Source organism: Podarcis filfolensis, assembly GCF_964270895.1.
Source record: "Podarcis filfolensis genome assembly, chromosome: 16".
NCBI classification, from domain to species: domain Eukaryota; kingdom Metazoa; phylum Chordata; class Lepidosauria; order Squamata; family Lacertidae; genus Podarcis; species Podarcis filfolensis.
Genome location: NC_139620.1, coordinates 2736592 through 2869409, shown reverse-complemented (window position 1 = coordinate 2869409; position 132818 = coordinate 2736592). Strand labels below are relative to the sequence as shown.

The following is a 132818-nucleotide window of genomic DNA, read 5'->3' as shown; positions in this document are numbered from 1 at the left end:
GGGCCCGGTCTTATTCAACATCTTTATCAACGACTTGGATGATGGACTCAAGGGCATCCTGATCAAATTTGCAGATGACACCAAACTGGGAGGGGTGGCTAACACCCCAGAGGACAGGATCACACTTCAAAATGACCTTGACAGATTAGAGAACTGGGCCCAAACAAACAAGATGAATTTTAACAGGAAGAAATGTAAAGTATTGCACTTGGGCAAAAAAAAATGAGAGGCACAAATACAAGATGGGTGACACCTGGCTTGAGAGCAGTACATGTGAAAAGGATCTAGGAGTCTTGGTTGACCACAAACTTGACATGAGCCAACAGTGTGACGCGGCAGGTAAAAAAGCCAATGCAATTCTGGGCTGCATCAATAGGAGTATAGCATCTAGAACAAGGGAAGTAATAGTGCCACTGTATTCTGCTCTGGTCAGACCTCAACTGGAGTACTGTGTCCAGTTCTGGGCACCACAGTTCAAGAAGGACACTGACAAACTGGAACGTGTCCAGAGGAGGGCAACCAAAATGGTCAAAGGCCTGGAAACGATGCCTTATGAGGAACGGCTAAGGGAGCTGGGCATGTTTAGCCTGGAGAAGAGGAGGTTAAGGGGTGATATGATAGCCATGTTCAAATATATAAAAGGATGTCACATAGAGGAGGGAGAAAGGTTGTTTTCTGCTGCTCCAGAGAAGCGGACACGGAGCAATGGTTCCAAACTACAAGAAAGAAGATTCCACCTAAACATTAGGAAGAACTTCCTGACAGTAAGAGCTGTTCGACAGTGGAATTTGCTGCCAAGGAGTGTGGTGGAGTCTCCTTCTTTGGAGGTCTTTAAGCAGAGGCTTGACAATCATATGTCAGGAGTGCTCTGATGGTGTTTCCTGCTTGGCAGGGGGTTGGACTCGATGGCCCTTGTGGTCTCTTCCAACTCTATAATTCTATGATTCTATGAGCTGGAGGGACCCCAATGGTTTGCCTTCCTTGGTTGCTAAGGCAGCAGCCTCAAGCTGTGACCTGGAGGAAACGACAGGGAGGTGAAATTGTAGCCTTATTGGACTTTACCAATTGATAGGGTGAGCACTGCTCCCGGACGGGAGGAAGGAAGTCGACACCGAGGGTTGGTTCAGAGAAAGAGTTTATTCTGCTCTCTGGATAGCAGAAGGCACTTGCATGGTCAGGTCACATGAAGTCCAAAGAAATGAGAAATTTCATGCAGTATATATATCCTCCAGGCACCCTCTCCCCCCTTCCCCAGGAATCCAGCCACGTCAGCTTATAAATGCAGGTTGACATCACAGATGTTCCTGCTCCGGTACTTTTAACCATAAAAGGGTGTTCCTCTTCCTGTACTCTTGACCATATAAGGGTATTCCTGTTCCGGCACTCTTATCTTGGGGTAAGAAGGTCACCGACTCGCCTGGCGCTGTTCCCGGACTAGGTCTGTGCGTCAGAGTGTGGTCAGGATCTAAGATAAGACCCAGACGTGCCATCCCTGCTCCACTGGAACAGTCAAGGCCATACATTGCCGTCATGGACTGATAAAGGAGAGCCCTTTGTTTATACAGCTGGGTTCCTGTTATGCATTTGCTCAACAGCTCAAGTTAATGCATTTTAGAAATGCTCCCTTGCAGAAGGAAAAATGCAGATTTTGGGGCCCCTTCCAGACTGACTACAGAGTCAGGTTTTTAGATTTGGGAAACCCATTCCTTCAAAATGACCCCCTCTAATGCCTCAAACATCTATGGGGTGTCTCTTCCTTCAGGCTTGAAGCAGGGTTTGGCTCCAACTTTTTCAGGGTGCAGACCGCAGCTGAAGGGAATCTTCCCATGTAGAATAAGAATTGCCTCCAAACTGTTGGCCCCGTAGGGTGGCCAGCGCTGGCAATGGGAAGATTGTGAGAAAGATCTTCTCTCTCTCTCTCTCTCTCTCTCTCTCTCTCTCTCTCTCTCTCTCCAGGTCTTAAGGTAAGGCTTCATCTGTGTTTGAGGCTAGGATTCCCTCCTGGGGCAGGCAGTGTGCCATGTGCCTCTGAGCTAGCGCAGAGTGCTTTCCCTTGCCGAGTGACTCCAGGCAGCCTCTGTTCCCCTCTCTTTTTAGAAGACGTTCAGACATGTAAGGCACGCAGAACTTTCTAGCCAGTCAACTTATTTCCTCAACTTACCACATTCCAGGCAAGGCAAGCCTCACCTCTGCTTTTCAGTGGTTCCTCCTCTTCCTCCGAGAGAGTGCTTTCAGGAGCTGGTTCAAACGTGAGTAGCTGCAGGCACCAGCCGCAGCCAGAGAAGCGTTAGAAAGAAATTGAGTTCATCTTGTTTGCCGGAGCTTCAGGAAGTTCAAACTTCTTTTTTTAGGTTTTTGGGGAGAGGAGACGGGAGTTTTCCAGGGGATTTCTGGTAGCCGGAAACATCTGTGGAGGAGCAGAAAGGAGTATTTATAATGGCTGATAAAACGAGCTATTGAGTGACTGCCTATTCCTGCATTGTCAGGGGCTGTGGAGACTTCTGTTAACTACCCTCACATTGGGTATGGGGAACCTCTGGCCCCCCAAGAGCCTCTGAGCCACAGCTCCCGTGATTGACCATGCAAAGGTTCAGCCAAGGTTGCCCGTCCCTCCCTTAACTTCTCAAACGTGTATCTCCCAAGACACAGTTATTACATGGAGGTTTGTTACAGTCCATTACGCATTCAGTTTATCAGTTGCACAACACAGAAGGAATCTCTGAGCAGATTGCAAAATGTTTAAAACATGATGCGTGACATGAAATCGGGGAGCGAGGAGAGCAGTGCGTCGCAGTAGCTAGAGGTTGTCCTCTTGAGGAATTTGAAACAATCACATGTTCGTTCAAAATCCAATTGAAGCTAGTTTAATTTGACAAAACCGAACTTGATCCGGTGATGCCAGCTTCTCAAAGACTTGAGAGGCATTGGCACCTCTGGCACACCCCTCCTTGCCGCTTAGTGCCCTGTCGCAAGGCCATCCCATCATCCACTTTGGGAACCTGTAACAATTGAAAACATTCCACCCGGTGATCACAGGGTTGCCAGGAACACTATTCTTCAGCCCTGTGAGCAACAGGGACGTTTTCAACTTCCTCAAACGTCATAAAGGTGGAGACAGATACATCGCACTGGGGGGACATTGTGCAACCAGGGGACCACCACCCAGAAGGCCCCGCCATGGGTCAGTGTCAACGAGGCATCACTGCTGTTTTAGGCAGATATTTCTCCTCTCCATAGAAGTCCCTGCAATGTGCTCTTACATCTTCAACTTGATTTGCAACAATTTTGACCTCTGGTTTTAAAACGTTGGCGTTTACCTTCGTTGATGTGGCTGCGGTTCTGATGTTGCTCTCTCCGGTAAGAACTTGTAGGAGAAATTGGGGCAGAGCTCCGTCAGGGTACCCAACTTGGCCTCGTCCGGGTGCTGTTGAACTCCCATCATCGCCATCCTTGGCCATCAGCCTTGCTGGCTGCAACTGGGAGCTGGACTCCGGGAACATCCAGAGGGCGACCATGTTTGCTGCTCCTGCGTTAGGGAGAAAAGTTTTTGGTGTGATGGGTCTCAGCCCTGGGAATCGCCCCCTTTTGCCTGCCAAAGCAACTCGGGAGTCTTAGCAAAGGTCCATTGGCCACCAGGAAGCCCATGCTTGGGGCATGAAAGCCCAGTGGGCCTGCTCCACCACTTGGCACTAGGAGGTAGACTGCCTCTGACACTGGAGGTTCTGTAACCGTTATGACCACTTGTTCCCAACACGCCTCCCCATTTAAAGCCATCTAAGTTGGTGGCTCTCTCTGCACTTTGTGGCCGCAAATTCATGGTGTGAAGCACTGTGCAGGGTGTTGGTGTGCGAGAGGAAGGGGCCAGTGAGTTGTGTAGCCTTGCGCACACTGAAATCCAGAACCTTTCCACCTGCCAGCAGCTGGTCCCCACCCAGCCCAGAAACACGGCAGTAGGAGAATTATGAGGAATCCTGGGAGCGACTCGCAAGTAAAACGGAAAGGAGGCAGTGTGCTGAGAGGTGAGAGTTTATGCTCTGAGCACAGATTCGTTCCTGGGCAAAGCTTCAACCCTCTGGGCTCTTGACAGCAAGAACCCAGAACTCTTCAAAACCCAAGTGGCAAAGCTTGGGCTGGGCTGCTTTAGGTGGCGGTGGGAGCTGTGTGATTGCTCTCCTAAAGAACATTACGATAAAACTTCCTGTATGTGGAAATCTAGCATGCAAGGCTGAAGCCTAGCTGTCTCCTTGACATGCTAGATTTCTCTGTTAGGGAATTTAAAAAAACCCTATAAATCAGAGTAACTCGAGAGCCCCAAGTCGCCTTCTCCCTTCGCACCCCAAATATAAGCTTTGTCGTTTCTTTGCAATTGGAAGATTTTATTATTATTTTTTGCTATGCACAGATCAGTTTGGCGGAAAAGCAAATATCTGTGGCCCCCAGGGGAAAGAACAGCCTGCCTCTCCATTCTCCTGAATTTATGAGCTGCATCACTTGAAAGTAGACTCCAGTCCTTTGCCCTAGGCAAGATTTCGCCCCCCCCCTTCTCTCACTAATCGGCTCTCTGGCAATCCAGATTAAATCCGTCAAGTGCGTGGAAGCACGAATGCCTTCCATATGCATTGCACCTGTTTTTCTCTTGCTTCTCACGCTTCCCTCCTCCCTGACTTTCCCTCCTGCTTTGCAAGCGACATGTAGGTGTTTTTTTTTAAAAAGGCATCCCTTCCGGCTTCCTTTAACGCATCTTCATTTTCCGAGCTGGTGACTTCTCTTCCTTTTTTTTAAAAAAAGGAATTACTCACAAAGCCATCCCTGGCGGCAACTCAAACGCGCCATGTAAGCTAAGCAGGAATTTATTTATTTCCCCCCCCTAAATGGGTCAGGGTGTTTGTGTTTTTGTACAACAGCTTGGTGCATTCCTAATTTGAATATTCAGGAGCTACATTTTCTTTTTTTTGATGGAGAGGCTATTCTTAGCATCCGTAACAGGATAAAGCTCCCAAGCAGCCGCGAGGCTATGCCGGGTGATGTCAAAAGCAAATGTTTGTGGGGTACATGTCGGCAACTGGCTGCCTCCAAAGCCACGTCCTCCCTCCCAATTGGGGGTCCCGTGTTGCATCTGGGACCTGCATGGCCTTTGTGGGCTCGTGCCAGAGCCAGGAACAGCATCCTTAAGGAGAATTTGTTGGCTTATTGGTGCCTTTCTGGGACGCGGGTGGCGCTGTGGGTTAAACCACAGAGCCTAGGACTTGCCGATCAGAAGGTGGGCGGTTCGAATCCCCGCGACGGGGTGAGCTCCTGTTGCTCGGTCCCTGCTCCTGCCAACCTAGCAGTTCGAAAGCACATCAAAGTGCAAGTAGATAAATAGGTACCGCACCGGCGGGAAGGTAAATGGCGTTTCCGTGCGCTGCTCTGGTTCGCCAGAAGCGGCTTAGTCATGCTGGCCACATGACCCGGAAGCTGTATGCCGGCTCCCTTGGCCAATAAACCGAGATGAGCGCCGCAACCCCAGAGTCAGCCACGACTGGACCTAACGGCCAGGGGTCCCTTTACCTTTACCTTTATGGTGCCTTTCTGTATTGTATATGCCTTCCTGGGCAAAGTTGCCGCTTAATCACAGCCTTCTCCGGTCTTATTTTCTTGTCGGTGGGAGGAAAATAACTCATCTCCTACTCCCCTGCCTGAAACTCTGGAAGGCTGTTGCCAATCAGTGTAGACCATGTTGAGCTAGACATACCCAGGGCCCGGCTTCCTATGTCCCTCTTCGAACCAGCCCTTTATTCCGAACCATAAGGACTGGAAACTTGGGACCTGTTCTCAGAGGAAGGGCCACAGCTCTGTCTCGGAGCCCGTGCATTGCATGCAAAATGTCCCAGGTTCGAACCTCAGCATTCCCAGGTAGGGCTGAGAATGCCCCCCACCCAAAACCTGAAGAGATGCTGCCAGCCAGTGCAGCCAGCACTGAGCGAGAAGGACCAAAAGCAGCTTCTGACACTCCTGTGTTGTTGCATTTTGGAGAACAGCCTGTTAGCTGGTCAGCAGAATGTGCTGCTGCTGATCACTGCACCTACTGTTTGGTTTTTTTTAAAAAAAATAATATTTATTACTTTTAAACCTTACAAATAAGAAAAAAGGAAAGAAAGAGAAAAGATAAAAGAAAAAAAACAATACAATACAATATATAAACAATACACAACACAACATTAACACAATAAACTAAACAAGACAGAGCAAAAACAATTTAAAACACACATCATACCATTTCAATACCCTATCTTTCATTCCCTTGTTTCAACGACCTCCTCTCACCTCCCTTTTTGTATTCCACTTCTATTAATTGTTTCAGCAATTCCTTTCCATCTTTCTCTATTTTCTGTCATATAATTATCTTAACATATTTTAACCTTATTTTCCGTTAATACTATAATACTTATTTGTGCTTAATTCCTTATAACATTTCTACTAAAGCCATATAACTTCATTCCAACATCATTCTAACATTCATTAATTTTACAATATTTCTATAAATAGTCTTTAAACTTTTTCCAATCTTCTTCCATCGTCTCTTCTCCCTGGTCTCGGATTCTGCCAGTCATTTCCGCCAATTCCATATAGTCCATCAACCTGGTAATCTTCTGTCCGAGGCTCTTAACTCTTTTCCAAGTCCCTTCTGCAAGTCTTCTTCGTATTTATACATGCACTTTACTTTGTCTTCTACTGATCTTGTTCTTATTTTCCTTCCTTTGATGCTGAAGAGTAGATCTCTGCACCTACTGTTTGGGAAAGGTTGAGCAGGATGCTTTGCAATGCAGATGAGTCAGGGATGTTTCCAGCTGAAGCTTCTGGAGAACCAGGTTTCATGTTTTGAGAGGTGAGGGAGACCATGAGATCTTAGAAGATCACAGAAGACTCCATCAAGCCTTGGTGGACCACATGTGAGACTTCCATGCTTGACAACAGCTTAGCGGATGTTTTCGAGGCAGAAGGCCCTGGGTTCTTTTCTAGTTGAAAGTCTGCCTTGCAAAGTCCGGTTGCAAAGACCCCTCTCCCTGCCTGACTTCCAGATATTGTCGGTCAACATGAGCAGCGATGTGACCCAGTAGTCCGGCTCCGTTTAAGGCAGCTTCATATTTAACATTTGGTTGCTTTGAATCATCAGTACTGCAATTCCGGGGACGCGGGTGGCGCTGTGGGTTAAACCGCAGAGCCTAGGATTTGTCGATCAGAAGGTCGGCGGTTCGAATCCCCACGACGGGGTGAGATCCCATTGCTCGGTCCCTGCTCCTGCCAACCTAGCAGTTCGAAAGCACATCAAGTGCAAGTAGATAAATAGGTACCGCTCCAGCGGGAAGGTAAACGGCGTTTCCGTGCGCTGCTCTGGTTCGCCAGAAGCTGCTTAATCATGCTGGCCACATGACCCAGAAGGAAGCTGTACAGCGGCTCCCACGGCAAGTAAAGCGAGGTGAGCGCCACAACCCCAGAGTTGTCCACGACTGGACCTAATGGTCAGGGGTCCCTTTACCTTTTTTACTGCAATTCTGTACTTAAGGAGTGGGGAACCTGAGGGCTGAATGTGGCCCTTCAGCTGTTTCCACCTGGCCCTCGGTACTTTCACAAGGCCACGCCCCTCACCAGCCTTGCATCCATTGCTCCACCCACTTTTGGCCCCTCCCACATCTGGCATGTGACCTCCCAGAAGAGTCCCAAGAAGTCCGAACATCAGACTTGGCCAACCCCTGCCCCACCAATGTAATTAGGGCTTGCTTCTGAGTCAGCCTGCCTTGCATCTTGCATTGCACACAGCTTTTAAAAATTGAGTTTTAATAGGCAGGGGGTCTCCACTTGGTGCCGAAAGATCTCCAGCAAGGCAACACGAACCCTACATCTGCTTTTTGAACAAAGAAAAGCCTTTGGTTCCATTATCCTTGCAGTCCCCGGGAGCATTTCACGTGTTACGTAACACAGGTTTCTAACACCTTTTGGGCATGAGAGAGAGAGAGAGAAAAAAAAAAGCCTCTGAAAGTGAACGTTGTCGAATGCAAGAGCCTCAAGTGTTGGACAAATACGTAGATCACACACACACCCCGAACAAAACGCTAGAATGGCCAGAGTCCGTCCCTATGCTTTAGCTAAGCCAGCATGTTGTTGTTTAGTCGTTTACTTGTGTCCGACTCTTCGTGACCCCCTGGACTAGAGCACACCAGGCACTCCTGTCTTCCACTGCCTCCCGCAGTTTGGTCAGACTCATGCTGGTAGCTTCAAGAACACTGTCCCACCATCTCGTCCTCTGTCGTCCCCTTCTCCTTGTGCCCTCCATCTTTCCCAGCATCAGGGTCTTTTCCAGGGAGTCTTCTCTTCTCCTGAGGTGGTCAAAGTATTGGAGCCTCAGCTTCAGGATCTGTCCTTCCAGTGAGCACTCAGGGCTGATTTCCTTCAGAATGGAGAGGTTGGATCTTCTTGCAGTCCATGGGACTCTCGAGAGTCTCCTCCAGCACCAGAATTCAAAAGCATCCATTCTTTGGCGATCAGCCTTCTTTATGGTCCAGCTTTCACTTCCATACATCACTACTGGGAAAAACATAGCTTTTATTATGTGGACCTTTGTTGGCAAGGCCAGCATGGTGTCCTGTTTTGCAGCTTGCATGGTGAGTGCTCAGGAGTCCTTATGTTAGATGCCCCCCCCCAAACCTGCTGGTGATTCCTGCCCCCGTAGCTTCTGACATTGAATCAGGTGTTGGGCATTTTAACGCTTTCCCCCAAGCTTGAGGACTAGCACCTTATATACAAAGGAAAAAGAAGAGCCCTGGGGTACTCAGAATACCAAATCCTATGCCCAATTGCAGATTCAGTCATCCCTGTGCCGCAGAGAGAGGATATCGGCGCAAGTAAATTAACCCCCTGCAAGGACCAAATGGAGAAACTGTTCTTTTTTTAGTAGCCTGACTCTCCCAGGCACAGACTCTTCAAACGGCTTTCTTCAGACTGCTTAACCTGTCAGCGAGAAGGAGGAAGCCAGCAGTAGCGTATTAACAGCATATTTCAGATTCAGGACTGCCAAAGCCTTTTCCCAACAGCTGTCAGTCTTTCTACAGTCAGGGGCTGGGGGGGGGGGAATGTCCTTCGGGGAGCAGAGCAGCCGCCTTTGCATGCAGAAAGAGTCCCAGGTTCATTCCCGACACCTTTTAAAAAGTACCGTATTTTTCGCCCTATAGGACGCACTTTTCCGCCTCCAAAAATGAAGGGGAAATGTGTGTGCGTCCTATGGGGCGAATGCAGGCTTTTGCTGAAGCCTGGAGAGCGAGAGGGGTCGGTGCGCACCAACCCCTCTTGCTCTCCAGGCTTCAGGAAGCTATACGCAAGCCTGGGGAGCCCGCGGGAGTTCCCGCCAGGCTCCCAAGGCTTGTGGATAGCAGCCTGTTCTGGGGGCTGGGGTCAGGGGAAGCTCGGGCTTCCCCCACCCCAGCCCCGCGCCTGGGGGGAAAATAATTTTTTCCCCTTTATTCCCCCCCCAAAAAAACTAGGTGCACCCTATGGGCCGGTGCGCCCTATGGGACAAAAAATACGGTAAAGAGGAAAGTCTCATTTGAGGGCCTCTGGAAACTGAGCCCCTGATAGACAGAGTTTGACAATACTGGGCTGGGGGGTGGGTGTAACTGGTCCTATTCGAGGAATGGTTGAGGGACCTGGGTATGTTTCACCTGGAGAAAAAGAATCAAAGGTGATAGGAGAGCCACGTTGAAATATCCACCGCATGGAAGATGGAGCCAGTAGGACCCGAACCAATGGATTCGGATTCCAGGGACGGAGATTCCGAATAAACATTAGGAAGAACTTTATGATGGTAAGAGCTGTTTGACTGTGGAATGGACTCCCTTGGGATATTTTTAAGCAGAGGCTGGAAAGGATCTTTGATGCAGGGGTTGGACTAGATCAGGGGTCAGCAAGGTTTACCAGCCATGAGCTGGATCACTCTCACAGAGATCATCTGTGGGCCGGGCTGGCACAGCGCGATGCTGGAAATCGCTTCTGCGCATGCCCGGACACCGAAAACGGCGCCTGCGCAGATGCGATTTTCGGTGTCTGGACCACAGCTGTCAGCTTACAGATTTGAAAATAAGGGACCAGCAGCCTCAAAAATAAGGGACCAGCAGCCAAAATAAGGGATTTTCCCAGCACAGGTATGTTCAACTTCTGAGCCCCTCTGAGCCAAAGGCAGAAAGCCCAGCCAGCAGCCAAACGAAGCCTCATCAGTAAGGGACAGCAGCCGGACATGGCGCTGGGATAAGGGTCTGTCCCGCCAAATAAGGGACGCTTGACAGCTATGGTCTGGACGTGTGCAGACGCGATTTCTGGCGCCACTTGGCTAGTCCGCACTCTGCGCTGGTGACTCTCCAAGTGGGCATCTCGTGGGGCCGGTAAAATGGTCCATGGGCTGCATCCGGCCCATGGGCTGCACGTTGCTGACCCCTGGACTAGATGGCTCTCAGACTCCCTTCTAACTCTACAATTCTATGATAATTATATTCCTAGGAGTTGTTCTCTCTCTCTCCACCCCCAATTCCTAAATTTAACCTGCTTGGCGCTATCTTCAGACAGGGAAACGGGCTTTGATGGGTCTTGTTTTGAGCTCTGCTCATCTGCCTTTGAGTAAAGGCACCGTCTGCGGCTGCTGAGGCTGCTCCAGGACTAGATTGTGTTTGTGATGCACGTGCCTTTGTTGGGTCCCCCCCCCATTCTTCCCACCTTGAGATGAAGCATGTTAAAAGCGAAAAGGATCCCCCCCCCCCCGTGAAAGGCACTGGTCGTGAAAATCCGATTGCTGATTGCATAAAACCGTCCACCGGGAATGCAAGCGCCGCCTAACGGGGGGTGATCGCTGGGCGCATTTACACAATCGTTGTGGATTTTCACGATGACGATCACACCAATCACAAAAATCTGCCCGCCGGGGGTGTGAGCTGAGGAGATTTCACCCCTCCCATATCCAATAATCTGCTGATGTGCTCTGCTGATTCTCCAGAGAGGAGGGGCGTTTTCTGCTCTCTACGTATTCCGCTCCAGCCTCAATTCAAAGTGTCGGAGAGAGAGAGGCTGAGTGTTAAAGAGAGACCATGTGTATAGATAAGGTTGCTGCTAAGAGCAGCTGCAGACACTCAGTGCAGTTCAGCATTTTTCGTTTAGACCTCATTTAGCTCTGTATATAGTTGTGTATTATAGTTGTAGATAGAATAAAGAAGATATTCTACAGAGCTGCTCTCCGATTCGTTTGTACTCTGCTAGACTCTGCTATACTCTGCTGTGCAACGACTGTCTTCTTGTGGAAGTGAATCCGGTGCTCACAACTCTAAGCTGTGAGTCCACAGCACTTTGACCTGTTCCTGTGCAGAAGGTGGTCTCTGGAAGTGCTACCCAGCTCGCCTAGCCCAGTCGGGGCTGAAGTGTGTGAGTCCAGTTGGTGGCACTGGCTCAAGGGCGATGCTGACATGAGCGCCTGCATGCTGATCCGCTTGGGGGGATTTTGTCACCCCCCCATGCATGACATCTGGGGCGGAATGCACCCCCCTTGCAACGCCCCTAATGCCACCCCCACCTCAAATCCTGAAGAGCTGTTGTCAGTCAGTGCAGACAGCACTGAGTCAAATGAACCTGTGGCCTGACTGCATAAGACAGCTTCCTATATACCTGGAATTAGGCTAAACATCTGTCCCTGCTCCTCCCTGATGCTGCTTTTTAAAATAATAATAATAATAATAATAATAATAATAATAATAATAATAACAACAACAATAGTAACTTTATTTATACCCCGCACTCCCCAGCCAGAGCCGGGCTCAGGGCGGCTAACACCAATAAAATCACAGTAAAAACACAATAGGGGGAAAAGGGGGGGGGGAGAGAAGGAAAAGGAATTTTTTTTAAAAAAAATAATACAGATTAAAATGCAATTTAAAATGCAGCCTCATTTTAAAGTAGCTGATAAAAGATGTCCCATTTACTTGAACCAGTCATTCCCGGGTTCTCTGAAGCCATACAGCCCTCTCTTGCTCCCCTGTCTAGTTTTAATTTATTGGAGACAGCTCTACATTGTGACTTCCATTGCAGTACCTTGTATTATTATTATTTTTTTTTGTGCTTTCAAGATGTGGAGGAGAAAACAGATTCTTTTTGTGTGTGGGGGGGGGGGGGAGCAGAGGGTAAAAAAAGAAAAACACCAAAATCGATTTCCACTTTCCTGCAGTGTTTCATTCTTCATTTTCTTTAGAGCTAACCACTCTTAAAATTTTGTTCGGTAAAAGTCAATTAGTGTAACTAATTGTAACATACTCTTTTAAATAAATTGATTTATTGATGAAATGTCTAAGCTTTCACTTGGTCTTTCCTCGGGGCAAGGGCGGGGACGCGGTGTGAAATTTATACTGGAGACACGTTTCTTAAATGAGGCTGTACATACTTGGAGTTTGCATTAAAAAAAACACACATCTTGTTGCAAAAGCACCTAGATCCTGCAACCTGTATAGCAGATGAAGGGAACCTCACACCCAGAGGCCAAATACAGCCCCCGGGACCTTTATATCTGGTCCTTGGGACCCTGTCCAGGCCACGAACCCTCCTAATGGATTCTGGCAATGCCTCCTGCTTGCTGGATAGAGGATGGAAGAGTGTGGGTGTGTTGAAACCACCTTCCAGCCCAACAACAACAATAACAACAATTTATTTATACCCTGCCCATCTGGCTGGGCTTCCCCAGCCACTCTGGGCGGCTTCCAACAAAACATTAAAATACAGGGACACAGGTGGCGCTGTGGTCTAAACCACAGAGCCTAGGGCTTGCTGATCAGAAGGTTGCTCGGTCCCTGCTCCTGCCAACCTAGCAGTTCGAAAGCACGTCCCTTTACCTTTATGTTTATGTTCCTGATGGGATGCAGGTGGCACCGTGATCTAAACCACAGCTCCTAGGGCTTGCCGATCGGAAGGTCAGAGGTTCGAATCCCTGCGACGGGGTGAGCTCCCGTTGTTCGGTCCCTTGCTCCTGCCAACCTAGCAGTTCAAAAGCACGTCAGAGTGCAAGTAGATAAATAGGTACCACTCCGGCGGGAAGGTAAACGGCGTTTCCGTGCGCTGCTCTGGTTCGCCAGAAGCGGCTTAGTCCTGCTGGCCACATGACCCGGAAGCTGTACGCCGGCTCCCTCGGCCAATACAGCGAGATGAGCGCCGCAACCCCAGAGCCGGCCACGACTGGACCTAATGGTCAGGGGTCCCTTTACATTTACCTTTACCTCCCCAAGTCCTAGTCCAATGCTCTTAACCACTACACCAGCCTGGCTCTCTTAGTTGTAAGCATTTCAAAGGCTTGAGATCTAGAAACCTGCTCAGTGCACCTCCCTAGAAACCTGGCCTCTTCAAAGTGGATGTGGGATTCTCGGGGAGCCAGATTCTGCTCCCAAGACCCATTGCTGCCCTTGACAGGAATGACACTTAGACTGCCTGCCCTGCTGGTGGCAAGATTTTTGCAAGCAGAACTACCTTCCCAGCTTTCCAAAAGCGTCCTTTCTTTGGCAGCGCGATGGTGAGACGTGGGAGAGATTATTTAGGATGTCAGAACTCCCGGGGCTGCTTACAGATAGACGCCAAATGGAAATAAATTTCCCGTCCTCTCTCTAGGGATTTAGCGGCGCCACGGACTTCTCCAACAGCTTTCAACTACGACTTTGTGGGCCAAATCAATAAATATTCCCAAGGGGGGAAGAGGTGGAAGAAAAGAGGAAGAATCTCTGCTAAAAGCAGCGGGAGAGGCAAAGCAGCTTTGGAAGGAGGTGAAAACAAAAAGGCTTTTTAAGTATTTATAATCCTAGTACTGATGGCATCTTTTCTCAAGATGCAGGTTTTAGTGTTTTAAAGAGCCCGGCAGGGCTTGGAGCAATTCGCCAACATCCCAGGGAGATTTCAAGGCCAGCGAGGAAAGATACTTGTTTGTTTATTTATTACCTTTTCTTCCAAGGAGCTCAAGGTGGTGAGTCTTCTTATTGTTGTTTAGTCATTTACTCGTGTCCGCCTCTTCCTGACCCCCTGGACCAGAGCACGCCAGGCACTCCTGTCTTCCACCGCCTCCTGCAGTTTGGTCAAACTCATGCTAGTAGCTTCGAGAACACTCTCCAACCATCTCGTCCTCCATCGTCCCCTTCTCCTTGTGCCCTCCATCTTTCCCAACATCAGGGTCTTTTCCAGGGAGCCTTCTCTTCTCATGAGGTGGCCAAAGTATTGGAGCCTCAGCTTCAGGATCTGTCCTTCCAGTGAGCACTCAGGGCTGATTTCCTTCAGAAAGGATCGGTTTGATCTTCTTGCAGTCCATGGGAGTCTCAAAAGTCTCCTCCAGCACCAGAATTCAAAAGCATCCATTCTTTGGCGATCAGCCTTCTTGATGGCCCAGCTCTCACTTCCATACATCACTACTGGGAAAACCAGAGCTTTAACTATACGGACCTTTGTTGGCAAGGTGGTGTCTCTGCTTTTTAAGATGCTGCTGGTGAGTCTCGTTCTCCCTATTTTATCCTCTCAACAACCCTGTGAGGTAGATTATACTGAGAAGATGTCACTGGCCCAAGGCTGCCCAGTGAGTTTTATACCCGAGTGAGGAGTCAGACCCAGATCTCCCAGGTTAATCATTGCACCACACTCCCTCTGCTTTAAGGGAGCGGTGGGGGAACCTCAAATGCGGCCCCTTGGCCCTCTTTCTCTGGCCCTCTGAACCTTCCCCAGGCCCCACCCCTCTCTGGTCCTGCTCTGCATCCTCTTGGCTGGGCTGCATCCCTGATGATGATGATGATGATAATAATAATAATAATAATAATATTTATACCCCGCCCATCTGACTGGGCTTCTCCAGCCACTCTGGGCGGCTTCCAACAAAATATTAAAATACAGTAATGCTTCAAACATTAAAAGCTTCCCTAAACAGGGCTGCCTTCAGATGTCTTCTAAGCATCAGATAGTTGTTTATTTCCTTGACATCTGCTGGAAGGGCGTTCCACAGGGCAGATGCCACCACCGAGAAGGCCCTCTGCCTGGCTCCCTGTAACTTGGCTTCTCGCAATGAGGGAACCGCCAGAAGGCCCTCGGCGCTGGATCTCAGTGTCCAGGCAGAACGATGGGGGTGGAGACGCTCCTTCAGGGATACTGGACCGAGGCCATTTAGGGCTTTCAAGGTCAGCACCAACACTTTGAATTGTGATCATGCCTGGATGGGGGATAGAGGGTTGTGTGTCTGTGCAAAGGTAAAAAATTACGTTCATTGCTCTTCCCACTTTTCCTCTGCCCCCCCCCCGACATGTGGCCCTTAAAACATTACCTGAAAGGGAACGGGGCCTTCAGGCTGGAACAATCTCCCTGTTCCTTGCCGCACCGGTTGCTGAGCATGGACCCAGCTGGTCACATCCTAACAATCATCACTGGCGAAGCAAAGATCACGTAGCTACCTCCTTTCAACTTTTTTTATTTTTATCTTTTCTTCATTCTCCTCCTGCCCGCCCGCTGCAGGCTGCTAAGTTTCAGGTGGCAAAATAAAGCCTGAGTCCTATTCTCTCCCCATTCCCAGCTTTGGGGAAAAGGAGACCTTTCTCTTCTTTTTGCTTATGTGGGCATTTATATCGCGCACACCCCTCGCCCTCGTGCCAAGAGCCTGATTTCAATTTGAGCTTTGGCCCTGCCGGTTTCTGCAGTGGCGGCGGCAGCGGCACGATTTATGGCTCCCACCGCATTACAGGGCCTGGAGGTGGTCCCTGATGCTGCAGAGCGGAGCTGCAACAGCGTGGCCAAGGAGAGACACATGGATGCTGCGGTCTGGGTGGCGAGAAGGGGCCGGATCCTGGCAGGGCGAGGAGACGGGATCAGGACCATTGCTGCGAATGGTATGCCAGGCGTGCATCTTCCTTTCCAAAAATGGAGAGCAAAGAGGGAGTGTGAGCGAGCGCGTGTCTTTTTTTTAAAAAATTTTTTATTCAAAATTATAACAAGACATATTATCCAAAAACATATCATCCTTGTTTTCCCCCCATTTTTCCTCCCTCCCCCCTCCCACACAAAACCCACCCACCCCCACCCCCCAGTTCCAGTCTTTGGTTTCTCTAAGAATGCTGTTTTCTGCATGTTACAAAGTTGTATAGATCCTCAAACTATTTAGCTGATTATTATCAATAAAAGGTTTGTGAATGTTTATTCAAAACCTGCCAAGGAGTCCAGTTCGCTTTGTTGCGTCTTCAGATACTTTGTAAAGGGTTCCCATTCATCCTTAAAGTCACAGTTATCTTTGTCCCGTAGCTTATATGTCAGTTTTGCCAGTTCTGCATAGTCCATCAATTTTTCTTGCCGGCGAGCGAGCGTGTGTCTAAACTAGCCCATGCCATGAAAGTAACTTTTATATTCATGTCTTTGACCACATTGGCTGACCGTTCCACAGGAGAATTGACTGTGTCGTTCAGCAGCACACGTCTGTTTCTCAATGGCCTGGCAGGCTAGGAAACCGTCCAGAGCAGCAAGGAAGCACAACAGACTCTTTTCAGACTTCAGGATTCCCCAACACGGTGCCCTTGTGGTCTTCCCCTGGTGCCCTGAAAGCCTTTGAGCTGTCCACCTGCAAATCACTTCTTCCTTGGGCAGGAGGTGATGAGGGTGATTGAAAGGGAAAACTCCAGCAGCATTGAAGAATAACAAAAGGGTGTTTATTGCTAGCAATAAAGGCTCAGTGGGATTACTCCCCAAAAGCTCAGCAAAGCCCCCAAAGGGTGGGGCCTCCTTAATATATATAAAGGTAAAGGGACCCCTGATTATTAGGTCCAGTTGTGGCCAACTCTGGGGTTGCGGTGCTCATTTCGCTTTACTGGCCGAGGGAGCCGGCGTACAGCTTCTGGGTCATGTGGCCAGCAGGACTAAGCCACTTCTGGCGAACCAGAGCACGCACAGAAACGCCGTTTACCTTCCTGCCGGAGCGGTACCTATTTATCTACTTGCACTTTGACGTGCTTTCCAACTGCTAGGTTGGCAGGAGCAGGGACCGAACAACGGGAGCTCACCCTGTCGCAGGGATTCGAACCACCAACCTTCTGATCGGCAAGTCCTAGGCTCTGTGGTTTAGACCACAGCACCACCCACGTCCCATTTAATATACGTAGCTGTTATCTATTAAAGCAATACATATGCATAAACTTCCTCCAATCTAAAGTTACAACACAATACAGTGGTACCTCGGGTTAAATACTTAATTCGTTCCGGATGTCTGTTCTTAACCTGAAACTGTTCTTAACCTGAAGCACCACTTTAGCTAATGGGGCCTCCTGCTGCTGCCGCACCGCTGGAGCACGATTTCTGTTCTCATCCTGAAGCAAAGTTCTTAACCCAAGGTAATATTTCTGGGTTAGCGGAGTCTGTAACCTGAAGCGTATGTAACCTGAGGTACCACTGTACTAATTATACATGTATGGTCTTTCCTTTGTTACCTATTCATTGAGCAAGGGAACAAAGAACTCTCTAAGCCGCGCCTTGCTGCACGTAATCTCTTTGCATTCCTTTCTACCTGAGGGGGCTAAAACCTGAACTGGCCCATGAGCTGTCCCCAAACCGTGCCGCCCGTTTGGCGAGTCCGTGGTGCCAGAAATCACGTCTGTGCAGATGCCAACGCTGGAAATCATGTCTGCACAGACGCCGGAAATCGCAGTCATGCACGCGATCCGGCCCACGGAGGGATCTCTGCTGGAGTGAACCGGCCCAGGTGAGGTAAACCTTGCCCGACCCCTACTCTACAGAATGTAGAAAAACTGCCCTTTTGAGCTCCGGGACCCACTACAGTGGTACCTCGGGTTACAGACGCTTCAGGTTACAGACGCTTCAGGTTACAGACTCCGCTAACCCAGAAATAGTACCTCAGGTTAAGAACTTTGCTTCCGGCGGTGCGGTGGCAGCAGTGGGAGGCCCCATTAGCTAAGGTGGTACCTCAGGTTAAGAACAGTTTCAGGTTAAGAACGGACCTCCAGAACAAATTAAGTTCTTAACCTGAGGTACCACTGTATTGCTCTTGTCAGCTCAATCTTTGACTCCCTCAGTCAAAGCCATGGCCCAGGGTGCAGTCGCTGTTATGCGCTGGTCCAAGTCTTTCTCCCGGTGTCTAATCTGGTTTATCTCTCCAGGGTATCTGCTCATCAATCTGGCTCCCTTGCGTATCTATTAGTGACAAGGGGGATAAATTGAATTCAGTTCGTGCTTAAAGGCGAAACTGCCTGATTTTGCACTTTATGAAACAATGCGTGAACCGAAACTCTGCCGTCCCTCGAAATTTGCACTTCCCCGAATTTTTGCAGCGCAGCCGTCCAGCCAAGTGCTGTGATTAAAAAATGCATCAGCTGGGACAAAGTGTGCATAAAAACGCGTATATTGGTGAAGATAACATGCAGAAGTGCAGCAAATCCCTGGAAGTTGATTTGCAAAAAAATGTGCCTAATAGGAGAACATGAGTATCGGCAAATGCACATATGGATAAATGAGCCCTGAAATGTTGATGTCTTTTTGCGAGGAATAAAACCAGGAGACCGTGTGAAAATGTGGAGAAACGAACTTGAGATTGGGGGAAAAAACGAGCAACGCCGGAGAAACCGAAACGGACAGATTCATTCATCCCTGATACCCATCTGTAAGATTCTGCTGATTTAAGTTCACAATTATTGCGGGGAGATCGGCTCCCTTCTGAACTTCCTTTGGCGTATACATCTACACGACTGCACTGCAAATCTACTGTACCTGCCTCTCTCTTCCATTCTCTCCTTCATCTCCTGTTTGCCTAATCTCTAATGGTCTTTTAATGTGTGTGTGTGAGAGAGAGAGAGGGAGGGAGAGAGGGAGAGAGATGCCATGAAATTAATGCCCCTTCTAAGTCCCATTAACGCTGACCTTCTAAAGAGCTCATGTGGCTCTTAAAATCTCTCCAGCCAAAACAGCACTGATATGATTGAATTAATGAGAGCTGAAAAGCGTCCAGTGGGCAGTGATGATGCTTCATTCTCCTTTTCCCTTCCCCTCCCCAGCCTCTTCTAAATAAAGATTCTCGCTGTTTCCCTCCGTGAGTGAGCTGCGCGTTCTCCGCTGAGCCAGTACAGAGCGCGATGAAGAAAGCAGTCTAGTTGGCACCAGCTTGGGGGGGTCTCCGGTTGCCCCCTTTTCCTTTCCGCGATCCGGTTGCGGACATGGAACCCTCTGCCCCGATTTGTGCCCTGAGCATCTTCCTTCTCTTCCAAGGTAACTTCCTCTCTTTATTATTGTGCACCCCTTTCTCTTCTCCCTCCACCGCTCCCCTGACCAGGTATGCAAAAAATATTTATTTTCCCTGCCATGAAACATAAGAAACCGAAAACCTCAAAAAAGGCAGAGGGAAGCAGATCTCCAGCTGTTTTCAAGAAGGATTTTCCAGGGTGGATTGGATGAGAGAGAAAAAGCAAGCCTGGAACATTTTCAAATCTCCCAGGGCTTTGAAACAGGTCTGGTGTTTTTCTAAAAGGAAAGCTTTTGTCTTTCCCCCTATAAGCAGCGAGATCTTTTAGCGTTTTAGGACTAGATGATCTCCCAAGACGTCAGAAAACCCCCACTTTCTGCCCTGTGATTTCAAGCCAGAGTCAGGACGAAACCCCTCTATGTTTCCTGTCCTTACAGAGGAATAAAAATTGGGGCCTGGGTTGGTTTCCCCCCTCCTATAAAACCTCTTTCCCCCCCATTCTCTCCTCGGCTTTTACGCTTTGCAGGAATAAAAGCAAATTTGACTGGGTCGTCTAGCTTTCCTGACTCCCCCCCTTCCAATTTACCCCCACTTCCACTGCCTAGCTTATTTCATGCTTGCTGAGTTTAATTTCATACATAGCCTCCGTTTCTTCGGAAGGTGGGAGAATGGCCACGCTGCCTTGTCAGTTTCGTTTAGGGTCTCAAGTTAAAAGGGGGTCCGTCTCCGCATCCTTTTCCACCCGCCTCCCTCTGTCTTGTTCCAGGATGGATCTGGCCGGTTTGTGTGTGTGTGTGTGTGTTGTTGTTGTTGTGTCAATAGTGGGTGTGTGGGAAACTGCACAGCAAGGCTGTTTCTTCCATCCCAACCTCTCACAAGACAGTGGTACCTTAGGTTACAGACGCTTCAGGTTACAGATGCTTCAGGTTACAGAGTCCGCTAACCCAGAAATATTACCTCGGGTTAAGAACTTTGCTTCAGGATGAGAATAGAAATTGTGCTCCGGCGGCACAGCAGCAGTGGGAGGCCCCATTAGCTAAAGTGGTACCTCAGTTTAAGAACAGTTTCAGGATAAGAACGGACCTCCAGAATGAAAAAAACACCTGGATGTACATTTCCAGAATACAAGATACAGTGGTACCTCAGGTTACAGACTCTTCAGGTTACAGACTCCGCGAACCCAGAAATATTGCCTCGGCTTAAGAACTTTGCTTCAGGATGAGAACAGAAATCTCGTAGCAGCGGCAGCAGGAGGCCCCATTAGCTAAAGTGGTACCTCGGGTTAAGAACAGTTTCAGGTTAAGAACAGACCTCCAGAACGAATTCAGTTCTAAACCTGAGGTACCACTGTACTGGAGGTTTGCGTTTTCTGAAATTGGCAGGAAGGTAGATTCCGAACACAGGAGTAATGGAGATTGCTTCAGCCTCAGCGGCGCTTAATTTATTTATGGGATTTGCAGGTTCTGGCGGCCGAGGGACTGAGACGCCTTTCAGAAGGGATCAGGGAAAGGCGTATGAAGAGAAAAGGGCCTGTCAACACCTCTTTATCCCTAGAGCATCCATGTTCAGAGGCAGTGCACCCTCTGACTCCCAGGGGGGCTGGAGGCAATCCACAGGGGGCAGACTGTCCCCTTCCTGGGATCATAAGCGCATCGCAAGCTTCTTTCTATGTCCCGCTTCCTTGGGTGTCCGTGGGGCTGTGAGGGAAGGAGAAAAGCTTTACCCACTTTCTCTTTGATTTATTTATTTAGAATTTTATTTATTAAAGTTCTTAGGTTACATCAGTAAACATTATCATATTACATCACAAGGCTTATTATACTATATTTTTCAACATGTATACAAAGTTTATATGTTAAAAGGAAGAAGAAAAAAAACAAGGGCAAAAAACTATTCCAAAATCATATATATACCAACACTTTGGACTTCCTGTCTATCCCGTTGTATATTCCTTTTTTTCAAATGAATGTACTCTTATTATTGTATATTTCTTTACGTTTTATCTGATACATTCCTATATCAATATGTAAAGTAAAGGTAAAGGGACCCCTGACCGTTAGGTCCAGTCGTGGCTGACTCTGGGGTTGCGGCGCTCAACTCGCTTTATTGGCCAGGGTAGCTGGTGTACAGCTTCCAGGTCATGTGGCCAGCAGGACTAAGCCGCTTCTGGCAAACCAGAGCAGCGCACAGAAATGCTGTTTACCTTCCCGCCGGAGCAGTACCTTTTGATCTACTTGCACTGGTGTGCTTTTGAACTGCAAGTTGGCAGGAGCTGGGACCGAGCAACGGGAGCTCACCCCGTCATTGCGGGGATTCGAACCGCCGACCTTCTGATTGGCAAGTCCTAGGCTCAGTTGTTTAACCCACAGCACCACCCGCGTCCCATATCAATATGTACCCTTGGTCTTATTTCTCAGCTCAGTCTCTCTCCAACATCAATCGAATGCTAGCGTAGATAGTGAACCTTTACTGTATTTTTGACCATATATCTTATGTCTGTCCCACTTTTCCATAATTTTTTGTTTTGAATTGCCTCTCAGGCTATTTGTCAACTGCGCCATTTCAGCAAATTCTTGTAGCTTATTATTCCAATCCATTATCGTTGGGACTTCTTCTTCCTTCCACCCCTTTGCCACCAAAGTCCGAGCTGCAGCCGTTGCGTATAAAAATACCTCCCTAAAGTCATTCAGGATGTCCCTGCCAACACTACTTAACAGAATTGCCTCTGGTCTTTTTAGAAAGGTTATTCCAAACATTTTTTTTTTTTTGGAATAACCTTTGGAATAACATTTCTAAAAAGCTTTACCCATTTTCTCTGTGCCATGTCTAATTTCATACGCTACTATCGTGCCACCTCTTAACATTTTCTCTAAACTAAAAAGTTGGAAGGGCCCTCGAGGGTCATCTAGTCCAACCCCCCTTCAACACAGGAATCTCAAGTATTGCATCCATGACAGATGGCCGCCCAACCTCTGTTTAAAAACTTCCAAGGAAGGAGAGTCTGCAGCTACCCGAGGGAGACTGTTTCCATGCCCTCCAATATTTCTCCGATGAAAATAGGGACGTTCCATTCCATAATGATAATTTTACTGTTTTTATACACCACACATCTTATTGGGTTGCCCCAGCCACTCTGGGCAGCTTCCAATATATTAAAAAACATAATAAAACATTAAACATTTTTTTAAAACTTCCTCATACAGGATTGCCTTCAGACAGCTCGGCGGTCAGATAACTCCATTTGTTGTTGTTTAGTCGTTTAGTCGTGTCCACCTCTTCGTGACCCCCTGGACCAGAGCGCGCCAGGCACTCCTGTCTTCCACTGCCTCCCGCAGTTTGGTCAAACTCATGCTGGTCCCTTCGAGAACACTGTCCCACCATCTCATCCTCTGTCATCGTCCCCTTCTCCTTGTGCCCTCCATCTTTCCCAACATCAGGGTCTTTTCCAGGGAGTCTTCTCTTCTCATGAGGTGGCCAAAGCCTTGGAGCCTCAGCTTCAGGATCTGTCCTTCCAGTGAGCACTCAGGGCTGATTTCCTTCAGAATGGGATCGGTTTGATCTTCTTGCAGTCCATGGGACTCTCCAGAGTCTCCTCCAGCACCAGAATTCAAAAGCATCCATTCTTCGGTGATCAGCCTTCTTTATGGTCCAGCTCTCACTTCCATGCATCACTACTGGGAAAACCATGGCTTTAACTATACGGACCTTTGTTGGCAAGGTGATGTATCTGCCAACTCCATACCCTCCAAGATTTCTCCAATGAAAACAGGGACGTCCTAAGGAAAGACGGGACATTCTGGGATCAAATCAGAAACCGGGACAGCATCTCTAAATCAGGGATGTCCCTGAAAAATAGGCACACTTGGAGGGTCTGTGTTCCACTGTCAAATAGCTTTTACTGCCAGAAAGTTCTTCCCGATGTTCAGTCGGAATCTCCTTCCTTGTAACTTGAATCCATTGGTCTGAGTTCTGCCCTCCAGAGCTGGAGAAAACAAACTTGTTCCTTCTTCCATGTGACTAAGGTGCTACTGGACAATTTTTTTTATATAGTTCGACTACGTCAGACCAACACGGCTACCTACCTGAATCTCTGAGCAGTTTACATTAAAAAGCAACAACCCAGTACATAGACACTGATCCATTTCTGGTTTTCCCACTAAGCTTTTTTCATCACAGCAACCTAATTTAGGGAGGTTACGGACAGGGAGATTCCCTTTCAATGCTGCTACAGTCAGGCCCGTCTTACCCATTGAGGCTAGTGGCACTGGGCGCCAGGGTGCCAAGTTCTGGAGGGCACCAAGCGAGAGTCTGGGGAACACCGAAGGAGCGCGCTGAGTGAGCGAGGGTGCGTGTGCCACTCCTGCTGAGCGCTGGCTTGGTTTTTCCCCTTTTAGCCTGCAGGCGCTGAATTCTGCGGGGCGCTAGAAGGCTAAAAGGGAAAAAACCAAGCCAGCGCTCAGCGGGAGCAGCGCACGGGCCCTCGCTCGCTCGGCGCAGGCCCGCTCACTTGGTGTGCTGCCTGCCGGGTTGGGAAGAGGCCAGCCGGGTTGGGAGGTGCCGCGTCCAGTCTCCGCCCCTCCAGCCCTAAAAAAAGGTCAACAACTCTGAGAAAGGGGGCGGTGCCGGAGGGATTTTTGCACCGCAGCACCAGATATGTTTCAGACGGCCCCGGCTACAGTTGAATGATGGGGATCCAGAAATTCTTGGCAATCTACTTTAAAAAAACATCCATTACCCATTACCAACAGGGGTAACGTTCCCTGTATTTGATGAAGGAGACTCTAATCCATGCAGAGAAAAACTGCTTTTGTGATTCTTCATGAAGTCACAGATGAACATAGGAAGTTCAAGTCGCCTTATACGGAGCTAGGAAGCTGGTCTGACTGAGTCAGGATCATCTACTGTGACTGATAATCTGCTGCCTTGCATCAAGGGAAATCTCCAAGTCACCAGTTTGGATGGCTTTTTTAAATAATATTTTATTCTTTATCCATCTTTAAAGTTGCACTTGTTACTCAACAGTTATATTCCGGTTCAACAAAACAAGTGGCTCCCTGCTCACCTGACGTCAATGTTTACAACCCAAATTACATACAACTGCGTTTAAAGCTTCTGTCTTACCTAATTTCATCCTCTTTAACACGTTTCTTAATATAGTCTGCTGTTTTCTTACACTTCAAACCCTGCTGTGGCCTTCGCATAGGGGAAATAACTTTTTATATAGGCTAGAAAAGGTTTTCCAGTCTTCTTCAAAGGCTTCTAAATTTGTGTCGCTGTGTATTCCGAGATTTCCATCAACCGTTCTTCCTTCGAGGCAGTTTTCTTTCCTCCTTCCATTTCTGTGCACAGAGAATCCTTGCCGCTGTAGCCACAAACATAAATACCATTGAGGCTTTTTAGTTTGGATGGCTTTGAAGGAAAATTCAATATATTCATGGAGGATCAGACTGCTCTTCCTCGACGGCCAGACAAAGGATTGACTCTGGCTGCTGATTGTCAGCAATTGCAAAGGGGGAGAGTTGTTCACGTGTTCGAATCCTGATTTGGTTGGTTTCCCATTGGGACATCTGCTTGTCCACTGTGAGACAGGATGCTGGACTAGGTGGGCCTCTGGCCTCATCCTGCAGGCTCTTAAGTTCTTACCTGGAGATGCCAGGGCTTGAACTAGGTCCATTCTGCTCTAATACTGAGCTATGGGACTCCCTTCCCAGGGTACCTGCTGGATCGCATCATCCCCTGTGTAAAATCTCCATGCCATGACTGCACCGAGTGATGAGAAAAATATATAGGCAGAAGCAGGCCTGTGTAGCAAAGGTGTGCGTCTGTAACATGCTTTCTACCAGTAAATTCTGATTTTGCACACATTTGAGAGTAAGTAAAAGGTAAAGGGACCCCTGACCATTAGGTCCAGTCTCAGACGACTCTGGGGTTGCAGCGCTCATCTCGCTTTACTGGCCGAGGGAGCCGGCGTACAGCTTCCGGGTCATGTGGCCAGCAGGACTAAGCCGCTTCTGGCGAACCAGAGCAGCACACGGAAACGCCGTTTACCTTCCCGCCGGAGTGGTACCTATTTATCTACTTGCACTTTGACGTGCTTTCAAACTGCTAGGTATAGGGTTATAAAGACTAGGACTAGCCGCCTGAGAAACAATTTCTATCCAAATGCGATTTTGGTTTTAAACGCAGTATAAGGTAGTCTTTATGTGAGTATATTGTATTCGTGATTGACTCTGGGGTTACGGCGCTCATCTTGCATTACTGGCCAAGGGAGCCAGCGTTTGTCCGCAGTTTTTCCGGGTCATGTGGCCAGCATGACTAAGCCACTTCTGGCGAAACCAGAGCAGCGCACGGAAATGTCGTTTACCTTCCCGCCGGAGCGGGACCTATTTATCTACTTGCACTTTGATGTGCTTTCGAACTGCTAGGTTGGCAGGAGCTGGGACCGAGCAACGGGAGCTCACCCCATTGCGGGGATTCAAACCACCGACCTTCTGATCGGCAAGTCCTAGGCTCTGTGGTTTAACCCACAGCGCCACCCGCGTCCCACATTTGAGAGTAATCCCTGCTTATTCCAGGTAACTATGTGTAGAGGGGTCACAGCTTTTGGAAAGCGAAATGAATAGTTGAATTAGAAACAAAACAATAACGTTGGCGATAATGATGGGATCAGAGTCGAGTTTAGAACTGGGGTCTTCCTGAGCTTACAAGCTCATTGCCTGTTCTAAATGAAGCAGCGATCCAGGCTTTCAGCTCCACGGTTTTCGCAGCCTCCAATCTTCGGCTTCGTTTAAAGCTTCAGGCCCAAAGAGGCTCGTTCGCCGCTGCGGCAGCTTCAAGACTCTGCTAGCAGCGAATGACAGCAGCAGAGAAGCTCACGGATGCCCTGCAGCCATCGCCCAAGGCAGTGAAAATTCGTAGCCAGGCGGAGATGGAAGAAGCAGCCCCGGGAGACAGGACTCACATCACCCCTGTCGCCCCGTGAACCAGTAAAATGGACAAAACGACTTAACCAGACGCACACGAGAGGTGAAAACAGGAGCAGACTAGTGCGTTTGTAACACTCCTGTATTCACGAGGGTCGCTGTCTCAGTATAAATGCTCGCTCTGCTGCATTTGGTACTGAAATAAAAAAATGAAGGTCTTATATATAGAATAAATGTTCATAAATGTACCAAGCAAACACGTACATAAATATATAAACCACATGTCTGAAGCAGCACAGGAAAACAGCCCGGAAACCATTTTGACTCCCAAACTGACCAAACGATTTCCCTGCAAGGTCAAGGAAAATGGAAAAGCCTCTCCATTGTCTTTTCCTTCACAAATCCTGTCTTAAGGGTATGTCTGTGTATGAATAGGGTGAGCCTGTGACCTGGCTCAGGAACTAAGTATTTATCATTACAAAAGACTGGCCAGGCTCCCCAGGAAATCCAATCAAGTAAGCATTAACAGGTAACCTGCCAGACAGGAGATAAACAATGCACTCAGATTTCTGTTGTAGACCGCCTTTTCTGTGATGTAGGTATGATGTATCTGAGGGGTGGTCTTGAGCTCCAGGGCAGGGAATTTAAAATGTCTATATAAGGGCGGGCACACCTTGGCTCTGGGTCCTCCTCCTGCGTGTGAAGGGGGCACCCTGGTGCAACAGCTCAATAAAGATCAGGCTTACAAGCTGCTTTGCTTCTCAATATTCTCTGGTTGGCCTCTGTTCTTTTCTCCGACTGATGGAGAACCTACAAAAGACTCTACAAGGGCTCTTGTGTCCCCCATAAGGGAATAAGGGCAGGATTTTTGTTTATTACAGTACATTTTCCAACAGCCTGTCCTACAATGAACTAACAGTGAAAGGGATCCTCTTCATTCTCTTTGGTTGAAGATATACCAGGTCCCCATCTGCACCATGCATTTAAAACCACAACCGTACCCCTTTAAATAGTCATGGCTCCCCCCCCAAAGGATACTGGGATTTGTAGTTTAAGGGTGCCGAGAGTTATTAAGAGGCTTCTAGTTCCCAGAGTTCCCTGGGGAGGAGGGATTGGCAAAGCACTCTGGGAAGTGGAGAGGGCTGTCGATGCCTAACAGCCACCATGGCTGAGGTCTGTGTCCAAATGAGGCAGCGATGCTTCTGAAGGCCAGATGCTGGAAACCTCAGGAAGGGAGAGTGGATCTTGTGTTCGAATCCTGCTTGCTGGTTTCCCACAGGTAATCTGGTTGGCCACTGTGAGAACAGGACACTGGACTAGACAGGCATGAAAGATCTTCATTGGCTCCCAGTACGTTTCTGAGCACAATTCAAAGTGTTGGTGCTGACCTTGAAAGCCCTAAACGGCCTCGGTCCTGTATCCCCGAAGGAGCGTCTCCACCCCCATCGTTCTGCCTGGACACTGAGGTCCAGCTCCGAGGGCCTTCTGGCGGTTCCCTCACTGCGAGAAGCCAAGTTACAGGGAACCAGGCAGAGGGCCTTCTCGGTGGTGGCACCCGCCCTGTGGAATGCCCTCCCACCAGATGTCAAAGAGAACAACAACTACCAGACTTTTAGAAGACATCTGAAGGCAGCCCTGTTTAGGGAAGTTTTTCATGTTTAATAGACTATTGTATTTTAATATTCTGTTGGAAGACGCCCAGAGTGGCTGGGGAAGCCCAGCCAGATGGGTGGGGTGTAAATAATAATAATAATAATAATAATAATAATAATAATAATCATAATAATCCTGTTGAAACCCACAAGCCGGATGTCAAGGCAATAAACAACTACCGTATTTTTCACTCTATAAGACGCACCAGACCACAAGACGCACCCAACTTTTGGAGGAGGAAAACAAGAAAAAAAAAAAAAATTCTGAATCTCAGAAGCCAGAACAAGAAGAGGGATCGCTGCGCAGCGAAAGCAGCAATCCCTCTTGCTGTTCTGGCTTCTGGGATAGCTGCGCAGCCTGCATTCACTCCATAAGATGCACACACATTTCCCCTTACTTTTTAGGAGGGAAAAAGTGAGTCCTATAGAGCAAATAATATGGTATTTTACTTTTAAAAGACAACTGCAGGCAGCCCTGTTTTTAATGTCTGATGCTGTATTATTTTTAATATTCGGTTGGATATTCAGTTGGAGGCCCAGCCAGATGGTAGGGGTATAAATACTAAATTATTATTATTTCCTCATGCCCCTGTGTGATTTGCAGGCTCTCAAGGAGGTGTCTACCAGCGGCAGCTGCTGAAAGCCTTGATGGAGAATTATACCCCGCTGGAAAGGCCGGTGGGGGATGACGCACAGCCCATAACCGTCCACTTCACCCTGAGCCTCATGCAGATCATGGATGTGGTAAGATCCTGAGCCTGGACAGGCTTATATGGAAACAATGCACATTGAATATATCACTTTCCCCTCCCCTGTCCATCTTGGGGTTTTCCGTGGGGACCTGTACATGATGCACTAGAAATCTTTCCCTCCTTATTTGCCCTCTGAAGTTCCTTAATGCCTCATCCCTGAGCCTTTAACATTTCCCTCCCCCTTTTTTTGGCAGGATGAGAAAAACCAAGTTTTGACCACCAACGTCTGGCTGCAGATGGTAAGGTCATGGCTTACGGGGGGGCAGAGAAACCAGATGTACCTGTTGTATCGCGGCATCGACTGCGTTGTATCAGTAGCCCTTCTTCTGATCTTAGCAGCTTACCTCTTGCAAAGCTCACTTTGCTTGCTACTTTTGTTTGTTGCAGCTGAGCTCTTGCAAAGCTTACCTTGCTTCCCCCGCAAGTAGTGGTAACTATTGCAATGCATCGTGTTGCTTCAGATGAAGCTCACCTGGGGTGGGAGGACAAACGGGCCCTTAAATATTGGCAACTTTGCCTTGAACAACAGCAGCAACACTCTAACCCTCTCCCTAACTGAACTAAACATTGGCAGGGTCCCATAAACGCTGCTTTTTCTCACCCCCTCAGTACTGGTACGACCATTACTTGCAATGGAATGAATCGGAATACCCCGGCGTGAAGACCCTGCGGTTCGCCGCTAACCAAGTCTGGAAGCCTGACATCCTTTTGTACAACAGGTGGGAGAAGCTTGTAGCTGGGATATTTGGTGGTGTTCGCTGGGTGGGTAATGAGTTGGGCTTCTACAAGAGCCAGGTGGCCAAGTCAACCAGTGGTCAAGGAACTCAGAAAGGCAGCTGGACCACAGCTCTGACCATTCCTGGCTGGGCTTGCTAGGGCCGCTGGGAGCTGCAGTTCAGAGTTTGGAGAGCACCACGTTGGCGACCCCTGAGCTAGAGAATGAAACCTTTGCAAGGACTTGTAAGGAGCAATCTCTTTTCGGAGCGCTCCCACCGACACAAACCTCCCTGGACTCACAGGTGGATGCCCCCTTCTGAGGGAGGTCCAGAGGGTGGCACCAAGGTGGCAGGGCCTTTTTGGTGTTGGCTCCAGCTTTGCAGAACGCTCTCCCCAGTGAAGCCCGCCTGGTACCAGCTTATCCCTGGAAGGAGAGGAAGAGAATTTCATTCCTCAAGAGGCTTTGTGCCTAGACTTCGGAGCTACACGGAGTGGTTCCCCAGGTCCTAGCACAGGACTGTCACACAAGCCTTTACGTCAGGGGTCAGCAAACTTTTTCCGCAGGGGGCCGGTCCACTGTCCCTCAGACCTTGTGGGGGGCCGGACTATGTTTTTTCTGGGGGAAATGAATGAATTTCTGTGCCCCACAAATAACCCGGAGATGCATTTTAAATAAAAGGACACATTCTACTCATGTAAAAACATGCTGATTCCCACGGGTCGGATTGAGAAGGCGATTGGGCCGGATCCGGCCCCCGGGCCTTTGTTTGCCTACCCCTGCTTTACGTGCTCTGATGGGTCAGTTGAAGCAACCAGAAAGAAATCTGATTTAACATGCTTAACATAGAAAATTGAAGGAAAACTACGTGATGATGATCTCTGGATGATACTTGATGCCAAGTAAACTAGCAAAAATGTATGTCAGAGTCAGGTACGTGCTGGAAATGTAAAGGAAATGTAAAAATGTGAAGATAGATGTCAGGGACTCAGGAGCAGGAGCACTGGGGAGAGAGGAATTGGAGAGCGAAGGGGAAGAATCCGAGGGCAGCGTAGGGGAGTATGACAGTGGCCCGAGAGATTCCATGAGCTTCTCCAGCGAATCAGAAGATTCCCAGAAGGGGGCGCCGATGGTCAGGGCAAGGGGGGTCCCAGGGGGGACGCACCAGAAACAAGGAGCCAGAGGGGAACCCCAAAGCAGCAGTGGGGGATCGGGACCAGTTTCCCCACCAGAGCGTAGTGGGGGGGAAGAGTCACATGTGTCAGGGCCAGCGTCTCCTCCAGCGGGGAGAGGAGGTGAGTCAGGGCTGACCACGCCTCCATCGGAGAGTGGGGGAATGGAGGGGAGGTCAGTTGCAGCTAGCCCCCCCGAAGGGGGAAGCAGTGACAGCAGCAGTGAAATGGTCAGGAGGAAAGCTGCTGGCTGGGCGCGCGCGCCAAGTTCAAATGTACAGGCGCGGGGGACAGCAGGAGACCCGGATGGGGAACCAGCTCCTAAAGCCCGCCGGAGGGAGGGGGAAGGCTCAGGGGACTCAGCGTCAGAAGAGTGTAGAAAGGGCGAGACCCCAACGGCCAGGCGCAACCAGAGGCGGAAGGAACAGAGGAAGAGGTGGAGTAAGGCTAGAATCTTAAATTGGTGTCAGGGGGGAGGAGACTCAGACGGAGCATCAGCGGTCTGACAGTTGAGACGTGGGGCTGCGCGCTGCGGCTCTGGAAGTGAAACTGAACTTCAATAAAGACTTTTGTACTTAACAACGAAGCAGCGTTGGTCCTTTGTGAGCTGGGACCTTGGGCAACTCTGACAGTAGATTTTATCACATGTTGTTGGATGTGTAGAGTAGCTAAGGGGTTTGGGGCGATGATATATAAAGGAATGAAATCTGATTTCACTGAGCTTCTTCAACTCTTCCCCTCCCCTTATCCTTTCCCTCCCCAGTGCCAATGAAGAGTTTGACTCCACGTTCCACACCAACGTCTTGGTCAACTCCAGCGGCTACTGCCAGTGGCTCCCCCCAGGTGAGAGGCGGACGGAGAGATCCAGAGGTGGATTTGGTGCCACATAGCGGGAAAGTGGTGTCTTTTGCTAAAGGCAAGGTGGTTCTTTTAAATTGAGATTCAGAAGTCACACAAAACACAAGGGAATGAGAAGATGAAAGATTTTATTCTAAACAGCAAGCAATATATACTTCCCAAGCGAGCGCTTCAATCTGCCACTTGGAAGCCCTAAAAAAGCGGTGAAACGTAGCCTCAGTTTGTGGTCGATCAGTCCGTGCAGGAACTTCAAAGAAACTCTTCCCACAACTATCCAATTTATGGCTAGCCAGCCCTTATGCATAGCTGTCAAGCGTCCCTTATTTGGCGGGGCAGTCCCTTATCCCAGCGCCATGTCCCGCTGCTGTCGCTTATGGATGATGTCCCTTAAATAAGCTCCTGAAGGTAATGGGGCCCTTTATATGTCCAGCTGTCCTTAGTCAACAACAAATTGTTGCTGTTTTTTTGTGTTGAATATGTGCTATATGGTAACTGATGGACCTAAAAGGTATCTAAAGCCATTTGCATGCAACAAAATATGTATTTTATCAAAGTAATTGTTGATCCCTTATTTTGGCTGCTGATCCCTTATTTTCAAATCTGTAAGTTGACAGCTATGCCCTTATAGCTTGCTCATCTGGCTACGTGCAGATCATTCAGGGCTGGATTTAGGCTGGATGAGGCCCTCAGCTTCTGACGGTAATGGGGCCTTTTATATGTCCAGCTGTCCTTTGTCAACAACAAATGTCGCTTTTTTGTTGTTGTTTTTGAATATATGCTATATGGCCATTTATGGACCTAATAGGTATCTAGAGCCATTTGCACATCACAAAATATGTATTTTATCAACATACCATGCTTTTCTGCGTATAAGACTATGTTTTTTTACTCTAAACTAATGTTCAAAATCTGGGCTCGTCTTATACACGGATAGTATCTCCCCCCATTTTCTTAAATGGGATTCCCCCCAAAATAGGGGGCATCTTATACATGGGGGCGTCTTATAGAGGGGGGAAATATGGCAATTATTGAACCGAAATACAATTAAGAAGAAGTATATTAATAGTGAAATAATTATTAAGCTCTAACTTAAAATGATTGGGGGCCCATTACTTACATCATAGGAGTCTATACAACACAAAACACTGTTGCTGTATGTAGGTTTTAGTTTATTTGTTTTTTAACTTATCTTTTGGAAATGTACATCCAGCCCCTCCCCATCCCGAGGGTCTGAATCCCTATTCAGAAATCTCCAAAATACCGGGGGGCTTTGAAGCATTTATGTCGCCGATTACAACAGTTACGGTAAATGTTAAATTAGAGCTCCCCCTGCTGACGACTTCTAAAAAGCAGGGGTTTTTTGTAGCAGGTCAAAACCAGCATGTCAAAAGTCCATTTTGGGGGCCTAATCTGGTCGATTTAATCCGGCCCCCGTGGCAGTATATGCCCTGGGGTAAAATCCTAAAAAAGCTCAGCAACTTCAATCCTTAAAAAAAAGTTCAACAACTTTTAGGTGAAATTATAAAAAGTTTGGGCACCCTGTCATAAGTCCTTGTTTCAGCCTGTCTTTTCCGTTGCATTTTGGCTACGTATATAATTTCCGTTGGTAATAATAATAATAATAATAATAATAATAATAATAATATTAACAACAACAACAACCTTGGTGTGGCTCATTTCGCCCGTTCCCCCTGCCCCAGGCATCTTGAAAAGCACCTGTCGAATCGACGTCCGCTGGTTCCCCTTCGACACCCAGAAGTGTGACCTGAAGTTTGGCTCCTGGACGTACGACGGCTGGCTGCTTGACCTGCGCATGCTGGAGACCGACACCTCTGGCTACGTGGCCAATGGCGAGTGGGACCTCATGGGTAAGGGGGAACCTCCAGCAAACCCAGCGCCAAGCTCCTAGCCCTCATGAGGTTGGGTTTATTATTATTTTAAACAACAGGGCTCCTGAGAAACCTGGGAGCATCTTAAGAAGAGAGCAATTCTGTAACTGTGTTTTGTTGTGGAATGTTACAGATAGGTAGCCGTGTTGGTCTGCCATAGTCAAAACAACAACAACAAAAAATTCCTTCCAGTAGCACCTTAAAGACCAACTAAGTTAGTTCTTGGTATGAGCTTTCGTGTGCAAGCACACTTCTTCAGATACACTGAAACAGAAGTTGCCAGTCCATGGTTTTAAGTTTGGTAATGAGTTGCAATTCAGCAGCTTCTCTTTCCAGTCTATTTCTGAAATTCCTTTGTAGTAATACAGCTACTTTACAGTAGCTGTAAAACCATGGAGAGACCTGGTCTGAACAAAGACATTGGATTCTTATCTCATTATACATGACAAAGCCATTTTTCACCTTCTCACCCCTTGCTTTTTCCTGTAAGACCTATTGCAGTCGTTAAGAGTCGTCAACAGGCTCATCACAGCTATCTGCCAATCACCCATTCCCACCACCCTTCTGAGTAATACCCCTCCCCACCTTCTCACTATATAGAAGGATCTGGCAACTTCTGTTTCAGTGTATCTGAAGAAGTGTGCATGCACACGAAAGCTCATACCAAGAACTAACTTAGTTGGTCTTTAAGGTGCTACTGGAAGGAATTTTTTTTGTTTTCTTTTGTTGTGGAATGTCATTTTTAAGTGCTTGTCAGAAACAAATGTATTTAAACAGTATGTATAGGCAATTGTTTGTTTTTAGGTTTGACTAGCTTGGACCAAGAACAGTGGTGGATTTTTATTTGCCTTACCTTTCATTCAATAATAATAATACTACTAATGGACTTCAAAAACATGTTTTGCTAAATTACCTGTGAACCTGTAAAATACTAATTTTTTTGTTTAGGACTTATTGCACTAATGACAAATTTAAGAAATAAAATGCTTTATTTCTGCAAAAAATAAAAATAAAAAATAGGGATCCAGTGGCTAGGGCTGGGGGAAGGAGTTCAGCTTTGTTCTCATTTAAAGGCATACCTGCCTCTTTCACACTTTTTGAAAAACAGTGCAAACTGGAACGCAGCTATCTTTCTGAATTTGCACTTAGCAGGGCAGTTTTACTGCCAAGTCGGGAGCACAAAATTGCCCAGGTAAAACATGCACATAAATGCATATATATGAAACCTGGTGCAAAGGAAGTCCTGGGCCTTGCAGACTTGAGTGAATGAGAGGGGTGTCAGTTGGGACAGATTTCTTAGACTGGCACGACCAAATCAAACTTGTGAAAATTCCCTGTAAAGGGTACCAGAGGCCAATGGACCTCATCCTGCACACACAGATCTCTGGAATGCCGTTAGACCATCTACTGTTGCTCAACAACTCCGGAATGGGGGGAGAAATTCAATTGCTCTCTCATTTAAACCCAAACTGACCAAATCCACACTTTCCAAGCCAATACATGAATTAAACAAAGCCACCCGCCCAAATTCACACTTCTCTGAATTTTGCAATGCATTTCTCCAGCCGAGCGATATTTAGGATATTTATGCATATACTGCGGTGAAGCGTGCATAGAAACTCATCTAATGTGCAAAAAAAAAAATATGTATTAGGAAATCGCATTGCAAAAATGGTGTGCGGCAGGACTTTTTAAAGTGCAAGTTTGCAAACTGATGTGGGCATGTGGAGGAGAATGGGACCTCAGGCTGGGGGGCAAAAAAACCAACCCCATGAGAAACAGGAAGAAACCAAAACGGATTGATTCTCTGGCGTACGCTGACTCCCTCTTCCTCCTCACCTGCTACAGGTGTGCCTGGCAGTCAGAACAAAGTGTTCTACGAATGCTGCCGGGAGCCCTACCTGGACGTCACCTTTGCGGTCACCATGCGGCGCCGAACACTTTATTATGCCCTCAACATGCTGGTTCCTTGCCTCCTCCTCTCGGCCATGACCTTCCTGGTCTTTCTTCTGCCAGCTGATTCCGGAGAGAAAATTTCCTTGGGTAAGCAGAACAATTCAAGCCGAACAATTATGCTAACTATTGCCTGCGTGGTCCCCCCCTTCCGCTACCTAGCACTTTTGTTGTTGTTTAGTGGTTTAGTAGTGTCTGCCTCTTCATGACCCCCTGGACCTGAGCATGCCAGGCCCTCCTGTCTTCCACTGCCTCCCGCAGTTTGGTCAAACTCAGGCTGGTAGCTTCGAGAACACTGTCCCACCAGCTCGTCCTCTGTCGTCCCCTTCTCCTTGTGCCCTCCATCTTTCCCAACATCAGGGGTTTTTCCAGGAAGTCTTCTCTTCTCATGAGGTGGCCAAAGTCTTGGAGCCTCAGCTTCAGGATCTGTCCTTCCAGTGAGCGCTCAGGGCTGATTTCCTTCAGAATGGAGAGGTTTGATCTTCTTGCAGTCCATGGGACTCTCAAGAGTCTCCTCCAGCACCATAATTCAAAAGCATCCATTCTTCGGTGATCAGCCTTCTTGATTGTCCAGCGCTCACTTCCATACATCACTACTGGGAAAACCAGAGCTTTAACTATACGGACCTTTGTTGGCAAGGTGATGTCTCTGCTTTTTCAGATGCTGTCTAGGTTTGTCATTGCTTTTCTCCCAAGAAGCAGGCGTCTTTTAATTTCGTGACTGCTGTCACCATCTGCAGTGATCATGGAGCCCAAGAAAGTAAAATCTCTCACTGCCTCCATTTCTTCCCCTTCTATTTGCCAGGAGGTGATGGGACCAGTGGCCAGGCACCCCCAAACTCGGCCCTCCAGCTGTTTTGGGACTACAATTCCCACCAACCCTGACCACTGGTCCTGTTAGCTAGGGATGATGGGAGTTGTAGTCCCAAAACAGCTGGAGGGCCGAGTTTGGGGGTGCCTGACCTAGCAGAAGCCCCGGCGTTCAAAGCCCTTTGCAGATTCTCGCAACAGCCCCACGCGGAAGGTCGGTGTTTGTTGTACCCATATTGCAGAAGGAAGGACTGAGGCAGAGGAGTGTGGATGAGGTAGCTGAGCCTTCTGGCAGATTTTCCTTGGGTTGTTGTTGGTTTTTGCCTCTCTCACTTAGACGCTCCTCCAAACCCGTGGAATAACAGCCTGTTTTCCCCCCTGACAGGCATCACCGTTCTCCTCTCGCTCACTGTCTTCATGCTGCTTGTGGCGGAGGTTATGCCGGCCACCTCTGACTCCATTCCGCTCATAGGTATGTACGGGAGGGAGATCGGGAGATGGATTGGTTTGCCCAGGGATGGGCAGACCTTAATTGTGCTCTCTGCTCCTAAATGTGATGGAGCCAAACAATTAAACCCCTGTGTTGCAAACAATTATCAGTAATACCCAAGGCAACACGATGACCAAGTACAACAATGCAATATCAATATAAACTCTTTATATAATCTATACGGAACATAGAACAATATGAAAAACCAAATAAACAGAATCTCATAAATCTCTGAAAGCAAGTCTTATAAGTCTTGTTATGTTACATAACTGTATGACCACTGCTCCATAGATATTGTTGTTATGCAATTCCAGTCACCATATATAGATGGGTTTATGAAGCATTTCTGTATCCTTCTGCTGTGCTGAAGAAGAATTCTACAGAACAGTGGGTACCATATTTTTTGCTCTATAAGACTCACTTTTTCCCTCCTAAAAAGTAAGGGGAAATGTGTGTGCGTCTTATGGAGCGAATGCAGGCTGCGCAGCTATCCCAGAAGCCAGAACAGCAAGAGGGATTACTGCTTTCGCTGCACAGCAATCCCTCTTGCTGTTCTGGCTTCTGGGATTCAGAATATTTTCCCTCTTGTTTTCCTCCTCCAAAAACTAGGTGCGTCTTGTGGTCTGGTGCGTCTTATAGAGTGAAAAATACGGTAGATGGGTTTATGAAGCATTTCTGTATCCTTCTGCTGTGCTGAAGAAGAATTCTACAAAACATATCCGAAATCACTGTTCACTGCGTCTGTTTGCGGACCACTTTGGCAGCGTTGGACGTCATAAAACAAAGCTATAACTGCTTGTTTTCATCAGATAAGAATCTGACCCATTGCTTCATTCAGAGACTTGCATAGTCTACAAAGACTTTCAGAGACTTATAAGACTTACTTTCAGAGATTTATGAGATTCTGTTTATTTGGTTTTTCATATTGTTCTATGTTCCGTATAGGTTATACAAAGAGTTTATATTGATATTGCATTGTGGTACTTGATCATTGTGTTGCCTTGGATATTACTGATTACTACTGCTCCTAACGCGGGTGGTGCTGTGGGTTAAACCACAGAGCCTAGGACTTGCCGATCAGAAGGTCAGCGGTTCAAATCCCCGTGATGGGGTGAACTCCCGTTGCTCGGTCCCTGCTCCTGCCAACCTAGCAGTTCGAAAGCATGCCAGTGCAAGTAGATAAATAGGTACCGCTCTGGCGGGAAGGTAAACGGCGTTTCCGTGCGCTGCTCTGGTTCGCCAGAAGCGGCTTAGTCATGCTGTCCACATGACCCGGAAGCTGTACTTCGGCTCCCTCGGCCAATAAAGCGAGATGAGCGCCACAACCTCATAGTCGGTCACGACTGGACCTAATGGTCAGGGGTCCCTTTACCTTACTGCTCCTAAATGTGATGGAGATGTGTTGCCATGGGCACTTTGTACAGGTTAAGAGATCATAGAATCGTCAAACTGTAGAGCTGGAAGGGACCATGAGGGTTGACTCTACCCCCTTGTAATGCAAAAAACCCCCCTGATTCCTGAGATATACTGCTCTTGTACTTGGAAGTTCCATTTAAGCCTCACATCTGTCAATACACCTGTCCCTCCATGGATTTATTCATTCTTAGTTGCGTGCCAGCAGAAGGCAGGCAAATCTTATAGAAACAATAATTAGGATATCACTGCTAGGTAAAAAAGGTAAAGGGACCCTGGCCATTAGGTCCAGTCGTGGCCGACTCTGGGGTTGCGGCGCTCATCTCGCTTTACTGGCCGAGGGAGCCGGCGTACAGCTTCCGGGTCATGTGGCCAGCATGACTAAGCCGCTTCTGGCGAACCAGAGCAGCGCACGGAAACGCCGTTTACCTTCCCGCCGGTGCGGTACCTATTTATCTACCTGCATTTTGACGTGCTTTTGAACTGCTAGGTTGGCAGGAGCAGGGACCGAGCAACGGGAGCTCACCCCATCATGGGGATTCGAACTGCCGACCTTCTGATCGGCAAGTCCTAGGCTCTGTGGTTTAACCCACAGCGCCAAACCTGTCAATTCCAGTTTCTCATTTTCCAGTTTTCAGCTTGCCGCTGTGTCGTTTTTGATTTTTAAAAGTAAGCACAAATATTTTTTTTTGCTGCACATCTTCGAATATACACAATTTTGCAAGCAAATTCCCCCAACTCGTTGCATTTTTGTATGCTGTTCTCAGGAAAATGTATTCCTTTTCCTGCAACTTTCCCCCTAACATATGCATTTTCGTACATATTTTGTTTGCAAGAAGTTTCGGGGGATTCGCTGGTTAGCGTTTTGATTCAGAAAGTGTGAATCAGGCAGGGTGTGATCCTGCAAGATCTGCCCACCCTTCCTGATGTGCACTTCAGAATCCTCTGAGTCCTTTCTCTCTGCCTCTAGGACAATACTTTGCCAGTACGATGGGCATGGTGAGTCTCTCTGTGGTCGCGACCGTCTTTGTGCTCCAGTACCACCATCACGACCCGGACGGCGGCTGCATGCCCAGATGGGTAAGAGCTTTTAAAAATCCGTTTTCAGAATCGCTGCCTTGTATCCAACGTAGGCGACATTCATGGCATTCCTTTTATTTTTCTTAAATCTTTTTTATTAATTTTTATTAATTTCCCAATAAAAAACATCCAGTTAACATATCAAACCATAATCCAATAAAAATAATGAATGTTAGAATGATGTTGGATAGAAATTAAGTGGTTTCCAGCTGTAATGCTTTAAGAGAATATGGAAAAAGGGTTATAAATAGGTAAAAACATAATTAAAATGATGTTGGATTGGAAATAAGTGGTATTAGCAACAAAGTTAATAAGAATATGCAAAAATGAATTGATAATGGATGAAAATACAGAGTTATAAAATGTTAAGATATAGAGTTAAGATAAATGAAAGAGGGTAAGGATTTGCTGATTTGATTATTTAAATGGGAATACAAGAAGGGGAGGTGTGAGGAGGTCAAAGAAACAAGCAAATGAGTTTTAAGTTATGAAAAATGGAATTGTTTTTAATTTTTCTTATTTTTTCTGTGTTTTTATATGTTGTATCTTTCTTTTTCTTTTTTCTTTTATTATGTGTTCTTGCATATTTGTTTTTGTAAAACCTCAATAAATATTTCTTTAAAAATAAATAAATAAAGAACTAAAATAAAAAAAGACCAAATTATCATCCAAATTATATTTATTAATTTTTTGGGGATTCCCATAATCTGGACCTTGAAGCATATCTCCAAACCTCAATCCTGCTTCTCCTCATTGTTTCCATATTTTCCACATCTCGATTTCAACACTTTAAACTTCTCTGTCTCTGGCTCTGCGTCATTCCTTTCAAAGCACCAGGATCCCACCATAAACACTGTCTTGGCTTCCCCCAGAGAATCATGGGAGCTGTAGTTTGTGACGGGTGCTGAGACTGGTTGCTAGGAGACCCCATTCCCCTCACAGAGCTACAATTCCAAGAGGGATTAAGCATCCATCCCTCTTTTTTCACGTATGTAACAACGGCGGCTAGGATTCACTACGCACAAAAACGGAAGATCCCACCAAAGAATGGGGAAGTGAGGTGATGGATGATGTAGAACTGGCCAAGTTTAACAGCCAGATTAAGAGAATCTAGTGATGATTGCTTTGTGGAAGGCCGGAAACACTTTTTGGACTACAGTGGTACTGTACCTCTGGATACGAACGGGATCTGTTCTGGAGCCCCGTTCGCATCCTGAAGCGAATGCAACCCGTGTCTGTGCATGCCACAACTTGCCGCTTCTGTGCATGACGTCATTTTGAGTGTCTGCGCATGCTCAAGTGGCGAAACCTGGAAGTAACGCGTTTCGTTACTTCCGGGTCGCCGTGGAGCGCAACCCGAAAATGCTCAACCTGAAGCAACTTCAACCTGAGGTATGACTGTATTTAACTCGTGATGAACTTCACAAGCAGGATTTGAAATATGAGCAACAGGAGGAATTGGAGAATGCAGTATGGATGGGATGGTATAAAAGAGAAAAGGTTTTGTGCGGCAGAAGGGGAGAAATAAAAACACCATGGAATATGGGATGGGAAGCTGGAAAAATGTCTTACGTATGGAAGCGTGCATGTCAAATTTTTGAAAATTTAATAGCAATTTATTACAAAAAATGAAACCACCCACCCCTCTTTCCAGGGGATTCTGGGAATTGTAGCTCATCCGACCAACTCACAGCACCATTAACAACTGACAGTTCCCAGAATTCTTTGGGAGAAGCCAAAATGGTATCATAGTGCTTCAGATGTATGATGGAAACTTGGTCCAAGAGCATTTATTGGTTTCCGAGTTGTTGTTGACCTTCCCCTGACGATCCGCTCTTTCTTCCCTTCCCTTGTGGACCCTCCCTCCTTTCTTGGTCCTGTAATAAACGGAGTCCCCGTTTCCCCTCGCCCGTAAACTCCATTCCCTCTCCCTTATCGTCTTGCTGTTTCCACGCAGGTCCAGGTGGTGGTGTTGCAGTGGGGAGCCTGGCTTCTGCGCATGCGCCAACCCGGCGAGGACCCGGTGGGGCGCCCGCACTGCGCCCCCAGCCTGCTGAGTTGCAGCTCGGACAGCAGCGACGGCAGCGGCACGCCGACCCGGCAGGCCCGTCTCCCCGTGGCGCTGGCCAACGGCAACCTCGCCTACCCCGCGGCGCTGCTCCCGGCCAAGCCCCCCGACGTGCCGCGCCTGTTCCTCCCATCACCGGAGCTGCCGTCCTCCAGCCCCGAGGAACTGCTTGCCACCCCCGAGCTGGGCCGCATCCTGGAGGAACTGCACTATGTGGCTCAGTGTTTCCGGGGCCGCGACGCCGCCCAGGCTGCCTGCAGCCAGTGGAAGTTTGCGGCGGCCGTACTGGACCGGCTGTGCCTGGTCACCTTCGCTCTGGTCCACATCGTCTGCTCCATCGGCATTCTCATGGCCGCGCCCAACTTCCCCGAGGCCATCACAAAGGACTTCCTGTGACCTTAAGCCCGCAAAACGACAGGTTTCCCCGACGCCTAGGTTTTGGCGTCCTCCCCTCGCGGCAGGACAGGTCTTTCTAACATGGCTTCCCTCCCTACCGGCAGGATGTTGCTAGGGGCTTCCGGTGAGGAGTATCCAGGACAATTGAGGACAACCGGCCAGGACTTCCGACCCACTTGTTAACGCTGTCCTGCCAAGTTCTGTGTGCTCAACAGGAGGACCAAACGGACACCATACCAACACCCCTGTCCCTCATGCCAAGTCCGTAACACTCGCCCTGAAGGATTTCAGATCATAGCTGTCAACTTACAGATTTGAAAATAAGGGACCAGCAGCCTCGAAAATAAGGGATCAGCAGCCAAAATAAGGGATTTTCCCGGCACAGGTATGTTCAACTTCTGAGCCCCTCCCAGCCAAAGGCAGAAAGCCCAGCCAGCAGCCAAATGAAGCCTCAAGCGGTGGTTCCCACAGCGCAGCAACCCGGCAAAGGGGACGCAGCAAGGAAAACCACCGTCACCTCTCCGCTGGGAAGCGCTGAGCAAAGGCGAGTCCCCAGGCAACGCGGCCGATTTGATCGGCACAAGGCATGCAAGCTCCACCCCCCAGTCGTTCTCAGACTCCTTATTGGGTGAGCAACGCAGCCAAGCAACACAGTTGGAGCCTCCCCCCTCCCTGGCCGGCAGGGAGGGTGGGAGAGGAGCTGCTTCCTTTGAAACCCGGGAAATTTAAGGAACATCATCAATAAGGGACAGCAGCGGGACACGGCGCTGGGATAAGGGAGTTTCCCGCCAAATAAGGGACGGTTGCTATGTTTCAGATTCAAACTTCCTCTAGAATTTACCACTCGTTGTTTTTCTGAGAGGGGCCTATTTGAGCCTGAACGCCACGGATGTCAAAAAGTCCTCATTCTCCACCCAGCCCCACTGCTGCCGCACGCAGCGCTGTTTCCCTTCTGCTGCAGTTCATCTTCTGCCAAAGGTTATCTGTCTTGCTGCCCGCTGTGGTGAAATTACATAATATATGTAATGAATTACCCCGGCGTTTATCTTACGCTTGGCCCCGTGCATTTTGGTGAAAATGAAACACAGAGTAAATGGTGTGTTAATCGGCCTTGTGTCGTTTACAGACCAACAGCAGCAGCAAATACCAATTGCATTTGCTGTCTCCATTTCCCTTCCACGCTTGGGACGACTAAGCGAACATGGTCCACTTCCACGCCATAGTCCGGGAACTCCTAAATCAGTTTGGGAGCCCTGACCTGGTTTATAAACCCCGGAGGAGGTTTTCGTGGAGACCCTTTTATAGCAAAGGAAACTAAATCGATTCACATGTCTTTGTGTGTACACATCCCGCGATGGATCGTGGCCAGGGATTCAAGCCCTGCCCCAGCAGCCTTGAGCCAAGGCCACACGGCCACTCTCTCTGCCTCAGTTTTCCTAGGCTGTAAAATGGGAACATCCCAAGCTACCCTCTTGCCAGGGTCTGCTATGAAGTCAAAGGATGCAATGAACTTTATGAAAGCGTTTTCGCAACGGACGAGGTTCGGATTCACTGAATGTGGGAATGTTTTTATTGTGTCACACAGTACCAATCTTTCTTCGAAAGGCAATGCTATGAACATTCGCATGTTCACAGTTTTGTGTATGTTAACAAGAGATTGCTAAATGTGATGCCAAAAGGAAGAGGGGTGTATCTTTCCATTTTGATGGTTTCTTTGTGATCTTTCTGATTCCCGCCCCCCCGATATAGTGTGTTATTATTTATGGTGGCATATATATAAATGTATTTTTTTTAACACTTGCCTTCCCAGGAGGACAGAGAATGTTAGCCAAATCAAGTACACCTTTTCTCTCCTCTTTTCACAACTTTTCGTAACCACTACAGTACCTCTAATTGATGGCAACATAGACTGGATTTGCTTTTCATTTAATTTTATTTAGACAGAAAAAAATTAAATTATTAAAAGTGGCAATAAATAATCAATAACTTAAGCATTGATATTGTCTGAAACATATAATCCAACTCTTCGTTTTTTCTTAAAATTCCTCATCACTAAAAGTTCTTCTGATTTTGGGGGTCCCCCCCTTCTTTATTTTTTCCCTCATTTTTTCCCTTTTCTCCTTCTAAATAAAATGTCCAAGTAGTAAACCCACCTCCCACCCTAGAAGGGAAAAAGAAAAGAAAAAGAGAGAGGGACAGAGAGAGAAAGAGAAAGAAAGAAAGAAAGAAAGATTAAAAAATCCTCTAAAATCAGAAAAGTTAACATGGTGATGGATAGGAAACCCTTTTTTAAAATTTAATTGCAGCTAATCGCAATGGAATTATTTACAATTTCTGGATCAGCAAAAGAGACTTGTAAACATATATTTCTTTTTTCTTCTCTTTCTTTCCTCATGGTATATAACCTTGATTTCAGAGCGCTTGTGAGCATGAGAGGTTTCTGAGCACGGAGGGAGAGAGAGAGAGATTATGGTATGATATCCCCAGCCCTCCATCCTTAGGGGAGACATAGGTAAAAATAAATACAAGGAAGGACAAAGACCTTCTGTTTTGCAGTAGGGGGAAGCGGAAGAAGTAGGTTTTGGTCTCTGGGCTTGTTGGGTTAACTTTACACACACCAAACTACTCAAGAGGGGAGAGTGAGCGTGGGGTGTGTTTAAGCAGAAAGGGAAGAGAAGTATTTTGGGTATGGGGTCTGACAGAGCTGAAAGATAAGGGATGGGTAATTCAGTCAGTACCGAAAATGGGGAATTTCTGGTAAGCAAGGAGCTTAACTTAGGAAGAGACACCCTGTGTTTGGAGATCCAGCTTTGGTGAGAATCCTTTGACTTGCTTCTCGGTGAGCGTTGAGTCCGTTCCGTGTCCTCGGATCACCACCCAAACATAAACAAGATCTGGACAGCAACTCTGCCATTAAGGCCCTGCAGGACAACCGGGTGTATAAAACTGCTTGCCAAAGGGCAGTTGGTCCTCCTCACGTGTTCGGATATGGAGATACGAAGGTTAAGGTCTGGTTTCTCTTGAGATTTTTTTATTTGCCTTTCTTTCGCCCTCTCCGGAAAACCAAAGAATGGATTCGCATGGCGGGAGGGGGATGAGCGGAAAGATTAGCTGTGAAACAGCTGGCAGAAAATGTGGTTAATCCAAAAGATCTCTTGGCCAAAATGGATGCAGGTGGCTTCAGGAATGCTGGGAAGTTTTGGCAGCAACCTCGCGGCTGATTTGGAGAGAGAGTTGGGGCTGATTTGGAGAGGTGGGCAACTCAGAGATCTTGCAGCCGGCCTCTTTATGGGGCATAGGCTGCATCCAGTCTGTCTCTGCTCATCTTGTGAGGGATACGCTGAATGCCAACGGGAAGGAGTATCACATTTCCACTGCCCTCCAGTTCTGGCTGGCCGGATACTCAAAGACCAGGTGTTTCCATTTTCCCCACTGGGTGGTTTTTGGTGTCCTCCTTTGAAAGGCTCTCCTACATCAGCCAGACTGTGTTGCCCAGAGGGAAGCTGGCAGGAAACGGTGGCCAAAAGAGTTCGGGTTTAATTTCAGGTTTGCATGTGGCTCTTTCTCCAGAGAGGCCCTCTCCTAACACAACCAGAAAAGCCTTCAAGTTTTTGTTTCTCTGTCTTAATCACTTTGTCTGGGGTCCCCGGAGCCTCACATGCCATCTTAGGCTCAAAACAAAAAGTTTGCTCGTCCAGTTGTTGGGTTATTTTGACCCCCTCCTTCCTCTTTGAGGTTTCGCCCATCCTCGAAGCATTTCTGGATCCCTGAATGGCAATACCAAGATACTTGGGGGGTGGAGGAGAGGCACATTTCCCTTTGATATGAAAAAATATAAGTTTCCACTCTGATCCATCCACCCCAAACGCAGATACGACGGGCGGCGATAAGTTTCCAGGAGAAGAGAAGAGGGAGAGCGGTTTTGCGGTGGTTGTTTCCGGGGGTGGGGGAATATGACGACATGCTCTTTCAAAGCCCGGTGGGGAGAGAGGGTCTGGACAGGCTATTTTTTTAGGGTGAGGACAGCTGCACTTCCACCAGTGCTCCTGTGGCTTTAAACAGCAGCATATCTGAAAAATATTGGCACCTATAATCTCTTGCATGCCTGCATTGTATGATTAAAGGTTTCCACTCCTAAATGGTGGGCAGGTTGCTGATATTTGCAGCGGCAAGTATCCAACAGAACCCCCCACCTCTCCCAAAAAAGCTACTTGCAGGGGAGGCTGCCTTGCTGCACCCCTGTATGAGGCCCTGGTCTGAGATTTCCTGAGGAGGCACTCTCAGGGCAGCGACTCGTGCAGAGCTCCTTTGGGGTTGTTTTACACTGGCCTGCGTGGTCCCAAAATCAACCTTTCTGTTTTAGCAAAGCTTTCTCTCACCTCCTGAGAGGTTGCCTGGATCAGTGTAAGAAATTGGGTGGAGAGTGGATTATCTGAGGCCCACAAGCTGCCCGCAAACCCCTATATCGGCCCATTCCTTAGCCACCCCAAGTCCCTAGGTTGCTGCACCCTAACAGTGCGAGAGCAAAAGGGCTGAGGACCCCAAAGGTGAGGCTGGGTTCCTCTCCGGTTTGGTCCCGAGTCCATCTGTCTTGGTGTTTCTTCTGTCCAAGCTTGCCTTGTCCTAAATTTCCTTCCACCTTGAATCTTGCTTTTTAAATTATTATTCTAAGCAGGGCTTTCTTGAGCTGCATGCCTTGGTGACTCCGGTTCCCACAATGCAGTTCTTCTTGGCTGGGTTGGGGGGAGGGAGGGGGCAAGGATTGGAGTGGACGGAGTGGGGAGTGGGGAAAGCCCTGTGGCTGGCAGAAGGGGAGATATATATAGAGAGAGATATATAGTGAGCCTGTCTCATTGCTCATCCCGTCTTCGGAGAGGGCCTTGGTTGGCGCAGCTGAAGGGGGATCTTCCGGGTCTCCGGCCACTGAGGAAATTGGTGCCCCTCGATCTCAGAGAGCCAGTGGCTTTCCTATTATCTACGAGGAGGAAGAAGAGCAGAGGAAGAGAGGAAGGGGGCAGGAGGGAAGGGGGAGACATCAAGGGGGCTTTGTTCCTCCAGTAAGCTCCAGACCTAGAAAAAGAGAGAGAAAAGGGGAAACAAACAACAGAAAAAGAACAGAGATATATATATTAAATGTCTTTCTTTCCAGCTGAAGCCACTGGGTCACAGAGAATCTGAGGTGCCCGGAAGCCTAGGACATGCAGACAGAGGAGGGTGGTTTGCGTGGAGTCCTGGGATCGAAATCTTCCCCTTGATTTCTGCCCAACCTGGGTGAGGCGGCCATGTTTGAATAGGCTGCGTCTTTTGCAGCTCCTTCCCACTTGGGGGGCTGCAGAAGAGGCTCCCCCGGCCTCTGGAGTCCTCGCCCCCCCGACTGCGCCAGAGGGTGTACAGTATGTCAATAAATCTCATTTTGAGGGTGTGTTGCGATTCCTTCCCTGGCCGAACAACGCAGCCACGATTAAAACATCAGGCTAGTAAATTTTGAGCGGTCAAGTAAGGATGGATGGATCCGACCATTTATGCTCCATCACTTTCTCATTTCCCCCAGTCTTAAATTCAGTTTTCCACGTGTTCCTCAGCAATTTGCAAATTCTTTATTTCTTTTAGAGTAAACCTTGCAAAAATTCGTGTTAGGAGTGAATTTTTCATTGCGTACACATTGTTGTACAAGGTTTGGACTAAAAATGGGCACATCTTTGCAAGCGATTTCCACGAATCGGATGCATTTGTTTGTGTGTGATTCACACTAAAGTTTGCATCTTGGTGCAGACTTCTATCTAGTAAGAATTTTGCACTGCAAAGTTTGGAGAAGCACGAATTTTTGTAGGATTGCTGCGATTCGGTTCATGTCTCATTTCGGCCGGTGCGAATTGGGTGGATTTGCATTCAAAAAATGCCAGCGAAACCCCCAGGGTGAAGGCAGCTGCTCTGCGCTCCGCAAATGTACATTAATAATAGTAATAAGAACCTTTTAGGAATAGCCACAGAAAAACGCCTGTGGTTAGATTTGCAGGACGAGGCAATGGCGCTGATGGTGAGTCAGATCTTAATCTTACTCCTTTCTGTCTCTCTGCCTCCACCCCACAAAGCAGGGCAAATTTCCCTCTGTTCCCCACCAACGCCGTCCCAAGATTCCAGCAGACAGGGTCCCCTCTAGCACAAGACACCCGCTTAGGACCATCCAATTAGCTCTGTTCTGCCATTTTGCCGTGTCTCCGAAGGCCACGGAGAACGGCAAGATGGCAGCCGACAAGGAACCTGATCCCATTAGGGGACTTTCCGGAGTTTTGGCTTTTTATGGAGAGTGGTGGGCCGAACCCTGCTCTCAGGTTGGCTCCTATAAATTGTGGTCAGGGAAGATTCCCCCCTTTTCTTAACCTCTGCCCCGAACTCTGTTTTGGTCTTAAAGATAATCCTCGTGTTATTCTACCTTTCCCCCTGCCTTGGGCTTTAAAATAATAATAATAATAATATTTATACCCCGCCCATCTGGCTGAGTTTCCCCAGCCACTCTGGGGGGCTCCCAATCAAGTGTTAAAAACAACACAGCATTAAATATTATGGGGGCTTTGACTCTCTTTGGCTTCCCCCCATCTTAAAACCCCGGGTTGTAGCCACGATAATCCACTCAAGAAAGTTCTTTAAAGAATGTTGCAGTCACGGGAGCGGTGGAAGCAGAAAACGACCCTCCGTTTTTGGGTGGGTGGGTCTGTCGTGTCTGGTGGTTTGAAATGACCGGGATGATCGTCCGCGCTCCCCACCCCCGTCGAGAAGCCGCCCTGTGGAGCCCATCACTGGGGGGGTCCGGCCTCCACACGGCCTTGGCCACGAGCCCCACCCCACGATGCTTTATTTTTTAGCAACTAGAAATACAGACACACACGCACACACGCACCAACGACGACGACAAAAAGAAAGAAAGCAAACACACGGGAAGAACCCACGACGACAATAAAGAACGACAACGAGAAAAGAAAAGGTAGAGGCCTTTTTTTGGAAGCTGGGGATTCTCATGGACAAGAACAGCCCGGCCGGCCAAGCACAACAACACATCAGGATGAGAGATTCCGCAGGCGGCAACGGTTGCCGTGGAACAGCCAATCGGGAATCTCCAGGATGGATGGATGGATGGCAGTGGTACCCAATAGGTTTGCAGAAGGGAGTGATGAAAAATAGGGGGTTGGGGGAGAGAGAAAGAGGTTCATGCAGCAGGTCAAAGAGATGGAGACGGTGTAGGGCGGTGGGTCAGGCAGGCAAGGCAGTCCAATGGGGGTCAGGATGGGGTAGAGAACCATGAGTGTTGAGGGGGTGGGTGAATTGTGAGCACAGCCCACAGGGTGTTTTTTTTGGGGGGGGAGGGATGGGGGAGAGAATCACCTTTGCCACACAAGAGTGTTGACTTGTGTCTGTTCCGTTTGCCCCAAACAAATGTATGCAATTTGGGGAGTGGCACGAACTTGGGGAATATGATGCAACCCCCCCTTTTTCTGCTGTTCTCAGTCCTGTGCACCAAATCACTAAGGTAGGTTGGAAGCAATTCTTTCAATACCCTTGTTTGTGATGGGAACAGCTCCTGACCCGTTTCACCGGGTATTTTTCGCTCTATAAGACGCACTTTCCCCCTCCTGAAAAGTAAGGGGGAAAGTGTGTGCGTCTTATGGAGCGAATGCAGGCTGCGCGGCTATCCCAGAAGCCAGAACAGAGAGAGGGATCGCTGCGCAGTGCTCCCTCTCACTGGTCTAGCTTCTGGCTTAGCCCCTCAGTCCCTTCCCCCACCTCCCGGAAAAGCCCCCAAGAGCTGCGCTCCCTTTAAAGAGCCGCGTGGAGTGTGTGTGCGGCTCTTGGGGAAAAGCCTGCAAGCGCCGCGCACACGCTCCACGCGGCTCTGCTCAGCGCTCCCTTTAAAGAATTTCCCCCCCTTGTATTCCCCTCTAAAAAATAGGTGTGTCTTATGGAGCAAAAAATACGGTAGTTATTCCGCAGTCATCAAATCGGCACTATGTACCTAAACCCAGTGGGCAAGGGAACCCAGTCTTGGCCCGCCTTGGGTGTGTGTGCCCAAGTTGGCCTTCAAAGTGGTTTTCTTCAGACCACACCCGCCTGTCAACCAGCTGATGTCACTGTGGGCAATGTGCTGGCAAATCAGATCCCTGCAGCTGGCAGGATTGGACCCTGTTTGCCAGTTGGTGAGCAGAATGTTCCTGTTCAGTTTGCAGGCGGCCAAAATACAGTGTGCAGTTTCTTTGCTTCCACGTACCACTGTGCTATTGCTTTGCGGTCCCAACGTAACGCTTCAAAATGCAGCGTCTTGTAATGTCACTGCGATTAACCAAACAATTTAACCCCTGTGTTGCAAACAATAGTCAGTAATATCAAGGCAAGAGGATGACCAAATACAATGATATGATATCAATATACACTCTTTATATACCATATTTTTCGCCCTACAGGACGCACTTTTCCCCCTCCATAAATGAAGGGGAAATGTGTCTGTGTCCTATGGAGCGAATGCAGACTTTCACTGAAGCCTGGAGAGTGAGAGGGGTCAGTGCGCACCGACTCCTCTTGCTCTCCAGGCTTCAGGAAGCTATCCGCAAACCTTCTGAGCGCGGCGGGAGTTCCCGCCGAGCTCTGAAGGCTTGCGGATAGCAGCCTGTTCTGGGGGCTGGGGAAGGGGGAAGCTCAGGCAGCTGGGGGGGAATAATTTTTTTTCTTTATCCCCCCCCTAAAAACTAGGTGCACCCTATGGTCCAGTGCGCCCTACGGAGCGAAAAATACTGTAATATGAAATATATGAAATCACATAAACAGAAAACTTATGAATCTCTGAAAGTCACAAAATATGCACTCTTAATGGATTTCATATATTTCATCATATATAAAGAGTGTATATTGATATTGTATCATTGTATTTGGTCACCGTGTTGCCTTGGATGTCACTGTGATTAACAGCTGTGTGGCCACACCTTCCTATCCAATTTACACACCCCGGGGTGGGAAGATTGGGATCTGGTCCGGCGGACCAGTTTACAGGTACAAAACGTGTGTCGAGTGCGCCTGAGACCCCATATAGCAAAGGTGGAAGGTGGGGTTTTTTTTTGGGGGGGGGGAGAGACAGGATCAGGGAGTGGGTGGGAGAGGAAAGGAAAACTTTTTAATATATATATTTTTTTACATTCGCCCACAGAACAAAAAGCACAAACCAATTGCACAGAGCCACCAGCCAAATGCGTCTGAGAGATTAAGAAACAACCATACAGACAGGCAAAAGAAAAAAAGAAACAACAGACAGCACAGGCAAGGAAATCATAGAAAAGAACAGGCCACAGCGATATGGTGACGACAGCGGTAGAAAAGGTGACTGAAACCAAATACAGGTAAACTGGAGGGTGAGGCAATGTTCTCAGGTGGGGCAGCTTGGAGTATTAAGGGATGGAAGGGGCAGAGGTGGCGCCCAGTTCAAAATCGAATTGAGACTCTCTTTTTGGAGTTTGGGGGCAGAGACGGGGGGCCGTGTGGGTGCAGGGGCCCCTGTGTGTGTGTGTGTGTGTGTGTGTGTGTGTGTGTGTGGTGGAGGGGGGGGGCTTGCTGTGCAGGGGGAGGCATGGGAAGGGGGGGAAAGGAGGGAGGGGGAGATAAGTTCACCAAACGAAAACTACGTTCCAGAAACTCACGGCACATCCAGTAAACGCTAAACCACGCAGACGTCATGCAAAAAGAGTGCAGCTCGGATCACATGACGTTTTTGTTTGTTTGTTCTTTCCAAATAATAAAGAATAATAATAACAATCACTTTTCTTTTTGTTCATTCCAGAGGATGCAACTTACAAGGGGGGCGGAGCTACGTCTCTCGCAACAGGCGAAGGGGTTGGCTTAGCAACAGAGTCGTCTCAAGATATGATTGCAACACCCTGTCGGAGGGAGGGGGGGAGGGGGGAGGGAGGGGGTGGGCGTGGTTTTGAGCAGCAAAGAAAAAAAACGGGAATTTGGTTTTCTTTTCGTTTGTTTTTGTGTGTGTGCGTGCGCGCGTGGAAAAACGAACGGTTCTTTAAATTTGTTTTTTTTTTTGCAACTTCACCGATAAGAAAAGGGTTTTCTAAAAAATAAAATAAAAAGGACATTTAGTCAAAGGAAAACGACACTGCTTACTGACACATGGAAGAAGACACGAGACAGGGAGGTTTCGACTCTGGTCACTTGTAAACTCCCAGCATGCATTGGGAAGAAAATGGACGGATTGCGTTGTCACAACTTTCCTTCTTTAAGAAAAAATGCCCCTTGATTCTTTTAGGACAGGTGTGGGGGAACCAGTCCCAGTCACTGCAAGGGAGATTAGACTTCCCACCCCTTTGGCTTAAAAAACCCCCAAAGCACAACCCACAACTGACAATGGTCCTTAAGTGAGACTGGTGGCAAGGCACAATCTGATATGACGAATTATACAAATCCACTATTTAAAAAATAATGTTCATCTCCATTGCACCTTTCCCAATTTCATCAAGCTGCCTGGCAAACAGAACTACAAATGTTTTTAATCTTCGTTTGTTCCCTTAAAACAAACAAAACGAAAAAATGATCCCCACCTGTCCAAACTCATTTCTGACAGTATTCTGAAACTCAGCCACATCTTCTCCCCAAAAGGCGAAACCATATATATATATATATATATATATAATGCTTTTCCGGCTGATCAGCTGGAGATGATCCTTACTTGCTCTGGGCAACTAGACCAACATGGTTTGCAATCCAGCATACCAAAGCCTCTGTTGAACTTTTTGCCAACTCCTTGGGTTAAAAAGAATGAATTTGTAACACTCCAGAAGGGAAAGGGGGCCATAACTGATGGAGGGTGGGAGGTTGGAGGAGACAACATCCCAGAACTGACTCCTGAAATTTAAACGTACCAGGAGGAGAAAACACACACGCGCAAAAGATTTCCTTGATTTGAAAACAACCACCCAGAAGAGTCACCTGGGGTGATGCCCTGCACAAGAAGGCAACCCCCACCACACCTGACAAAGAAGCGTCACACCCGGAGAGATTTATCTGTAGGTGGGGAAATGCGAACGAAAGCAAAGGCATGGTGTGACAGGTTATAATAATAATAATTTTTTATTTGTACCCCGCCCATCTGGCTGGGTTTCCCCAGCCACTCTGGGCGGCTTCCAACAAAGATTAAAAATACATTAAAATGTCACACATTAAAAACTTCCCTGAACAGGGCTGCCTTCAGATGTCTTCTTAATGTCAGGTAGTTGTTTATTTCCTTGACATCTGATGGGAGGGCATTCCACAGGGTGGGCGCCACCACCGAGAAGGCCCTCTGCCTGGTTCCCTGTAACTTGGCTTCTTGCAATGAGGGAACCGCCAGAAGACCCTCAGAGCTGGACCTGGACCACAGTGTGCGGGCAGAACGATGGGGGTGGATGTCATGCCACACCTAGACACTAGTGAATCCTGTCCTCTCTCCCCTGACCCTCACATGCAGGTCTCCACTGAGCCTCCGCCCTAAAATACACGTCCGCAACGGCTGGGATCGGACTGTCCAATTGCTCTTGACGCCTTTGGCGGAGGCTGCGCATGGTCTCTCTGTTGGGGCGCTGACTTGAGCCTCAGGTTATGGTTGCCCAATGGTGATATAACGTGACGCAACGTGACATCATGACATCACGGCACTTGCGGGGTCTGGCAGGGTCTCTGATGTTGTCTGGTAGAAACCAGAGGTCGTGTCACAGCCCTGCACTGTGGGTGCTAAGCACCCACGATTCTTTTGTGTGTGGGGGTGCCCTGTCACCCTGGGACCCCTAGACCTGGTGCCTATGTCTCTCTGCATGTCCAGACAAGGGACTCATGCAGAAACACAACAGCAGAGGAGGTGCCCTGTGGCCGGCGCTGACCTCTTTTCCGAAAATTGCAAACCTTTGCAAAGGTGCAGAGCTCAGCCACAGCGAGGCAAAGAGAAGTATCATCAGAGGCATTCTGGGTAAATAAAGATGGCTCTGGCGGCAGCCTCCTCAGCGCTGTTAGCTGTTTCTGCTGCTGCCCCCCCCCAGTGCCCCCACACTTGTCCAGGCCCCTCATTCTCAAATGCAAGAGCACAAATGCTTAATCTGAGATCTTGCCAACTCTGCTCTGCTAAGGCTGGCTGAACGTCACCGTACTCTCCTCATATTTAGAACTGGGTTGAGCATAGATTTAAATATACCTTCTCTGCCCACTCCACCTTGAAACATCTGCCACCCCCCCAAAAAAAATATGACCAGGGCTGTGTCGCCCCCTAATGGCTGGGAGGACACCGTGCAGAATAATGTCGGCCAGAACACACAGCACAGCGAAGGGGCAATCTGTGGCCCCCAACCTCAGGTTTTGCTGGACTCCAAATCCCAACAGCCCCAGCGGCCAGCGTGGCCCCCCAATGGGCAGGGATGGTGATGGAAGTTGTAGCCCGGCTGTCTCTGGAGGGTCGCAGGTTCCTCTCCCCAGGTCTTGATGCTCTCCTGCGGACTCTGGCAAAACCCCCACTCCCCCAGCCAAAACTTGACAGCGGATTGCAACATGGGCTTGCAGCAACTGGTGCAATTGTGTAAAGAGAGATATTTTGCATTTTGAGCTCTCTGGGCCTGTTGGGTGCTGGATCAACATGTCCCTCACAGAACGGGCAGAGGCTACTCCACCAGGAAGGCGTTGGGGTCAATGGGCCAGGAGTTAAGGAAAACAAGCTTTCTCGGAAGGGTTTTTACGCTGTGATTTCCCTCTCGGATCCTTGCAACCGGCCAATCAATGCATTTCGAGGGACTTCCAGGGTGCGGGGGTCAGGTGTTGTGGCGCTGCGGTGCCCTCCCTCCAACCCTCGGCAGACGAACGGTGCCCAATAGGCCCGTCTGCCCCAGCGGTGTCTCCTAATCTCCCTCGCTTTGGAGGGGGGGGCACCCACCTGATGGGCAGCCGGTTCAGTAGGGCCGGTTGGCGTCTTTAGGCCTCTTGAGCTGGACTTTGAGGCGTTTCATCCCAATCTGGAAACCGTTCATGGCCTGGATGGCCGCCTGAGCGCTGGCGGGATTGTCAAAACTTACGAATCCTGCAAAAGGCGGAGGGGAAACGGACAAGGAGAAGGGAGGATGGGGTGGGCGAGGGCCTGCTGTGACCTCACAGCATGCAGACGGAGACCTTCCCCCCCCTCCGTAGAACCCACCCCTTGCTTGGTTTGGTTTCTAAAGCAAAGGTTTAAGTTGATAGTCCCTATGAGGGAGGTGGAGAAGGCACGCTCGGGGGATGTTTCTCTCTCTGCGTGCCGTGTGCGAGAAGGCCGCTGGTTTTTAGCCTCTGCGGACTGCGGTCCCCCATGATTTGGGGGGACCCTATTCTCTTCCCCCAGAACCCCGCTGGGCTATCCCTACCGAAACATTTGCTCTGATTGGTGGCCCGGTCCACAAAGACTTTGGCGGAGATGACGTTTCCAAAGGGGAGGAACATCTGCAAGATCTCAGAGTCTGTGAACTCCTGCGGCAGGTGGTAGATGAAGATGTTACAGCCCTCGGGACCTGGGAGAGGACGGCCATGTTTCGGGATAAAGGAAGGCGGGAGGGAGGGAGGAGAGAGAGAGAGAGAATTGCTCGTTGAGAACATGCTGGAACACAGAGGGAGCTGGCTGTGCAATCCACATCCCCCGTAACATTTAGATGGAAGGAGCTACAGGGTTATAAGGAGCAGAACTAGCCGCCTGAGAAACAGTTTCTATCCAAATGCGATTTTGGTTTTAAACGCAGTGTAAGGAGTCTCTGGGATGCGGGTGGTGCTGTGGGTTAAACCACAGAGCCCAGGGCTTGCCGATCAGAAGGTTGGCAGTTTGAATCCCCGCGATGGGGTGAGCTCTGGTTGCTCTGTCCCAGCTCCTGCCAACCTAGCAGTTCGAAAGCACGTCAAAGTGCAAGTAGATAAATAGGTACCGCTCTGGCGGGAAGGTAAACGGTGTTTCCGTGCGCTGCTCTGGTTCACCAGAAGCGGCTTAGTCCTGCTGGCCACATGACCCGGAAGCTGTACGCTGGATCCCTCGGCCAGTAAAGCGAGATGAGCGCCGCAACCCCAGAGTCGGCCACAACTGGACCTAACGGTCAGGGGTCCCTTTACCTAAGGAGTCTCTCCCTCTGCGCTTTGGAGGCTTCGCATTGCTTTCGCTGAAGCCAAGGAGCCTGCATTCACTCCATAGGACGCACACACATTTTCCCTTAATTTTTGGAGGGGGAAAAGTGCATCCTATAGAGCGAAAAGTACGGTATGGGGTACCAGAGTTTTTAGGGGGTTAACCAGGCTGGGATAGCTGGGATAGCAGGCTTGTTGGTTTTTGAGTGTCTGATGTAGATTTTTTCAATTTTGTTGCTCTGTATGGGACAATGACAATAAAGATTATTGTATCGAAAGCGAGACATTGCCGGCACCTCAGGATCTCCGCAGAGGAAGAGACGGACCGGATTCCAGAATGTTCCAATGGAAATAAATGTCTGCAAATCAATGGCAGCTGTGGGGTGGGTGGGGAAAGGGGCTCAGTGACCCACCTACCTTCCCGCTGCTGCTGCTGCTGCTGTTGTGGAGGCGGCTGCTGGGCGATGATGGTGGCTGGCTGTTGCGGGAAGGCCGGGCTGACCAGTCCGTAGGCGGCAGGGTAGGCGGCTGGGGGGGCAAGCGGGGCAGAGTGAAGCCTAAGCTCCTCGCATCGGCCGAGCAACGGGCAGAGAGAAAGCGACAGGCCTGTGGTGTTGCCCGACCCGCGGAAGAACACGTTGCGGGCACTGCCCAGGCAGAAAGGCTTAAGGCGCAGAGCGGGCACCGTGCCCTCATAGGAATGGACAAAACCACCAGCGTTCCTAATCTTGTGTATTTCTGAACCATTTTTTTGCTTGCCAGCATTTTATTAAAACCAGCAGTTTACCCCATTCTTGGGAGAATTTCTGCATGTGGTTTTCACCAATACATGCATATACTGTATTTTTCCGTGTATAAGACTAGGTTATTCCCCTAAAAAATAATGTGAAAAATTAGGGGGGGAGCGTCTTATACATAGATATCTCTCCCTCCATTTCCTTAAATCTGAGTCGCCCAAAATAGGGGGCATCTTATACATGGGGGCATCTTATAGATGGGTAAATACAGTATATATTTTTAAAAAACGCACACTTTCCTCTATTGTGCTTTTTTTGTGTTTGGAGAACTGCATGGTAAAATTTGAAGCCATGCAAACTTTGAAGGACAGCTGTGTTTCAGTTCTCATCATTATTCCAAGAAGTAGGCATGAGGGAGTTTTGCGAACCAAACCAAATTCCTCCCTCCTCTCTGGACCCTTCCCAGATCTTGCTGGACCACAAACCCCGCAGTTCCTGAGCGCCACTAGCCTGTGGAGTGCCAGAGACATTCCCCATCCCCGACGTAATAGATGTGGCATTCTGGGAAAGCCAATGAGCCAACATCCCTGGCGCCATCTTGGCCATAGAGCAGGGACCAGGTCTCTGGTGTTGCCTGGGCAACGAGGCCTTGGCAAAAGGAGACATATCGGCCCAGAATCCTATAGATGCCCATTCCCCACCCCATACCTGTATAGTGCTGCATCCCGGCGTACGCCTGCTGCAATGGGTCCACGGGGGCTGCTGGGCTCTGTGCTGTGTCAGGGGGTGAAGAGGAAAGAGTACACATTTATGAGACGATAATGGCCTGCTTCACACACAGAAAGCAAAAAAATATATATCTCCAAGTCGGCATACCGGTCCTGGTTTTGTTTCCTAAGATTACCCGCTCTGAGACCCCACAGCTAATTCTCCCCTGGCCCCCTCGCTGGCCCAAGTAGGACCAATTCAGCCAGCTAGCCCTGGGGATTATCTAATGCTTATTTCCCCTAAATTGATTTCTGAACTTTGAATTTGATTGTTATTCATGGTTTTTATACTGTATTTTATGCTGCTTTTACAATTAAGTGTTTTAAATTTGTTGTTAGCCGCCAGTTTGTGAACTGGGAAGGGCGGGGTATAAATAAAATTTTATTTATTTATTATTAATAAGAACCAACCACATTGTGCAGCCATGGTTTGTTGCCGGCTTACAAACCACAGTTTTTAAAGCTGCGGTTTAGTGTTGCGTCGGAATCCAACCATGCTTTCCTTTGGCCGCCTGGTGCCAGGCTCTATAGCTGGGGCGGGGAGCCACGCTCTGCAGAAATGAGCAGTGCCGTGTTGGGCACAACTCGAGGCTTCTTAGGCAAACCACGGTTAAAGCAAACGGCAGCTGAGTGTTACGTGTAAACACAGCCAATGCTATTTCAGATTCCTCAAGCTCCGGCAGCCATCAGATCTGGAGGCCAGGTAACCCTCTTTTTTTGTGTGTTTATATTTTTTTATTAATTTTCAGCACATTTTTATCGACATTTTCACAAATTATCTCCTTTTGGACTTCCTTCAGCTTCTCTGGTAATCATCCATATTTTCCTCTAAATTACACATTCCCTTTATTTGTATTGCCGCTTGACCTCCCTCCCCCTTCTATTTCTTTTTAGCAATACATCTCAGCTTTCACAGTGCTTCTTGAAACCCCACTAGTGTTGTTTGCACATCACATGTACTTTTCAGATATTCTACAAACTTTCCCCAGTCTTCGATGAACTTTTGGTCTCGCGGATATCTAATTTTCCCAGTTAGTTTGTCCAATTCCGCAAAGTCTGTCAGTTTCATTCTCCATTCTTCTATTGTCGGTATTTCCTCTTGCTTCCATTTCTGGGCCAATAAAAGGAGCCCAGGTAACCCTCAAGTAGGACATGAAGCAATTTCCCTCCTCGCTTGTCTGCCCACAGAGCAGAATCCTGCTCCTGTACATGGAGGCTCCATCACTAGATACTCTCACAGCTAATAAGCCTACCAGAGGAGCCCTGGTGAGTCAGGTGAAAGGTCTACAACTTAGAGCAGCAGTTCTCAACCTGTGGGTTGGCAAGCCCTAGGGTCTGTAGTTTAACCCACAGCACCACCCCCGTCCCTAATATAGGATTACAGTGGTGCATTTGTGTGTGTGTGTGTGTGTGTGTAGATCTAGGTGGTCTCAAGGACTTGGGTGTTCAGGAAAGAAAGACCGAAAAACGGGGGACAGGCGTTGTGTGATCAGAGGGAGAAGGAGACCCCGGGAAGCCTCAGATACCTGGGTATGGGTGGACGCCATTTGTGTAAATGGCCTCGGAGGCCGGCTGCCCCGTGCTCTGCGTGGGAACGGGGCTGTAGCCGTTGACGCTGAGGGTGGCCGGGATGGCAGACACTGGCGTGGCGGCAATGGCAGGTGGCGTGCTGGTCCCTGTGGAAGAAGGCAGCGGAAGGTTGGCGGGGCACCAAAACCTCACCAGGGCTCTGTGATGGAGCCGCTCGTGTCCATAAACTCCATAGCTCTGCCCTTCTTGAAATCACACAAGCGCCAAAGTTTACTCCTCTACGCAGCTCAGGCTGTCAGATCCGTGTGCAAAGCAAACATTAAGAAAGAAACAGGGATCCATCGGTGGGAATAAACGGTGCCAGGCTTTGCATAATACATCGTGCGTATTTTTGGCTGCTTTGCATAATCTATTCTGGCTAGAATTTCGCCGCTCACCAAGTTTCAAGGGTGTCATAAGGACCAGAAGCTGGATTTGAAAAAAGAACAAACAGGGAGCCCCTCATATTTTGGACTCTGGTTGAATTGCACCCAGTTCTCTTCTCACAGCCCCATCTTAAGATGAGCTCTGACTCCCCCCGCCCCCCATTTGAACTTTCCTTCTTAATAGCAGGAAGGTTGAGAGTACCTACGAGCAGGAAGTCAGGGGAACTGAATTCCCTTGCCTTAAAAAAAACTAAATCCCGTATTTTTCGCTCCATAAGACGCACCTTTTCCCTCCTAAAAATTAAGGGGAAATGTGTGTGCGTCTTATGGAGTGAATGCAGACTGCGCAGCTATCCCAGAAGCCACAACAGTGAGAGGGAGCGCTGCGCTGTTCTAGCTTCTGGCTTAGCCGCGCGAAGCCTCTTCACGCCACGGGGAGCCTTCATCCCGCTGCCCCGAGGAGTCTTCGCGGGGCTATCCCTGGCTTTTGCAGGAGGTGGGGGAAGGGACAGAGGGGCTGCCCTCTGTCCCTTCCCCCACCTCCCGGAAAAGCCCGCAAGAGCCGTGCTCCCTTTAAAGAGCCGCGCGGAGCATGTGTGCAGATCTTGGGGGCTTTTCCCCGAGGAGGGATGAGGGCAGCCCGTCGGGGAAAAGCCTGCAAGCGCCGCACACACGCTCCGTGTGGCTCGTGTAAGGGAGCGCTGAGCAGAGCCTGCAAGCATCCCAGAATATATTTTTTATTGCATTCCCCCTCTAAAAACTAGGTGCGGCTTATGGTCAGGTGTGTCTTATGGAGCGAAAAACACGGTAATTAATATATTTTTTTTGTCTGGGGGGCTGGAATGGCTACGCCTGAGCCAAAAATCCACCTATATCTGTAATCAGTAAAGTTGTGGCCATTTCCAATGCAGATCATTGTCTGCTTGAGTTTATTAATCACGTCTTAAATTTAGCCACTGCCCGGGGGAGTGGCACTGTGACTTGGACCGCAACAAACAAACAAACAAACAAGGAAACAAACAAACTTTGTGTTGAATCCCCCATACCTTTTCCCCCCCAGGAAAAAACCACACATACTGGGAGTGGGAAACATCTCAGACTCCTTCCGGAAAACCCTGGTTGGTCACAGTGCCGATTGTGCGTTTGTGTGCCCTGTGAGGAAGGCTGAGCCCACCCCCTCCCCTTCCTGGCTGGGCCTCCTTGGCCCCCCAACCTTACCTGAGGAGGTTGTGATGGGGGTGATGGGGGTGGCAATGAGGCCGTTGGGGTTGATGGTGGCCATCTGCTGCATCTGCACGGCGGCCATCGTCGCCATGGGGTTGAGGTAGGCGGAGTGCGTGGCAACAAGAGCTGCCTGTTGCTGCATTAGCTGAGGGCGGAAAAGCAGGGAAAGGGGGCAGGAGAGAGAGAGGGGTCAATAATAATAATAATAATAATAATAATAATAATAATAATAATAATAATTTGTTATTTAGGATCTGTCCTTCCAGTGAGCACTCAGAGCTGATTTCCTTCAGAATGGAGAGGTTGGATCTTCTTGCAGTCCATGGGACTCTCCAGAGTCTCTTCCAGCACCAGAATTCAAAAGCATCCATTCTTTGGCGATCAGCCTTCTTGATGGTCCAGCTCTCACTTCCATACATCACTACTGGGAAACCCACAGCTTTTACTATACTTTTACTACTTTTTACTATACGGACCTTTGTCAGCAAGGTGATGTCTCTACTTTTTAAGATGCTGTCTAGGTTTGTCATTGCTTTTAAGCTTGCAAAATCTTAGAAGGGGAACGGTTGTGAGGCACCAGGGAGTGGCTTTCACAAAAAGGAACCCACACTTCTAAATTTACCCCTGCACATAAGGTAAGGCTCCTCCTCTTAAAAATAAAATAAAATCCCTGCATGTAGAAGATTAGCATCTCAGGGTGAATAGTTCTTGTCCTTCCTTTTTCTTGGCATGCCAGTTATCTATAATGCAGCTATTTCAGGGGAGTGTTAATGGAAATCCTTTCCTTTTAGAAAGCTAGCGTCTGAAGGATAAGGGCCATAGCCTAGCTTACACCCTGACATGCTAGCTTTTTAGATGCGGTGAGATGATCTTAAGGAAAAGTATGTACGTATGCACACATCAGCGTCCCTGTTTGTGTACTGAGCTGGGAACCCCCCCCCCAAAAAACACAGCCTGCACCGTCCCCCTCCCCATAACTCCGGGCTCCTAGAGCGAAGGGGAGCCTCTTACTGCTTGGGTGTAGGCACTGTACACCCCAAACTGCAGGGCGATGGGGCTGAACATGCCCAGCTGGTTTGCCACTTGCTGCATCCGGCGGAGACCCCTCTCCTTCTCCGTGTCGGCAAATTTCACCACGAGGCTGGACGAGGCGCCCTGGAAGGAAGAGGGAGAGATTGAGGTCTCCAAACAGAGCAACTTTGCTGAAGCTTGGGCAGACTTTCCCAAGCTGGCACCCTCCAGAGAGACAGTGTGGTGCAATGGTTAGCGTGCTGGGTTACAACCTGGGAGATAACAGGTTAATAATAATAATAATAATAATAATAATTTATTATTTATACCCCGCCCATCTGGCTGGGTTTCCCCAGCCGCTCTGGGCAGCTTCCAACAGAATATTGAAATACAATAATCTATTAAACATTAAAAGCTTCCCTAAACAGGGCTGCCTTCAGATGTCAAGAGAACAACAACACGGAGGTCCAGCTTCGAGGGCCTTCTGGTGGTTCCCTCCCTGCAAGGAGGTTACAGGGAACCAGGCACAGGGCCTTCTCGGTGTTGGCACCCGCCCTGTGGAACGCCCTCCCACCAGATGTCAAGGAAATAAACAACTATTTTACTTTTAAAAGACAACTGATGGCAGCCCTGTTTAAGGAAGTTTTTAATGTCTGATGCTGTATTGTTTTTAATATTCGGTTGGAAGCTGCCCAGAGTGGCTGGAGAAACCCAGCCAGATGAGTGGGGTATATATAATAAATTATTATTATTATTATTATTATTATTATTATTATTATTATTAAGGGTCAGGGGAATGCCAATACTGATGGCACTTGAAGACACCTGTTTAGATAAGCGTTTTCTCCTGATCTCTTGTCTTCAACGCCCAAATTCTTCTTTTAACCGTTATGCTCTGATTAATGGGCTTTGCTTGTGACATACTTTAATCTCAGGTGTTTTAATATACAGTCGTATCTTGGAGTCGAACGGAATCCGTTCCGGAAGTCCGTTCGACTTCCAAAACGTTTGAAAATCAAATTGCAGCTTCTGATTGGCTGCAGGAAACTCCTGCAGCCAATCGGAAGCCGCGGAAGCCCCCTTAGACGTTCGGCTTCTAAAAGAACATTCACTGCTGGGTCACGATCTTTCGGGAGCCAAAATGTTCGAAAACTAGGCTGTTTGACTTCCAAGGTACGACTGTGGTTGTTTTGCTAAATGTTGTCAGACGACAGCTCATGTCAGCCCCTTAGCCAGGGTAGTCAACGGCCAGGGATGATGAAAGTCATGTTAACTTGTGCGCAGCACTAGCCTGGGGGAAGGTCTAGTGTTTTCTCAAAAATGCATATTATTAGGGGAAAGTGTCAGTTAAATGCATACGTTAATGAAAGTAACATCAAAAATGCATTATTCTTTGGGAAATTTGCTTGCAAATATGGGTGCACAAGGGGAAATTGTGTACAAAGATTTGTACATTAAAGAGAAAATGAAGATTTTTTTTTAAAAAATATAAACTGGTGCAGAAACGCGGAGAATTGAAGTTGAGATTGGAAAAATTAGAAACAGAGAAGAACCCAAACTGATTGATTTGTGCCCTATTTGCCGCCCCCTGATCGCTGCCGTCTTAAGTCGTGCGTGAATGCATAGCATCGGAGGCTAGCTTGAAAAGTTGGCAACCCCCTGATTCAAACAGCTATTTAATTCACAAAGCAAATTGCTGGATCTCTTTTCTGCACCCTTGGCAAAGCTTAAAAAAAAAAAGTTGACAAATGTATAGCCGGCAAATCTTTTGGACTACAGTGGTACCTCGGGTTAAGTACTTAATTCGTTCCGGAGGTCCGTAATTAACCTGAAACTGTTCTTAACCTGAAGCACCACTTTAGCTAATGGGGCCTCCTGCTGCTGCCGCGCCGCCGGAGCACGATTTCTGTTCTCATCCTGAAGCAAAGTTCTTAACCTGAAGCACTATTTCTGGGTTAGCGGAGTGTGTAACCTGAAGCGTATGTAACCTGAAGCATATGTAACCCGAGGTACCACTGTACTCTTTTGGGAAAGCGGAACAGAGGACGTTTGTCCACTAGGAGGTAGCAGAGCCCATGGAAAATTTCTTCCCTCTCCCTCCTTGCTCACTTACTGAAGGCGGAGCCTCAAATGAAAGGAGTTAATGGAAGGCAGGAGGGATTTAGCAAGACAACCTTCTTCTTCTCCTCCTCCTCTGCCCCCCCCACAGCCCCTGGCCCTCCCTGCCCCCCCACCAAGGCAGAAGTTATGGGTCTCACCGGTAACGTGCGGCTTCCGTGCAACGTATTGATGGCAGCTTGTGCTTCTGCGTGCGTCTGGAACTTCACAAAGGCACAGCCTGGCAGAGGGGAGAGAAAGGGAAAGATTCGGAGACAGAAACAGGATGAGCTTGGCCGCTGGATCAGGCCTGCGCCCTGTACTCACAGTGGCCAATCTGATGCATCACTAGGAAGCTGTCAGATGCTGGTGGTGGTTGCTCGTGAGTAACCAGTCAGGACCCCGACCTGTCTTTTACAGGTTTTATTGTGCAAACGATTTACAGTGCAGATCTACCAAGTTCATGTCCGTCTCAGTCACTTGCAGAATCCGGGAGTGGCCCCTTCCAGCTTCTCCCCCAACATAAGAACTTCGGCACCCCAAGCCTCCTCCTCCTCCCCTCCTTGCGTTTCACCCCTCTGCGCAAGCTGGGCGACGGAAGTGGCGTGTGCCCCTCCTGGCCAGCCTGGCCAGGTGAGGCCCTGGGGCTCTCTGCATCATCCTCCAGCCCTTTCCTTCGAGCCTGGCCAGGTGAGGCGCTGGGGCTCTCTGCATCATCCTCGAGCCCTTTCCTCGTTTGGCTGGCCCCTTCCCCCTCTTCTCCGCTGGAGGTGTGGCTTTTCCCACCACTGGAACTGCTCCTCAGGAGTTTCGGAGGCTCTCTGTATCCCAACGGCCCCCCTGCTTCCCTCCCCTGTTCCGATGGCAGTCCCCCGACAGAAGCCCACAAGCAGGAGACTGACCACAGGAGCCTCTGCTCTCCTGTGGGTTCCAACGACGGGCATTCGGAAGCACCGCTGACTCTGACCGCAGTGGCCTCTCCTGCACAAATTGGTCCAATTCTCTTCTAAAGCTGCCCGAGTCACTGGCCATTGCTATATTTTTGTTGTAGCAGCCATTCACCAGCCGCCCCCTCCCCACCAAGCCACCCTTGTCTCTCCGGGGTTGCGCTCAGGATGGCAAAACCAACTGTGTGTGTTTTGAGCTATGCCTAGCTCCAATTGGCTGGGACCCGTGCCGTCATGAACTCAGCTCACCCTTTTTAAACCTCTGAAAGGCGGGCAGCCCATGGAGCTGGGGGCGTGGAGGAGGACCCACTGAAACAGGGCCCGATTGGCTGTTTGGTATGTTGGTCACCTGCCTTCTAGATGCAGGAGGAAGCCAGAGCCAGGGCCGTCTTAAGCATATCCGGCGCCCTGGTGCAAAGCTCTCTCTGGGCACCCCCACCCCTCCGTTCCCCAGAGTTTTTTTAGGGAGGGCAGCGCTGCTGGCGGGGCTGGAGGAGGCGGGCAGCAGCTGGAGGGCGGCTCCTCCAGTGGGGAAGAGGCGCAGGCTGGACGCGGTGCCTCCCAGCTCAACTGGTTGCTTCGTGCTACAGTGGCCACGGCAGGCAGAGACTCTGGGCGCAGCGCTACTTTGGCGTGGCATGGGTGGCGAGCTGATGACGGGAGGTGCCGTGTCCAGCCTCCGCCTCTTCCCTGGCGCCCTCCAGAACTTGGCGCCCTGGCGCCCCGCGCCACTAGCCTCTATGGGTAAGACGGCCCTGGCCAGAGACACCCTTCCGATGATCAATGCTCTGTAAGGACCTAAAATCAGGCCAACGTTAGCTCGCTGTGCCTTATCGCTTTTTAAAACAGGCCTGCATGAATCAGGCCTGGCGCACCCATGAGGCAAGGGGAGGCAGCTGCCTAGATGGGCACTCTTCTACCTCTGGCACTGGCAGAGAAGTGGTGCCAACATCAGTGCCAATTTCTGGCGAGATCTCGCTGGAAATCACTAGTGATCTGCCGCTGTTTCTCCAGTGGTGAAAGTGGCAAAGCGAGGCGGCACTTCCTGTCTGGCATCTATCAGGTGGCAAAAAGTGATGCGCCCACTCTTGAGCATGCGTACAAAATGTTCTTACATAACAGGGGGCCCTTAGTCACTTCCCAGAGCAGCAACTCTCTCCAGATGTTGTTGGACTACGACTCCCATCACTAGCCGTTGGCCAAGCTGGTGCTGATGGGAGTTATAGTTCGAGGGCACCTGCTCAGGGGCTACCTCCCGATGGCAGCGGTGGGCGGCCGCCTCCCCTTCTCCACTCACCTTTGCTGGTGCCGTCGGGACCCCGCAGTACCGTGCACTCGTCGATGTTCCCGAACGGCTCAAACATTTTCCGGACGTCCTCATCTGTCTGCTGCTTACCCAACATTCCCACAAAGAGCTTCCTGTCTTCTGGAAGGAGGAGAAAGGAGGTTGATCAGATAAAGGCCATCCTGGGGGAGCCCAGACTGCGCCATAAACATGCCCCCCTCCGTTCAGAAAGCTGGCACAAGTTTTAATTTGTTTCCGATCTACTTTAACTTTTCGGACGCCTTGGATTATTGTTGCTGTTTCTCTTAGTGGCGATTACGTCTTTTAGGGTTGGTTTTTTTGACAGTCAAGCAGTATATACCGGTAAATTCCACAAAATAAATAATATACCATATATTTCGCGCTATAGGACGCACCTGACCATAGGACGCACCTTGTTTTAGAGGGGGAGAACAAGAAAAAAAAATTCTCCCCCTCTCTGCTCAGCGCCCCTTAAGCAAAGCGGCAGCAGAAACGGAGCCCCTTCCATTTCTCCTCCCGCTTGGCTGAAGGGGCTCTGCGCAGCTCTCCCTCTCTGCTGAAGCCAGGAGCGTCTTGCTTTCCTGGCTTCAGCGAAAGGAACCCAAAGCCTTCGGAGCACCGCGGGACCTCCCGCTGCACTCTGGAGGCTTCAGGTTCCTTTCGCTGAAGCCAGGAGAGTCTATCCATGAAGCCTGGAGAGCGAGAGGGGTCGGTGCGCACCGACCTCTCTCGTTCTCCAGGCTTCTGCGAAAGCAACACGAAGCCTCCGGAGCATGGAGGGAGCTCTCCCTCTGCACTTCGGAGGCTTCGCGTTGCTATCGCTGAAGCCAAGCAGCCTGCATTCGCTCCATAAGACGCACACACATTTCCCCTTAACTTTTCGAGAGGAAAAGTGCGTCCTATAGAGCGAAAAATACGGTACATACACACACATCCCCCCCAGGGAAAAAACCTGGGGGGATTGCACCGAAAAACAATGGAAGGATAACAACAAGAAGAATAAAATTTCCTCTTGCGTGCCAACGTAATATGGATTTGTTAAGCACGATGGGAAAGTCCCTTACCAGTGACTGTGACAATAAGAAGGGGTTCACATTGGACCTGTGATACTGGGAATAAACAACAGAGAAAAGGCAGGAACAAAAATAAAAGACTTTCTGTGGACCAGCCAGAACATGGGAATCTCCAAAAAATTAATTAATTCAGAATGTATAAATGGCACATATATTTATTTTAAATTTGGATATGATGTGGGAAGATTAATGAAAAAATTAATAAAAAAATATTTTTTAAAAAAGGGGGAAAACCCCTGGAACAGTGTGTGTGTGGGGGTGAAACTTATTAGCTCTCCACCACCTTTGCCAAAATGGACCCCTCCAGAAGCTTTGAACTACGACTCCCAGCTGGCTGGCGCTGATGAGAGTTGTAGTCCAAAACATCCGGGGGATGGGGTTTCAGGGTGGAGAAGGCTGTACCTCTTGATATGTTTTTTTTCAGGTTGCGTCCTGCAGTGACCCAGAAGTACCGGAAAGGGTTACATCCAGGTTTCACCACTTGCGCATGCGCAGATGCGCAAAATGATGTCACGCTCATGTGCAGAAGTGCCAAATTGCGACTTGCGCAGATGCGCCACTGCGGGTTGCGTTCCTTTTAGGTTGCGAATGAGGCTCCGGTTTTGGATCCCGTTTGCAACCAGAGGTATCACTGTATTATTAAGGGAATCAAACCTGTCCAGAACTTGGAGGCCAGCTTCTCCAAAGACACCAGGTGAGCAGGCAAGCTGCTCTCTGAACTGCCCAGCACCCCAGAGAGAGACTTTACCTCCTCTGCTTTCGCTGTCCGCTGGCTTCACCTGGATCGGTCGGTTCATCTGGAATGAGAAGGAGACAGAGGCTGTGGATCCAGACCCAGAGGGGTGAGGTGGGGCAAAGGCCATCATCATCATCATCATCATCATCATCATCATCATCATTTATTCTTTATACTCTGCCCATCTGACTGGGTTTCCCCAGCCACTCTGGGCGGCTTCCAACCAAATATCAAAAACAATACAGCATCAGACATTAAAAACTTCCCTTCACAGGGCCGCCTTCAGGTGTCTTTTAAAAGTAAAATAGTTGTTTATTGCCTTGACATCTGGTGGGAGGGTGTTCCACAGGGCAGGCGCCACCACTGAGAAGGCCCTCTGCCTAGTTCCTTATAACCTCACTTCTCACAGGGAGGGAACTTCCAGAAGGCCCTCGGAGCTGGACCTCAGTGTCCAGGCAGAACGATGGGGGTGGAGACGCTCCTTCGGGGATACAGGACCGAGGCCATTTAGGGCTTTCAAGGTCAGCACCAACACTTTGAATTGTGCTCGGAAACGTACTGGGAGCCAGTGTAGGTCTTTCAAGACCGGTGTTATTTGGTCTCGGCAGCTGCTCCCAGTCACCAGTCTAGCTGCCGCATTCTGGATTAATTGCAGTTTCCGGGTCACCTTCAAAGGTAGCCCCACGTAGAGCACATTGCAGTAGTCCAAGCGGGAGATAACCAGAGCATGCACCACTCTGGTGAGACAGTGCGCGGGCAGGTGGGGTCTCATCCTGTGTACCAGATGGAGCTTATAAATAGCTGCCCTGGACACAGAATTGACCTGCGCCTCCATGGACAGCTGTGAGTCCAAAATCACTCCCAGGCTGCACACCTGGTCCTTCAGGGGCACAGTGACCCCATTCAGGACCAGGGAGTCCTCCACACCCACCCTCCCCCTGTCCCCCAAAAACAGTACTTCTGTCTTGTCAGGATTCCACCTCAATCTGTTAGCCGCCATCCATCCTCCAACCTCCTCCAGGCACTCACACAGGACCTTGATAGACTACAACTCCCACCCTCTCCCCTGAGTGTTTGCCATCTTGGCTAAAGCGATGATGAGAGCTGGCAACATCTGCACATGTCCCCCTCCTGCCTGCTTCCCATATCTGGGGCTAGAAATTCGGAAATGCAATACTGGGGCAGGTGCAACTCCAGTTTCTTAGAAGCACAGCGTTTTAAAACCATTGCTGTTTCATTCCTCTTTTGTATCGCTCCTTTCCTGCAAGGAGTTCAAAGGGGCATTCATCACCCCCCCAAAAAACATCTCCCCACATAGCTGTCAAGCGTCCCTTATTTGGCGGGGCAGTCCCTTATCCCAGCGCCATGTCCCGCTGCTGTCCCTTATGGATGATGTCCCTTAAACAAGCTGCTGAAGGTAATGGGGCCCTTTCTATGTCCAGCTGTCCTTTGTCAACAACAAATTGTTGCTGTTGTTTTGTGTTGAATATATGCTATATGCTAATTTATGGACCTAATAGGTATCTAAAGCCATTTGCACGCAACAAAATATGTATTTTATCAAAGTAATTGTTAATCCCTTATTTTGGCTGCTGATCCCTTATTTTTGAGGCTGCTGGTCCCTTATTTTCAAATCTGTAAGTTGACAGCTATGTCTCCCCATTGCATCCTTGCGACAACCCTGCAAGGTAGTGTTAGGCTAAGAGCCCGGGGGTCACACTCGCAGACCTTCGCCATGCCATTTTTAAACAGCCAGGGAATTCTGGGAGCTGCAGTTTGCGCTGGGTGCCGAGAGACCCCCCCCATAGAGTTAAAATTTCCCCACCGTTCCCCGGGAAGAGGGGCTGGTTGCTAAACCACTCTGGGAATTGTAGCTCCTCCGGGAGGGGAATAGGGGCGTCTCCTAAAGACTCTCAGCGCCTTCAAACTACAGTTCCCAGGATTCTCCCACGACTGTTTTAAGATTATATAACTATGCTTTAATGGCAGATGAAGATGACGGACTATATGGAACTTGCTGAACTGACCGGGAGACTCCGAGACCAGAGAGAAGAGATGGTGGAAGAAGACTGGAAGAAGTTTAAGGAATATTTGAAAAAATATGTTAATATTAAAATCGTTGAATAGCTTTGGAAGTGGATATAGGCTGTAGGGTTAGAAGTAGAAAATAGTGTGTTTTAAAACAGTATTATTTGCAAGTAATAAAATACGAAGTTATTTTAAGTGTGATAAAAAAATAAAAAAGATGGTTAGAAACTATGATATATGTAAACTGCTAAAGATGAAGTAAAATGGAAATCAGATAGGTGGGACTTGGGGAAGCCCACTTAATGTTTAGAAAAATAAGGATATGACAAGAATTGGTTTGTATTTTTTTTTGGTGTGTTCTTTATTTGTGTTATAAAATGAATATTTTTTTTGGGGGGGGGGGAAGATTATATAACCATGCTTTAAAGGTGTGGTGTAGGCCTTTGGGTGATGATCAGAAGCTTGCCCCCCCCCCAGATCCTAGCCCCCAAATCCCCAAATGCCACAGCACATGGACACCTTATATGTGCTATGGGTTGTATAAAGAAATAAAATGATGCGCGGCGCTCTCTCTCTCTCCCCCTCGCACAACGACCCTGTGGGGTAGATTTGGCTGGAAGAGATAGTCCAAGGTCCAGTAAGGATTTGAGGCCTGGTCTCTCAGGTCTCAGCCTGACACTCTAACCACTATGCCACACTGCCTCTTGTTTTACAAAGGAAATTGCACACGCACAAAGCCCCAGGCAGCCTCAGGAGAGTTAAGTCCCTGATGGAGAGCACTCTCCCCAGCCTTCGGGATTAGAAAGAGCTAGATTATCCCAGCAGGCAGCTGGGGCCTTTTTTCTGTAAAAGCAGTTGTAATCACATTAAAGGAAAGCAGGCCTTGCGGAGGCGGATGAGGCTCTCAAAGGCCCGGGAGCAGGGAAAGAAGAGAGAAAGGGAGATTTCGCTGGCAAGGGCTTGTCGGCGAGGCTCCATCTTGCCTCCCTGAAACTGCTCTTGTGGTGGCAAGCTCTAGTGGGCCACAGTATTGTCCACTCTGACTGGCAGCTGCTGTCCAGGGTTTCGGACTCAAGGGCCATTCTGGGACCTAATGGGAGATGCCTAGGACCTTCTGCATGCCAACTGGGTGCCCTGCCACTGAGCCTCAGCTCTTTCCTTCAAAATCAAAGGTTCTAGTCCCCATGGTTCCAGAAAAGGAAGGACTTAGATAGCAACATGGGAAGAGACATTCGACTGGGCCATCTTGCTCAATATGGCCTGCACTGGCTGGCAGCAGCTCTTCAGGGGGGTTGAACCTGAGACCTTCTGCATGCAAAGCAGGTGTTCTACTAGTGGCATAGCGGGACATTGTGAAGTGCAGCAGGAGGGCAACATGGCAGCCCTTGTATCAAACAAAGTGCCAGGAGGTTGAACGTTCAAGCTACTGGCATGAAGCAGGAACCCCAGCAAAGAAAAGGAAATATGTAGTTAGCCTCTGTTTACCGTATTTTTCGCTCTATAGGACGCACCGGACCACAAGTTTTTAGAGGGGGAAATAAAGGAAAAAAAATTTATTTCCTGTCCGCGCACAGCCTGTCCGCTTCTCCCCGAGCTTCTCGGGGCTGTGGGGGAAGCTCGGGTCCCCCCCCCAGCCCCAAAGAGCAAAGAAGCCAAGACAGCGAGCGCGATCCATCCCGCTGGCTGTCTTGGCTTCCTCTTTAGCCTTGCGCAGCCTCTCCTGGCTGGAGAGGCTGCGCGCAGCTATGGCAATACCCCCACCTCCCGCAAAAGTCCACAGGAGCTGCGCACCCTTTAAGGAGCACGCTGCTCCTGTGGGCTTCTCTAGGAGGAGGGAGAAGGGACTGACTGGCCGCGTCAGTCCCTTCTCCCTCCTGGGGAAAAGCCCCCAAGAGCCGCGCAGAGCTTGTGTGTGGCTCTTGGGGGCTTTTCCTGCCTGCCTCCCCCCCTGCATTCGCTCCATAAGATGCACACACATTTCCCCTTGCTTTTTAGGAGGGGAAAAGTGCGTCTTATGGAGTGAAAAATACGGTACTTGTTTCCTCTGGCTTCCCACGTGCTAATCTGTCAGACAGACCAGCTTGAGAGCTTCGGCGGCACATCACTCCCTTGCCAGAGCAAGGGATCTTTGTGTCTATCCGGCACCTAGGCACTGCCAGTCAGTGACGGAAGTACTAAGTTTGACAGACAAAAGGTCCGATCTGGTATCAGGAAGCTTCCTAATGTATACCAGCAAATAATACACAAGAGCAAAAACGGTTTGAAAAAATTTAAATGTTTGGGATTATGCAGTTTAAAACAAGCTAACAGCCACCCCACAATAAACACATCATCCGTTGAAATCCTTAAGAGTGATGATTCCTTCATTGCGGCGGATCCCTTCCAACTCGACACTTCTATGACAATTATATGCATGTGATCCTGGCAACAAGCGCAGCGAGATTTACTTCTGAGTGAACATGGATAATAATAATAATAATAATAATATATTATTTATACCCCACCCACCTGGCTGGGTTTCCCCAGCCACTCTGGGCGGCTTCCAACAGAATATTAAAATACAATAATCTATTGAACATTGAAAGCTTCCCTAAACAGGGTTGCCTTCAAATGTTTTCTAAAAGTCTGGTAGTTGTTTTTCTCTTTGACATCTGGTGGGAGGGCGTTCCACAGGGCGGGCGCCACCACCGAGAAGGCCCTCTGCCTGGTTCCCTGTAACTTGGCTTCTCGCAGAGAGAGAACCGCCAGAAGGCCCTCGGGAGAGGGACCCCGGCGTCCAGGGTGGAGGCGCTCCTTTCAGATATACTGGACCGAGGCCGTTTAGGGCTTTCAAGGTCAGCACCAACACTTTGAATTGTGCCCGGAAATGTACTGGGATCCAATGTAGGTCTTTCAAGACCAGATAGGATTGTGCTGTCAAGACACTCGGATACTGACTGTGGCCGTGTTTTCCGAAAGGACTTAGGTCTTATGCTCTTGACTACTACAACGCCCTTTATATGGTGCTGCTCTTGGAAGCAGTTCAGAAAATCCAGCTTTTCCAGGATGCAACAACCCACATAGCCTCATGCAGAGTGAATCCTTTTCAGTCCTTGATGCTTCGGAGTCAAATTCGGGCCGCAACATTGGGTTTTTCTTTTTCCTTAAAAAAATCCACCCAAAGTCAGAATGTGAGTTATTTCTTACAAAGTGCACTTTCCCCTGCCTGTGAAATAAGATAAATTGGTGGCATTGTGTGTGCCGCAGGTGCAGACGGCCTCTCCTAATGAGGTAATCCTGGACCAAAAATAGGGTGCAGAGAAGTGGCGCCAGATTATGGGACTCCTTCTCGACGGAGGTTGATTTCGTCGAGGTTTGCAGCTGGCCATTCAGAACGCATCTTTCTCTGGCGATCCTTCTGCGGCTGAATCCGAGCTCATTGGCGGATAGGCTTTCTCGTGAGCTGCCGTGGTGCTTTCGCCCAAGCTGCCGTGAGGACGTCAGTGATATAACACTCGTTTTTCATGCTCTAGCTGCTCAATCTCAGAAAATAAAATAAAATAAGAGGATTTCGTGGAGCTGGAATAACGGGGGCAGAGGATCTCCTCTTCCAGGAGAGATGAAAGTATTTGGGGCTTTTAAAATGTGGATGGATCTGAGAGAGAAATTCAATCGAGGTCACATCTAAAGGTGAATTCTACTTAATTTGCACGTTCCAAAACAATACATTGAACAACAACAAAAAAATGGCCATCCTTTGAAATTTTCACTCCCTGAATTTTGCACTGCTGTTCTCCAGCAGGGTATTGTTTACAAAACAAAACATACAAACATACATACTGGGCAAAGTGTGAAAAAAAACTGCCTATATTGTTGGAAACAGCATACAAAAATACATTATACAGAGGGAAATCGCATTGCAAAAAAAATGTGCATGTTAAGCAAAACGGTGTAAGAAAATGTGCAGGAGAGAATTCGCACTGAAATGTTCGCAAGGATTTGTTTTTATTTTTCTAATTCACAAATTGCAGCAGAAATGTGGAGAACAGGATTTAAGATAAGCAAATGGGGAGAAACCGAAATGGGCAGATCCATCCCCTCCCTACTCTGGGGACGGGGTGCGCAGGCCGAACAGGCTTTTATGAAGTTATGCCCAGTGTAGAGAAAGTGGAGGCTGTAGCAGAAGGCGAGGAACTCTGCCTCTTCTTGAACCATTTCCAATCTAGCTGGTCATCCTAAAAATTATTTAAGAACTGGCAGCTGACTTTCTTCCCCCCTTGATATATCACATCTTTTAGACTGCAAGCCTGAAGATGATTTCATTCCCATCCTCACCCATGGCACTAGAACTAGGAGTCACCTGACAAAACTGAGTAGGAAATTAAAACTGGGTAGGAAATTAAGTAGAGAACCAAAGGATAGGATTTATTCACCCAACACATTCTTATGGAACTCCCTGCCACATGATAAAGCAAGGAACACTGTTTTGGAATCCTTTAGGAGAGCATTAGACTAATCTATGGGTCTCCTAACAGCTTGTTGCTATTGTTTAGTCATTTAGTTGTGTCCGCATCTTCGTGACCCCCTGGACCAGAGCACGCCAGGCCCTCTTGTCTTCCACTGCCTCCCGCAGTTTGGTCAGACTCATGCTGGTAGCTTCGAGAACACTGCCCAACCATCTCGTCCTCTGTCGTCCCCTTCTCCTTGTGCCCTTCATCTTTCCCAACATCAGGGTCTTTTCCAGGGAGTCTTCTCTTCTCATGAGGTGGCCAAAATTTTGGAGCCTCAGCTTCAGGATGTGTCCTTCCAGTGAGCACTCAGGGCTGATTTCCTTCCGAATGGAGAGGTTTGATCTTCTTGCAGTCCATGGGACTCTCCAGCGTCTCCTCCAGCACCAGAATTCAAAAGCATCCATTCTTCGGCGATCAGCCTTCTTTATGGTCCAGCTCTCACTTCCATACATCACGGCTGGGAAAACCATAGCTTGAACCTTTGTTAACAGCTACTAGCTGGCAAATATCTGAAAATATCTGAAAAGTTATCCCCCCGGCTCAGAAAGGGTCTACCTGTGAAAACCAGATACTGAAGACAAAGGATGGTGGGAAGGAGGGGAAGCTATTATAAACACCCCCAAGAAATTGGGAACTGTAGTTTATGGGTGCTGGAGATTCTAGGTCTGTTAGGGGCAAACGAACGTTCCCAGGAGTCTTTTGAGGGAGCAACATACTTTAAATACATGGCATGCTCAGAGGATTCTCTGCTTTGTGGGGGAAGGAAGCTGTAACTGATATAAATAAATCTGTGGTGCAGAATTTCTTGAAGTCCCAGGTGTGCTTGCTTCTCTAAAGATCACAGAGGGGGAACCTTCTTCCTTTCTTATTATGGAACGGTTAATAGGGTTTTTAAATTATTGATTCCAAGATGCTGGGAGTGTACCTTGATGGCCCAAGACCCAGCAGCGTATTGAATTCAACTATAAATATAAATAAGAATCGATAGCGAGAGGTGCAAGGAGAAAAGGGTGCCAATTTCCTCACTCGCGAGGTGCAGTAATGGAGAAGATTGGTGAGCAACAGAAACGACTGCACTAGCCCTCCCCACGCCCAAAAAACACCAGATTCCCTGCAAAGAGGGATTGTGTGACTAAACCAGATTTAAGTCTGCAAGTGTAGACAAGAGCCTTGTACGCAGGGGCTCATTCCTCCCCAAGCCCGGCGCTGCAATGAGAATAATTTCATTTATGGATTGCATTTATTTCCCACCTTTTCTTCCAAGGAGCTCAAGGTCTTCCTCGCTCTTCATTTTATCCCCACAAAACAACCTTGCGAGGTAGGTTAGGCTGAGAGGCAGTGAGTGGCCCAAGTGAGCTTCCTGGCTCTGTGGCAATTTGAACCCTGGTCTCTCCCAGGCAGGGACTAGACCAGCACTCTAAGCCCATTGGCTTTGTGGTGGAGATGGGTTCCTTTTTGGAAGAAAGGTTGGATAAAACTTTAATAATAATAATAATAATAATAATAATAATAATAATAATAATATAAAAAAATAAAAATACCAACTCTCTTCGCTATTCCATCACTAGATTCTACTGACCTCCAACCACCTCTCTCGCCCCCCTCCTCGCCCTCCGGCGCTGAAGTTGGGGGTGTGTGTGCTCCAAACCGAGCGATCAGCGTAATGAACGCTCTGCTAATTGACCCGCTGATCGATGGCTATCACTAATGTACTGCGGACGGGGCCTCTGCCGATCAAATAGGGGCAGCCTGCGGCAAAAGTGGGGTGTGCTGGGTACGCAGCGCAGCCAGCTAAGGCAAGGCTGGGAGATTTTACGACACGTACCCAGATATGTCACCAAGGGTCTGAGTAGGGCCAAGACACAGAAACTCGTGTTTTAATTCTCGTTTGTGGATCACCGATGTAACGGACCCAAATGAGACCGTCGTTCCTTGACAACTGCTGACCATCAGCAAAGGGCAGGTCCTCTGATCACGTGCAGAGTGCCTTTCCCTCCCCACGGAGGCCTGAAACCCTGACAGGGTCGGACCCTCCAAATGTCCCTATTTGCCAAGGACAGTCCGGGATTTAAAGAAACTGGATTTTGGCAACCCCAAAAGGCCACTGTGTTTCAGGGACGGCACCAGCCCCTGCCTTATAAGATGGTTCCCTTCGCACTGGGGCGGAGGAACGAACCCCCCTCTCCTCCCCATCGTCACAAACCACCCCCTAAAGCTGCTCGCACGGATTGGGATCTGGTTGCCATGGCGCCCGAGGCCGGGGTACCATTCTTCCTCATCGTCTCCTTTGCCTCTCGTTGCCACAGCAACCGGCGCAGCCAAGTAGTTGGGGATGGGAGGGGAAACTGACCAGTTTCCCTCTTTCTATTATTATTATTATTCCTCACCAATAATGCACCACTCCCAGTTTTTATTTTCCCCCCTCCTCCTCCTGCTGTGTTCCTGCCACTTAAAATCAGAACAGGAGGACAGAGTCACCACCGGGAATTAAAGCGAGAGAGAGGCAGGTGTACGGTCCTTTCATTGGGACTTTGATGAGGTGGAGCAGGGAGAAAATAAAACGCCTCTTGCTGGTGTGTGTATTTGAGTGTGTGTGTGTGTGTGTGTGTTGCATTTATATGCCTGTTGTCTTTGTCCATAGAGACATCACCTTGCCAACAAAGGTCCATATAGTTAAAGCCATGGTTTTCCCAGCCGTGATGTATGGAAGTGAGAGCTGGACCATAAAGAAGGCTGATCGCCGAAGAATGGATGCTTTTGAATTCTGGTGCTGGAGGAGACTCTTGAGAGTCCCATGGACTGCAAGAAGATCAAACCTCTCCATTCTGAAGGAAATCAGCCCTGAGTGCTCACTGGAAGGACAGATCCTGAAGCTGAGGCTCCAAGACTTTGGCCACCTCATGAGAAGAGAAGACTCCCTGGAAAAGACCCTGATGTTGGGAAAGATGGAGGGCACAAGGAGAAGGGGACGACGGAGGACGGGATGGTGGGACCGTGTTCTCAGATCGACCAGTATGAGTTTGACCAAACTGCGGGAGGCAGTGGAAGACAGGAGTGCCTGGCGTGCTCTGGTCCAGGGGGTCACAAAGAGGCGGACACGACTAAACAACTAAACAATAATAACAACAGCAAGTGTTGCATTTATTCAACTCAGGTCTGCAAGATTCCCCATCCCTAAAGAGAATATACATCTCTGCCTAGAGACCATTTGTGGGTTACAAACCCCTCCGTGTCACAATTTTAATGCAAGGGTTATAGTTTTAGGTTTTGCAGCTAATGGGTTGGGTAGACCCATTGGAATGAATAGGTCCAGCTTAGGCATAGCCATTCATTCTCAGGTTAACCTACCTTGTAGGATCGCTGTGAGAATTAAAGGAGTAGCAAACGAGGCCTCTTAAGAGCAAGTAACCCATTGTTTTTGCAGTCCGGGTTAAGGACGGATCTCTCTGTCCATCCTTCAAACATGTTACAGGGGTCCCAAAGGGACACATCTAATCCATCGCTCAATTGCTAATTACTCCTGCTCGTGGGACGAGCCAAAGAGTATTTAAAAACTATATTTTTCGGTACTGACATTTAAACTGGGAGCTGACAAGCAGTTAAGCTAGCTGGGGGCTGGCAGGAGTTTCAGTCGAAAACATCTTTATTATTTCCATCATCGTCACCGTTGAAAATAATAAAGATGTTTTGGACTGAAACTCTCATCAGCCCCCCCAGCCAGCTAACAGAACAATTCGTTGTTAATTGCTACTACTTAATAACAGCAGTTCTATAGGATGGCATGCAACTCAAGTTCTGCTCAAAACAGGCCCATGGAAATTAATTAATTGACCGTACATCTAAAGCACTATGATGCTGCATTAAGAACAGTCTTGGCTCCCCCCAAAGAATCCTGGGAGATGTAGTTTGTTAAGGGCACTGAGAGGCGATAGGAGATTCCCCCCATTCCCCTCTTGGGGCTGCTGTTTCCTGAATTCCCTGTGACGAGGAAATAGCTGTTAAACCACTCTGAGAATTGCAGTTCTGTGAGTTCTCCTAGCAACTCTCAGCAGCACTCCTAACAAACTACATTTCCCAGAATTCCCTGGGAGACACCGCGGCTGTTTAAAGTGGTATCAAAGCGCTTTAAATGTAGGGCAGGCATAGGCAAACACAGCCCTCCAGATGTTTTGGGACTACAACTCCCATCATCCCTAGCTAACAGGACTAGTGGGTCAGGGATGATGGGAACTGTAGTCTCAAAACATCTGGAGGGCTGAGTTTGCCTATGCCTGATGTAGGCTGTGAATATGGCCTGTCTTAGGCCCATTCATTTCTACTGCTTCCCTTTCCAATGATAGGCCTGGTCTTGCCCATTGATCTTTTACCATTCTGGGGAACCAGAAACCGTTATTCAACTTCAATGGGTCTACTCTAGGTAGGGCTGACGTTGGATCCATAGAGGTGGTAACAAATAATGGGAAAGAGGGAAGCTAAAACTTGACATCAGAAAGGGAAATAGTGGAAGGGGAAGAAAGAAAGAAAGAAAGAAAGAAAGAAAGAAAGAAAGAAAGAAAGAAAGAAAGAGAAAGAAATCTCAGAAAGAATATGCATTAATTTCAATACAAGAGAAGCCCTTGCCAAAAGCAGCTCCCATTCGAAAACTGAACAGAGGGGAGGGGTGAAGCTGATAAAAACTGGTGAAAAATTAGCATTTATTTCAGCTGCAAGCACCATTTCAAGAGAGGGATTGGCTCTGAGGGGTGGTGTCAGATATGAACTCATCAATGTGCATGGTTTGTTTGTTTTTTTGGAACAAACCACCCCATTTCCAGTAGCATTCACAGCGTATTTTATTTTATTTTTTAAAATCTTGGCCCTTTCCTTCCGATTCAACCCAACACAGGACCGTATACCATTTTTACCGAGGCAAAGGGTTCTGTGCTGTGTATTCATTCCCGACGCCCTTCCCTCAGATGTGGATGATTCCAGAAAGGATCGCATCAGGAAATTGCTGATACCACCTCCCCCCCCCAACCGCCAGTCATTTATGCTATCGAAATCATGAGTGGAGGGGGACAGGAGAGAGAGAGAGAAAGAAAGAAAGAAAGAAAGAAAGAAAGAAAGAAAGAAAGAAAGAAAGAAAGAGGGAGCAGGTGCTTTGTAACGATGGCAACGGAAGAATATACTCCATGGTAACCACCCACTCATCTCCAATTTACCCATCAGGTTGCCATGGGAACATGCGCTGACATCATAACTTATCTCTATAAACAATGACCTGGAGACTTTGGCAAAGGGAAGGAGAGAATAGAAGGGGGTGGGAAGGAAAGGTGTGTGGTTTGGGGGGGAGAGGAAGGAAATGTTCATAACAAAAGGTGAACCGGCAAGGTATTTGCAGAAGATGATGTGTTTGCGTGCATGGGTCGGTTTGTTTGTGTTTCACAAAAATCGGGAGAGATCAGCTCGCAAAAACAAATTTGCTCCTAAGCCTCCGCTCCACCCCGCCAAAAACCACAACCCCATTTGGTTTTTATCCGCGCTGATACGCCACGCAAGTTTTGATCGGGAAAAACTAGCTTCCACCCGCCAGTCCTGTGGTATGTGCAGATGACACGGCGTGGCAGAAGCATGGGCTCTATAGGAGAATCCCCAGCCCCATGGGAGATGCTGTTCCACAGCCCCGGGTTTGTTTTGCTGATTTGGGGAATGGAGCGGCGGTACCGTGGCGAAGCGCAACAGCCCCGGTTTGGGGGAAACAGGAGCTGAGCTGAGAGGTTCGCATGCAGCCAGCTCTGGGGTGGAGCGGAGGGGCCAGAATAACTGAGCAAGGAGGTCCCTGCTGTGGGGCCAGTTCCTAGCGCCTGCGGAAAGGGGGCTTATTTCCTGGGTACCAGCTGGACACCCTCTGGGTCGTCGCTCGCATCCCCCACGTCCTCCTGAGGGGGCCTCTGGCGTCAGAAAAGACTCCTGGACATGGGTAGGCAAACTAAGGCCTGGGGGCCGGATCCAGCCCAATCGTCTTCTATTTCACACACACACACACACACACACACACACAGTGGTACCTCGGGTTAAGTACTTAATTCGTTCCGGAGGTCCGTACTTAACCTGAAACTGTTCTTAACCTGAAGCACCACATTAGCTAATGGGGCCTCCTGCTGCCGCCGCACCGCCAGAGCATGATTTCTGTTCTCATCCTGAAGCAAAGTTCTTAACCTGAAGCACTATTTCTGGGTTAGCGGAGGCTGTAACCTGAGGCATATGTAACCCGAGGTACCACTGTATATGATTCCAACATAACAATTTTAACAAAAATACACCATCCACATTATTCCCCCCATCCCCCCCTAAAAAAGAAAAGAAAAAAACCCTCCCTCTTACCCCCCCCAACCCCAGACTTCCCTCAGCTCCTCTCTCTGGTTTCTCAGTACATAATTTTGTCTGCATGTTATAAAATTGTAAAGATCCTCAGTTTATCTATCTGTATATTACCAATAAAGAATTTGTGAGTGTTTATTCAAACGGCCCAATCGCCTTCTAAATCTGGCCTGCGAATGGTCTGGGAATGAGCACATTTTTACATGAGTAGAATGTGTGCTTTTATTTAAAATGCATCTTTGGGTTATTTGTGGGGCATAGGAATTCGTTCTTTTTTTTCATCTTCAAAATATAGTCCGGCCCCCCCACAAGCTCTGAGGGACAGTGGACCGGCCCCCTGCTGAAAAAGTTTGCTGACCCCTGCTCTTGGGAGCCCAGCAAACGGCAACTCTCGTTCAGAAGGTCCCAGGTTTGAAATTAATGAATGTTAGAATGATGTTGGATAGAAATTAAGTGGTTTCCAGCTGTAATGCTTTAAGAGAATATGGAAAAAGGGTTATAAATAGGTAAAAACATAATTAAAATGATGTTGGATTGGAAATAAGTGGTATTAGCAACAAAGTTAATAAGAATATGCAAAAATGAATTGATAATGGATGAAAATACAGAGTTATAAAATGTTAAGTCATAGAGATAAGAGAAATGAAAGAGGGTAAGGATTTGCTGATTTGATTATTTAAATGGGAATACAAGAAGGGGAGGTGTGAGGAGGTCAAAGAAACAAGCAAATGAGTTTCAAGTTATGAAAAATGGAATTGTTTTTAATTTTTCTTATTTTTTCTGTGTGTTTATTTTTATTTCTTTTTTTCTTTTATTATGTGTTTTTGTATATTTGTTTTTGTAAAACTTTAATAAATATTTCTTAAAAAAACAACAACAGAAGGTCCCGGGTTTGGTCCCTGGTGCTGTTAAAAGTAGGATCAGGAAAGGTCCCCCACAATCGGAGACTTTGCAAAGCCTTTGCTGGGTGAACCAGCAGTTGAAGGCAGAATCCTGGGATGTGGACTCCCCGCTTGCAGTTGGGCAGGATGCGATGGGCAAATAAAACGGGCCCTTGCTGAGTTTCGCCAAGAGCTAAACGCTCTCGCCCCATTGCTGGCAAGCGCAGCAGCCGGGGGTCTTGACAAAAGATGGCAGGAGCTGAGAGCCAGGAGGGGCTCAGGGAAATGGCAAGGATGCTGAAGATATGTTTGGTACTCCGGAGAGGCGAGTGTGTGAAGAGAAGAATACAGGAAGGTACCATGTAACAAGGAGAAGAAAAGACTCCCTGGAAAAGACCCTGATGTTGGGGAAGATGGAGGGCAGAAGGAGACAGGGACAACGGAGGATGAGATGGTTGGACATTGTTCTCAAAGCGACCAGCATGAGTTTGACCAAACTGCGGGAGGCAGTGGAAGACAGGAGTGCCTGGCGTGCTCTGGTCCAGGGGGTCACAAAGAGGCGGACATGGCTAAACAATAACAACAACAACCATGTACTGAACCAAACCCTCGATCCGTGTACCTCAGTATGGTCTACACGAGGCATGTCCAGCTCCCAAGAGACTGCGATCTAAAGGTAAAAGGTAAAGGAACCACTGACCATTAGGCCCAGTTGTGGCCGACTCTGGGGTTGCAGCGCTCATCTCGCTTTACTGGCCGAGGGAGCCAGCGTACAGCTTCCGGGTCATGTGGCCAGCATGACTAAGCAGCTTCTGGCAAACCAGAGCAGTGCACGGAAACGCTGTTTACCTTCCCGCCGGAGCGGTACCTATTTATCTACTTGCACTTTGACGTGCTTTCGAACTGCTAGGTTGGCAGGAGCAGGGACCGAGCAATGGGAGCTCACCCCGTTGCGGGGATTCGAACCACCGACCTTCTGATCAGCAAGTCCTAGGCTCTTTGGTTTAACCCACGTATGGCTGCGATCTACTCCCACTATAAAAAAAACTGGCAGTGATCTATCTACCCATTGGAATGAAGCTATTGTTCTTCCCTTGAAAGGAAAAAAATCAAGCACCTAGCCCTCATGGTTTTGAATAAGTTAGATGCCTACTCAGATTAAGTGATCTTGCATGGTTCTCCAAAACACGTGTTTTCGAGCGTTGTGTAAAAAAAAAAAAAGAGCACTTTTTGGGGGGGTGGGGGCCCACAATCATGTCTGAAGATATGCTACATCCATGCACCTGTGAAAATTTCCTCTTTGAAATACTACTTATTTTTATAATTAATGTCTGAAAGTATGTATGTACAGCTGTGTCACAAAAAGTACCAAAGCAGTTTACAGCTATGAAACAAAAAAACCCCATAAATTAGAAACCCTAAAAAAAGAACTTTAAAACATACAACATTTCGGAAGGGTGCGTTCTTGACAGCCGGCGTTGGCCTAGTCAGAAAGGTTTTCAAGAAGGTGTTTCAAAGTGAGCCCTGAAGGTCCCTGCAAGTCCTCAATTCTGGTTCCTGGAGAGGGCAGGCTCCAGATTTATTGAGCCAAACCGGCACAGAAAGGGAAGAAAACGAAAGTCCGTTGTCGTCCCCCCGACAGTTGTCTCTGCTGCTTGGAGACCCCCCTCCTGCCGGTGCCTCCGTGGGGGAGATTAAGGCACGGATTACCCACATGGAGACACAGGTTTAATTTTCTTTGGCCATCTGTAGCTGGCATGCGACACGTTCCCTTTCTAGCAAGACGTGTGCATTATTTCACCCTCTATTCCCAGAAGTGAGGCAGAGGGAGATTTAGGGCAGGTGGGTGGGTGGGTGGGAAGGAATCTGCTAGTAAGACGCACACAAACTTTCCATTTATGGAGTTTCTTTGTTCATTTTTCTCTAACTGCCACGCTAGCAGTTTTCCTGATTTATTGGCATACGCAAAATATTTTTGTTTCATTCTTTTTATTTTCCAACTGATTTCCTCGTTAGGAACCTGTAGCACTCCTGATGCTATTGGACACCAACTTTCACACACACACACCCCGGCCAGCATGTCCAATGGTCAAGGAGGTGGAGCCTGTTGAGATCCAAAGGGAAACCACTTCTCTGCCACGGGTGTAAACCCTTCCTTGGGCATAAAGTCCCATCCCCCAAGAAAATAAGTAGGACTTTATTCTGAGCTTCTCTCTCCCCCTGACCTGTCCAAAAGTGTAACAAACAAATAAATCCGAGGGCAAAATGTTCCTGCGCATGCACAGATGGCTTTGGGCTGTTTCCAATCACATTCATAGTAGATCCATCGATATTAATGGAAAAGTAGAGACATCACCTTGCCAAGAAAGGTCCGTATAGTAAAAGCTATGGTTTTCCCAGTAGTGATGTATGGAAGTGAGAGCTGGACCATAAAGAAGGCTGATCGCCAAAGAATGGATGCTTTTGAATTCTGGTGCTGGAGGAGACTCTGGAGAGTCCCATGGACTGCAAGAAGATCAAACCAATCCATTCTGAAGGAAATCAGCCCTGAGTGCTCACTGGAAGGACAGATCCTGAAGCTGAGGCTCCAAGACTTTGGCCACCTCATGAGAAGAGAAGACTCCCTGGAAAAGACCCTGATGTTGGGAAAGATGGAGGGCACAAGGAGAAGGGGGTGACAGAGGATGAGATGGTGGGACAGTGTTCTTGAAGCTACCAGCATGAGTTTGACCAAACTGCGGGAGGCAGTGGAAGACAGGAGTGCCTGGCGTGCTCAGGTCCAGGGGGTCATGAAGAGTCGGACACGACTAAACAACAACAACAACAACAACAATGGAACAATGTCGGAACAGCAAATGGCCCATACGGTCCAGCCTCCTGTGAACCAGATGCCTGGTGGGGGAGAACCTCCAAGCAGGACCCGAGTGCGAGAGCATCCTCCCCTTCCAGGAAATGGTACTGTGAAGCAGCTCAAACTGTGGAACTCACTGCTGCAGTAGGCCAGTGATGGCCATCAGTTCACTCCCTTCCTTGATTAATTCCTACAACGACCCTGCAAGGTAGGTTAAGACGAGCAGGCATAGGCAAACTCAGCCCTTCAGATGTTTTTGGGACTACAACTCCCATCATCCCTGACCACTGGTCCTGTTAGCTAGGGATGATGGGAGTTGTAGTCCCAAAACATCTGGAGGGCCGAGTTTGCCCATGCTTGGTTAAGAGGTTATGACTGACTCCATGGTCACGCAGTGAGCTTCCTGACTGAGGGAGGATTTGAACCCGGACCTCCCAGGTCCTAGTCCAACACTCTAACCGCAAGCCATATGGGCTTCCTAGAGTACTTCTGCTGCGGGGCAGCTATATAAATTAAGGAGGTTAATAAATACAGGGAAAGCACTAAGAGAAGCATCTCAAATATTTCCCTGGATTGTTTTATTTGATGTGTTGTAAACCACTTTGAGATTTTTCCTTTGAAATATATAGCAGCATAGAAATAAATAAATAATAATAATGTTTTAAAAGACGATTAGACAAATGCACTGAGGATAAGGCTATTAGCAGCTACTTGGCACGATGGCTCCACAGTGCCAGACCAGATGCCTTTGGGAAACGTGGAAACAGGATCGGAGCCCAAAAGCACCTCAACTTCCTGCCTGCCAACTCCGAAATTCACACTTCACCAGATTTTGCAATGCAAAGATCTCCAGCTGCTGGGCAATGTGTTCAAGAATTCATATAATAGGACAAAAATGTGCACAAAAGTACACACATGGCTGAAAAGAACATGGGAAAATGTATTGCATTGGAGGAGGGGATGACTATGCAAAAGATGCATGTCCTGGGCAAAGTTGCATAACACCCCCCCCCCAAAAGGTGAAAAGCTGATGAATTCTCACGGAAAAGCTGATGAATTCTCACGAGGAGCTACGATTCGCAAACTGATGTGGAAACTGGGAGAAGTGAAGGCGAATTTGGAGAAGTGAGAAACGGAGAGAATCTGACATCGACAGATCCACCCGTTCCCAGCTATAATATAAATATAATGGAAATAAACAGGGCTGCTTCTTGCTTCAGAGAGAAATCCCAATTGATTAGCCGGAGGCATTGTGGGGTTGGAACACTTCCCCAAAGGAGAAAGGCAGACACATTTGGGACCTTGCTTAGCCATCCTTGGGATCACCACATGAAAGGAACTCAGAAATAAGAGAGGGGGGTTGGGAGGCCTAGAGGTCTGCTGCCGGTCAGAGTCTGGCACTGCAAGTCCAGATGGCCGGGACTAAGGACAGCCTCACAGATATTCAAATTATTTCCTCCTGGACCTTCCTCTGCCGTCCCCCCCTTAAAGAATAGCAAACGTCACAGCTCCCATTTTTGCCACGGAGCCTCCAAATCGATCTGGCTGGGTCTTTAAGCTCTGGGATCGCTTGATCCCTGGATATTTTCGGTGCGGTGACCTGTCACCTCTCTCCCTCTCCGGAGCCGTTTACCTCGAATGGCGTATCGCCCTCCCTCGGCCACCGATACTAAACAAACAGCAGGCTGCTCATCCCCCACCAACGCAGCACGCAGTAATGCGCCGGCCATGCACAGCATTCTGGGATCTAAGGAGATTTGGGATTGGGCTGGATAATCCCTGGATTTAGGCTTGGCGGAGCCGAGGCAAAGCGTGTTGCATTGGGGGCAGGGAGGGGCCTGGGAAGCCGGCTTAGAGCAGTTGGCACCCAGATAAATGCCTTCTGATCTCAGGCAAGAGTGCTGTGCCCTTCCTTCGAAGCGAAGAGACGGGAAACGAGAGCGAAAATCTCACCCACCACCTTCTTGCGTGGGGAGTGAGATCTTGCGCAAGGAGCGCCGTTCGAGGTGAATCGGGGCCAACGAGGGCTGAGCCCAGGCCTTGACAAGGGACACAATTTCTTTTCTTTTTCTTTCTTTTTTTTTAAGCATAAAATGGCCCTGGTTTTAATGGTCCTCAGTGGCGCTGTGGGTTAAACCACAGAGCCTAGGACTTGCTGATCGGAAGGTCAGCAGTTCGAATCCCCACGACGGGGTGAGCTCCCATTGTTCGGTCCCTGCTCCTGCCAACCTAGCAGTTCGAAAGCATGCCAAAGTGCAAGTAGATAAATAGGTACCGCTCTGGCGGGAAGGTAAACGGCGTTTCCGTGCGCTGCTCTGGTTCGCCAGAAGCGGCTTAGTCATGCTGGCCACATGACCTGGAAGCTGTACGCCGGCTCCCTTGGCCAGTAAAGCGAGATGAGCGCCACAACCCCAGAGTCGGCCACGACTGGACCTAATGGTCAGGGGTCCCTTTACCTTTTATTGTTTTAATGAGTTAATTTGGTTGTGATAGTCATGCTAGTTGTTTCAACCTTCAAAAAGTGGAAAGTTGGAAAGGGGAGATTGTGGTAGCTGACCTGCTTCTTGGGAGAAAAGCAGTGACAAACCTAGACAGCATCTTAAAAAGCAGAGACATCACCTTGCCAACAAAGGTCTGTATAGTTCAAGCTATGGTTTTCCCAGTAGTGATGTATGGAAGTTAGAGCTGGACCATAAAGAAGGCTGATCGCCGAAGAATGGATGCTTTTGAATTCTGGTGCTGGAGGAGACTCTTGAGAGTCCCACGGACTGCAAGAAGATCAAACCGATCCATTCTGAAGGAAATCAGCCCTGAGTGCTCACTGGAAGGGCAGATCCTGAAGCTGAGGCTCCAAGACTTTGGCCACTTCATGAGAAGAGAAGACTCCCTGGAAAAGACCCACCCGTTCGAGTTGAACCGGGGCCAACAAGGGCTGAGCCCAGGCCCTGACAAGGGAGACAATTTCACCCACCAAATCAGAACCAAATTTCACCCCAAGTGACATTTCAAAGCCGGTTTGGTGGTTCCTAATGAAGAGGTCCAATCAAGATCTTCCAAGGACAACAGAAAGGTTTTCGCTAATAATAATAATAATAATAATAATAATAATAATAATAATAATAATTTATTATTTGTACCCCGCCCATCTGGCTGGGTTGGAAGCCACTCTGGGCGGCTTCCAACAAAGATTAAAAATACATTAAAATGTCACACGTTAAAAACTTCCCTGAACTGGGCTGCCTTCAGATGTTTTCTAAAAGTTTGGTAGTTGTTTATCTCTTTGACATCTGACGGGAGGGCTTTCCACAGGGCGGGTGCCACCACCGAGAAGGCCCTCTGCCTGGTTCCCTGTAACTTGGCTTCTCACAGGGAGGGAACCGCCAGAAGGCCCTTGGTGCTGGACCTCAGTGTCCAGGTAGAACGATGGGCGTGGAGACGCTCCTTCAGGTATACTGAACCGAGGCCATTTAGGGCTTTCAAGGTCAGCACCAACACTTTGAATTGTGCTCGGAAACATACTTCCGAAATCTTCCAACGTTCAGCTCGGATGCCCGCGAGTTGCAAGAGCGGGAGACAAGCAAAAGCCCTCTTTCCCCACTCTGCGTGGATAAACTGCAGCCACCAGAATTCTCCCCTCCTGCAAAACCGCTAACCCCAAAGAGGCCTGAGTGGGGTGGAGAGATATGGGGTGTGGGGGAGCAGAGCTCTCGCTTTCTGTGCCTGGTTCCTAAGGAAAACAGACATGGATATCAACCCAGACACAAAACCCTTCTGGGAAACGGATGCTATTCCCACAAGGCAGAAGGCAGACGCATCGCCCCTGTTTCTCCCGACGGACCCTCCTGCTATTGTCAGCTCAGCCACCCACAGCTCGGCGCACCTGCCCCCCTTTTCCATCCCCCCTCTCCACCCCCCCTTCTTCCCTGCCATGAGCCGCCCTGGACGGTGTTTACCTGGCAACGGTGCTTTCTCGAGCCACCGGTTTCCTAGCAACCAAGCAGCCAGGTGACGCCGCCGTACCAGGAGCAAAGTGGCAGATATTTATAACAGATGTTTCCAGATAAGTCCCTGAACAAAAGCGAGGACCGGGAGGGAGATGGAAAGCAAGGAAGCCAGCCCAGGGTGCCAGATATATATATATTTTTACAGTTCCACAGAAATAAATAATTCCCCCCCTCCGTTAAATTCTGCCACCAGTTATCATTTACACGGCTTTCATCCTGAAATCGACGTACTGTGAAGGGGCGACGCTTGTCAATTTCAGTTTCTATCCATTTTTCACACACCCCCCATCTGAAGTTTGCTTCGCCACCTTTCCGCCTCATTTGGCGCTTCTTCTTTTAATTTAAAAAGTCAGCATTTCTGCTTCTCCTCACATGCCCTTTTCCGAATGCAGTTTTGCTTAACGTATACATTTCCTTTTTTTGCAGGCGGTCTCCCTTCACAGAGAGCGTCGTCATAATTTTTCACTCGCAGCTGCATTTCTGTGCACGCTGCCTGCTAACAATATTCATATTTTGTGTCTGTGTGTATTGGAGAACTGCATCACAATCTGGAAAAGCGCAAATTTCACAGGGTTTCGGTTCTCGCCTTCTCTGGAGAAGGGGATTAAAATGCAAGGAGAGTCCTGCTAAATGAGGCGAGTGACCCATCTAGTCCAGCACTCACAGGGGCCAGCCAGGGGCCCCTGTGGGCAGCTTGAGCAGGACCCGAGTGCGAAAACAGCCCTCTCCCCTCCTGTGGTTTTCACCAAGGGGTATTCAGAAGCGTCGCTGCCTCCGACCGTGGAGGGCGGGGGGCTGTAGCCATCGTCAGAGAAACAAAAAGTTGGGAAGAGCTGTTGCCAAACTCGCCTTGCTTTTGGGCTTCCCAGAGGCATTTGATTGGCCAACTGTGGGGATCAGGAAACTGGACTAGATGAAGATTTCTGGTCTGAGCCAGAAGGCTTCTTCGCTGGAAGGGGTGCCTGGGGGCTGCTTTGCCCTCTTAGCCAACCCTCCAGGGAGTGGGAGGTGGGGAGGGGAGGGCACATGGCCAAGATAAATATGGGCATGGCCACCTACATGAGCACAATTCAAAGTGTTGGTGCTGACCTTGAAAGCCCTAAACGGCCTCGGTCCAGTATATCTGAAGGAGCGTCTCCACCCCCATCGTTCAGGCCGGACATTGAGGTCCAGCGCCAAGGGCCTTCTGGCGGTTCCCTCCCTGCAAGAAGCCAAGTTACAGGGAACCAGGCAGAGGGCCTTCTCAGTGGTGGCGCCCGCCCTGTGGAACGCCCTCCCACCAGATGTCAAGGAAATAAACAACTATCTGACTTTTAGAAGACATCTGAAGGCAGCCCTGTTTAGGGAAGTTTTTAATGTGATGCTGTATTGTTTTTAATACAGTGGTACCTCGGGTTATATACACTTCAGGTTACAGACTCCGCTAACCCAGAAATAGTACCTCGGGTTAAGAACTTTGCTTCAGGATGAGAACAGAAATCGCGCGGCGGCAGCAGGAGGCCCCATTAGCTAAAGTGGTGCTTCAGGTTAAGAACAGTTTCAGGTTAAGAACGGACCTCCGGAACGAATTAAGGACTTAACCTGAGGTACCACTGTATTCAGTTGGAAGCTGCCCAGAGTGGCTGGGGAAACCCAGCCAGATGGGCAGGGTATGACTAAATAAAATTATTATTATTATTATTATTATTATTATTATTATTATTACTACTACACACACAAACCTGTGGGGCAGATGGAGAGGCTCTGGTGCCTGCTTGTGACCTGTGGGTCAGCAGTCTCTCCTCTCTGGTGGAAGGGCCGGAGTACAGCTAGCCAACGCTATGCCCTCCCATTGTTGTCGGACTACAACTCCCATCATCCCTGATCACCGGTCAAATCAGGTGGTGCTGATGGAAGCTCAGAGTCCAACAATGACTTGAGGGCACCACAGGGACTAGAAAACTTGCTGCGTTGAAAGCTTACAAACTGAAGCCTCTAACACGTTCCGCACTGTTCCTGTGGAATCCCAGTATACAGACATTTGGGGTGTAATAAATCTGTCAGTTTTGAGTTTCTGTTTCTCACTTTTCCTATCTTTAAATCCGGCTCTTCCCATTTCCCACAGTGATTTGCACTGAAGAAAATCTTCATGAAAACTCGCCAGAGCTTTAGTGTGGTTTCCTCCCAATAAACACATTTTTGAAGGGAGCTCTGACTAACGTACACCATTCTATGAGCCATTTCCCCACATGTAACACATTTTTTATAATACATTCAATATTTTCACCGACACACCCGTTTTTATAATAGATGCATTTTTGTGTAAAAGCTGCTTGGCTGGAGAACGGCGTTGTAAAAGCTGCCCTTTTAAATGTGTTGAGGGAAGGGGCAGGGATTTTTGGTTTTGTCCTGTTCTTATTTTTATTATGAATTTTTTGCTTTTCTCTTGTAATTTTATGTTGTGAGCTGCCCTGAGATGAAGGGCGGTATGTAAACTTTAATAATAATAATAATAATAATAATAATAATAATAATAATAGATTTTGAAGGATGGTTCTTCATTGTTTCACAAAGTGCGAACGTGATAAACTCATCACGGGATAGGAACCAAAGATAATTTCCTTCAGCAGCTCTCACACACCTTAGAAAGGAATATAAGCTCTTTTTATATGCAATAACAGCAGCAAGAATATTACTGGCCCAAAAATGGAAGCAAGAAGAGTTACCGATGATTGAAGAATGGAGGATGGAACTTCCGGGTTAGCACGAACGGCTAATGGCGGATTCCCTCCGAGCTCCGGAGGGAATCGGCTCTACAGGAGCGGGGTCTTGCCGCTGCGGCGACGCGGGGACCCTTAGAAATCACAGGCGCGGAAGCCTGTGAACCTGGTGACTCGGCAGGCACCATTTGCGCCCCCCCGACCTGCGAAGGAGCCTTTTTAAAGGCTTCGGAACGGGGGACGGGGTGAGCGGCGCGGTGCTGAGAGTCGACTGCTTCTCCTGTGGAGTGAAGCCGCGAGCCATGGTCGGAGGGCGCTGACTTTTTCCTGTGAACAATCGGACTCTAAAAGCAACAACCCGTGAGTAGTACGGAAATTGGACTTTTTAAGGAAATTTTCTTTGGAATTTGGCACGATCGGGGAAGACGCAAACAGGAAGTCCGCCTCCCCGCCTTGTAAAAGATTGAAGAATGGAGGATGAAGTTAATGGACTATGCAGAATTAGATAAACTAACAGGAAGGATTCGAAACCGGTGGGACCATAAATTCACAGAAGACTGGAGTAAATTTACGGACTATTTGAAATGTATTTGTGAAGATCAGACGACGTTTGTAGGTTTGCAAGAAGTTTTGTGAGGAGTATGATTGGAAGTTATGAATTCTGGTGCTGGAGGAGACTCTGGAGAGTCCCATGGACTGCAAGAAGATCAAACCTCTCCATTCTGAAGGAAATCAGCCCTGAGTGCTCACTGGAAGGACAGATCCTGAAGCTGAGGCTCCAAGACTTTGGCCACCTCGTGAGAAGAGAAGACTCCCTGGAAAAGACCCTGATGTTGGGAAAGATGGAGGGCGCAAGGAGAAGGGGACGACAGAGGACGAGATGGTGGGACAGTGTTCTGGAAGCTACCAACATGAGTTTGACCAAACTGTGGGAGGCAGTGGAAGACAGGAGTGCCTGGCGTGCTCTGGTCCAGGGGGTCACGAAGAGTTGGACATGACTAAACGACTAAACAACAACAATGATTGGAAGTAAAATGGAGAAGGGGAAGGATGATTTGTTAAGAGATGTAAAGGCAAGATAAACTTAAGAAATGCATAAGAAGTGGTTAAAACGGTGGATCATCAGAGGTGCTGATGGAAGTCTAAAATGATGGTATAAGTGATAAGTTTTGTGGTACATTTTATAATTTATATGTTAAAATCAGAAGTTGTGAAGAATGTATAACTTGCTGCTGAAATGGAACACTCAGGATGAAATGGTAAAATCTGCTATGATTAAATGGGCACAAGATGTTGGGCATAACATTATGATGGCTGACTGGGAACTGTTATGGACCACAGGTATGAAATTTATGGCATGTAATGCTCTAAGAGAGAATTTAATGAAAATGATTTACAGGTGGTACATGACACCAGTCAAGCTTGCAAAAAATTATAATTTACCTGACAATAAATGTTGGAAATGTAATGAGACTGAAGGTACATTCTTTCACCTTTGGTGGACATGCCCAAGGATTAAGACAAAAATAAAATCAATAAAAATTATTTTTTTTAAAAAAAGCAGCTCTCACATACCTGTAACTGTAGCTGAAAGGATGGGCACAGGTGAAAAGCAAGAGGCAGCTGACTGCTATGGTCAGTGCCAGAACAAAGGTAGCAACTGTAGCTCCTATTCAGACATCAGGCGAAACACCTGCCCTTTGAACGTGTTACTGTTCTGCCTCCTCCCTCACTTAGCAGGTGCTAGGAAACCAGGTGTAAGGGAGATAGATGGAAAAGCAAGTGTCGTCTCCCATCCACCCCCCAAATAAATAAGGCAAGGTGTGCAGAGGCAGAGCTGGAACCCACAAACGCATAAAACACCTGCTGTTTTGCCAACGCGTAAAGAACAAAAGGCTGCAAAAGAGAACAGCCCGTTGATACGAGTTCAGGCCCGAAGACTGTGAGGCAGAGAGGGTATCCCTGTGCATGTGCAGAGCGCCTTCCCTGCATTAGTGGAAAATGATATACAAAATGCAATTGCTATATTAATTTTATTAACAGAGTTCCTTTGTTCACTTTTCTTCAACGGCCATGCTAGCTGTTTTCCTGATTTATTGGCACGCTAGAAATATTTTTGTTTCATTCTTTTTATTTTCCAGCTGAGTCCCTCATTCATTATCATAGAATATTGAGTTTGTAATGTTCTAGTTGCCTGTTTAACTGACTCCTTATTTGCTTTCTTTGACAGTTGTTTCTCTTTTTCTGCAATCTCTTCTAAAATCTCTTTTTTGCCTTTTTCCTTTCTTTTTAAATGAATTCTGTTGTTACGTTATGTTGTTGTTATGTTGAAACTGTTAATAAAAATTTATAAAAAACAAAACAAAATGCAATTGCTAAATAATAATAATAATATTTCTGTACGTAAGGGCAAAATTGCGTCAAAAATGTGCAGTGGTACCTCGGTTTAAGAATGATTTGGTTTACAAACTCCACAAAACCGGAAGTAGTGTCCCGGTTTGAGAACTTTGCCTCGGTTTCAAAACGGTTTCGGTTTAAAAACGGTCTTCTGGAATGGATTAAGTTTGTAAACTGAGGTACCACTGTATCCCTTACGAGACCTGACAAAAAAATTTGAGGAGTTGTTCCAAAAAAACGACAGAAATGTAGCAAATGTAGAAAGATTGGAAAAAGGAGAAAACGGAACCAGGAGGACTGGAATCTTATTGGGTCTTTGGGAAGGGGCCGTAGCTCTGCTATGCATGCCAAAGGTCCTGGGTTCGAATCTCGGCATTTCCAGGGAGAGCTGGCAATAATGTCCCCTGCCTGGAGAGCTGCTGCCAGTCTGGGCAGACAATACTGAACTAGATGGACCAATGTTCTGACTCCATATAAGGCAGCTACCTATGTTTCTGTTTAAAGCGTCCCTTTCCTCTGAACCATGAGGACTGGAATCTTAACTTTATTTTTAAGGGAAGGGGGATAACTCAGAGGATAGAGAGCCTGTTATCCACTGCCTGAAAACCTGGACAGCTGCTGCCAGCCAGTGTAGACAATACTAAACTATACAGTGAAAGTCAGCTTGCTATAGTCTGCTCAGAACCACATTTCTCCTTCAGAACTTCCCATATCCAGTGAGCAAAACTGGAAAAACACGAGGTGGTCTGTGGGGAGGAGCAGACATTTCTGACCAGCACACTATCCCCCAACCCACTCCCCAAAATTAAAAATAAAAACCACTAGCAACAAGCATTTTACTGAAGGAAGAACTCTGGAAAGTGAAAGCAGGTGGTGGGTGGGGGCTGGAGGGGGCAGAAGGGGGGGTAATAAATAAATAAATTTGGCCCCACAGACAAAGAGAGAAACATCTGCTCTGCAACACCCACAAGGGAAGCAAGGAAGGGAAGGGAATCTTTAGGTTTCCCACCATTTTAATTCTGCTGTTGTGCATTTGGCTGTGGATGGGGGGAAGAAGAGAAAGAGGAGGGAGAAGGGGATTTTTTGGGGGGGGGGCAACAAAATGAAAAGGAGATCCTTAAGAATTGTTGTTGTTGTTGTTTAGTCGTGTCCGCCTCTTTGTGACGCCCTGGACCAGAGCACGCCAGGCCCTCCTGTCTTCCACTGCCTCCCTCATGCTGGTAGCTTTGAGAACACTGTCCCACCATCTCTTCCTCTGTCGTCCCCTTCTCCTTGCGCCCTCCATCTTTCCCAACATCAGGGTCTTTTCCAGGGAGTCTTCTCTTCTCATGAGGGGGCCAAAGTCTTGGAGCCTCAGCTTCAGGATCTGTCCTTCCAGTGAGCGCTCAGGGCTGATTTCCTTCAGAATGGAGAGGTTTGATCTTCTTGCAGTCCATGGGACTCTCCAGAGTCTCCTCCAGCACCAGAATTCAAAAGCATCAATTCTTCGGCAACCAGCCTTCTTGATGGTCCAGCTTTCACTTCCATACATCACTACATCCTTAAGGATACTGGGGTTTTTTGTTTTCTTTTCTTTTTTTTTGGAAGGGGTGTTTCTCTGATTAAGGTGATGGATGGGGGAGATATTGGAGCCAGTTTGCCCACAAATTCACACTTTTCGAAACAATGCGTGAACCGAAATGCAGTCGTCACCTTGGAAATTTGCACTTCTCTGAATTTTGCAATGCCGTTCTCCAGTCGTGTATGAATAACATGTACGCATCCGTAGGGTTAGAGTGTGAAAACAACGTATCAAAATGCATCACAGAATCATAGACCTGTTGGTTTGGGACCCCAGGGGTCATCTAGTCCAACCCGCTGCAATGCAGGAATATCAGCTAAAGCAGCCATGAGCTGGGTTTTTGAACCAGGAAGGGTGGGGTATAAATAAAAAATTATTATTACTATTATTTATTATTGTCCTGTCGCTTGAGGTGTGGCAATATACACACCAAGAGACGAAAAGCCCTCACAAACACCCCTGTTTGCAAGGTCTGGCCTACTGCTGGTTGCTAACTTTTCCCTCAGCCTGGCTTCCCCCTCAGACCCTGCGTTCCCACAAAACAATCAGCCACACACACCCTCAGGCCTGCGTCTATGAGGGGAGATTGCTTTGCAAAAATTGTGTACAGTGCAAAATATGGTCTGAAGCTCAACATCAAAAAAACGAAGATCATGGCCACTGGTCCCATCACCTCCTGGCAAATAGAAGGGGAAGAAATGGAGGCAGTGAGAGATGTTACTTTCTTGGGCTCCATGATCACTGCAAATGGTGACAGCAGTCATGAAATTAAAAGACGCCTGCTCCTTGGGAGAAAAGCAACGACAAACCTAGACAGCATCTTAAAAAGCAGAGACATCACCTTGCCGACAAAGGTCTGTATAGTTATAGCTATGGTTTTCCCCGTAGTGATGTATGGAAGTGAGAGCTGGACCATAAAGAAGGCTGATCGCCCAAGAATGGATGCTTTTGAATTATGGTGCTGGAGGAGACTCTTGAGAGTCTCATGGACTGCAAGAAGATCCAACCGATCCATTCTGAAGGAAATCAGCCCTGAGTGCTCACTGGAAGGACAGATCCTGAAGCTGAGGCTCCAATACTTTGGCCACCTCATGAGAAGAGAAGACTCCCTGGAAAAGACCCTGATGTTGGGGAAGATGGAGGGCACAAGGAGAAGGGGACGACAGAGGACGAGATGGTGGGACAGTGTTCTCGAAGCTACAAACATGAGTTTGACCAAACTGCGGGAGGCAGTGGAAGACAGGAGTACCTGGCGTGCTCTGGTCCAGGGGGTCACGAAGAGTCGGACACGACTAAACAACTAAACAACAACAACAAGGGGAGATAGCAGACAAAAGCTAGGCGTATTAGGAGAAATTTGCATTCAAATGCAGTTGAATGTTCACGAGGGCTTCTAAAGAAAATCATAAACTGGCAGTGGAAATTTGGAGAACCGAACTTAACCCTGGGAAAGTGAGAGAAAATGAAATTGACCAATTTGCCCGTTCCTAGAACTTCCATTTGCCAGAATCCTTGCTTTAAAAAAATAAATAAAAACGACCCATTACTGATTATTAATGTTTTATCAGGTGTGTTTGATGAGGCTTCACTGGCTAACTGCTTTCATTTTCAGTCTCCTTAGTTATTTGGGCTTTTTAAAATAATAATGGAAAAAACACCCAACGACCCAATATCTTGATGAGTTTTATTATTCTTAGCTGCCTCGGGGGAATGTACAGAACAGCAGGGTAAACATCTTTTCCTAAGGAACACGAATCACTGTTTATTATTTATAAAGGTGCCTGAAGTCACTAGGAGCTGCCAAGAAATTAAACATAAAACTGGGTCCTGTCTGCAGGTTTGCAATCTAAGGGGAAGCATCACAGCCCAGTGATGGAGCACCTGCTTTTCATGTAGGTCTTGGGTTCAAGTCCCTGGCATCTCCATGTAGAGATGGGAATGTTCCCAGCCCAAAACCCTGGAGAGCCGTTGCCAGTCCGTGTAGACAATATTGAGCTTGATGGACCAATGGCCTGATTCATTTTAAGGCAGCTTCCTAGGTTCCTGTGATTAAAATCCCACCCTTCCTCTCCTTTGCCCCGAGATCTCTGCAAATTCTTCTGCCCAGACGAACGTTTCCTGGCATCTGAAATGTTGCTGGACATCGGCAAAGATTATCCTGTTTACTGATTTCTGACGCCATGTGTGTTTGCCAGTTTGCACCTTGGACCTCTGCCAGCTCCTGCCAACCTAGCAGTTTGAAAGCACGTCAAAGTGCAAGTAGATAAATAGGTACTGCTCCGGCGGGAAGGTAAACGGCGTTTCCGTGCGCTGCTCTGGTTCGCCAGAAGCGGCTTAGTCATGCTGGCCACATGACCCGGAAGCTGTACACCGGCTCCCTCGGCCAAAAAAGCGAGATGAGCGCCGCAACCCCAGAGTTGGCCACAACTGGACCTAATGGTCAGGGGTCCCTTTACCTTTACCTTGGACCTCTGGAACCAGGCTCCACAGAAAGGCACTGGCGATACAGACTAACGTCTGTACAAGGTAACAGGCAACTAACTAACTTTATAACTTAAACCGCAACCAAACAAAGGCAGGATGTCTAAGGGCCGTGCTACCGCAGAACTTCTCCTTGTCTAAGCGAAGAGGTCTGTGTGTGTGAGAGAGTGAGGGAAAGAGAGAGGGTTTGAGTTGTCTTTCGAGGGAGACAACTGAGCCTGAATGCAGGGGCGAAATCTCAGGGAGAGTGCATTCCCCAACTGGCTCCACACAGAGAGAAACGGCCATGTGGTTATTGCAAGAGAGACAGACAGACAGAGAGTGACCAGGAAAGCGTGTGTTTGTGTGCATAGGGCATAGCTGTCAACTTACAGATTTGAAAATAAGGGACCAGCAGCCTTGAAAATAAGGGATCAGCAGCCAAAATAAGGGGTTTTCTGGGCACAGGTATGTTCAGCTTCTGAGCCCCTCCGAGCCAAAGGCAGAAAGCCCAGCCAGCAGCCAAACAAAGCCTCATCAATAAGGGACAGCAGTGGGACATGGCGCTGGGATAAGGGACTGTCCCGCCAAACAAGGGACGCTTGACAGCTATGGCATCGGGGACGGACAGCGAGGTGAATCAGCAAACAGCGCAAACAACTTACCCCGGGTAGCGTCTTCTGCTCGTGAAGAGCACTTTGGGCCTTGAGAGCTGACTCGCGGGCGCAGTAGGTCAGGAAGGCGCATCCTGGAAGAAAAAGGGGTGGGAATGTAATCTTCAGATTGTGGCATTTGTTCCGGAAAGAGGTAGCAGCCGCCACCGGCTTTAAAAGGGGATTATAGTGGTACCTCGGGTTACAGACACTTCAGGTTACAGACCCAGAAATAGTACCTCGGGTTAAGAACTTTGCTTCAGGATGAGAACAGAAATCGCATGGCAGCTGCAGGAGGCCCCATTAGCTAAAGTGGTACCTCAGGTTAAGAACAGTTTCAGGTTAGGAACGGACCTCCGAAACGAAAACAACACCTGGATGTACATTTCCAGAATACAAGATACAGTGGTACCTTGGGATATAGATGCTTCAGGTTGCAGATGCTTCAGGTTACAGACTCTGCTAACCCAGAAATATTACCCCGGGTTAAGAACTTTGCTTCAGGATGAGAACAGAAATCTCGTGGCGGCAGCAGGAGGCCCCATTAGCTAAAGTGGTACCTCAGCTTAAGAACAGTTTCAGGTTAAGAAGGGACCTCCAGAACGAATTAAGTTCTTAACCCGAGGTACCACTGTAGACAAATTGTTGGAGGAGGAGAAGGCTGCCATGGGCTACTCCTAGCCCACGATGGCTCGGTGATTGTCGGAGGCAGCTTGCCTCTTGAGTCCTACTCGCTAGTAAACCTGGGAAGGGAAGGAGAGGTGCTGCACTGAAGTCCTGTTCGGGGGCTTCCCATCAAGGCATCTAAGTGGCCCCTGTAAGAAGAGGACATTGGGTCTAGATGGGTCCCATTTGGACTGATTCACCCACAGGGCTCTTATGTACTAATGTTATCAAAGGCCTGTGGTGGGTGCTAGGCATCACACACACACCAATAAATAATAATAATAATAATAATAATAATAATAATAATAATTTTTATTTATACCCTGCCCTCCCCAGCCAGAGCTGGGCTCAGGGCGGCTAACACCAGTAAAATTACAGTAAAAACATAATAGGGGGGCAATTTAAAATACAGGTTAAAATGCAATTTAAAATGCAGCCTCATTTTAAAAGTAGCCCATAGATCAAAACCATAAGGGGAAGGAAGACATAAGGGTCAGACTGAGTCCAAACCAAAGGCCAGGCAGAACAGCTCTGTCTTGCAGGCCCTGCGGAAAGATGTCAAGTCCCGCAGGGCCCTGGTCTCTTGGGACAGAGCATTCCACCAAGTCGGGGCCAGTACTGAAAAGGCCCTGTCCCTAGTTGAGACCAATCTAACCACCTTGCAACTTGGGACCTCCAAAATGTTGTCATTTGTGGACCTTAAGGTCCTCCGCGGGCCATACCAGGAGAGGCGGTCCCGTCGGTACGTAGGTCCTAGGCTGCGTAGGGCTTTAAAGGTCAAAACCAGCACCTTAAACCTGACCCTGTACTCCACCGTATCTGTCTTTATGCATATGTAAGCATTCCAGAATCTCAGAAGTGGAGGCTGGCACAACCAGTCAGCGAGCTACAAAATCTAATGATCCATCCATCTATCTAATTTATATATGGCCCGTCGGCTGAAGATCTCAGGGCGGTTCACAAGATAAAAATGCAAGATAAACACACATATAAATAGTTAAAACAAAGACCATTAGGAATGCTGGCCACGGGGAGTTGAATTCTAGCAGAATCTGGGAGGGCCTCACATTGTCCTCCCGTCTCCCAACTTCCCCTCCAATGCTCTGATGCTTCACTTTGCTGCCATTGCAAACTCCACAGTCACATGTTGTTTACTTCTTTTTATGGCTTTTAATTTAATTTTTATTGCAGCAATAAAGTATCAAAACCAGCAACACCATACAGTTCTCTGAAAAACCACCTTATGCAGCGTTGCACAATATATATGTACAGGTGCAACACTGTGTTTTATGGTTTTCAATCGTTTGCAAACTCCCATTTCTCAACAAACCTATGCAGTGAGTGTCTTCCTTTGACTCTAATGTCCAGAACAAGATGAGACAGCAAAGCTCCTGTCCAAAGATGTTCGTGCCAGTTACGTCCTGAAGGCGGCCACTGCAAAAAGGCATTGCAATCTTCTGCCATCCTCTGACGCCTGGGTTTCGTTTCAATGGCAGAGTGTCAAACTATCACCTGGGGCACCAGGGTTGAAATTCTCACTCAGCCATGAAGGTCACCGGGTGACCCTGGACCAGATCCTGCCTTTCTCAGCCTGACCTGCCTCACAGACTTGTTGTGAGGTGGAAAGGGGGGGGGAGAGAGCTGTGTACTCCACCTCAAGCTCTTCAAAGGAAAGGCGGGGTACAAAAGTAGCAGTCTGGGTTACCTGAAAAAAATATCTCCCTAAACAAACCTGCCCAGGTGCTAAGATCGTTGGGTGAGCACCTTCTCTTGATCCCATCAGTATTCAAGGCATGGGTGGTGGTCACAAGAGAGAGAGAGAGAGAGAGAGTCGTTTCTGTGACTGCTCCCAGGTTGTGGAATTCCCTCCCCAAAGGTGTCAGACTGTCTCCCTCTTTGTTATTTTTCCGCCTGCTGGCTAAAACCTCCCTGTCCAGACAGGCCTTTGGAAATTAGGCTTCTGTCAGGTCAAACTGGATTTTAATTGCTGGTTCTAAAAACGTTTTAACTACAGTCATACCTTGGGTTAAATATGCTTCAGGTTGAGTGTTTTCAGGTTACGCTCTGCGGCAACTCGGATGTAACGGAATGCGTTACTTCCAGGTTTCGCCACTTGCGCATGCACATGCGCTCAAAATGACGTCACGCGCATGCACGGAAGCGACAAATCACAACCCACGCAGACATGGGTTATGTTCGCTTCAGGATGCGAACGGGGCTCCGGAACGGATCCTGTTCGCATCCAGAGGTACCACTGTATTGTTTTTAACCAGTTTGTTTGTATTTTTGAACCATGCTTTCCAAACGTCGTAAGCTGCCTTGAATCCCAGCTCAAGAGAAAGGTAGGATCCAAACTCATTAAGCAAGCAAGCAAGCAAACCATATCATTTATATACCCCAGCTTTTAACTCTCAAAGGGACGCACCTTTCCCACCCCACGCCCAGGACAGTTCAAAATGTTCCAATCAAAGAAATGGAAAATGCATTTTAGCAGGCAATAACTTAAAAAAAGGGGAAAAAACCATGAAAGGATTTTAAAACCAGGCTGAAAGCTGACATTGTGCCTTCTCAAAGTCCCGTCCAACATCTCAGAGAAGAAAACGGGGACATTTTGAAAACGCCCCCATTGTGGCAGCGAGCAACTCTGCCTGGGTTATTATTATTATTGCACGCTGCCGAAGCCTTTGCTCTCTCTCTCTCTGCTATAGTCGTTTGTAGGGCGACAGCTTATCCTCTGCCAATTTAAAAGAGCGAAAGAGGTATTCTTTCTTGGGGGGGGGGGGGAGTTAGAAGTAAAACCTATGGGGAACCAGATTTGTATCCCATACAGCGCAGCTGGAATGTGCTCAGACTAGAGCAGTGAGGGCCACCAAACGGGATGGCTTTTAAGAGAGGAGAGACATCACCTTGCCAACAAAGGTCCGTATAGTCAAAGCTCTGGTTTTCCCAGTAGTGATGTATGGAAGTGAGAGCTGGACCATAAAGAAGGCTGATCGCCGAAGAATTTTGAATTTTGGTGCTGGAGGAGACTCTTGAGAGTCCCATGGACTGCAAGAAGATCAAACCTCTCCATTCGGAAGGAAACCAGCCCTGAGTGCTCACTGGAAGGACAGATCCTGAAGCTGAGGCTCCAAGACTTTGGCTACCTCAGGAGAAGAGAAGACTCTCTGGAGAAGACCCTGATGTTGGGAAAGATGGAGGGCTCAAGGAGAAGGGGACGACAGAGGACGAGATGGTGGGACAGTGTTCTTGAAGCTACCAGCATGAGTTTGACCAAGCTGCGGGAGGCAGTGGAAGACAGGAGGGCCTGGCGTGCTCTGGTCCATGGGGTCACGAAGAGGTGGACACGACTCAACGACTAAACAACAACAACAGGCAGATTCTCGAGGCCATTGTGGCTTCTTGCTATGGCGGCCACATCCCGCCTCTACTTTCAGATGCATTGGGTCCTGCTTGTAGATTTCCCTTTGAGGCATCTGGTTAGCCACTGAGAACACAAGAGGAGCCCACAGGACCAGCCCAGTGGTCCATCTAGTCCAGCATTCTGTTCTCACAGTGGCCAACCAGCTGCCCCAATGGGAAGCCTGTGTAATAAACGAAAATCTGCCCTTATTCCCTTATGGGGGACACCAGAGCCCTTGTAGAGTCCTTTGCAGGTTCTCCATTGGTTGGAGAAAAGAACAGAGGCCAACCAGAGAGTACTGAGAAGCAAAGCAGCTCGTAAGCCTGATCTTTATTGAACTGTTGCAACAGGGTGCTCCCCTCACACACAGGAAAGGAGGAGGACCCAGAACCAAGGTGTGCAAGCCCTTATATAGACATTTTAAATTGCCTGCCCTAGAGCTCAAGACCACCCCTCAGATACATCACACCTACATACAGAAAAGGCGGTCTACAGCAGAAATCTGAGTGCGTTGTTTATCTCCTGTCTGGCAGGTTACCTGTTAATGCTTACTTGATTGGATACCCTGGGTAGCCTGGCCAGTGTTTTGTAATGATAAATACTTAGTTCCTGAGCCAGGTTACCCTATTCAAACACAGACATACCCTTAAGACAGGATTTGTGAAGGAAAAGAAAATGGGGAGGCTTTTCCATTTTCCTTGACCTTGCAGAGAAATCATTTGGTCAGTTTGGGAGTCAAAATGGTTTTCCTGTGCTGCTTCAGACATGCGGTTTATATATTTATGTATGTGTTTGCTTGGTACATTTACGAACATTTATTATAAGACCTTAATTTTTTTATTTTACCTACAAGCAGAATTCGAACTCAAGAGCATCCCCACACATGTGGTTTACAGCAGCTGGGTTTTCAGAAACATCGATGCCTCACAACTTTGTGGACAGAGCACAGCCAATATCATTTTTTATTATTTACTGAATTTGTATACCACCCTATACCCATAGATCTCAGGGCATTTCACAACATAAAATCACAATATATATTTTTTAAAAACCTACACAAAATACTAATAAAAACAAAAACAACCTAATAGTCCCCGCCTTCCACAATGAACTTTAAAAGGGCATCGGATGTCAATCAGCAAAAAGCCTGGTCAAAGAGGAACATTTTCACCAGGTTTTAGTAGCTACTGATAAAGCCGCATTCTCCCCATTTCTAGATCAGCTTGCAATCGGATTTTGTAAAAGTGCTCCTGAAAATTCGTCAGTGTTTTAGGGCAAATTTCTCCCAATGGACACTTTTTTTTTTGCTTACAATTTTGCAAAAGGTGCAGATCTGCCTCAGTTATGAGCGGCACTTAGAAGGGAGGCTGTGTGGCCCTCGGAAAGCCACCCAGAATGGAATGTGGCCTCTGAGAGGGAAGAGGCTTCCCTTCTCTGGGATACGAATGCTGGGACCCACACTGTAAAAAGAATTTGGGGCCGCTAGATAATGGGGTGGAAATTCAAGTCACCCCACTTCGCTTGCTGCCTCCCAACTCCAAATCTTTTTTTGTTTTTAATCATTTTTATTAAGTTTCCCATTTTAACAATCCAATCAAATCACATTTAACGTTCCAAATTGTACAAACTCCAAATCTTTCAATTCCAACTTAATAGATTCTTTCAAATAAAACCACCCCCCCCCCAAACGATACGATTTCTCACCTGGGCGCCGGATCGTCTTAACATCTTTCCAGCAGCCCGAAAGAAAAAAAGCTAAAAATATATCTGTTGATGCAGCGCGTGAGACGGAAAGGAGGGAACTTCCCTGAAGATATTCTCGCAGGAGAATTTTCCACATGGATCAAACACTCGGCGGCGGCGCCCAAAGCGCAGAACACATCTACGTTTTGAAACCACAGGAATCGGGGCCACCGTGAAGTTGGAAATTCATCCAAACGGAGGGGGGGGGGTCGGATTTATAAAGGGACCCCGAGGGTCACCTAGTCCAACCCCCTGCAATGGAGGGATCTTTTGCCCAACGTGGGAATCGAACCCACGAACCTGAGATTGAGCATCTCACGCTCAACCGACTGAGCTATCCTAGGCTTACCTGCCTGCTCTATTTCTCACAACCCATCTATGGGGCGACTCTGCTTGCCAGTTTCCTCCCCCTCACTTTTGGTGTTGCCCCTTGCAGAATTTAGCACGGGGGGGAAGGATAGGGAGAAAACTGGAATGAGTTGGCTCCGCCTCTCCTTGGTTTTGGCTCCGCCTACTGTGAAGTTCTCTCTGCCTTGCGCCCTGCCAGGCCCAATGGGCACCAGCCGCCACTGGGTTGCAGGCAGAAATGGTGAGACACTGTGGTGTCAGACTAGGCCCTGGGAAACCAGGGTTTAAGACCCCACTTGACCAATCCAGCTGCCCCGATGGGAAGCCTGTGTAATAAACAAAAACCTGCCCTTATTCCCTTATGGGGGACACAAGAGCCCTTATCGAGTCCTTTGCAGGTTCTCCATCGGTCGGAGAAAATAACAGAGGCCAACCAGAGAATATTGAGAAGCAAAGCAGCTCGTAAGCCTGATCTTTATTGAACTGTTGCAACAGGGTGCTCCCCTCACACGCAGGAGAAGGAGGAGGACCCAGAACCAAGGTGTGCCTGCCCTTATATAGACATTTTAAATTGCCCGCCCAAGACCACCACCAGAAACATCATACCTACGTCACAGAAAAGGCGGTCTACAGCAGAAATCTGAGTGCGTTGTTTATCTCCTGTCTGGACCAGCAAGCTCATTGGGTGGCCTTGGGGTGGCTATAGTCTCTCAGCCAAGCCTACCTCACAGGGTCGTTGTGAGGACAGGTTCCACCTGTCTGTTCATAGAGTCCAATAGTCCACACAAAAGGTTGTTGCAGTTCCACAGAATCCTTTCACAGAGTCTAAGACAAGGATTTGTTGAAATCTACAATTCAATACAGGGATGCAGGTGGCGCTGTGGGTTAAACCACAGAGCCTAGGACTTGCTGATCAGAAGCTCGGCGGTTCGAATCCCTGCGACGGGGTGAGCTCCCGTTGCTCGGTCCCTGCTCCTGCCAACCTAGCAGTTCGAAAGCACATCAAAGTGCTTCCGGCGGGAAGGTAAACGGCATTTCCATGCGCTGCTCTGGTTCGCCAGAAGTGGCTTAGTTCTGCTGGCCACATGACCCGGAAGCTGTACGCCGGCTCCCTCGGCCAATAAAGCGAGATGAGCGGCGCAACCCCAGAGTCGGCCACGACTGGACCTAATGGTCAGGGGTCCCTTTACCTTTACCTTACAATTCAATACAATGAATAGTATATATTATTCAAACGTATTTTTTCAAACGTACAGCCAGTTACGTCTTGGGAACCATCAGAGGGCAAGACTCAGAGGGGCTCCTTAGTCCAGCAGGAAATATAAGGTAGCGTTTGGGTTTATGTTTGGGCTTTATGACTTCTGCTGGTCTATTCCTCCCGCACGGTTTATTTCTATTCTCAGAAACACTAATGATTAAACAATGCCGTGCATGTTGTAAATGAATTCAGTCATCGCTGACGTTACCTGGAAGAGGAAACCAGGTGTGTGTCTCCAGGTGACAGAGAGATAGCAAATAGGCAGAGACCTTCATTGCTTCATTGAATACTTCTGAACTGCAGGACTATTTAAACAGGATCAAAAAGGGTGGGGGCGTGAAAACCCCAATCAGTGTTTCACTTGTGGATTTTACTAAATGAGCACCTCTCAATTCCCCGCAATGAAACTGAGTCTATTTATTTAAGTGGTAATCCTTCGCCACAATGAAAACTGGCCTGTGGATTTCTATGCATATCAAAGGCATGAATCTTTTTTTCAAAGAGGGATGTCATGTAATGAAGGTATCTCTGAGTCTTCGCCTCACCACTGATTACTTTGCTATCCTAGACATGGACCACCTTATTGAGGCTACTTTGCATGCACTTCAGAATAGATAATGCTAAAGCTATTTTTGGCCATCTGAATACTATCCCTTGCTTTTTCCTGTAGGACTAATTGCAGTCATTGACAGCTGTCAACAGGTTTACCATACCCATTGAGTCAATCACACATCTCTTACTACCCTTCTGAGAAAAACCCCACACCATCCTCCCTCTATATATAAGGGTCTGGTGACTTGCACCACTCTGGCAAGACAGTCTGTGGGCAGGTAGGGTCTCATCCTGCGTACCAGATGGAGCTGGTAGACAGCTGTCCTGGACACAGAATTAACCTGTGCCTTCATGGATAGCTGTGAGTCCAGAATGACTCCCAGGCTGCACACCTGGTCCTTCAGGGGCACAGTTGCCCCATTCAGGACCAGGGAATCCTCCACAACCGCCCGCCTCCTGTCCCCCCAAAACAGTACTTCTGTCTTGTCAGGATTCAACCTCAAAATGATCACAGGGCCAGAGCCACTTTTCTAGCAGGGTGGGGAATTTTCCAGCCCATGGGCAGTCTTGGTCCACCGGGAGGGTGGGTGGGAAGGGAGCCCAGTTTGGCCAATGAGGCCATTTCCCCAAACCACACCCACCAGTCAATCAACTGACATCACCAGCCGATGGGCAGGGTTCAATCCTGCTGCTTTGCCAGTGCATTCCTTGCAGAGAACGGCCTGGAAAAAGCAGAATAGCTGAACTCTCCACTTATCAGCTCAGCTTCTGCTAGTGGGGTGTGGGGCTTCTCATCAGTTGGCCCTGTTAGAATTCCTGCTCCGTGACTGCAGTCATGGGATCGCAAAGTCTGCCGATGTCTGTTGGCATCAGTCGCTATGATGTTCGGGCAGAAGAAAGCTTTTGAAGCTCCCGAATGATCGACCAGGAGGGAGAGAACATGCCAGTCGGGCATGTGTCTCTGCCAGGGTCCTACTCAAGCGCAGGACGAGCTCCTGACAGCCCCCCGTGAGAACAGGACGCAGGACTAGATCGCTGGTTAGATTCCACAGAGACATTTATTTTTTTTACAGGCGCAAACATTTCGGGCGGCTAGGCAAAGAGGAGCCACGCGCAAGAGATCCGACCTATATACAGAACAAAAACCCACATTGCACAGCCCTATGGCGAACCGAGTGCCAGGCCAGGCGATCACGTTTCCCCGGGGATCCTTGCCCTTCCCAGCTCGCCACTGCAGAGTTCATGCACAGTTTGAAAAGACGGAAAAACTTGCTCCGGTGTGATTCTGTTTGCCCCCATTCCCTCCCGCCGCCACCCTTCCTCAAAAATTCATGAGCAAAATATGTTCCTTTTCTTCCACGCTGCAGTGCTGAGTTCTATATTTAGATTCCCTGCCAGCGAGCCTGTCGCAAGGAGCAGCGAGGCGGAAAAGCAAAAGCCGTCACACTCCAGCGGGCCCATCTTGCGGCGCCACGTCAGCTGAGCGGACAAGCCGCCGGCAGTAGCTTTCCTGGGAGAGAGGGGGGGAGGGGTGCGGGACAAGAAGATGGCTCTGTGCAGCCTCGTCCGTTGCTGCTCCCCTGGGCTGAGTAGGAAAAAACCCCGCCTGCAAGTGACCTGGGGCCATTGGCAAAAGAGGTGGATTGGTCCCCGTCCCTCCGCTAACCAGTGCGCTGCAAACTGAAATGTGGAAAGGGGCAAAAGGACAACCACCATGGACTAGAAACTTGAGGATTTGGGTCAGCAGCAAGTCTGGAAGTCCCCGCTTCAAAATTCACCCCGCCAATAAACAGCAAATCAGACAGAGATGCGACAGGCACAGTCCTCTCCACGGACAGGACTTGCTCCGAGTCTCTGCACCAAAAGGGAACGAAGGCAAAAGTCGTGCCCGGTGCAGAGGTGTAGCAGAAACTTCTGCCCTCCTGCAGAGGCTGATGGGAAGGAGGGACACCTAGGACAAGGACTCATCCAGAGAGGCAGCAGGCAGCCCTCCTCTCTGAACAGGCGCTTTATTTTATTTTTTTTATAATAAATTTTTATTGGTTTTACAACATATATTAACACACAAAAACTAACAACTCACAACACAACACATTAACAAACATATAAACACGTATAATTTCATAACCTTTTTTTTCTTAAACCTTATTTCGACGACTTCCCCATACCTCCCTTTTCTGCATCCCTGTTTTGAACTTTTTCAACAACCCCTAATTTCAATTACTTATAATTCAATTTCTTTGATCCTTTTTCTCTTACCCAATCATTTTTCGCTGCAATTCTGTTTTACATTACCCATGACATTTTAGCACTCATTAATCTTACAATAGTTCTTAAGATAAACTTTAAATTTCTTCCAATCTTCTTCCACCGTCTCTTTCCCTTGGTCATCACCGTCTCTTTCCCTTGGTCATCTGAACAGGCGCTTTAGAGCTCCATGGAACCAGACAGAGGGCCTTCTCAGTGGTGGCACCCGCCCTGTGGAACGCCCTCCCATCAGATGTCAAGGAAATAAACAGCTATCTTATTTTTAAAAGGCATCTGAAGGCAGCCCTGTTTAGGGAAGTTTTTAATATTTAATGCTGTATTGTTGTTGTTAGCCACCCTGAGCCCAGCTTCGGCTGGGGAGGGCGGGATATAAATAAAATTTATTATTATTTTATTATTAATACTCAATTGGGAGCCGCCCAGGGTGACTGGGGAAACTCAGCCAGATGGGTGGGGTATAAATAATAAATTATTATTATTACTATTATTATTATGATTATGATTATTATTATTAGGGGGTTTCCCCCCAGAGACACCAACACTTCTCTAATGCTGCTCAGGTCTCTAAGATCCTGATTCTTAAGCCTTGTTTTAAGAACACCGATGAAGGGCTTGCAACCCTTCCCCACCCCCCCAAAAAGAGGGAGGGGAATAAATCTTTCACACCAAAGACGAGGGTAAGAAGAAATTTCAATTAATAAAACACAAACAACTTATCAACCTGACCATTTTTTTAAGTCCACCGTCCAACAGACAAGCACAGCGCATGTGGGGCTCAAGGGATTAAGATGAGTTCAACGAGGGGAGGGACTGTGGGTCACCGTCGCCCTGGCAAATAGAGAAAATGAATTTTAAAAACCCTGCGCCGATAAACGGCAGAGTTTGTCGCTTGCATGAATTATGCAAATGGGCTGCTCTTTGCATAATCTATTCTGTTTCTTCCTCCGCCAGGAAACCTCAGTTGCTGGAACATGAGTGCTCAGACGCTACAAAGACTTGAAAGGCAGCCCTGAGGGGGGAAACACACTTTGTACGCACACAGAGTGAGGCCTCTATGATTTCTCCTTCCTATTTTCCGTGGTGGAATCCTGACATTCAGAAAAACAGATGCTTAAGCCCTGCTGGGCCCTTACTTAGAGGGTGTGCAGAGCAGACAGAAATTCAACTGGTTTACTGGCCCTATAGCTGCCTGTCAAATTTTATTTTATTTGGGGCTTGTCGTGAGTCTGGTATAAGGGATAGAAAAGGAGATCTCCAACCTTCCAGAGGCCCCTTTGGAAATCTAAGAAACAGCCACGGGCACCACAAAACCGATTTCAAAGAAGAAAAAAGTGATCACACTTAGGAACGAGAGGAGAATCACCTGAAAATAAATGCAACATAGACAAAAAAGGAGGCGATGCCCACTCAAAAATACGCAAAATGACCCCTGCCACACAGCCAGCAAACAGCCCAAAAAATCTGGGGCACCCATGTTGGGTGAAGAGGCACTAGATTTTATCTGACTGGGTTCCACTCAGACTAGATGCATTGAAGTGACTGAACCAGGGGTAGACAAACTAAGGGGCCGGATCCGGCCCAATTGCCTTCTCAATCAGGCCCACGGACGGTCCGGGAATCAGCGTGTTTTTACATGAGTAGAATGTGTCCTTTTATGTAAAATGCACCTCTGGGTTATTTGTGGGGCCTGCCTGGTGTTTTTACATGAGAAGAATGTGTGTGTTATGTACTGAGTTGAATAGGATCCAAAAGGCAGCAGTCTGATTGGTCCTAGAACAATAGGATCCAGAATGCAGCAGTCTGATTGGTCCTAGAACAATAGGATCCAGAATGCAGCAGTCTGATTGGTCCACAGGAGCCACCCAATCCAGCTCCAGGTGGAAGTGAATCTGCAACCTGATTGGCCTACAGGAAAATCCTGGAATTAGCCAATCACGTGGGGCCCATTGTGTAAATAATGTATATAAAGCAGACATTCTGGGGGAACTTCCATTCCTCCTCACCACTATGAGCTGAATAAAGAGCATGAAATCCACTCTCGACTCTGAGTATATTTCAGTGTCCTTTTATTTAAAATGCACCTCTGGGTTATATGTGGGGCATAGGAATTTGTTCATTCCACCCCCTTCAAAATATAGTCTGGCCCCCCCACAAGGTCTGAGGGATGGTGGACAGACCCTTCTGAAAAAATTTGCTGACCCCTTGTAACTGACCCTAAGTTAGTCCGATGCATTGGAGTAACATTGGAAGAAAGAAGTGCTTTGAAGGCAGATAAAAGGAAGTATTTCACACAGTAAATAATAATAATAATAATAATAATAATAATAATAATAATAATATCATTATTTATTATTTATACCCCACCCATCTGCTCAATCTCGGTTGTGGGTTCGAGTCCCACGTTGGGCAAAAGATTCCTCCATTGCAGGGGGTTGGATTAGATGACCCTCGGGGTCCCTTCCAGCTCATGCGTCTATTCTCTGTTTCTTACAACCTATCCATGGGGCGACTCTGCTTGCCAGCTTCCTCCTCCTCCCTTTTGGTGTTGCCCGTTGCAGGACTTAGCACAGGGGGGAGGATAGGGAGAAAACTGAGCGGCTTCCAACAGAATATTAAAATATAATAACCTATTAAACCTTAAAAGCTTCCCTAAACAGGGCTGCCTTCAGATGTCTTCTAAAAGTCTGGTAGTTGTTGTTCTCTTTGACATCTGGTGGCAGGGAGTTCCACAGGGTGGGCGCCACCACCGAGAAGGCCCTGTAACATTGCTTCTCGCAGGGAGGGAACCGCCAGAAAGGCCTCAGCACTGGACCTCAGTTAAACTATGGAACTCACTGCCTCAGGAGGGGAGCACCAGCTTGGATGGCCTAAAAGAGGATTGTTGGGCAAATTTGTGGAGGAAAAGTCTGCTGATAGCTCCTAGCCAGGACGGCTCGGCTTTGCCTCCACTGAATGCTAGTTCCTGGAAACCGCAGAAGGGGAAAATGCTCGGATCCTGACAGACATCTGGTCAGCCACTGTGAGAACAGAAATCTAGGCTAGATGGTCCAGATTTCTGATGTTCTGATGCCACTGATTTGAATCCTGGGTAAGATTCGCATTGGATACAATTCATAGTGGGGAAAGACCAGGCAAGGCAGTGGAGTGGGGTGTCTGGAGAGCTGAGCCCCCATTTCCAGCCCCACCCATGGTTAAAAAGGAAGGTGGCAAAGGCCATCAATATATACCGTATTTCTCGCTCCATAGGACACACTTTTTCCCTCTTAAAAACTAAGGGGAAAAGTCTGTGCGTCCTATGGAGCGAATGCAGGGGGGAGGCAGGCAGGAAAAGCCCCCAAGAGCCGCACACAAGCTTTGCGCGGCTCTTGCGGGCTTTTCCCCAAGAGGGAGATATAAATATACCTTCCTGAAGAAACCAGAGGCCTTTCTCCTGGGCATAGTCGGCCAATTGGTGCCAAAGAAGGCTAGAACTTTCTTTATGTATGCAACAACAGCAGCAAGAGTACTTATTGCAAAGTATTGGAAGACACAAGAGCTACCCACCCTGGAAGAGTGGCAGATGAAGGTGACTGAATATATGGAATTGGCGGAAATGACTGGCAGAATCCGAGACCTGGGAGAAGAGTTGGTGGAAGAAGACTGGAAGAAATTTAAAGACTATCTTCAGAAATATTGTAAAATTAATGAATGTTAAAATGATGTTGGATTGAAAATAAGTGACATTAGCAACAAAGTTAATAAGAATATGCAAAAATGAATTGATAATGGATGAAAATATAGAGTTATAATATGTTAAGATACAGAATTAAGATAAATGAAAGAGGGTAAGGATTTGCTGATTTGATTATTTAAATGGGAATACAAAAAGGGGAGGTGTGAGGTGGTCAAGGAAATAAGTTAATGAGTTCAAAGTTACAAAAAACGGATTTGTTTTTAATTCTTTTTTAGCTATTTGTCTTTTGTCTTTTGTATTTTTATTACTTTTTTCCTTTTTCATGTATTTTTCTATGTTCTTTTTTTGTATCTTTTTCTTTTTATATGACCTTTTTTCATTTTGTAAACTTATGTTTTTGTAAAACGTCAATAAATATCTTTTTTTTAAAAAAAGCAAGAGGGAGAAGGGACCGCCACTCCCCGACCTGTTTTGGGGGCCCCATGGCTAAAAAGGAGAAGCCTGAAGCCCCCGGAGTGCAGCGCGAACTCCCGCTGCGCTCCAGGGGCTTCAGGCAGCTATCCGCAAGCCTTCGGAGTATAGCAGGAGTTCCCGCTGCGCTCCGAAGGCTTGCGGATAGCCGCCTGAAGCCTGGAGAGTGAGAGGGGTCAGTGCACACCGATCCCTCTTGCTCTCCAGGCTTCGCTTCGCTGGAGAGGCGCTGCACAGTTTTCCTTCTCTGCGCAGCGCCCCTTCAGTGAAGCGGGAGGAGAAATGGAAGGGGCTCCGTTTCTCCTGCCACTTCGCTGAAGGGGCGCTGAGCAGAGAGGGGGAGAATTTTTTTCCCCTGTTCTCCCCCTCCTATGGTCCGGTGCATCCTATAGAGCGAAAAATACAGTATATGTGTGTGTGTCCCCAAAACAAACCCTACTCCCCAGATTCCCAGCTTTCTTTCTTTCTTTCTTTCTTTCTTTCTTTCTTTCTTTCTTTCTTTCTTTCTTAGCAAGAGCATTTGAAGAACCTGAGATGTACCGAACATATTTTTATATCTCACTCTAAACAGGAATTTGCAGTCTTGGAAACTGCTTCACACCTAGAAAGAGGCGGGTTTTCGTTTGGGAGACCAAAAAGCACACACATTTGCATGTGAATTTCTGCCCAAAACAGTGGAGATTTTGTGTTTGAAAGAGGGACAATTCGCTTTAGTATGGGAGGGGAAAACACCCCTTTGAAATAATGCCCAAGGCTGTTTTTTCATTTTTAAGATGACGGTTTCACTGCTTTATTCTTTTCGAGAACTGCTTTGAGGTTGTTGTGCTGTTGTTTTTAACAAGCAGTATTTATTTATATTTTTTTAAATGAAATAAACAAGCAAATATGAAACAAAATCCGTAGGCCCTATCCTTCTCATTTTGGGGTGAGAAACTAGTCTGCTTCACCTTACTCCAGAAAAGGTGTGTGTTTGCGTGTATTAGGGTTGCCGGGTCAACAGCATCCTAGACCCTGAGATTTGAGAGCCCAAACCTGAGACACAGAGGTGGCCCCTGGTGATATTCCAGGGGCCGTTCCTGGAGATGGAAGTTAATTGGGAGAGGAGAGCTCCAGCACCCTGAATCTCTATGCTATAATTTGCAATCAGCTCCTGCCAGACTGAAGCTTGCAAGCTTCATGCAATCTCCTTAATAATTTCTTTCTTAAAATTTATTTATTTATTTCATAGACAAAGAAACAATGATTATTCCCACTGACAAAAATACATATATTAACCCCAAAAAGAAAAGCCGAGAAAGAGAAAAGAGAGAATAATAATATTAGTGCGCCCATGTGACTTAACTTCTCCAATACTCATCATCCCTTAAATTTTAAGTTCTTATTTACATTGCATCTTATACATCTCGTCTTTAATGTTCTAAATATAGTCATACCTCGGGTTACAGACGCTTCAGGTTGCGTTTTTTTGGGTTACGGACCGCCAAAACCCGGAAGTACTGGAATGGGTTACTTCCGGGTTTTGGCGGTCGCGCATGTGCAGAAGCACTAAATTGTGCTTTGTGCATGCGCAGAAGCGCCGAATCACAATCGGGTTGTGAACGCGCATCTCGCACAGATCACAGTCGCAACCCAAGCATCCACTATGTATATTAATTTTTCCTAGGTCAACTTTACAATCTTAATCTAAACATACCAACACGCTTTCTTCAGAACAGTGTTGACTCACATACTCTTCAAAACATTGCTATTGATGATTTTTTATTGCTATTATTCAAGGCCTTTTCACCAACCTGAAGATTGAAGTCCTCTACCTGCCGCCTGGAGGAGACCAGGCAAACCTGGAAAATTCAGGGGACCTGGAGACCCTGGAAACCCTAATATACATTATCTCTCTGTGTTTTCCCTGATTGTTTGGGTTTTAATTCACAGTCCCTTGGGGCCTGTCTGCATCCAGCAAGGCAGTTGGAACAGCAAGTATCTTTCTATTGGCTTCTGAGTCTCCATCTTCACCCCAGTCTGCCTTCACCCCAAACTTCCACTTCTACCCCTGAACCCCAGAGTCTTTTGCTGACAATGCCTGTCCGTTTGCAAAACACAATTTCTTTCTTTCTTTCAAATGGTGGTTGCATCTACATTATGGTTACCAGATTTTTTTCTATGAATCCGGGGTCACTTTTCTTTATTTTTTGAAGCTGAATAGCAACAGGGAGTCAGTAGTGGGGATGGTTTTGAATTCTGGTGCTGGAGGAGACTCTTGAGAAGCCCATGGACTGCAAGAAGATCAAACCTCTCCATTCTGAAGGAAATCAGCCCTGAGTGCTCACTGGAAGGACAGATTCTGAAGCTGAGGCTCCAAGACTTTGGCCACCTCATGAGAAGAGGAGACTCCCTGGAAAAGACCCTGACGTTGGGAAAGATGGAGGGCAGAAGGAGAAGGGGACGACAGAGGACGAGATGGTGGGACAGTGTTCTCAAAGCTGCCAGCATGAGTTTGACTGAACTGCAGGAGGCAGTGGAAGACAGGAGTGCCTGGCATGCTCTGGTCCAGGGGGTCACGAAGAGGCAGACACGACTAAACAACTAAACAACAACAAAGTGGGGATGGTGAGGCAAAAGACCCTGGGCCCAAGCAAACATACATATTGTAAGGTAAAGGGACCCCTGACCATTAGGTCCAGTCGTGGCCGACTCTGGGGTTGCGGCGCTCATCTCGCTTTATTGGCCGAGGGAGCCGGCATACAGCTTCCTTCTGGGTCATGTTGCCAGCAGGACTAAGCCGCTTCTGGCGAACCAGAGCAGCGCACGGAAACGCCGTTTACCTTCCCGCCAGAGCGGTACCTATTTATCTACGTGCACTTTGAGGTGCTTTCGAACTGCTAGGTTGGCAGGAGCAGGGACCGAGCAACGGGAGCTCACCCCGTCACGGGGATTCGAACTGCCGACCTTCCGATCAGCAAGCCCTATGCTCTGTGGTTTAACCCACAGCGCCACCCACATCCCATGCATATTGTATAAAGGTGCAAAATCCTTCTTTAGCACCCTGTGAAACATAACTGCGCAGAGTTTTTAAAACACTGGGCAAGCGCCGGCCGCCCGCAACTCTTGAGCCTCCCCCGATCAGTCAAAACAAAGGAGGAAGCGGACAGGAGATCGCACAAGACACATCCTATGCGCACAAGACACGTCATATGGGGACTTCCAGCGAGGAAAAATGGTGGGCGCCACGGCAGCGAACAGCTCCTGAAGCCAGCCAGAGCCAACTGCGCTACCAGTCTGACTCTGGGCTGCTAAGGCCACGTTCCCAGGGACAAATTTGCAATCTGGGGACAATCTGGGGACGGAATTTGTCCGGGGCCAGATTTGCAAATCCGGGGACTGTCCCTAGGAACTGTGGACGTCTGGTAACCCTAATCTACATATCTGTTTGCAAAGCCAGCTCAGGGTACTCTTTTGGGGGACTAACTAAGGTCAGAGAGAGGGAGACGAATGAGGTATCGGATGAAATCACAGAGCATGGCAAAATAGCAGGGGGGAAATCGCACTTTTGCCCATTCGTCCCCTAAATCAGATCAACTGAACAAAAGAAGAATCACACACACACACACACACACACACACACACACACACACACCCTCTCCAGCCATAGCCTGTAAGAGCTCTCTTGTTTCAATAAAATCAGATTCACATGGTTCAATTCACGAAGAGATGGATCATCTCAGTAAACTTCACAGCAGCCGCTTAAGGTGGGCCTCTAGTGTTGCATCCTCATAGCAAAATTTAATTATCCAAGTGACGGCTTGTCTTCCCGCAGCTCAAAGCAGCAGCACCCATGCATTAAGAGAGAGGTAGTTGCAGGCTTGGGGAACTCTAAGAAATTTAATGTATTAAAAAACCCACTTGCAGGGGAGACCAAATAGTGTGTGTGTTGGGGGGGGCAGAAAAACTTGGAAAAAACAAGCAAGAGGGGGAACAGAATAGGGTATCTTGGCAGGAGTGTTCCATGCTGCAACATTTTGTTGCAGACCCCATTTGTTACCCATATATTACAATTTTTGGGAGGGTTGGGGTTAGGGATGGGCAGATGTGTCCGTTTTCAGTTCTCAATCTGAAATTCAGTTCTCCACACTTCCACCTCAGGTTGCAAATCCTTTTTTTAAAAAAAGGTCCTCAAGAAAATCCACCCGTATTTTAGTGCAATTTTCTCCTAATATACACACGCTTGCATGCAGTTTTAGCCTAATGCACATATTTTAGTAAAGCAGTTCCCCCCAGTACAACATGCATTTGTACATTATATGCATTCTTATGCACAATTTACCGCAGTATATGCATTTATGTACGCGTCACTTGGGTACAGAACTGCATTGCAAAATTTGAAGGGGTGTGAATTTTGCAGGAGGGCTGCATTTCGGTCCGTTAATTGTTTCGGAAAGTTTGTATTTAGTAGGTTTTTGCCTTTAAATGAGAACTCTGTCGAATTTCTCCCCCTATCCCATGGTTGCTGAGCAACAGCAAAGAGGCATTCCAAAGATTTCCGTGGGCAGGATGAGGTCCATTGATCTCTGGTACCATTTACAGGGAATTTTCACAAGTTTGATTTTGTCACTCCAGTCTAAGAAATCTGCCCCAACTGACGCCCCTCTCATTTACTCAAGTCTGCAAGGCCCAGGACTTCCTTTGCACCTGGCCTAACCTAGCCCCAGCCTCTCAGACGAGGGGATGCCAACTGACCATGAAAAACCCAGGTTAGTCTGCTCCTGCGCCCATTTCAGCAGGCTGATTTGCAGGAAACTAGGAAAGTGAAACCATTGGCAGCATGGAAATAATGTAGGGTCAGCCGAGGCTCTGCTTTCCTGTTACTTCAATCCTCAGGAGCAAGAGGCCAGTCCAGGAAGCTGGCGAGCCTGTCGAGGTGAGATTTAAACCAGACACACTTTAAACCACACCCTGAATCTCTGTGTTACATCAGTTGTCTGATGGGTAGCAAACCACTGTATGCGGTTGGAGGATGGATGGCGGCTAACAGATTGAGGTTGAATCCTGACAAGACAAAAGTACTGTTTTTGGGGGATGGGGCGGGCAGGTATGGAGGACTCCCTGGTCCTGAATGGGGTAACTGTGCCCCTGAAGGACCAGGTGCGCAGCCTGGGAGTCATTTTGTACTCACAGCTGTCCATGGAGGCACAGGTCAATTCTGTGTCCAGGGCGGCTGTCTACCAGCTCCATCTGGTACGCAGGATGAGACCCTCCCTGCCCGCAGACTGTCTCGCCAGAGTGGTGCATGCTCTGGTTATCTCCCGCTTGGACTACTGCAATGCGCTCTACGTGGGGCTACCTTTGAAGGTGACCCGGAAACTGCAATTAATCCAGAACGCGGCAGCTAGACTGGGGACTGGGAGCGGCCACCGAGACCACATAACACCAGTCTTGAAAGACCTACATTGGCTCCCAGGACATTTCCAAGCACAATTCAAAGTGTTGGTGCTGACCTTGAAAGCCCTAAACGGCCTTGGTCCAGTATACCTGAAGGAGCGTCTCTACCCCCATCGTTCGGCCCGGACTCTGAGGTCCAGCTCTGAGAGCCTTCTGGCGATTCCCTCATTGCAAGAAGTGAGGTTACAGGGATCCAAACAGAGAGCCTTCTCGGTGGTGGCACCCGCCCTGTGGAACACCCTCCCTTCAGATGTCAAGGAAATAAGCAGCTATCCTATCTTTAAAAGACATCTGAAGGCAGCCCTGTTTAGGGAAGTTTTTAATATTTAACGCTGTATTGTTTTTAACACTCGATTGGGAGCCGCCCACAATGGCTTGGGAAACTCAGCCAGATGGGCGGGGTATAAATAATAAATTATTATTATAATACAACCCTTTTCCAGGAGGATTTGGATAGCTGTCCTTGGACTGCCAAGATAAATCAACCGTTCCTCATAAGGCTTAGTTTCCAGACCCTTGATCATTTTGGTCTCCCTCTTCTGCACATGTTCCAGCTTGTCAGTATCCTTCTTAAATTGTGGCGCCCAGAACCGGACACAGTATTCCAGGTGGGGTCTCACCAAGGCAGAAGAGAATGGCATTATTAGTTCCCGTGATCTGACACTGTACTTCTGTTGGTGCAGCCTATAATAGCATTAGCTTGTTGGGGTTTGGGGGGGAGGGTTTTTGTTTTTTTTGCAGAGCAGGGCTCCTGAACTTCTAATCAGATTCCATTTTCTGGCAGAGGGTCCAGGCTAGGTCTCTGGGAACATTGTTCTGGGTCTTTTTCTTTTTTCAATCAAGTGGTACATAAATCTCAAGAAATAAATAAAACAAATAGTTCACAAAGCCCTAAGCAACTTTGTTCTAAAGTTACTAGCCTGATTCCACCTCAATCACCAAGATCGTCTGATGGGCCACCTCTGGTGGTTCTCCCCAGGCCCATGGGCTTCAGCTGGCCTTAGGACCCTGACTGTTAGGTCCAGTCGTGGCTGACTCTGGGGTTGCGGCACTCATCTTGCTTTACTGGCCGAGGGAGCCGGCGTACAGCTTCCGGGTCATGTGGCCAGCATGACTAAGCCGCTTCTGGCGAACCAGAGTAGCGCACGGAAATGCTGTTTACCTTCCTGCCGGAGCGGTACCTCCTTTATCTACTTGCACTTTGACGTGCTTTCGAACTGCTAGGTTGGCAGGAGCAGGGACCAAGCAACAGGAGCTCACCCTGTCGTGGGGATCCGAACCGCCGACCTTCTGATCGGCAAGTCCTAGGCTCTGTGGTTTAACCCACAGTGCCACCCATGTCCCTTTCAGCTGGCCTTAACTGACCCTTTAATGCAGCGGGCTCTGCCCTGTGAAACTCCCTGCCTCTAGAAGTTCAGATGGAACCATCCCTGACTTCTTTCAGGTGTCTTTCAAAAACTGAATGCTGCTTAGACAGGACTTCCCAAGACGAGCTTCTCTTTTCCACCATCCACCGAGGTTCTATTGACGTTTCCAAATAATTTTTTACGGCTATTTATAAACGTGGCGTTTTCGACATGTTGTAAGCCGCCTTGAAAAAGTGGATTATAAATTGGCAAATAAACGAACGAATAAAATGCTAGTTGTGCTGGAACAGGCAATGGGGGCAGGGTCCTTTTGGCTTCCCGGAAGGATCCAGCTGTCCGTTGCAACGGAAACAGTGTATTGGGTCTAAATGGGCCTCTCTTGGGCTTGATCCATCAGGGGTCCGTGAAACTCTCCCAGGCCAGGGGGGGGGGAGAGAAAGGCCTGTCTATCTTCAAGCCCCTCTACCTGTCTCTCCTTTCCTTGTTTGCTTAGTTAGTTAATATGCTCCTACATTATAATGAGCCATTCCCGTTGGGGCAATTAAGTGATTAAATTTGGCAGCTGTTCCTGTTCGCTCTGATTTGGCAATTTCCGTATCCCTCCCTCACCCCCAGCCCAAAACTGGGGGTTGAGCGGAACCAGCTATCACAGCTGCCCTGGGCAAAATTAATTTCATATCTATCCCCCCCCCCAAAGCCCCTCTTCCTCAGATCTTGCTGTACCAAACTCAACCTAAGCAACAAAGAGCAGCAGAGTTGAATCTTCTGCACTGGTTTTATGAAATGAGAGAGAAATGGGCTGCTGGGGGGGGGGGCAGGAGACCAGGCAGGAGAGCTCCCCCCAACTTGGAAGTATTTGTCCTGAGAGGAGTGGGGTTCTTCTCCCACTAAGTTTTCCTTATTAGCTAGGCACCCCTGAGATTCTGCTGCACACCCCCACACCACAAGCAACCACCTGAACTAGCAAAATAAAGGCTCATCATTTCCCAAAGACCCTTATCAAAGAGTTACCGTATTTTTCGCTCCATAAGACGCACTTTTTTCCTCCTAAAAAGTAAGGGGGAATGTCTGTGCGTCTTATGAGCAAATGCGTGGTCCCTGGAGCCGAATTACCCAGGGGCAAAAAGCAGATTGTGCTTTTTTTTTGAAAGAGGGAAGGGGGTGTTGAAAGGAAGCAGCTGATCAGCAAGCGATCGGGAGGGAGATAAGGGACGCTAGAGATAAAGGAGGCTACCTGGGAGGGGGGAGGTAAAAGCCCATGGATCCTCAGGATTTTTGCATTGAGTCACCCCAAATTCACCATCAGATCACATAGCATGTCCATGGCTACAGCCTGCACAACCCCCCCCACATCCACTGTTTCGTGGGGCCGCAATGGCGCAAAAACGTGGTTGCAAAGCACGGATCCGCATGGATTCTCAGGGTTTTTGCATTGGGTCACCCCAAATTCACCATCAAATCACATATCATGTCTGTGGCCACAGAATGAGCCACAAAAATCATACATCCACTCTTTCATTCAGAATACTTTTTTTCTTGTTTTCCTCCTCTAAAAACTAGGTGCGTCTTACGGAGCGAAAAATACGTATCTAAAAGCGTGCAATGTTGCACAGCTGGCTGCCTGCGGCCGATACGAATTGTGGTCCAAAACACTTGGAGGGCTCCAGTTTGGCAAAGCCTGCCCTATCTTTCCTTTAAAAGAAAACCACCAGCAGCTGTGCTTTATGGAGCATTTTCCCTTATTTTGGGGGGTGTATACAGACAGACCGAGGAAATAAAAGCTCCACAACCATTCCAGATTTTATTTTTTATTTATCTCGGCACACGCTGTTCAAATCTTCCTGGAAAAGGAGGCTGACTTTGCCCCTTGAATTGTTTAAAATATTGCAAGTGAGAGCTTAAAGAGCATAAAGAAGGCTGATCGCTGAAGAATGGATGCTTTTGAATTCTGGTGCTGGAAGAGACTCTTGAGAGTCCCATGGACTGCAAGAAGATCAAACCTCTCCATTCTGAAGGAAATCAGCCCTGAGTGCTCACTGGAAGGCCAGATCCTGAAGCTGAGGCTGCATTACTCTAGCCACCTCATGAGAAGAGAATAATCCCTGGAAAAGACCCTGATGTTGGGAAAGATGGAGGGCACAAGGAGAAGGGGACGACAGAGGACGAGATGGTGGGACAGTGTTCTGGAAGCTACCAACATGAGTTTGACCAAACTGCGGGAGGCAGTGGAAGACAGGAGTGCCTGGCGTGCTCTGGTCCAGGGGGTCACGAAGAGTCGGAACCAACTAAACAACTAAACTACAACAACAATATAAAGACAGGGTGGAATAAGTTACCAGACCCCTCCTGTCCTATCTCCCTGTCTGGAACCTGGAGCTGTTTGCTGTGGATTTCGGCATTTTGTGATCTGACAAGACCGGTAGATAGATCCTAAGCATTATGGAGGCTCCATGCCTTCGAACTTTCAACCAGCCTGTGGTTTGGTCCTCCCGGTCATCTTCCTAGCCCTGAGCTTCAATTTTGTCCTAGCAGAACGCAGCAGGGAGGAGGTTGGGGGCAATGGAGAATTCTTTGGCTCCACCCATCGTTGACTCTGGCTCCGCCCACTGTGGGTCTCCTTGCCTTCCACCCCACCGTCTCCATGGGCACCAACCACCAGTGTCTAAAGATTAAGGGTGCAAGACAGAAGGAGACCCTCGTGAGCGTGTTTACTCAGAAGCAAGCCTCTCTGGTTTCGGTGAAGCTGGCTTCAAGAATAAGCACAGTTTAGGAATGTCAACTGGGAGCACCATCCCACGCAGCTCGACTCAGAAAGAAGTCCCACTGTGTTCAACAGCGCTTGTTCCCAGGTAAGTGTAGAATGGATTTCAACCTCCCTGTGTGTCACTGTATAATGGAAAGTGAGAGGCCGTTCAGTTCTGGGTTATGTAAACAATAACTTGTTGGGCATCCTTCATCTCTGGCAATTAGGCTTTTGGAAATTGGTGAGCAAGGAAGAAGAAGGCAAGCTCAATGCCAAAGCTTTGTGGTTGTTAAAGGTAAAGGTAAAGGGACCCCTGACTGTTAGGTCCAGTCGTGGCCGACTCTGGGGTTGCGGCGCTCATCTCGCTTTACAGGCCGAGGGAGACGGCGTACAGCTTCCGAGTCATGTGGCCAGCATGACTAAGCCGCTTCTGGCGAACCAGAGCAGTGCACGGAAACGCCGTTTACCTTCCTGCCAGAGCGGTGCCTATTTAACTACTTGCACTTTGACGTGCTTTCGAACTGCTAGGTTGACAGGAGCAGCGACCGAGCAATGGGAGCTCACCCCGTCGCGGGGATTCGAACCGCCAACCTTCTGATCGGCAAGCCCAAGACTCAGTGGTTTAGACCACAGCACCACCCACGTCCCTTTGCGGTTGTTAGGTGGATATTATATAGACATACCAACTTCTTATTTCTATGCCAGCGGTGGGGAACCTTTCTGGTCTGGCCGTCAGACCAGATCTTTCTCTCCTCACCCCTGCCAGGCCAAATTTGACAGGTGGGTGGGACCAATCACCTGTCAATCACCTGACATCACTTCGACATCACTGTGCCACGATGGTCAGGACTTCAAAATGCAGTACGGGCTGTTTCAAAAGCAGCCCTTTGCTGCTCTTTAAACCTCAAAAAACTTAGTTATACTGAATGGCAGGCTTCCTCAACCTTGGCCCTCCAGATGTTTTGAGACTACAATTCCCATCTTCCCTGACCACTGGTCCTGCTAGCTAAGGGATCATGGGAGTTGTAGGCCAAAAACATCTGGAGGGCCGAGGTTGAGGAAGCCTGCTGAAGGGTCTTCTCCACCTGAGTTTGATCCACCAGCTCTGCTGAAATCCTGTCAATTTAAAAGCCACAGAGGTGTTTAGTTCTTTAGATTCGGATGGTGGTGGGTTAGGATCATTCTCGCTAAAGCTGGATGTGTGAAACGGGAACCTAACACCTTAGCTCTCACGGGCGCTAAAGCAATGAGGTACATTTGTTTTCCCATGGAGAGATTTCGCTTCTAAAGATTCCTTGGCGGGGTCAGGGGTGCTTGGACTCTGCTACAAACTCGCACCAGCTAATTATTATTATTCAGAATGCAGCAGCTAGACTGGTGACTGCGGACAGCCGCCGAGACCACATAACACCAGTCTTGAAAGACCTGCATTGGCTCCCAGTACATTTCCAAGCACAATTCCAAGTGTTGGTGCTGACCTTGAAAGCCCTAAACGGCCTCGGCCCAGTAGACCTGAAGGAGCGTCTCCACCCCCATCGTTCTGCCCGGATGCTGAGATCCAGCTCTGAGGGCCTTCTGGTGGTTCCCTCCCTGTGAGAAGTGAGGTTACAGGGAACCAGGCAGAGGGCCTTCTCGGTGGTGGCACCCGCCCTGTGGAACGCCCTCCCATCAGAGATAAACAACTACCTGACATTCAGAAGACATCTGAAGGCAGCCCTGTTCAGGGAAGTTTTTAATGTGTGACATTTTAGTGTATTTTTGGTCTTTGTTGGAAGCCGCCCAGAGCGGCTGGGGAAGCCCAGCCAGATGGGCTGGTACAAATAATAAATTATTATTATTAATTATTATTATTATTAATTACATTTATTACCCACCTTTCTCCAAAGAGCTCAAGGCAGCGTACATGATTCTCCCTCTCCCTGTTTTACCCTCACAACATCCCTGTGAGGGAGGTTCAGCTGAGAAACAGAGAATGGCCCCGATGTCTCACCCAGTGGCTGAATGGGGTTCTTGAACCCTAGTTTACCACCACACCACAACTGGCTCAAGGCATCCACAAACATGAAGAAAAATTACTGGGGGAGGAAGGAGGGACAACAATTTGCCTGGGGCAAGGGCCAGGAACGCAGAATGTGCCCAGAAAACTGAGGACTCATCCTGCCTCCATTGGCATAGCCATTGCGGCTGGCAGTCAATCATAGCTCTGTCCCTCTGATCATAAGCCTGACCCTCTGAGCAAGGGTAGCCATGTGGTGCCCTTCCTAGACTACAATTCCCATCCTCCTTGCCTGTTGCTGCACTGGGTGTGAGGGTCCAAGGACCCCCCTGAGAGGGCTGGTCAGATGTGGTGAGGGGGGAAAACAACCACACACTGATCCAAAACGGCTTCTCAGAACACCCAACCTTTCCCCTTCTTCAGCTACAGAGAAACCGAGGCTACTCAATGAATTCTAAACAAAAAAATATATTCAAACTGCATCATATTGCAGATTTAGAATATGCTTGTGTTTTTCCAGACCTGGAGGTTTGTCCCCCGCCCCCATGCAAAATCTGAGGGAATTGGTTCGTTAACTGATCTTATTTTATTGCCAGTGTTTTGCAACGCCAAACATCTAATACCACCAAACATGAAACTTTAACTCCTGCTCAAACATCCTGTTTATTATTATTTTGTATTGGGGGGGGGCATATCCCATGCCCTGCAACTTCCAACGTACTCAGGCTCTAGGCCTCAATCTCGACTCCTTTCCCTTCTCACAAAGCTTGCCAACTCCTTTTCCTGCCCTTGCTCCTCCGCCTTTAATAGCAGCTCAATTTATTGGAACTTGGGGGTGGCGTGGCTGGTGTGTGTGTGTGTGGGGAGAGATATTTTTTTCACGGCACTGGAGATAAACATGGTCCCCTTGTAAACACTTGTCAGCGGAACCCTTGTCCAAGTCACAGGAGCACAGGCTGATCGCAAAAAGCTGGCAACTTCCTTGTCTGTGCGAAATCTACCAAATACCATTTGCAATAAAACGGAAGAGAAACAAACAAACCCAAGAGCCTCACACCTGGTTATTGTGTTCCCAGCTGGCCTAATGCGTGATCAATTCTCTTTTCCTAGACTTCAAAGACAAGAGCAGCTTCAAATGGGCTCAGCAAATGTTACTTCTTTCTCTTAGTGCCCCCTCTCCCAGCAGTTTATGAAGCCAAAACCATTTTTCACGGAACGGTGCCGCAAATACCTGCCAAACAACGTCCATTAATCAGGGTTTTGGATCAGCAAGCCCAGACACATACGAGACGCCTCTATCAGTTGCCAAAATTTGGATGCTGATGAAATCTCAGAAATTAAGCGAAGCTGGACCTCATGAATTTTTGCCACTTTAAAAAAGACCCCAAAATCCCCCAGACCCCTTAATATTCTTAATTATACTCCATTCCCTTCCTTGTGTTCCTTCAGGGTGTACTAAATGGATTTTGCTCGCTTTCTCTTCCCTCTGAATCAGCACCTGAGGGCAGAGCAGTGTTTACCAGTCAGCATCACAGGGAATAATAATAATAATAATAATAATCTTATATTGCAACTTTTCCTGCCACTCACCTACAAAAGTTTGATGCATCTTGAAATGTGGTTTCAAATCCAATTTAAACAAAATAATTTCAGAGGTGGCTACTCTCTTACACAGCTGAGAATAAAGGCCTGGGAAGGGGAGGCAGCGACAATGAGGGGCAGTTTTGCTGGGGAATCTGGAGGGGGAATGATCGGGCAAAAATAATAAAAACCACCCAAGAAAGACGAAAGCTTTCTTGTTCTGAAAACCAAGAGGTCTCCAGAGTTCTGTTGGAACAGGCATGTTGAAACCTGGAAATTGTTCCAGGGGCTGCAATTGTGTCACCCAGCCCTGGGCTTCAGCTAAAATCACACATTGTTTCCTCTTCAAGAAGGTGGTTTTAATTTCCTTTTTTTTAAAAAAAAAGAAAAGACAAAACTTGATAAGCGATTAGGTTACAAAAATTCAGAAGCTCTGCCATCACAGGTAAAAAACAACAACAGCCGTGGATTTATTTAGCGACACTTTAAGAGGAGAGGCAGCGCTGAAGCCCTTTCTGAAAGGCTGGACCCCTCCCTCTTTCCAACTCCAAAAGGAAAACATAAAAGAGGAAATGAACTGGAGAAAGGGTCTGAAATCTTTTGCCCCCGCCTGCCCCCCCTCTCACACACACACCAAGCTCAAAGTCAGTCCAAATCTGCTCAAAACACCCTCCTCCCCGCTAAACGATCCCTGCTCCCCCCTGCTAAGTTAGGGTCCTCTTGCTTCCGAAGCTTACTCCACACGACTCCAAGAAATCAGAATCTAGATGCCCACCCTCCATCCTATTGACGGGCAAGTCTCTAACCCCATCCTGTGGGTGGTTAGACATTCAGGGTTCTATTCATGGTGCCCTTTTGCGGGGGGGGGAGGCGGGAGAAATCTACTGGCTCTCTACCTCCGGCCATCTGTTACCATCTCCCAACCCCCCCTCCCTCTCCTCCTGGAAAAACCGCTTACCCTCAAATGCCTTGCTCCGACAGCCCCCCCCCCTAAGCCTACAAACTCCGCGCGTAACGCTCGCCAGTGACGAGCCGGGCGGTGCTTTCAGAACGACGAATTTATCTGCTCGTTTTTTTGGGCGCCCCCTCCTCCAACCGGGTAGTGCAATTCCAGGCGATACTTGGGGCTCAGAAGTCTCCTTCTTCTTCTCTCTCTCCCCCCTCATCACCCCCAGTACTGTCCCCATCGGCTTTGTTGTTCTTCGCCCGTTTCTATTCCATCCCACCGCTGCCACCAGCGCATCCGACGCGCGAGGGTACCCGGGGCGCAGCGCTTGGTCTCTGCGCGTAACGCGCGCCTTACCTTTATGCATGCCGGTGTATTTATCCTTAATGACTGTCAACTCGTAGATTTTGCCGAACTGCTCGAAGATAGGCTTAAGGTCCTTCTCCTCTAAATTCCGGGGGATTTGTCCAATGAAAAGTTTGATGGCGTCTGGTTCCTTCATTGGTTCAAAAAGGAGCAAGCTGGAGCGAGCCTCGAATTCAGAATGTTCACCAAAAAGAAAGAAAAAATAAAGGAGGGAAGGGGGGGGGGGGGAACCACGCCGGAACAAAACAAAGAAAAAAAGAAAAGGGGGAAAAAAGAGCAGAAAATCCCAAGCTGGACTTGGTCGTCTTCGTCGTGTGTGCGTGGAAACAAAGAGATCAAAAGCCGGCAGCAGTTTGAGAGACAAAATTTCCCTCCAATCTCGCTTTAATTGAACGGCATTTCCGTCTGCCTCGCTTCTCTCCCAAATCCTTCAATTATTATTATTTTCTTTAAAAAAAGAGGATGAGGAAGTGTGGTAGGGGGAAGAGAAAAAGAAGGACAGAGAGATTTCCTTTCCTTTTTTCCCCCCACGGGTGCAAAAAAATACAATAAAATTCCTATTGAAAAGATAAAAATAAAATAACAATTCTTCTTTTAAAAATAATGCAAAGAGTTCTACGATTCGGCCTTATCCCAGGGTCGTGGGCAGCCCCCAGACCCTCATTCTAATTCTTCTGATCAAACAATTACAAAGCTTGCAAGCAGTTAATTAGTTTATTGATTAACTTTCCGTGGCGCGGTTGAGATTCTGGGGTTTCTTGTGATTTTTTTTTCCTTCTTCTTCTCCTCCTCCTCCTTCCCCCCTCTCTTTTCTTCGCTTATTGATTCATTTTCGCACCCTGACGGCTCTTTCCCTCCCTCCCACCCCTTTAAAATTTCCTTCCTTCCCTCCCCCCCAGCCCCACCTCAAGAGCGCGATTTCGGCTGCTTTTTCAGGTTTGACGGTCCCTTCCTTTAATGGATCTTGAGCTCTGTTTCAAATCTTTTTCTTTACCAACAAAACCTCCAGCAGCACACACAGCCCTGGCGGCCCCTCCTCCTCCCCCCCCCCGACTAATAATCATGTCAGAGTTAGGGACCGGCAACAAATTACCGGCTCGAGAGAGACGAGAGCAGCGCGCGGGCTGAGAGGGAAGCCGTGCAAACAATCCTAGACCCTGAGAAAGGAGCCCTTTACCTGCTTTCAAAGAGTGACCTGGAAACTTTGCAGAACCACCTGGGGCAAATAACGCCTCCCTCCCAGGGCCCACCTTATTTCTGCGGGATACTGGGAGGAGATATTGCTTAGGGGCTGATTTGATTTTGGAGATGTTCATTTTCCTGTTATTCATACTCATTTGTTGTATCTTGTTGCATTTTTAGATCTTTGGTAATAACCTTTATTGGGATTTTTATTAAAGTGATTTTTATTAGAGTGCCTGGCGTGCTCTGGTCCATGGAGTCACGAAGAGTCGGACACGACTAAACGACTGAACAACAACAACGTTAAAGTGATACAAAACAGTACCAAGAACAATGCAATAAATAAATAAACATAATAATCTCCCTGCTCTGCTGGTTTCTTTTGGTCTCCATCCTAATCCTATCAGGTTTCACTGTGTTTTTAGATTTTATTATGACTCACGTGGGGGTTGTTTAATTTCCCTGTGTATGTTTTGGTACTTTTTTAATTTATTGCTTATGGCTACTTTTGTTACATTTTTGTAATTACGTAAATCTTCTCACTTTGCAAGCTGCCTTTCCAAGCGGCCCCCTGGTGTCATAATGATTGACAGGTGGGTGGCCCCAGCCAGGCAGAAGGCCGGAGGGGTAAGGAACTGGCTGGATCCAGTTCCCAACCCCTCCGTCAAAACATGGGCAGACTAAAAAACCAGGCAATCAAACCATTCCATTTAAACAACAACTCAATGGTTCAGATGGAGAGATCAAGGGAAAGACGTCTGTGAAGCCACCGGTGACCCAAAATGGCCCTCTGTATACATCTTGCGGTAGTGAAATCCACAAGTTATTTTTATCCTTCGTGTACGACACAGGACTTCCCCGTCTAATTTGCTCCCTGTAGTCCTAAGAACCAAGGAAGGGTTTTCTGGGTCAGGCCAGTAGTCCATCTAATCCAGCATCCCATTCTCACAATGGCCACCCAGATCCTTGCAGGATACACAAAAGCAGGATTCGAACACAAGAGCCCTAGGCAACCTAAGGCCCGGGGGCCGGATGCGGCCCAATCGCCTTCTCAATCCGGCCCACTGATGGTCAGCGTCTTTTTACATGAGTAGAATATTTCCTTTTATTTAAAATGCACCTCTGGGTTATTTGTGGGGCCTGCCTGGTGTTTTCACATGAGTAGAATGTGTGCTTTTATTTAAAATGTGTCTCTAATAATAATAAATTTTATTTATACCCCGCCCTCCCCAGCCAAGACCAGGCTCAGGGTGGCTAACAACCAACAAAAAACAACTTAAATGCAACTTAAAAAACAAGATTAAAATGCAACATTAAAACATTAAAATGCAGCCTCATCACAGGAGGAGAAAGGAAAAAGAGGGGGAGGGAATCAAATTGACTCCAAGCCAAAGGCCAGGTGGAACAACTTTGTCTTACAGGCCCTGCGGAAAGAAATCTGATCCTGCAGGGCCCTGGTCTCATGAGACAGAGCGTTCCACCAGGCCGGAGCCAGTGTTGAAAAGGCCCTGGCTCTGGTTGAGGCTAATCTGACTTCCTTCTCTGGGTTTTTTGTGGGGCATAGGAATTCGTTCTCCCCCCAAAAAAAACATAGTCCGGCCCCATACATGGTCTGAGGGACGGTGGACCGGCCCACGGCTGAAAAAGGTTGCTGACCCCTGCCCTACACAAATCCATAGTGGAGTCCCTAAGACGGTTGAATGTCGTCTTGTACTGGAAAGTCCTGCAGCCAAGTTGGTGCCAAATGTTGGTGCCTTCGGACCACATTGGTGAGACCGGCGGGTGTCTTGTCATCTGGGCAGCTCAGGACCTCCATGCACACTGCCCAGGCTTGCACCGCCAGAGGGGTCACAGTTGCTGATAAAGCAGCAAAAACAATGCAGGAGACAGGGGTTTATGGGTTACTGGTCTCTCCAGCCACAGCAGGAGCTGTGATTCTTCAGTGATTTGACTTCACCCCCAGAGGCACACTCCATTGTCCCTCAAGACAGATGGATGCCAACAACTCCTGGCTCTGAGCATGGTGCCAGGGCATAGTCGCTGTGACTAGTAGCATTCACTGGCCATGAATTTGTGCAATCTTATTTGAAAGCCATCTAAGCTAGCCGCCCCAGAAAGCCAAAGATTGGAAACACATCACTTGATGTTTTGGGGAACTTCCTGAAGATGTGTTAACCCTCAGGATGCTTTCCCCATTTTTATTTTATTTGCAAAATGGGAAATCTCAAAAAAGAGCTGTTTTTCTTCCCCTCTCCGGCTAATAGAAAGGGGCTGGATAACCCCCCTTTTGTCCTATAGAAAGATTGTCACAAATCTCCTCCGATAAGCAACAAGAATCTGACACTGGGTTAATGAACCCAAAACTCTTTGGGTTGGTATCCAGCTAAACAATGTGCAGAGTAGACCCACACTGAAATAACTGGATCGACGTTAGTCATGCCCATGAATGTCAGTGGGTTGTACGAAGTTATCATCAGAGTAGACCCACTGAAATTAATGAGCCTAAGTTAGCCTTGCCCATGAATTTCAACGGCTGTGCTCTGCGTGGGCCTAGCAATGGATACAGTCCTTTGTTATTGCAGCATAGGTTAACAAGGGATAATGTCTGTCATTCAAATATGTCAAGGGAGCCCAAAATGCGTGCATCCAATCCTGCTCAGGAGTGCTAATTACTCCTGCTCATGGGATGAGCAAAGGAGTGATTAAAATCAGGGTTTCATTGGAGACAGCCTGGCCCCAGAACTTATTTCCAGTGCTGATGTTTAAACTGGAAATTGGCAGGTATTTAGCTGGCTGAAGGGTGGCAGGCATCAAGCTGGGGATGGACTGGTCCAGGAAGACAGATATAAATACAGTTACGCACACACCACACACACACACACACACTGCAATGAACACACACATGCCCACCAGATCCACTAAGCACAGCTCACCCTAACAGCCCTTAGTGAAAAATTAATTGGCTTACACAGAGGTTTTAAAACCTTAAGAACATCAGAAGGGCCTGGATGCTGGATGAGGCCCAAAGGCACATCTAGTGCAGCACATTGTTCTCACAGTGGCCGACCAGCTGCCCCAGTGAGAAGCCCACAAGCGGGACCTGGGTGCGAAATCAGATCTCCCCAACTGCAGTTCTCATGAACCAGCATTCAGAAGCATTTAAGCCACTGGTTGTGGAGGCAACATGGCCAATAGCCACAGATAGCCTATTCCTCTGTTGATGTGCCTAATCCTGTTTTCAAACCATCCAGGTTGGTAGACCTTCCTACAACTTCTGGGAGGGAATGCCAAGGTTTAGACTATGCGCTTTTTGAAGAGGTATCTCCATTGTGAGACAGCATCTTAAAAAGCAGAGACATCACCTTGCCAACAAAGGTCTGTATAGTTCAAGCTATGGTTTTCCCAGTAGTGATGTATGGAAGTGAGAGCTGGACCATAAAGAAGGCTGATCGCCAAAGAATGGATGCTTTTGAATTCTGGTGCTGGAGGAGACTCTTGAGAGTCCCATGGACTGCAAGAAGATCAAACCTCTCCATTCCGAAGGAAATCAGCCCTGAGTGCTCACTGGAAGGACAGATCCTGAAGCTGAGGCTCCAAGACTTTGGCCACCTCATGAGAAGAGAAGACTCCCTGGAAAAGACCCTGATGTTGGGAAAGATGGAGGGCACAAGGAGAAGGGGACAGCAGAGGACGAGATGGTGGGACAGTGTTCTCGAAGCTACCAGCCTGAGGGAGGCAGTGGAAGACAGGAGGGCCTGGCGTGCTCTGGTCCAGGGGGTCACGAAGAGGCGGACACGACTAAACAACAACAACAACATCTCCCTTGTATGAGTCCTGTCTCTCCTAACATTGCTAAGAACATAAGAGGACAAGGAGAGCCCACTGGATCAGGCCAAGGGCCCATCTGGGCCCGCATCCTGCTCTCACAGGGCCCCCCTAAGTGTCTCTTCTGGGAAGCCTACAAGCCTACAAGAATCTGAGTGCAAGGGCTATCTCTCCTGTTGTGGCTTCCAGAAACAGGTATTGAAAAGTATGGCTTCTTCTTCGTTTGATGGCCCTGAGTTCAAGTATCATAGAATCACAGAACTGTAGAGTTGGAAGGAACCCCAGGAGCATAGCTGTCAACTTTGCCCTTTTCTTGCGAGGAATCCTATTAGGAATAAGGGAATTTCCCTTTAAAAAGGGGGAAACGTTGACAGCTATGCCCAAGAGTCATCTAGTCCAATCCCTGGATGGGCTAGAACCACCAACCTTCAACAGAGAGACACACTGACCCATTGTGCCACCAGTACTATGAGCGAAGAGGAAAGTGTCTCCTCATTCAATTTCCCCCCAGTTTACAATTTGATGCATAACAGATTTCCTGTATTCAAGCTCTTTCCCCCCAGAATTTTTGGATGCTTTCGATAGGAAAACGTACGCGCAAAGCTTTTAAACATAACTTCTTGATAAATGTCTCTGAGATTTGGCTCAGCTCTAACGCACGGCGCCTGGATGCTTTGCCCAAAATTTCAGACCATTTGGAGAACAGCATTTCATTAGCATTTAAAGAATGCTCAGACCCTGGAGGCTGGTTCGTTAGGGTGAATGGGGCCATGCCTTGCCAAACGCACGTCTGCTGTCTGCCAGTCACCACCTGTCTGCCTTCTTGCAACCCGTCCAGCGGGTGGTGACCTTGGCCACCATCTTCCTCCTCCTTGATCTCAGTGTTGCCCGTTTAGAATTGAGCAGGGAGGAGGAGGAAGGCAGAACCAGAATGAGTTGGCTCTGCCTTCCGTTAGCTCTGGCGCCTCCTGCTGTTGGGTTCCCTGCATTCCACCCAGTGGGTGCCTTCCATCGCTGTGCTCAGGGTTCACAATGATGCTTGACCTCTTCCATCCTTACTGGCAACCTGCCTGTGTCAGCATATTATAAGACAATAAAAAATAAAGGGACCCCTGACGATTAGGTCCAGTCGTGACCGACTCTGGGGTTGTGGCGCTCATCTCGCTTTACAGGCCTTGGGAGCCGGCGTACAGCTTCC

General features: G+C 48.1%; 2 protein-coding genes across 3 annotated transcripts; one reads left to right on the top strand and one right to left on the bottom strand.

Annotated features, from left to right (window-relative positions):
* Positions 1–18873: 18873 nt before the first annotated feature.
* Positions 18874–43652, top strand: LOC310751729 (neuronal acetylcholine receptor subunit alpha-7-like). Its single transcript, XM_083591301.1, has 10 exons — positions 18874–19275; positions 28429–28568; positions 28771–28815; positions 29186–29295; positions 31227–31306; positions 33022–33189; positions 35059–35253; positions 36359–36445; positions 38847–38956; positions 40914–43652. Exons 1-10 carry the CDS (start codon positions 19224–19226, stop codon positions 41418–41420), a joined length of 1494 nt encoding a protein of 497 aa, XP_083447427.1. The 5' UTR covers positions 18874–19223; the 3' UTR covers positions 41421–43652.
* CELF3 (CUGBP Elav-like family member 3) lies at positions 43340–127442 on the bottom strand. Of its 2 annotated transcripts, none has more exons than XM_083591321.1 (13): positions 126605–127442; positions 97812–97894; positions 67428–67476; positions 65598–65723; positions 63515–63594; positions 61257–61400; positions 60240–60390; positions 58593–58742; positions 57008–57073; positions 55980–56090; positions 54821–54964; positions 54358–54501; positions 43340–46490 (listed from the first exon to the last, which is right to left on the bottom strand). In XM_083591321.1, the coding sequence occupies exons 1-12, from the start codon at positions 126747–126749 to the stop codon at positions 54374–54376; spliced, it is 1377 nt and encodes a 458-aa protein (XP_083447447.1). In that variant the 5' UTR covers positions 126750–127442; the 3' UTR covers positions 43340–46490; positions 54358–54373. The 2 variants fall into 2 exon arrangements, with proteins under 2 accessions (XP_083447447.1, XP_083447446.1); XM_083591320.1 differs by having other exon boundaries at positions 65598–65726; positions 126605–127441.
* Between the last annotated feature and the right edge of the window lie 5376 nt (positions 127443–132818).

Excerpts from the sequence above, each read along its gene's own strand:
- LOC310751729 (XM_083591301.1), top strand. The coding sequence starts at position 19,224 with ATGGAACCCTCTGCCCCGATTTGTGCCCTGAGCATCTTCCTTCTCTTC. Across the intron at positions 28,569-28,770 it reads TCATGCAGATCATGGATGTG|GATGAGAAAAACCAAGTTTT; the intron begins GTAAGATCCTGA and ends TTTTTTTGGCAG. Across the intron at positions 29,296-31,226 it reads GACATCCTTTTGTACAACAG|TGCCAATGAAGAGTTTGACT; the intron begins GTGGGAGAAGCT and ends TTCCCTCCCCAG.
- CELF3 (XM_083591320.1), bottom strand. The coding sequence starts at position 126,749 with ATGAAGGAACCAGACGCCATCAAACTTTTCATTGGACAAATCCCCCGG. Across the intron at positions 67,477-97,811 it reads AGCAGAAGACGCTACCCGGG|ATGAACCGACCGATCCAGGT; the intron begins GTAAGTTGTTTG and ends TTCTCATTCCAG. Across the intron at positions 58,743-60,239 it reads CCCCATCACAACCTCCTCAG|GGACCAGCACGCCACCTGCC; the intron begins GTAAGGTTGGGG and ends CTTCTTCCACAG.